This window comes from Toxorhynchites rutilus, chromosome 2 (genome assembly GCF_029784135.1).
Source record: "Toxorhynchites rutilus septentrionalis strain SRP chromosome 2, ASM2978413v1, whole genome shotgun sequence".
In the NCBI taxonomy this organism is placed as follows: Eukaryota; Metazoa; Arthropoda; class Insecta; order Diptera; family Culicidae; genus Toxorhynchites; species Toxorhynchites rutilus.
The window spans coordinates 198,313,699-198,457,877 of NC_073745.1; the positions used below are offsets into that span (position 1 = coordinate 198,313,699).

General features: G+C 39.4%; 4 protein-coding genes and 1 long non-coding RNA gene across 10 annotated transcripts; 3 read left to right on the forward strand and 2 right to left on the reverse strand.

Moving 5' to 3' along the window:
- The first annotated feature begins 1,769 nt into the window (after nt 1-1,769).
- Nucleotides 1,770-3,548, forward strand: LOC129770260 (uncharacterized). Its single transcript, XR_008742080.1, has 4 exons — nt 1,770-2,761; nt 2,812-2,942; nt 3,002-3,171; nt 3,232-3,548. It is a non-coding gene; the product is annotated as an uncharacterized LOC129770260 (long non-coding RNA).
- A 5,060-nt stretch (nt 3,549-8,608) lies between these two features.
- LOC129769133 (armadillo repeat-containing protein 8-like) lies at nt 8,609-28,000 on the forward strand. 4 transcript variants are annotated; one of them, XM_055771208.1, is made up of 10 exons: nt 8,609-8,773; nt 9,340-9,760; nt 9,815-10,284; nt 10,345-10,560; nt 10,627-10,698; nt 10,759-10,986; nt 18,047-18,229; nt 18,292-18,435; nt 18,496-18,653; nt 26,816-28,000. In XM_055771208.1, exons 1-10 carry the CDS (start codon nt 8,750-8,752, stop codon nt 26,844-26,846), a joined length of 1,947 nt encoding a protein of 648 aa, XP_055627183.1. In that variant the 5' UTR covers nt 8,609-8,749; the 3' UTR covers nt 26,847-28,000. The 4 variants fall into 4 exon arrangements, with proteins under 4 accessions (XP_055627183.1, XP_055627184.1, XP_055627185.1 ...); XM_055771209.1 differs by lacking the exon at nt 26,816-28,000 and adding an exon at nt 18,907-21,068; XM_055771206.1 differs by having other exon boundaries at nt 8,610-8,773; nt 26,833-28,000.
- A 12,829-nt stretch (nt 28,001-40,829) lies between these two features.
- On the reverse strand, nt 40,830-42,747 carry LOC129768337 (islet cell autoantigen 1). The gene is made up of 4 exons (XM_055769915.1): nt 42,541-42,747; nt 41,966-42,483; nt 41,662-41,916; nt 40,830-41,598 (listed from the first exon to the last, which is right to left on the reverse strand). Exons 1-4 carry the CDS (start codon nt 42,602-42,604, stop codon nt 41,023-41,025), a joined length of 1,413 nt encoding a protein of 470 aa, XP_055625890.1. The 5' UTR covers nt 42,605-42,747; the 3' UTR covers nt 40,830-41,022.
- Nucleotides 42,748-53,965: 11,218 nt separating this feature from the next.
- LOC129771610 (nucleosome-remodeling factor subunit NURF301) lies at nt 53,966-110,611 on the forward strand. Of its 3 annotated transcripts, XM_055775419.1 has the most exons (18): nt 53,966-54,247; nt 54,503-54,838; nt 59,168-59,630; nt 63,603-67,516; nt 67,579-67,708; nt 67,774-68,193; nt 68,261-68,557; nt 68,616-68,920; nt 79,630-80,845; nt 80,907-81,070; nt 103,137-103,542; nt 103,603-104,156; nt 104,214-104,434; nt 104,500-104,658; nt 104,723-104,890; nt 109,041-109,236; nt 109,296-109,380; nt 109,442-110,611. In XM_055775419.1, the coding sequence occupies exons 3-18, from the start codon at nt 59,285-59,287 to the stop codon at nt 109,657-109,659; spliced, it is 8,799 nt and encodes a 2,932-aa protein (XP_055631394.1). In that variant the 5' UTR covers nt 53,966-54,247; nt 54,503-54,838; nt 59,168-59,284; the 3' UTR covers nt 109,660-110,611. The 3 variants fall into 3 exon arrangements, with proteins under 3 accessions (XP_055631394.1, XP_055631397.1, XP_055631396.1); XM_055775422.1 differs by having other exon boundaries at nt 53,966-54,838; nt 104,292-104,434; XM_055775421.1 differs by lacking the exon at nt 54,503-54,838.
- Nucleotides 110,612-115,659: 5,048 nt separating this feature from the next.
- LOC129769871 (uncharacterized) lies at nt 115,660-123,041 on the reverse strand. The gene is made up of 2 exons (XM_055772375.1): nt 122,562-123,041; nt 115,660-117,802 (listed from the first exon to the last, which is right to left on the reverse strand). The coding sequence occupies exon 2, from the start codon at nt 117,458-117,460 to the stop codon at nt 115,877-115,879; it is 1,584 nt and encodes a 527-aa protein (XP_055628350.1). The 5' UTR covers nt 117,461-117,802; nt 122,562-123,041; the 3' UTR covers nt 115,660-115,876.
- Nucleotides 123,042-144,179: the final 21,138 nt, after the last annotated feature.

The following is a 144,179-nucleotide window of genomic DNA, read 5'->3' on the forward strand; positions in this document are numbered from 1 at the left end:
GGCTCAGGAAGGAGTGAGCACATGTCAACAAGTTGCTTGCGGCTAACCGCAGCTCTCGGAGGCCAATACAAGCTGACAATACAGAGGTCTTTTCCTCTGATGTTTGCATGACAAGCAACAGCTTCAATCCCTCCAATAGGTGGAAGGTCAATTCGAAAAAATGAGTGGCACTTATTGATCCCCAATAGCACCCCTCCGTATCTGTCATCACGGTCCAAGCGTATAATATTAAAATCGTGGAAAGAGAGATCATCTCGCGAAGAAAGCCAAGTTTCGGACAGAGCAAAAACATCACAATTGAAGTTATGAATTAAAAATTTGAATGTATCCAATTTAGGGATAAGACTACGACAATTCCACTGTAAAACAGTGATATCTCCGACCTCTCTATTTGAATTAGACATCAAGAGAGATAATCATTGCAAGGAGGGGCCATGTTTGCATCAATTGTTGCAAAATTGTCTTTAATACTGGAAGCATTGATATGACAATGGTTCTGATGGAGTCGGAAACATTAAAGCATGTGAAGATTTGAGCCACAAGGTCAGTCAACTTTATAAATCCCGATTGGGAAGTTGAACTGGACGGTAAAATAGGGACAGTTGGGGTTTTTGATGTCCCTTCGAGTGCTGGGTCGTTCGAAGGTGAATTATTCCCACGGAAGCCAGGAGGAACCTGATTTTGCTTGTCCGCTGCACTCGATTTTTTAGGCATGCTAACAGAGGGTATAACCGGAGGGGCTTGTCCTTGAACTTTGGGAGTGGTCACATTTTTGCGCCGGGGATTCCCTTGGAAGATGTACGGTGTGCCCTCGTTAGCTGTATCCGCTTCCATTTCGTCAACTGGCAGCGAAGCGAAGACATTGTTTGCGGTTAAAGGTTGTTGCTGTTGGGCCAATGGAGAAGCGCCCTTCAAAATTTCCGCAAAAGTGCGCTTCGAGCGTTCCTTTAAAGAGCGCTTCTGCTTCTCCCAGCGACTCTTGTAAGTTTCACAAGCCGAGAGCACGTGCGGATTTCCTCCGCAATATGGACACTTTTGCTCAATCGCACTGCAGGATTTGTCCACATGTTGCTCTCCGCAAGTGGCACAGCGCTCCTTGTTGGCGCAGTAAGCTGCTGTGTGACCAACTGACTTGCATTTCAGGCAAGTCATGGGCTTTGGCACGAAGAGTCGCAGCGGTAGCCTCAATTTGTCCACCATAACGTAGTCAGGGAGGGCGGAGCCAGCAAAAGTGACTCTAAACGAGTCGGACGGCGTAAATTTCGATTCTTTCCCTTCCTGGGAGACTTTGCCGAGTTGTCGGCATTCTAAGATTTTAACCTTAATCAAAGGCAGCTTTTTAAATCTGCCATCTCCTTCCATAATTGATTTGCACGTCAGACCCGTTTCGGTTATCACCCCCGAGATTTCTACGTCATGGGAAGGCACGTAGACACGATATTCCAGGGTAAACCTCTGGTCGACGACAATACCGTTTGCGTCTTTCCGATCAGCCACGACAACACGCAGTTTGGTCGGTCTAACCTTCGTAATTTCTGTCACGGAGGAGTATCTTGCCAGATCTTTCATGATCTGAATAACATTAAGTGCTTTTCCGTTTGGCTTAGGCCTGAAGAAAACAACCCACGGACCAGTTCCAGGTGCATCTTCAGGATAGACCTTGACACGTGGAGAGAAGACAACAGGAGGAGAAGGAGATGACGAGGATTGAAGGGGATCGGGGACAACAGGATGGGGAGGCGAAATCTGAGCTGGGGTAGGAGCGAGGGGGGTTGGAGAGGAGATATTTGCAGGTTTTTTAGAGGGGGGCTTGCTAGAGTTAGCAGACTCGTCCCCGGACGAAACATCCTCTGATGTAGGAACGCGTTTAAGTGTCTTCGCTGTTCCTTTATTTGTTTTTTCAACCAGAGGGGAGTCATCATCAGAGATCTCCATATCTGGAGATCCTCCCCCTCCTTCTGCCATTCTGTAATTGGTACTTATAATCACAATGCACCCAGTGCTGATGAACTGGCAACCGCTGCTTGCTTCTCAATCGGAGCGCTTGAGCGCTCGGCACTATCACACACCACTAAGAAGTGATGCTCTCCTTCACACTGCTGTAAGTGAACAGCGAATCGCGCTGGTATTGTGTGCGTGCAACTGAGCACCGATGTCCGACTTCGATTGCGATGGCGACAAATCGGCGAAAACTGAAAGCCGGCTGGCCTTGCCAGGCTTTGATGATTCTGCTTTTCTCACTAATTCCGAGTTCACACTGCGTTTTACGATATCTCGAACAGTTCTAAAACGCGCGAAAAAAGCACACCCGGGCGATAAAAAAAAATAACAGCCAACGGTAACCGAAAACAATGCTTTAACGGAGACGCTCACAGCACATGACCGGTTACTCGAAGCTTATGCCGAAGAATGACAATCTACTTATCATCGATCAGAATACGTTCGAGTTGCTACATGCACATCAATTCATGCAAACGGAGTATACTATGTCACTGATTTCGGCGAAGTTGGGTAACGACTCGAATACTTATTGCATCGTCGGCACAGCACTGGTACATCAAGTGGAACCGGAACCCAAAGTAGGAAGGATTATCATCTATCACTACGCGGATGGAGCCCTCACTCAAGTTAGCGAGAAGGGAATCAAGGGCGCGTGCTATTCTCTCATTGAGTTTAACCGTCGTGTATTAGCTAGCATCAATTCAACTGTACGATCGTAACCATTTCATTAACGTGTTGGCATTATATTGTAAAACCAAGGGTAAACAAGATTAATAACTTGGATTCCTCAGAGTAATGGTTTTTTTACAGGCGATTGATTTGATGCGATCTGTCACGCTGGAGGTAATTTTGAGGAGATCGCTCGCGACTATTAACCAAATTGGATGACAGTGATTTCCTCGAGCGGATAACAGAACAATCTATTTGTTTGCCTAAAAGATGTAAGTAAGATTTCCGTAGCTCTGTTTATAATACGAATAATTTTTGTTTTTATTTGAAGGGCCGCAGCAACGGACGACGAACGATAGCAAGTACCAAAGGTTGCTCAATGCGATCTCGGTGATGTGGTCAATGTATTCCACCACGGTTCGCTCGTGATGCAAAACTTTGGTGAGCGAACGACGGCGACAACGAGTTGTGTGCTATTTGGCATAGTCAGCGATGCAATTGGTCTGGTCACACAAATACCACCCAATTATTATGAATTATGAATTTCTTCGAATATTACAGGGAAATTTGACTGACACAATCAAATCTGTTGAAAATTGCAGATCGACGTGGATGGAACTAAGAAGGAAGCGGCCGTACATGATATAATCAAGATTATAGAAGACCTAGCATGGATACATCAGGATGTCCAGTGTTGATCATTAATATTGAATGGATGCTATCAGTTGTTTTCTGGTTGACAAAACGAGAAGTTACAAATTTTTCTAAAAAAGTTGATTAATAAATCAACTCATTCAAAGAGATGTTCGAACTGGCTGCTGGACGAAGATCGAGCAAGCTCATGAATTTCAGCAATGGTCGCGAAAAATAATTTCATGTTTGTAGGGTAATAAAGAAATTTCAGTGAACGTATTGTTTACTACACATTATTTTAATTCGAATAGTCATGAATATTTTTTTTTTTTTTTTTTATCTTCGCTTATTTTTCGTCGGCCTATTTCCGCCACTTTAGTGCCAATCACCGACATCAGGGAGGCGACTCCACCTGTTCCTACCTATCAGACTCAACAACTCATGAGCCGGGCCAACTTCTTTTACTTCCGCTCCGAAGGAAGACGTAACCAGAGATTTTTCGCCTCAGAAAATCCCAACGACGCCAGCTGGGATTGAACCCAGGCCGAACGGATTGTGAGGCTGTTACGCTAACCATACAACCACTGGCGCCGTTTGTCATGAATATTGTATTGGAGGAATATTAAAATATGTTATGGGATACAATTTATATTTCATTCAAAGTGATCAGGTATACCTATAAGGTTGGATATTTCCTAGCGTTCGTATTTTCTCATCGGACTTGACACTTTTAAGTGTCAAATCATATTCTGAAGAAATATCGACCCTACGAATTAATAAATAGGTTAGTTGATCTTGGAATGCGATCAATAACGTTACTTATTCTTATTCGACAGCTTCTTTCGCTCAAGCTGATCCTGCAGCGCGATGCCTTTCTTGAACTCTTCCTCAAGCGAACGTATTATGCCACCACCACCGTGGCTTTCATCACTGAGCAGAACTGAAAGACCTGGGTCCGCAGATGACAACAGGAAAATGTTGCTGCTGTTGGTGCAACTGAAGCTGGTGGTGGTTTCCCACTAAAGCATATGTGGATTGGAATGGGCGACCATTTGGGCGAATAGGTGCCACCACTATCGTCCGGACCCTCCTGAGACTAACGCTTACTATCGAAACCTCCATCACTTGTGTTGTATCCAGAATCGAAGTGAGCACGTCTGTTCCGGGTACCGTCCAACAGGCTTCCGGAGGAATTTTTCGACGAGCGCCGACCTCCGTAAGGCTGTTTTTAGGCAATATACAAGATGCTAACGCTTGGTTTTGCAGAAAATATTTAGCGATTGTAGTGTCAAAAAATAACAAAGCGAAAAAAAATTAACATTCGTTTCTATAATTTACAATCGTCTTATAATAATAAACTTGATGGGAAAACCTAACGACAAATCAATCGGTGCAATTTTGCAGAATATAAATTAGATAGTGAGAATTTGTATTGAAATTCCGCTTGCATAAAAAATATAACAATGATGGAACGAAGCACGTTATTAAGAAAAACCACAAACATATAAAAATACAATCATAAGGAACGGTAATATATAGTACAAAACATCATTAAATTTGAATGTTGCAAATATAACAATTTCGGCACTGGTAAATGCATTGTAAGAATCCAGTTCTTTCGTAACATGTAAGAATTGATCTGTAGAATTCGATGTTTCCTAAGAAGTTCTAGCGCTCATGGGACCACGTTTCTGTTGACACAATTTTTGCGTGACGGAGAGTAGTTGCTCCTGCAGTCGGCTTTGCAGAGAAATATGTACCATTAGGATATTTGTCACCGGCCGGTTAGCAGTTTGACTAAGAACCAAAAAACTTCGTTGCATGTTTAGACGAATCGATTGTACGAATTGCTGCACAACTGTATTTGGTTCACCGTTGTTAATCACAGCGGTAGCGGCAGCAATTCGACTGTTCTGATCACAAAGCGCCTTGCGTTGATTCTGCAGTTTTTTACGGAGTAAAGTGTTCTGCATTATGGATTGGGTATGGAACTGAAGCTCACGTTGGGATGGATAACGCGGCTGTTGGGTTGGTTTGTGCTGTTGTTGCATTTGTGGTGGATCAGTTGCATTCTCAACGTTGTTTTTTTATGAGCATTCGGCGACTAATCGATTGGCGAGGCCTTGATTGAAGTATCTTCATCGAATCCACAAAGTTCGATTGTGCCCAGGCGAGAGGTATGTCCTGCCGACACCCATTATGGCTCTTTCTCGTTTGCTGTATCTTGGTGTCGTTGTTCATCTGCACTTATGAAGTTTTTCACAGTAACATGTTGGTTCCGGTTGCTGAACTCGTAATTGCGACGGAACCTTGCTGCAAATTTTTACACATAGAGTCATCTACTGCTACCGGACGGCGGTTGCATAGCAGGGATTTTTTCAATGCCAATAGCTTACTAGTCGTCGAATGGGGCGGATACACACGTGTTGCATGTCCGATAGTATGATAGCCGGATATCCGCAATTTGGAATAGCCGGATCTTATTCCTCTAGCGTAAGATTATCTGCGTTCAACAATTTCGAACAATCATATTATTCAGAGTACAAATCGTCCGGACATGTTTTAAGAAATCTTACCAGTTTTATATCTCGTTTTTATTAAGCTGCACAAATCAAAACCACACAAATAAACTCAAACGTTCAGATAACTCTGTATCATAAATTAAACACGTTCGATACGTAAACACCTCCTGACTGTCAACGATGTCGATAATGTAGTACACCAATAACTTGATCTAGTACGACTGTAAATTGAAAATACGACGAATGGCTCGTACGAAAACAAGGATGGGATTTGCGTACGTATCCCGTTCGTTCGAAAACTATGATAAGGGTGTATAACTCACGAACGACCTAACCAAACAAAACACTGTCAAGGACTATATTATAGCGCGCAACCATTCCAACAAGCTATAGTATGACTCGATACAATGAATACAACTAGAACTACGCGCTTACAACGGCACCTCGCGGAAATACCGCAGGACTTTTTTGACAGCCTAATATATAGCGACCAGGGAACAAATTTTCGTGGGTCAAACAACGAATTGGTTAAAGAAATACATGGAATCAACAAGCAACAAGCTGAGGTTGAGTTAATGGTGAACTTGAGGCCGCTGACATATATTCCTTTTGATTCGGACAACGAGGAATCCATGGGGGTCTTCGTAGCCTAATTGGTTGCGTGTCCGCTACTAAGCGAACGATCATGAGCTCATAACTCAGGGCCTCTCAACTGACCATCTTCGTGTGTTATTCTAGCTACTATGTCCACGCAACAATCATCATGTGAGGGTAATCCCAGTCCCTTACCGCTCACATTTTCGGTCTGCTGCATCGGTAATTGGCACTATTAATAACGCAACAAAGGAAGCCTCATATCAACAGTCCCGCTGTGAACAGCCCATCTGTGAACATTCGAACAATAGCAATATTCTTACGCCGAAAAAGACGACATGTGTTGTGCATCGATAGAATTAGGAATTCTTTTACGCCTAAACGCCTACTGTGTTATAGATAAAACAAATGTTTATCGATAGATAGCGATACTCTTACGCCTCAAAGTGGTAACAGTGTAATATACAACAAAAGTTATCTTAAGATAAAAAAAATGTACACGAATGAATTCTGGTCTGTTACGGCTGAATTGCTAAATGAGCCTAATAAAATAAACTGTTGGGATAAAAAAAAATGAGGAATCCATAACAGCGAACCATTTTCTCCTGCTCAGTTCATCAGGCATCGTACAACCTACGATGTCTCCTATAGATGAGCCTCTGGCTAGGAGGAGTAAAGGACGTGGCGGTGGGGAACTTAGTTCTGATAATGGATGAAGCAACGAGGAACAGCTGGATGCGAGGGCGGGTGATTAGGGTGTATCCTGGAGAGGATGAACGCATTCGCAGAACAGATGTGCAAACTAGTAGCGGTATTTTTCAAAGACCAGTCTCCAAGCTGGCGGTTTTTGAGATTGAAGATAGTTGTATGGCTGGGTCAAATCACCAGCAATACGGGGCAAAAGATGTTTCTAGTGAAAACTGTAGGGCAGATCATACAACCATATCAACAGCCGGCTTTTCAACAGACAAACCAAATGTCATAAGCAAACAAGATAGTCGAGTGAGCAGCATTTGTTTCCAAATTGAATTGTACTTTATTTACGGAGAAATTTATGAAATTTATTAGAAAAGGAACGAAAAAATGTAAATATTATTATATTATATAATGAATTAAATAATAAATGATATCGCATTTTAGTTTAAAGCGATACAAACGTGAAGCAACGCGTGTTGCTTTTAAGGTTTTTCGAAAGATTCGTAAACACTCCGTGTTTCCAACAGCTAACAAAAAGCATTTTATGAATGAACAGAACAGTCCTACATAACATCCCACACTTTTTTATACTTGCTTTGGCATATTCCTCTAATGTACGAGAGAGTGAGTGAGCTGCTCAAAAGAACTCACTTAAGTGAACGGTTGGTCACTGAACGGTTCATTAAAGTGAACCATTTTGCCCATTCCTACCCAGCAAACATTAAATCGTATAACTTTGCACATGATAAGTCACATATAATTTTGTATCAAATCACAATCGCATAAAATATCAATCAAAATATCGATCATTTGTATCTAAAATCGCATAAAATGCAAAAACACGAGTTTCCATGTCATCGATGGATTGAGTGGTAACGTTGTCGTATCAAATCGCATATCAGTCCAAAAAGCATCGCATATCGTTATATACGGCTTTATATGCGTACAAAATATGGCATATATGTATATCGCCTCCACTTTTGTGTGTATATGCTAGTTATCTGCATCATATATCATACAAATGTGTCTTGGTTGTATGTACATCGCCTACAATTATAGCTATTCATACGACTTAATGTTTGCTGGGTAGTTCACTCTGGCTTCACCCTAAATGTAAATTATTGTACTTAAATCGAAATTTTTTTGCCAAATAATACGCGTTGGATATATACTAGAATACATTCCCGTGATATAGCGAATACAGTGCAAGTCGAAAAAAAATCTTCGACGAAAAATCCTCCGTTCTGCGTATCCTACATTAATATATATACGGAGATTCTTAGGCTTTGTAGTATGTGTGTCGTTTTTTAATTTAAGTATTTAAAAGATTAGTTGTGGAAACAAACCCGAAACTAACAACTCGACCATCCCCAATATTCCATAAAAGAGGAATGATGTGAAACGGAATGATTAACATCCTCCACTGTAAAATCTATTACTTTGTTCTCATACGTCGGTCCATTCTAGTATTGCAGGCCGAAACTGTCACAATGCCGTCTGCCAAGTTCAAGAAATGTGAAAAAAATAAATTGCGTGTGTTTTGGATTCCTGCAATCGGTCAGATTTCTTCATTTTTACTTTGACAAAGTGCACAAAATCCAGTTGAAAACGTGTTAAAACGTTCCCCAGCAACCATGGAACCCTTTGCATGCTTTATGGTAAGCAGCCGATAAATGCTTCGCGCGGGAACTCGGCTTTTCCCTCAACTGAGCTGGCGCGGCCTCCCTATCGTGATATGAGGGTAGAAAAATCGCAAATCTCATCCGCGCACACCACTTTCTCGCACGGAAACATACCAACAAACACCGTGCCGTGCGCTCAGTGGAATCGTATGCGGCTTTTTAAATACTTGGCGATGCTTCCATGTGTCAAACGTAAACATGTATGCATGGGTGAAATGCCGCCACATAAAAAATACCGCTGTTTTGTGCGCGATAGTTATGCTTAGACAGCCGGTTTCGCCGAGACCGGCTGTTTTGGTTTGATCAACGAAGGTCAATTGTCTAGTTTTGTGATAGTAGCAATATTGTTTGCTGTCATGTCGTTGGAGAACCGGTTCTTATCAATTAGATTCTATGTGTTCGATTGTTCTGTTAAACTGAAGATACTGGGTTACAAACGTTGCCCCAGAGAGCGGAATTTTCGCTCACTTATGCATATTTTAATCCTGAGAACATAATTTTTTTTTACAAATTGTTGCTCATTTTTACTCATTGTTTTTCAGGACGTTGAAAACTCACGGTCCTACATCGACGAACTGTACTCAGAGGACACATATAAATGTCAGGAAGCGATCGTTTGTCTGAAGAACGCCGTTATTGGCTCAAACAAAAAGAAGGGTTCGGTCATTTCACAGGGAATTGTACCTCGACTAATAACATTGCTGCGGGACGAAGCGAAGGACCCTAACTTGAGGCTAGATGCGGCAATCGTTATCGGGTCACTGGCTAAGGGGACAGAATCGCAGGTACATTCGCTGATTTACTATGAAACAGTCCAAGTGCTGCTTGCGATAGTGATGAATCATGCCACTGAACGACGTTTGATGGAGACCTGTTTGGGAGCACTGAAAAGCATTCTACAGTATCCGATAGCCCCGATTGATCTTCTTCATGCTAATCTGGGGAATTTTCATCGGCTAATGCGTAAGAAATAATTTGCATTACCTCAGGGTGAATTGAAAATTAATCTTCTTCCAGAGCTTGCCTCGCCTGACAGTTCAATCCAGTGCCAGGCGTATGTGGCTAACATATTTGTCCCTCTGTGTCACACATCCCAGCAACAGAAGAATCTTTGTCAGGCTAATGTGATTCCGTTCATCACAAGGTTGATGACCAGCCAGATTACCGTCCTACAAGTACCTGCCCTGAAGTGTCTCGCTGCGATGTGTTTCACCAACAAATACGTTTCAGACGTCGTGTGCATGGCTTCCTACGAGGAGCGCTTCATACTGGACATTTTGACGGCATTGCTGTCCCGAACGAATGATGTTCAAATACAACTATCCGCCAGTCGATGTCTGACCTACCTTCATCGATCCGGATCGATACGAGCTGACGACTATAAGATTGTATATAAAACGCTCCCGAGTCTGGCGCGTCTTTGCTCGGAAAACTTCGACGAAGAGACACGCGCAACAGCGGCTGAGACGCTAGCTTATTTAGCGGAGGTGCTTCAATGTTAACAATCGCTCGGGCTTCAAATTTTAATTCTCCAATTCAAATTTCAGATCGATTCCGAATTACAACGGCTGGCGGCTATCAGCAATCACCTAGTCTGTTCGCTGGCAAGCTTGATCCGATGTCAGTCACCACTCTCCCGACAGGGGGCGTTTCGTTGCTTCGCTTCTCTTGCAGCTAACGACGAGGATATCCGAAAGCGAATAATCGAAATGGATGGATTGATGGAAGGCGTACTGAATGGTCTGAAAGATACGTGTCCTGAGGTAAGTTACGTTCAATGTGGAAAAATGTAGCATTAAACCAATTGATAAATATTCCGAATTCCGCAGGTTCGTCTTAGTGCGGTTCGATGTCTCCATTCGCTGTCCAGGTCAGTGCAACTTCTGCGAACAACTTTTCAGGTAAATCTTGCAAGGCTTATCATTGTATAGACTAAACTAACCCAATGAAGTACACATTAGGATCATTCTGTGTGGCGTCCATTGATGGACCTTCTAGTTGGTGAACCCTCGCTAGAGTTACTAACCGTTGTAACATCAACAATTTGCAACCTGCTGCTGGAATTCTCCCCCGCGAAGGAACCTATGCTGGAATCCGGTGCCGTGGAAATGCTGAGTGAACTAACGAAACACGGCGATGCCGCACTTCGGTTGAATGGCAGTTGGGCGTTGATGAATATGGCATTTCAGGTGAGTATTTCGTTCAAGTGAAACCCGCACACTGCTCATCGCGCGGATGTCATCTATAGACGACGCTCGTAGCGAAAGGATTAACTCTAGAAATACAAAGAAAAGTGGAGTGGATAATTCTTCTTTTTGATTCAACCAATCAGATCAACCAATGTCTAGCAAGCATTATTCCAAGGAGATCATCAGTACTAGAGGTGTGCAAATCAGCTCATCATGATGAACAGCTCTGATCATATCAGCTCATCTAAATGAGCTGTTCTTTATGAACAGCTCTTCAGCTCAGTTGTCAGTGCCGACTTTCAATTTGGGTCCCAAACTCGATAGCCACGAAGCCAGTTTGAAAATGTTAAAATTCAAATAAAATTTTTCACACCATATTATTAATTACTTGAAACACGTATTCCAGACTATTATTTACAACAGACTCGGCGAGTACAACATTTCCGACATTTTTACTGAGGCTTTACATTACAATAGAAAGTTTTCTTCAAAAAAAAAATCTTATGAGATTTTTGCACCGCCTGCAAACAAAGTGTTTTTCATTGAAATAGAATACTCATTTGAACACAGAAGTTAATTTTCATTAATAATTTGAATTTTAAAAACGTGTTCATTCTGCCTGAGAGCCAATTATTATTTTTGGCGCCCCCTAAACTGGTAAACAAAGCTCAATGCCGTCAACGCGAATATAACAGTTGAAAAGACGAGGGACAAATGAAACTAAACTGATGTCTTAACACGAAGAGCGAGAGACGGTCAGTTCATTTGAATCTTACAGCTCACACACTCTCTTCAATTCTACAGCTCACACACTCTCTTCAATTCTACAGCTCTTTTCTCTCCTTCATCATCATCAAAGTGAGCTGAAGAGCTGTTTGATTTTTTTTGCGAGCTGTTCCGCGTCAACTCACTTCAAAGAGTCGATTCTTCGGAACAGCTCATGAGCGGATGGCACATCTCTAATCAGTACACATGACATGCCCTTATTGAAAATGCTATGCTATGCATGCAATCGAATACGGATAATGAGCTTGATTGTTTATTCACTGAGATTGGATATGCGTCAAGTCTGGCAACGAAAACGGGTGATAAAAACGTTGACAAAATAAACATAAAATAGTTGAAGTGGCTGCACTTACGTGGCTTGTAAATCAAACAAGTCAGGCAAGTCCACTTGTGAGTCGTGTTATGCTCTTTTGGTATAAACGCATTTGAATCAACTAAAGCATAATATCTCCAAATGTGTTAACTGATTTATGATCAAAGAAAAAGGTTTAGAATAGTTTTAATTTTAATTTATTAAAGACACTTTACCACTAACTATGGCATTCGTGTCGCTTTGAAAGATAATTACATAACGTGGCTTAACATTGTTTTCGGTCATATTTCGTTATACAAGTTGCTGTCTTTGAGGAATTCAATAACTAATTCTTCTTTCTGTGGATTGTACGCTAGGATATCAGCTAATGTTCCTTTGATCCCGCAAACACTGCGTGTTTGGGCGAATACTCTGCAGTCGATTAGAATGTGTTGCACTGATAGTCGTACTCCATAACATGTACAAATGGGTGGAGAGTTGTGGTTTAGCAGAAGCTTGGATTGCCATACAAATGAAACACAAATTTCTGCATAAGTCGAGAATTAATCAAGCAAATGAATCCAAATTCGGCAAGTGGAGGTTTTATGGTACAATAAATGTTTTTACGGTGGTTAGATACTCCTCCCCCTCTCTTAGGGCTGCCAAATGAAACACAAAGTTTCTACGATGGTATGACACCCCTATCTCTTCTGAAATGGAGAGACGGCCCCATAAAAAAATAGACGTATTTCAACCAAAAATAATCCAACCAAACATGACAATTGAAAATTTTCGGAAAACTCTGAAGGAAAAAGGGAAAATTCCGAAAATTAAATTCCCATATGTTCTACAATTACATAGTAACAAGTGCTGTTAGTCCATTTGATGTTTGCGCTAGCGAAATTGATCTTTGTTCGTAACTGGAAATGGATTTTAATGTGATGAAACGCACTCCCATACCTTCTTCTATCTATACCAATAAAAAAGTATCGCCGAATGTGTTGATAAGAGCAGGACTCAAGGAAGGAATTGTCCGATCTAGGGCTGTCTATATCCTATCATATTTTCTGTATAAAACATTTATTCCATGTAACGAAGAAACATGTTACTTGCAAGAAATACTAGGAATTTTATAGTAAAAGGTAAATTCAACGGGGTCGATTAGAAGAGGGGAGGTCTGGTTGCACTGCTTGATGGAAGGGTGCAAATTTCATCGCTCCTGAATATGTTACTTTTTTATGTGTTTCGGTGAGTTTATATTTCGAAGTGACAAAAAACTGTGAAAAAGTACTTTTTTTCGAAATGGAAAGTGAAAGAAAATGGATTGGTGCCAATTACGGAGGATTTCATCGTGTAAACTTCAATCGTCATGAGGATAAGTATAGGGACGGTTTGGACTGGTTTTTTCATGAATTGCATGCAAGTGGTATATATGTATGTGTGTGTGGGTTCGGGGACGTGGTGAATAATTTATGGTTTTCTGGGTAAAGACTTTTACATGTTATACGTACTTATGTTATTATTTTCAAATAACTTGAAAAATCTCGGCCTTGTTATACAGACCGAATACATGCTCCGAAGCAAATACTGTTTGAAAAAGGTTAACTTTTGAGCTATAAAATTTCTACTACAATTATTTCATCACCATAAAATATAGCGAATGCTAGAACCGATTAAAGAGAATGCAAGCAGGAATTCTAGAATAATTTATATTTTTGAAATTTGGGAAAATAAATTGTGTCGATAATTGCACTGTATTTGTAATTTCTTAGTTTATGTACCTTAAAGGTGTATCGTAAACCATTAATGATTGTATCATTTTAGGTCGCGTAGCATCGAAACTAGTAAAAGTAGTTTATAGTTCGCCTTGCGTGTTTGTTCCAGACTACAGATTCTTAAGGTTCAGGTGCTTGTAAACTGTTTTGTTCATGTGTATTAATCGTACTAATTAAAAGTAGATGTGTATATGGTCGGTTTTAAGTCATGGCGAACCAAGTCGCAAAATTGAAAATTTCGAGTTATTGATTGCATTAGGTTAAACATTTTGTAAGCTACTTGGATTTCGGTAAACAGTGTGCATGGTTAATAACTTTTGGTTACCCTCCCAAAAATACCTCTTCCCCGTCGTGATTGCAGCTCGATACAAAGTAAGTGCGACCAATAACGGAATAACGGAATATATCACCAGTCCCATCTGTTTTAAAGATGTTCTCTCGGTTACCTTATCAGGTTTCACGCAATTAGTTCATTGATTTTACAAGTCTCCCTTCTCAGAACCTAAACATAATCTTTGCCGCGTATTGTGACACATGATATTTCGGGAATTTCCTTGAGTGGTCGATAGTTCGCGTTTACATAAACACATCACTTTCCTCAGTGAATCCTAATTCTTACATCTTCCCACTAACAACTATCCCTCCCATGATAGTCGCAAGGAATCCATAGAGGGGACCCTTCGATCCGGGTTCCTCATTTGTGATTTAGTTTTGTTGCTACTTATCATGTATGGGAAAATACATTGATTACATATTCAAATTCATCTTTTTTTGTATTCCAGTTTACTGATTTCGAAACTCCGGTATTTGATTTTCGAGTTTTTGTTTCGTCGAACAGAAGAGACTTTTTCAGGTCGCCCGTTGATATCTTCTGCCGATTCGCACTGTATTTGATTTTCGAGTTTCGAGCGGCCGTGAGTTCGCTTTTACATAATCACATCACTTACCACAGTGAATCCTGATTCTTACCTTTCCCCACTAACAACTATCCCCCTCCCACGATAAACGCTAGGGAACCACGCTATAGAGGCGACCCTTCTGGCCTTCGGGCTGCGAATGTCATATTAACATTTCTTCCCTTCCCCTGGTGACTGTAAGGACGTGGCCGGCGTCGTTATTGACCATTTAAAGCTTGAATCACCGAAAATTTCACAACGAGAATGATTTGCTAGTCCCAAGCGTTATTCTGTGTGTTCTTTGTGCAATTTGGTAGGTTTGGCAGGTCAATCACGGAGAGCAACTACGAATTGTACAGTCTACCCAAGCTCAAGCTCAATTCAACGGGGTCGATTAGAAGATCAATCAATGAACGGTACTGCGATTGGACCCATGAACTTGCTCATAGTAAGAAAACATGAATGTTTGAAGGTATTGATAACAAAAAACAAATGTTGGGCGGGACGAAGTTTGCCGGGTCAGCTAGTATTTTATACTTATTGTCTAAGAGCGGTATTAAAAGACTTCTTTAAATTATAACGAGTTAGGTTGAAATCGAAGGTGGTGAAGCAACGGTTGAAGACGCGACACATACTTGATACGGGCTCATTATACCCGTAATGGGTCGTGAGGAGGGTAGACAAAGAAATGTGCGAGTGCGCAAATTTCGTGATGTTATATTGAAATTAATGGATTCGAGATGATCTGCACAGTCTATATTAGAGAGAATTAGGTCAGATATGAAGGTCGCCTTAGCGACGTCTCTTCGTAAACTCAGTAATTCGAACCCAATCAACCTACAACGTCGGATCTTCATCGTCAAAAAACGGATCTTCATAGCTAGGAAGATTTGGAAGATCGTTCCTGGGTAAATTACGTAGAGCGAAACGAACAAATTTATGCTGAATTGCCTCGATGCACTGGATACCATTCTGGTAGTAAGGCGACCATACAACATAAGCATACTCAATGATTGAGCGAACCAGTGCACAGTAGAGAGCCTTGATACAGTGTATGTCCTTGAAGTGTCTTGTGATGCGGAATATGCAACTCAGGAGTCTGGATGCTTTAGTGGTGATATACGAGATGTGCTCTCTGAATGTTAGTTTTGAATCAAGGATGATGCCAAGATCCTTGATGATCTCAACGCGATTTAAATGCTCATTGCGTAGTTTATACGAAAAGACAACAGGTGAACGCTTCCGCGAGAATTATATGACTGAGCATTTCGATGGATTCAAAACCATTATGTTGATATTGCACCATTCAGAGAAAAGATCGAGTTGATTTTATAAGTATACTGCGTCGTTAGTGCAATTTACGGATGTAAAAAGCTTAAAATCCTCAGCATATGCGATTTTCTGACAATTCACGCAAGACTTAACATCGTTGAGAAAAAGTATGAAAATGTAAGGACTAAGGCGATTGACTACCTTGAGGAACGCCAGATGTCACTTCGAAAGGAGATGATATAGTGTCACCGATTTTTACTGCCATCGTGCGATCTGTCAAGTACGAATGTAACCAGCTCAAAAAAGAGCCTTGAAATCCAAGTCATTGAAGTTTGGCCACTGCGATAGCATGATTGATTTTGTCGAACGCGTCGAGAAATCCATATACACAGCGTCAATTTGCAAACGTGATTGTAGAGAGCGGGTAACCAACCCCGGTGGGATCTTGGTCGTATGCTGACAGGAAAGGGGGCCTATCCGAGCGTCTGTTCACCATGGAGGTGCGGCTCAAAACAGCGTCTGATCCCCATGTCAGGGGCGGCTGATCACTGTCTTCGTGCCAGAGGGGACTCTGAAAAGAGATGTGCACGACGATCCTCCGGCGAGACATTGAGTTGGTGCAGGACCTGCAAGCCATCCGTAAAAATGAAGCGCACAGAAAAATTCACAAAGAAATTCGAGACAGGACAATCGGACTAGACCCATGCAAATAACACGGACTAAAGATTGGAAACTCGGAACATGGAACTGCAAGTCCCTCAATTTCCTTGCGAGTACCCGATTTTTTCGGAAATATTGAGAGCCCGCAATTTCAACATCGTAGTGCTGCAGGAGGTGTGCTGGAAAGGTTCGATGGTGCGATCGTTCCAAGGTGGGTATACCATCTACCAGAGCTGCGGCAGCATACACGAGCTGGGTACAAATGCGATGCGATGGACTCTCCTGTCTGCTCTTCAACCTGGCGCTGGAAGGTATTATGCGGAGGGTGGACTTCAACATACGGGGCACGATTTTAAACAAGTTTAGTCAGTTTATCTGCTCTGCCGACGACGTGGACATAATCGGAAGAACACGTGCGACGGTAGCCGGCTTGTATACCCGACTGAAATACGAAGCAGGGCTGATTGGGCTTGGGATCAATACGTCTAAGACTAAATACATGCTAGCAGGAGGGACTGATCGCAACAGAGTTCTTCTTGGCAATAGTGTTGTGATCGTCGGCGACGAGCTCGAGGTGGTAGAGGAATTTGTTAACCTCGGCTCGTTGATAACAACTGACAACAACAGCCGTGAAATTCGAAGTCAATGGAAGTCGTGCCTACTATGGGCTCCGCAAATCCTTGAGGTCCAACAAACTTCGACCCCGTACGAAGTGTACCATGTAAAAATCCCTAATTCGACCGGTTGTTCTCTATTGGCACGAAGCATGGACGATGCTTAAAGAGGACTCACAAGCGCTTGGTGCTTTCGAACGCAAATAAGAGTATTTTGTATGCAATGGAAAATGGCAAACGCTGTCTTATCTAACAAATCGTGAACAAATTGATTTTGGAGTCTGTGTTGGGGAAACCGTAAATCGGGCCAATCAAAATGTGGCAGTTAGGAAGTTTAGATAGCGCTTGAGATTTTACTGTTATTCAATTGCTTATCTCAGAAAAAATAACATTTTGTTAATTGTGAAATATGTGCAGATATATTTCCATGGAGGCGAATGAACTGCAAAGTTTAAAGCCTCTTAAAAACAAAGAAACAAACGTGATATATTTCCTATGAATTGATGCCAACAATCTTCCGACATATTATGAAATGTTCGAGATATAAGCATACGAAATCTCTCTTTTTTCCTGCATGTTCTTTTCGTTTTAGAGCCCCCGCACACTGCAGACTTTTTTTCGGCCGATAGTTTGGTCGGGTTGGATTGCTAGTGCGCAATTGTTAGAACTTACAAAATGTATACAATTATGACAGACAAATAAAACTACTTTTCAAAAAAAAAGTAATTGAAAATAATAGTTTTGAGTAAACTTTTCAATCCATAGGCCGAACAACACGTGAAATCTAAAATTATCAACACGCTTGGCACGGATCGAATATTCCAGCTGCTAGGCGATTCGGATGAGCGAGTCATTATGAAAACATTAGGACTATTGAGAAACCTATTGAGCAATACTCTCCACATCGAGATCATCATGTCGGAACATTCTTCGGAAGTGCTGAGAGCGGTAAGTCACCACATTAACTCCTAAAACGCAACATATTCTTATCAAACATCATTTTTGCACAGGTAAACCTAGTGCTGGATGGTCCTCATCCGCCCGAAGTTAAGGAGCAAGCTTTAATAATTATAAGTAACATTACGGCTGGAGCACGAGACAAGGACTACGTTCTGGAGAACGAAAATATCATAAGGAAAATAAGAGAATTTTTGGTGAGTTCCTTGATTGAAAAGATGACTAAGATCGCTCTCATTATTTAAGGTTTTTCGTAGATCGCGTCCGACCAGAAGCTTCAGATGGGCGCACTGTTTGTAGTTCGAAACCTAATGGAAAAAAGTGGACGACAGAAAATGCTCAGAGAATCGGGAATCCTAGCACATCTAGAACAACTATTGCACATGACACCCCGGGATTCACAGTTTTATGAAGAGTAAGTATAATGCCCAATGTTTAGGATGATTGCTCTATGGTGCCGCAAATTTTCCGCTGCGTAGCAATTGTAAAGGAATTTCGACGTATGTACAAAGATTAGGCTGCTCTTCGCGCAAATAGTATTACCGTAATGCATTAAGTCAAGTGACAGTGTAATAATTAATCCAAAACAAATAGACATTGAATCAAACCTTAAATTCTATTTCTACAAGCAAGTAATTGCTAATGCATCATCATTTATCAATACCCAGCAAATAGAGACATTGCTCTCCAATGTGATAATCTTGAGAGGAAGAGTCCAAGAGCGTTTGGTGTAAGCGGATTCCAGCTCTTGAAGACACCTTGCTGAATCGCAGAAAATGTTTTGTAGGGTGGGAGAAAGTAAAGAATGTAATGAAGGTAAGAATATGCAGTCATTTGTACATTCGATGATAATTCCGTAGCCTTTTTTTCCTGTTGGGTACATTTTCCACTACGACCAGTTTTTTGATCTATTGTGGCGGTGTATTGTGTATCGATTCCGTAGCCTATCTGAGCGTAAACAAACGATTGTGTCACATTTACCTGAATGACAGTTACCAGAACGACAACTACCCGAATGACATTCACCCGAATGGAACATCTACCCGAATGAACATTTACCTGAATGCAGCATTTGCCCGGATGCAGCATTTACACGAATGCAACATATACCCGAAAATAACATTTAGCCAAATGTTCTATTGACTGCTTTATTTAATTAGAAGGTACCGTGAAGCTCCCTTATACCAGCCAGTGCATAATTCCGCTCACTTGACATGAAATACTGTATTTCACATTAGCTACATTATTTCTTCTGATAAGATATTGTTGTATATACTTGCAAAACTATAGCTATTGGAAAAATTGGCAACCAAATAACGGGTGTTCAATAAATAATGAGAATTTTTTCAGTGATATAGTGCAATTCCAAATGAACTAAAAATGCAGATTTTAAAAACTTGTATTTTTGATTCGAATGAAAGTTTGTATTCCGTTTGGGTCGGAGGAAATATGAGTTTTCCACAGCATTTGGGAATTTTTTGACTCCAGTGTAACTTTTGAAAAGGGCGTATCGATTTTCGTAAGAGAAATCTTTGATAATTTATATCTCAAAAACTATGAGTCCTACCGAAATAGTGTCTTAGAAAGAGTTATAGAGTATTGATTTCCAAACGTGAAAAAATATACACTGAGAAAAAATGAGTACTTTTTTAATTTACAAATAAAACTTTAATTTGCAATATCTAAAATACATTTTTTTTAATTTTTCACATAAAATAGAAGTCATGCAGAAAATTTAAAAAATGGGTACAAGATGGTAGAACTATTTTTGACGAACTTTGTGGAACATCGAATTTTTAAGAATTTTCGAAACTTCGAATTTTTGTATGTTAACAATCATTTCTAGCCACAAATTATCCTGATGTGATTTAAAATAAAAAAGCTCTTTATCCATCTCCTTCTAAATGTAGCTATTCTCGAGATATTTGAAAAAACTTTTCTAATTTATTGTCTTTTCAATTTTTTTTTCAAATTTCTACATGTATTTTTCTAGTATGCTCCTAGTACTTCTACCAAATCTCGTCATTATAATATCAGATTGTTTTCAGACACAACTCTCGTTCAAGATTTTTCAGCCACTTGCAAATAACATGTTTCTCCGTTACATGGAATAAATGTTTGATACAGAAAATAGAATAGAATAAAGACAACCCTAAATCGAACAATTCCTTCCTGGAGTTTTGCTCTTATCAACACATTCGGCGATCCGGTTTTATTTAAAAAGATAGAAGAAGAAATGGGAGTGCGTTTTATCACATTAAAATCCATTTCCACTTTCGAACAAAGATCAATTTCGTTAGCGCAAACATCAAATGGACTAACAACGCTTGTCACTATGTAATTGTAAAACATATGAGAATTGAATTTCCCGAATTTTCCCATTTTCCTTCAGAGTTTTCTGTAAGTTTTTAGTTGCCTTGTTTGCTTGTAATATGTTTGGTTGAAATATGTGTAATATTTTTATGGAACCCCGCTCTATTCCAGAGGAGGGAGGGGTGTCATACCACCATAGAAACATTTCTCGCACCCAGGTAGGTGTATTGAAATACCATAGAAACATTTAACGCTCCCTAAAACCTCCACATGTCAAATTTGGTTTCGTTTGCTCGTGATGTTTGCGAGAATCACGAGTAAGGCAGAAATTTGTGTTTTTATGATAGCCATCCCTCCCTAGAGAGGGGGAGTAGTGTCTATTCACCATAGAAACGTTTCTTGCCTGCTAAAACCTTCACATGCCAAATTTGGTTCCATTTGCTTGATTTGTTTTCGAGTAATGCAGATATTTGTGTTTCAATTGTTGAAAATTTAAAAAAAATAAATGAAAAATATGTATTTTTGATATTGCAAATCAAAGTTTTTTTTTTGTAAATTAAGAAAGTACTATTTTTTTCTCAGTGTATAGTTTTTTCACCGTTTGGACATCAATACTCTATAACTCTTTCTTAAACACTGTTTTGGTAGGACTCATAGTTTTTGAGATATAAATTATCAAAGATTTCTCTTACTAAAATCGATACGCCCTTTCAAAAGTTACACTTGAGTCAAAAAATTCCAAAATGCTGTGGAAAACTAATATTTCCTCCAACCCAAACGGGATACAAACTTTCATTCGAATAAAAATACTCATATTTCGTCATTTGTCGATTTCATTTGGAATTGCTCTATATTGAAAAAAGAACAATTATTTCAAGCAATCCAGTATTTTTTACTAAAAACACAACGGTAGTTCTTGAAAAAAATACAGCCAAAAATACGTCCACGCAAAGGTAGGTAACTCCGATCGAGAATCTTACACTCCGTTGTTTTGTGGAAACCCAGTCGGGCAGTTAGCGCCAACGATGATGCTATCCTTGACTTGCCCAGAAAATACCGTTTCCTATTATACTCTTTCTACACCCAAAATTGATTTTTAGCTCATGTTTTGTCATCCCGATTTTTGACATTGAATGAGACATAAAATAATAGAAAATGTCTTGACTCACAAATACTGGTAAGCATTTGTATAATATACATGGTGTAGAAATATAAGATTAATACGAGCGAGCGAAACAAAAGACAAATAAGCTTTCCGCATATTTTGCCACATACACGGCCCAGACCGAGATAGATATTGTTCTCCTTTATGCGCTCCTTTTTTACTCTTAGAAAACACTTCCCAACTTCATTTTATAATCAGGTGCAATATTATCACGTATTTGCTGAACAACTGCTGGAGCATCATTAGCCATGTGGATAGCGTGGTTGTGTAAAATATCTTTGCATATCAGCCGTCCTTGGTTCGATCCCCATTGACGTCGTATGGATTTTTTTTGGCACAATTTCAAATGAAACGAGAAAAGAAAACAGAAAGAGATGTCCGTACGCATACATACAAACCATTTTTAAGCTTTTAAAACAGCTCATTATTTGCGCATTTGACTCTCCAGCACACTAAATGGCATCATTTCTGCCAAAGATGAAATGTTTTCTGCCAATGCTAGTTTGGGTGTAGATGAACATAAGTCACATGTCTCATATAAAACTATGCAGCTATGCAGGGAAAAAACATAATCCTGGTTTGTCTTCCACTAAATTCTACTCAAATCACTCTGCCGCTGGACTGCACCTTTTTCCGACCACTCAAAAACCTTTGGGAATCAAGTTTTGGTAGAATGGAGGAGTGACAATAACGGTGAATTAACTCCGAGGAAAGAAATTGCACTTCTTTCAAAACAAGCTGTGGATAGAATGGCGAATCTACAATCGACATTGATCAACGGTTTCCGGCGATGTGGATTATATCCGTTAGATCCTGATGCTGTTAATTACTCAGGTCTTATTGCGAAATCCAGTGAAGCATCTTCATCACAAGCTGTGTTGCCAGCAATGGAAATGAATGAAACAGCGGATGTTAATGATGAGTGCAACAACGAATCGTTTGTGAAGCGCATCGAATCGTTCTTACCATCGGTTCAGTTGAGCATTTCCGAAAGTCGTCGGAGTGGAGAATGGCGAGGGGCTGTAGTAGATACTAATCTTTATCATGTGTGGGCAAAAGCTTAAGGAATCACAGCAGTTTAGTTGAATCACTAGTTTATGGATTCGATGACATATTTTCAGAAGGTGATTATAAAATTTCTGAAAGTTTGTTTTGTATTCTAAAATTTGAACATTTTAAGAAATTGAAAATGAAACATCCATCAAGATGGAATCATCGATAGTGAGTGAAGAAGATTTTTATATTTAATCCTGATAAGCGTTATTAAAATGATCATACATTAACTTGTATCTCGTATATTAACAAAAACTCGTATATTGCGTGGGTAGAGCAAAGACGAGAGAGAGTTCTTTATTTTTTTTTCAAAGTTATGGGAAAGATATATAGTTTCGCTTTTGTATTAATTACATGATTAATTTTTTTTGAATTCGATTATAAACATTATACAGTTATTTGGATCTCGTAGCTAATACGCATAGAAGAAAGTTGTCAATTTCAAGCAATCACAATGAATTTTATATTCATAGAATAAGATATTGAAATATGTTAAGAAAGAAAAAAAATGAAAAAAATTGTAATTGGTTGTATCTAGGGCACGACTGCAGTTTCGACGTAGAACTACGGAATTATATTATTCGATCCATTTGTTTATCACTTCGAATATTATTTTAGAATGCATCGAAATTTTTGTAATATTATTTTAGCTATTTAGTTTTTCATCACTTCAGTAGACTCTGAAGAGTCGAGTAGAGTCGAAAGCTATCAGCATTTCTCGTTTATTTGGTTCAACTCACATCAGACTTTCTCCTTCCCACTCAGATATCGATCACAAACTATGAACCCTTTTGCTCATATATTCCGCTTGAGATGTGATCGAAACCCATAACATGCAACAGTAAGGTTACCCTGCTGGAATTTGCAAGCATACTTTCATGAAATATACCTTCATCTAAATAAATGCAGTGTATATCTATATTCCAAATCCGCACTAGCACAAAATATTCTCGTATGCTGCTCTTCTTTGTCGTAGCACACCTCAATACGAAGGGCTTCCTCTCCTTGTATCGAGCTGTGTGTATGTGTGTGAAATCAGCATTAGGCATGAATGATATCCGCTCGTTGTGTTATGCTAGCTCACTCGCATCTGTGTTTTCATTCTATTCTATTTTTGGTTTCCGCCTTGAGTTCTAGCCTTGGGAAAGGCCTTTGTGGAAAGAAACTTTATTCCATATTACTCATTCACCCGACAAGAAAACAATCCTCTCCCACTCGCCGCTCTGCGACAGCCATGTTGCTTCGATGACCACCAAACGAGAAGTGGTGTGGCTTCAAATCGCGGATGATTCACGAATGTATCAGTTGCTCGTTATTGACAGCTCTGTTCGGGAATGCACACAAATCGGCAGAACAAATGTACGGCAAAATGAGAATGCTTCCAGTTTACATTAATTTAAACTGTTTAGGAATTTATGGATTGTACTGTATAGTATATTAAACGAATCTTAGAGAATTTCCGATTCCATTGGTGTGCAAAGTATCAGAATTTGTTCGCTGTGAAAATAGTTATTAACGTTAACTTTATTTCACAAAAACGTGACCTGTTTTCTGATTTGGTACCCTTCCTGAAAGACGTAGTTCTACGTCAAAAGACAGATAATGCGTTGGAAGGAGATAAAAGAACAGTATCGTCAGGTTGTTTCAGTTTTTACTTTCAAAGGCCAATCGCTTCCTAAGTGTTTCATGCTGAATACATATTCATCACTACCCTAAAGCATTTCATACAGAAGCCATGCCTCATCATGCGCTATCGGTATTGCTATCATACGCAGGCCACTCGGTGACCAATCGATGCACGAGACCATCATGCAGGCTTACGAGAATGTGCTCCGCCTTGCGTTCCACCATTCGATGAGCCTTTATTTATGCCTTTATGCGTGCATTCGTATCTCTCTTACGCAAGCCACTCGGTAACCGTATCATGTACGTTAAAGTATGCTCCTCTTACGCAGGCTGCAAGTCTGTGCTCCACCTTGCTTCCAACGTGACCATATTGGATGCACCCATCATGCTCTCGTTCGTACGGAACCGCCAACGCACAGATGGGTAAAAACTTTTGCAACTCCCTGATAGTTTTTCGTACAGTTCGCGAAGGGTTTGCCCATCTCTACCATGAAGACTAATGCACGAATTGTATGCAAACATGTTACTCGAGCAGCCAGCTTCGATTCTGGGATCGAATTAGGTGTGTTTCCTGAGCCAAGACGATAAAGCACGTAACGGGCTTAACAGCCAGTAAGCAGACACCGATTAATGCATCTCGAACATCGCGTTAATCTACCGGATTATGATTTTTTTTTTCCCAAAATATATATTTTTATCAAGGCTCATATGGCGTTAGCCTCACGGGGCCGGGAGTTCAATACTTTGACAATTTTTCTTATTATCTATGTTAGTAATATGTAACCGATTACTCGCGGTTGGCTCGAGGTTAGTATTACAAGTGTTTTCGTAATTCGGATGTTGCTGTCTCCAATGCTCTGTACGTGTGCCCGACACGGGATACTTCCTATTGGGATGCAGCTGACCCTTAATCAGCAACGCCCCCCTAGTCTGTACCTCATATCTAGCGTGGTGCGTCTTTCTCGACTCGAGGAATCCAGGATAGAATGGTCACTAACCGGCGCAATCAGCAGTTCATGTAGAGTTGTCATGAGCGGTACAACCTTTGGCTCTTGTTGAATGATCAGTGGACTGCACAACCTTTGGCCCGTGTATCTGTAAAGAGTGTGTGTATGTATTGCCGCGACTAAGTAAAAGTTTATCGATCGGATAGGAGGGATATAAAACGGGGACACAACGAAGGAAACATCATTAAACGTTGACATCGGCGTTCCTGAGGAACAGGTATAGATGAAGCAGAAGATCAGGATCACGGATTATGATTTTGTCATGGCAGCTAAGAATAAGCTTATTCCGTTCCGATGAAAAATAAAGCTAGGGTACCTTGGCAGTTAAATAAAGAGTTCCAATGTACAATGAACAAGAATTTTTTTTTAGATGTTCATCTGTCACTATCTAATGTGTTAAGTTTCATGACATTTCGTTTATTTGTTCCCAAACTACAGTTGTTAAAGTGTCATTACCTGAGCATTTGTATATGGAATGTTATACAAATTAATATGGGCAATGGAAAAAGGGAAGTATCGTATTTTGATCAAATATTGGTTTCTGATGGAAAAACTCCTGAACAATCAATGCAATGGTTGACGAAAAGTTCCACTTCTGCTCCTTCGAGAACAACAGTTTATCGGTGGTTTAGTGAATTTAAAATGGGCCGTACAAGCACCGCATATGCACCTCGCTCTGGAAGGCCAAACGAAGCTCCAGAAATCCAGAAATCGTAAAACAAGTGCATCGACTCGTTTTGGAGGATCGTAAAGTAAAGTTAGCTGAGGCCGTAGGCATTTCAAAAGAACGAGTGGGATACATTTTGCACGACATTTTGGACATGAAAAGGCTATCCGCGCGATGAGTGCCGCGTTTGTTGATCGTCGACCAAAAACAGCGGCGCGTTGATGGTTCAACAGCCGGTTTGACGTAGTCGAAACTCGCTTAAACCAAGTGTATTGCTCTCGAAGGATACTATGTTGAGGAATAAATACAGCTTTGCCCAAAATACGATTGATTTCATTGAAAATCCCGGGACTTTTCAGCCCATGTGGTTTCGAGATACATAACTTGGTAAGATTACCGATAACAATTCCATGAATCGTATTCTCTACAGTGTAATCTTTAATCGATGAAGCATCTACGGGTTGTAAAGTTGACACAAACTTCCATTCAATCGTTGAAATGGTTTATTCAAAAGAGATAGATAACCATCACAATTGTTGAATTTGAAAAGAATCATCGTCCAGGGAAGATATCCTATATTACTGCTAAGCGTGATAATTTACTGCAGCTAGTTGTGGCCATCGAAGATTCCAATCGAGATCACCAGAGCAATTATCATGATATGGAATTTCAACAGATCATATAATGCAGCAAAGTTTGAAAGAAATAAATTATTTTAACATGTTTCTTTCTTTTCTTTTCAATGGATTGCTACACTACACAGCATACGGCAGGTAATTTTAAGGTTCGACTTTTCGGAGGACCATTGAGCCTCTCCAAGCGTGACACTACTATCATCTGTATCATGGATCAACTGTTGACGTTTTGTTGCGACTACTGTGTGTATGTGAATGGTTAAAGTATTCTCTTCTGCAAAACACTCTTATCTGCTGGATTCGCTCAGTATAACAACCATTACTAACTATCCGGAATAGCTAAAAGTATTTCATTGTTCGAAGGCAGGAAACTTTTTTCATTTGATCAGCTATAGGGACAAGAATGTCGGTACGAGACAAGTCTTCGGATTGAGCGAGATCTATATGTGATTTGTTAGAAAAGTAGAAGCAAAAAAGTTTGTGTATTTTTGCAAGACCAATGATGACTGGATAAAAAATTTGTTAAGTTTATTCTAATTTTATTAATTTATTTAGAGTTATCGGAAAATGTAAGCGACTAGACTGATCCGTAAAACGTTGTATGAGATCATAAATATATGTTTAACAAAATTGTTTTCGAATCTTCCAAAATTTCCACCGCAAACAACTTTATATTTGAGTTCCAACACCATGTGATCGTATCATCGATATGAGTCGGAAAGATGATATGAATATGGACGTTTATGCGTAAGCAAAGATCGTAATTGTATATAGTTTACAACAATAAAGCTGTCAGAATTTGAAGAGAATGCAAATAGAGATGCGTATGCGTATTAGGAACAAAAAAACGTCTCAATCAGGCTCTTCCAGCGTACTGGAAATAAAATACCGGAGACATGGCGTCAGGACGCATTTATTAGGAACAAAAACGGGATTGTTGTTTTCAGCAACACATGATGCCAAAAAAAAAGAAATGTTTGAAACAACTTAAACAACTGTCCTATGTGGAGGAGAAATGCGCTACTTTGTAACTTTAGGCGAAGTTACGTACTGAAAGTGTTTATGAAACACGTGGAAACGTTACTGTGAATAATGGGTACATCTTACTGCAATCTATATATGCACCGAATAAGTTTTTTTTGTTAGGCTGAAATACATTAATATTCCTTCAATCAATTGCTTTGGAAGCAGTAAATGAAGTTGTTTAAGAATTTGTTACATCCATTTCACAAGGATCTGAAATGAAAAATGAACGGACGATCAAAACAACTCTAAAATATGAAATATATAGAACCAGTGAACAAATTATTCTAACAGAAGTTGCATCTTTTCCGATGACATACAATAACATTCAACAAGCATATCCCACAGTCCTTTACTAACAGGGTCCAACATTTTTGAAGACGCAACATGAAAAACGACTCTCCTCTCGGTCACTTCGCTTCGAGTAGGACTACTTCGGCATTCGCCGTCAACATGACTAGTTCATCGGTCATCCTCGCTCTTAACGCTTAGCGTGTAATATAAATATTTGAATAGAAATCTGCCTCTTCATTCAACCTGACTTCAATCCACCACTACTACTCCACCCTCACATGTACCTCGTTGCCTGCGTACACAATCTTATTTTACCGTCCATATAAAGAAAAACGAAAACTTGATTTCTGATGCAAAAAAGTAGTTACACCATCAATGGAAGGCTCCATTGTTTACCCACCGTGAACTCAAACATTGATACATGCATACATGACACATGAGAGAGAAACGAATTCACTCCAATATACCGCGAAGTCGATTTGACGATGAAGAATGAAATGAGCGCGGAGCGTCGTAGAGGAGAGAGCAACGAAAACGCCCGAATGACTGTTGATTCATGTTGACAGAGAAACTGCTGGAAGAAGCAAAAAGTCACAGAAGGTTGTGTCCGAGACACGACCGCATAGTTGACGTAGGATTACGTTAGGCTATCTGTCGCGTGCTGATTTTGGATGTTTGAAAAAATATATTGTTAAACTCTTTGATAATGATCTGATGGCCCTGAAAAGGGCCGTTTGGTTTGGTTGTTGGGTATTTTTTGTTCATTTCACCAGTGTTACAATCGAGCTTTCGGTATCAGTGATAGAAAGTTGTTTCAGCTCCGAGGCACGTTTACGAGATTGGCGCTCATATTGCGTGAACATATATTCCGACATATTTACTCGCGTAAAACTTTATGGAGCAACAAAAACAACAATTCACTTCTGTTGTTTTTTTTGGCAGCGGTAGCTTTTTCGGAGCCGCTGCTGCTTATTTCTGTTTTTATTTTGGTGGTTTTCGTTGACACCATCACGTCGAGCTAAACGGCGAATAGCGAGTTTGATACACTGGATATTGTCATGTAGAACCTTGCGATACGCTTCGATCCTCCTTTGCCTTCCTTGCCGCATGAAGTCATGTTGGTTGATGTTGATCTGATGTGACCACACTTAAAACACTAAAAACATATATGTTTACCGATCTGAGCGTCGAACAAAATGAGAAATCTGACTGAGCAGCAGCATCAGCAGAAAGAGAGAACATGCCTGAAACTTTCTGCTCATGATGTTTGCTGTTGCCATCAGTACTGGACCGATGCGGGACACAGCTCGATTGTTGATGTTAGGCCCCTATGTTTACCGCCGCTGCTGCTGCTACTGCCACTTAAGTTCGATATGAGACACAGCTCAATTGTTGGCCGCTCAGATTCGATGCTCGTCTTGAAGTGCACTGCTGCACTTTCACGATTCCAAGAAGCATGTGCTCGCACTTCTGATGGAGAGAGCGTGCCCGAAATGCTCCGCTCGCGATGCTTGCTGCTGCCACTAGTAGAATAGTAGTAGTTTGCCGCTGCTTATACTGCCATAGAAGCTTGATGTGAGGCACAGCTAGCCTATTGACCACACAGCTTCGATGCTCGTCTATATATTAGCCGCGTCCACTGCTGCTGCTCTGCACTGTTGTCCGTTCCACGTCCGTTGTAAAAATGAATAAAATCCACGAACGCTCCATCCTTTTATATCATTTGGTATGTGTGAAGTAGGCGCCTCCTACTCGATTGTCATGCAGCTTGCCGGTGAACGAACGAATCGGGCGCGAAAAAGAAATGACGTCAATTTCGATCAATCAGGCCTAGGTATCTTCTGTTTGGATAGTGGTTGAGATTTTTTCATTGTTCGATTGTTAGTTACATGATATATATTATTTTATTCAATGTGAAAAATTATTATGGAGTGCCGACAACGTATGATGCAAACATCTCATCAATCCATCATGAAATGAATGAGCAATAAGCGTTTGAAATTGGACGGGTCGTTCATTTATTTTCTAACGATCATTTATTTTCTAACCGGGAAGCAGTTGACATACTACGCTCTGCTTTTATGTACATGAAAAACCACTTTTAACATGCGGGGGAAAACACTTATATGAATATTGCCAGATGTCAATGTTGCCAAGCGTAGTTATTGATGGTTAACCCTTCCGTTACGAGCGTCGTCTATAGACGACATCCGCGCGACGAGCTGTGTGTACGAGCGTCGTCTTTAGACGACATGAAATTCATACTGCTCTTCGATCACACCAGCGCGATGTGCATATTTTTCGGCGCAGTGCTCCGTACAGGGGTAGCACTTCGGTGGAGCACACTGCCGTAATGAAAGGGTTAAACCGACGCCGAACCGAATAGCGATGAACGCACCCATATCACGAACTTCGACATTTGATTTGCTATTATGGTGCTACTCGCCCGTGTAGTTCGCGCAAAGGCATCGGCAAAATATTATTTTAGAAAATTCCTTGAGGCATGACCGGAGCCGTTTCGCTATATATATATATATGCATACATATGTCATTCGCCTCCCTTACCGCATCCAGTCAGGTTGGTTGATGGAAAGTATGTTTCTGACGTGATAAGTTTCCTGTTAGTTGCACATGATCAAAGAAAATGTAAAAGTAAACAGTATTTTTGATCGTAGTTTTGTATCATTTTTATGATAAGTGGAAAACAATAAATTAAACTCTTTCGTTTCAAAGCAATATCGAAAGTCCTGAAAAGGACTGGAATGGTTAAATGGGTTGTACGGAATCTGCTGCGTGCTAATGTGAGGTTTCAGTCGGATGTAGCAGTTAACTTTTTGGCAGAGGCAGCTTTTCGGAGTCGCTGCTGCTTTCCTTGGCTTTGGCATCTTCGGCTTCTGTGCGTCGGTTTGCAAGGGTTTCGTTGACACCATCACGGTGACCTAAACAACGGATAGCGGGTTTGATACACTGGATGTTGTCATGTGGAACCTTGCGATACACTCTTCCTAACCGGATCCTTTGTCTTCTTTACCTCCATAACCGCATCCAATTGTATTGGTTGATGTAAACAGGAGTACCAGCAATGCACACTAGAAACACATATGTTTATCGATCTGAGCGTCCAACAAGAATGAGAAATCTGACTGAGTAGCAGCAGCAGCAGCAGCAGTAGAGAAACAGAGCATGCCTGAAACTCTCTACTCATGATGTTTGTTGTTGCCAACAGTAGTGGACCGATGCGAGACACAGCTCGATTGTTGAGGTTCAGCCTCGATGTTTACCGCCGCTGCTGCTGCTACTGCCACTTATGTGAGACACAGCTCAATTGTTGGCCGCTCAGATTCGATACTGCACTTTCACGATGCCAAGAAACGTTCTCGCACTTCTGACGGAGAGAGCGTGCCTGAAACAATCCGCTCGTGATGCTTGCTGCTGCCACTAGTAGTAGACCGGTTTCAACAACCGTTGCTACTGTTTGCCGCTGCTTATACTGCCATAGAAGCTTGATGTGAGGCACAGCTAGCCTATTGACCACACAGCTTCGATGCTCGTCTATATATTAGCCGCGTCCACTGCTGCTGCTCTGCACTGTTGTCCATTCCACGTCCGTTGTAAGAATGAATGAGATCCACGAATGCTCCTTCCTTTAATATCATTTGGTATGTGTGAAGTATGCGCCTCCTACTCGATTACCATGCAGCTTGCCGGTGAGAGAACGAATCGGGCGCGAAAAAGAAATGACGTCAATTTCGATCAATCAAGACTGGGTATCTCTGTTTGGATAGGGGTTGAATTTTTTCAATTGTTCGATAGTTAGTTATATGATATATACTATTTTATTCAATGTGAAAAATTGTTATGGAGTGCCGTAATCGTTTGATGCAAAAATCTCATCAATCTATCATGAAATGAATGAGTAACAAGCGTTTGAAATTGGACATTTTTCACGATGCGATCGATTTTCATTTTTCAATTTGTACCCCAATATGTTCCCGAAAGACGTAATCCTACGTCAAAAACACACTTCCAATTGAATGCGAAGGCCGATGGTTCCATAGTCCCATAGTTCCATAGTTCAGTTGAATATAACTTTGCCGAATCCTGTTTACTGTTGCACTGGTCGCGATTTATTCACTGGAAATAGACGAGCAGTCAATTCATGTTATTTTTAACTTGGCCAAAGAAAAACTCACAGAAAAAATAATTTATAAATATTTTCATATCAAGAATAATTCGTCATAAATTGACTTCAAATTAAAATCAAACAACTTTTAGTTATTCGTTTTAATTTGGATATTCGAGTTCTACGTTTGATTCCATTCATGAGGCTTTGCACAGTTCTGTTTCGAAGCTTTTTCCACTTCTTGGCGAAATCTTTCTCATTCTTTGTTTTTCCTTTCGATTTTATCAGGTTCAGCTTCACGATTGCCGAGTATCTCTCGATCGGATAAATTTCTTGGGTGCAGTTCTGCAATCTTTCGGTCAATTTTGGTATTATTTCCCGCACATCACTACATCCTTTCCGTGATGACAAGACGTCAAATTATGATGATGATGATGGCTCCACTTCATACCCCTACAAATGTTTGAAATGGACGATTTATCTTGTAGATAATATTGAGGGAGTATTTGAGATAATTTGATCTTAAGGGAACTCTACCATAGCTATCAATAAAAAACGGTGGTTTGTCTCTCTTTGGTAAGTGGCGCGAAAGTTACCTGGTTAAGTTATCACAAGAAAAATCATCGCCGGATACAACGGAACGTAAAAAGTCGGAGGATTATGCCCGAGACACGACCGCATAGTTACCATAGGATTATGTTAGGCTATTTGTAGCATGTCATTTTTGAAAATATTCAAATAAAAATACACCACTGTAGCAGTCAACCATTCGCGCCAACGGCCGTGTCGCTACTAACTTCATCCTGGCCGGGGCGAGCTCTTTAGTCTCGGAAGTGCCCAAGTCGATTGGCACAAAAACTCCAAAGCACTCCAAATTGGACAAATTTTTCGTGACGCTACCGATTTTTAGTCTTTCACTAGTCTCACAGACCGAGAAATCAATAATTCGTTGATTTCTCAGAAAACATCAACACTACGACTTTGCGATTCTCTGTAGCTTCCTCATTCGTTGTTCGTCATTGTTTAGCGTATCGCAAGTTTTGGTACTCTGTGACTCTTTTCCTATTTTAGAATATTGTTCAATGTATGTATAAATTAATGTTAGTGGTGTACAATACAGGGCGGCACATAAGTCACGCAACGCTCTCCGGAGGAAAAAAAAATAACAATCGCGCTGCAACTATCGAGCGTGTTGGTTCCTAAGCGTTTCTGTTGTCGACTTTGTATCGTTTTTTATTTGAGAATAAAGATTTTGTATCGTGAGACAATTTTTTATACGGTTTTTTTGTGCAAATCGGTTGCGTGACTTATCCGCCACCCTGTATAATGCATTAGATTATTGCGCGACTATTTTCATTTGATTTTAGTCCTTTTTGTCGATGGATTGAACGTAAAATCAAAAATTACGTCGTTAGATTAATACGTGCCAAAGCAAAATACAAATGTTTGGCTTTCGTATACTCGCTAAACACAATGATCACACATATACAAACTTGTGAAAGAATTGCACTTCTGGAAGAATTGTAAACTATAACTGCGCTGGAGAAATTAATCGATGACACATGGCTACAGCCTTATGAACGTTTCGGGGATGAATTCTCTTATAATATATAATATACTGAACTACAATAAATCGACAAAAAAAGTCAGCGGAAGTTTCTAAAAATGCCTTTATATCATCTTATAATGCCCCATCAAAAAATAGGCATTGATTCTAAGTTTACCAAGAACACAGAAACAAACAATATTAGAAACATGCAAACTTCATATTCCAGAACCATTATCATCTGGTTACTACCTAGAAGGTCGTTATACAGTCTTCTCTTCAAAAAAAAACACGAAAAACACGTTACAATTCAGTAAAATGTAAAAAAAAGTTTGTCTCGAACATGCAGTTATGGTATGTTCTGATTCTTACGCCAATAAAGCCTGAATCGATTGATACGTTTTCATGTTATTTCATAGCCCTTTATACTATCATGAATTATATTCAGTTTCTTACTTTTAGTTAACAACAGGAAAAAGTCGAATTTCGTTATTTGTGTTGGAGGATAAAAAATTACTCTGTTTTGACGTGGCTGAATTAGATGACTATTGAAACTGAAAGAAGTTGAATAAAACATATTTTCTGGCGTTTTATCATTATTAATTATCCTCTTCTTTAAATAAATACTGGTAACGACTAAAAAGTACACAATAGCAAGTACGCAAGTACGCGCGAGTACAGGAGGGGTAATTTTATACTACTTCGAACTATGGCGTAGCTACGACGTACCCAAAACAATAACATTGATTCCTGGTCGTTTGGCTTAGAATTTGATTTGTACACGGACGAGCAGATAGCGACCGTGAAATCTCAGTGCCAGTGGATGACGAATTATCGCGAGACGTCGTTGGTGCTGGACGACGAGAGTTATTTTCCGCTGTCAAAGTCCCACATTCAGCGACAAGGCTTTCACACCCCCGGGTGAAGTACAAATACAAGCATAAGTTTGAGAAGAAAGTTATGATGTATAACGTTTGCATCAATGGGCAAAAATTGCCGATTTTTCATGGGTTTACCTTCAAACGCACTGACGAAACTACCAATGCAGCATCAATCATAGTAACCCATGAGTCAGCAGAAAAAAATTTACAGTCAAATCAGTCAAACTCCAACCGTGATGGCGAAAACAGTGAAACTACTCCGTTCAGAAGTATGTGCGTTCAAAAAACTGTACCATGCCGCGTCGAAAACGGACATCGTGCGGCACATTGTGGACGCCGGCTACGCCCGTTCCGACATCTACAACATCTTGGCACTATTGGAAAACAATCAGAACATCGAAAGAAAGTCCGGTTCCGGACGGCCGACGACCCTGAGCGACAAGAAGCTCCAAAGGATGTTGAAGAGGAAGATCGAGGGAAAAGTGGCTACATCGCTTGGTCAAGAGGTCGGTAGAGCCGGCCAAACAGTGAAAAAGTATCTGGCGAACATGGACATACATGTTAGGAAGTGGAAGTCCCGTCCACTAGTCTCGGAGCTGCAGGGAATGACGCAGCGGCAGCGGCTGAATATGATGATCAAGTCGATTTTCCGGCGAATCGCGACGTGGCGGTAGTGATGGACGACGAGACCTATCTCACGCTGGATGGCATCGACTGGCAGAGTACTTCGTATTTTACTTCCCCCACGAAGGAAGTGAGCTCCGAAGTGAAGTTTATTTCACACACCAAGTTCCCCAAGCAGGTGCTGCTGTGGCGGATAATCAGCGAGAAGCGGATGTCAAAGCCGCTCTTCTTTAGCTCCGGACTGGCCGTGAACGGGGAAATTTATGATACGAAGTGCCTGCCGGAAGTTGCGTCGTTCATCAAGAAATACCATAAGGGCATAAGCGTTCTGGTTCTGGACTTGGCGTCGGCCCACTACTCGAAGCGATCGTTAGAGGTAATGGAGCGAATGAATATTGATGTGGTACTGAAGTTGGCGAAACCCTCCCAACGTCCCCCAGCTGCGTCTCATCGAGAATTTCTGGGTAAACCTGAAGCGTAAGATCTACTCCAACAATTTTGTCGCGAAAATTGAGAAGGAATTGATTGATCGGTCGAAGATTTTTTCGGTTCCCTTAGTGTCCTGGCGTACAAGAATAATCGGCGGGCTGCGGACACCAAGCAGCTGATTACGAGGATCCGGAATTGCATCCGGAAGATGGATGTCAGTGCCGTCCAGCGCTCTTGTGAGAGCATCTCCACCAAGTTGTGCCGTACGACTGAGCACGGCCCCTTTGCCAGCATTCATTGCCTTTTTTTCAAGAACAACCGTTATGATTTTAATAAAAAATACTGAATTGCCTGAAATATATTTTTTTATTATTATATCACTGAAGAAATTATAATTTTATATTGAACACCCGTTACTCACCGGACTCGATGCGAACACCAGAGAATGTTGTCTGGCATTCTAAAAATATGTCTCGCTCATCGCACTCGTTCAGTCTTGATGACTTTCTGGATGCTTGGTTGCTACACCAGGTTGTGGTATATCCTTCCTTCATTGTTCGTACTGTATTTTCCTGTATTCCGTCGCTTATTGTTGACATTACCATAATTCAAATGCTATAGTCAGTGCATTCACTAAACGTATACCCTTTTGATTACCACTTGTTCAGAAAGATGCAAAACGACTGGAGTGGTACCCTGTGGTATCCTGAAATGCTGAAGTGGTACCCTGTGTACGACTGGAGTGGTACCCTGTGGTATCCTGAAATGCTGAAGTAGTAGAAGCTTAGGTGGAAATCAGTCAATTGCACGGCGTTCTCATGAATTGAGCATCTCCCAAACCGCGTTGTGGCGTATTTCGCAAAAAGATCATGGACTACATCCTTACAAAATCAAATTGACTTCAGAAATAAAGCCACTCGATCATATGAAGCGCCGAGACTTCTTCGATTGTGCTCTGACGAATCTTGAAGAACATGATGATTCTCATCACAAAATCATCTTCAGCGATGAGGCTGATTCAACAATGAATTATCACTTTTAACATTATGTGGTAACTTGTTCTGATGGCTAGCAACATTCCTGATTTTTTTGAGCGAAAAAAAATAAAAGCTATTCATTTTGGAGACGTTTCCGTGTTAACAACTCCCAGTTTAGAGCAGAAAGAGCAAATTTCCCGTAAAGTCATTGAAACACAGTCATTTTGTTGAAGTTTACAATACATATGAACTGTTTAGCACCTGCTGAGTCTGATAATGAGTTTTATTAGTTGTTTTTGTTGAAGCTAACATCAAAAATTCAAATACAAAAGAATCATTTTTACCATCAAGAGTTTGCCGCTAGACGGGCAGGTGGCAACTATATTGTCACCAACATTTTACGCTAGCCGGGCAGGTAGCAGCTATATTGCCACCAACATCTAACACTAGCCCTTTTACGGGCAGGTGGCAGTTATATTGCCACCAACATTCTACGTTATGGTGGGTTTACATTAGGGAGATCTATAGCTATAGATGGATTTATTCACGTGAAAATAGGTGTAAACGGGTGAGAATAAATATGATACACTTATTCGAGGTATATATAACTTGAATAAATTCAGCATATGTAAACGCTTGTGAATTTCTCACTGGTGAGAAATCACTAAAGTTGGATGCAGTATTACTTCAGGTGAATAAATTCACCGAAAATATGAATATATTCATTATAGAAGTTCACGCTAGTGTAAACGGTTGATGCGATTTCTATAAATCTCATCATATTTCTTCACATGAATATATCACTGGTCTAAACCCACCCTTAGCCGGGCAGGTGGTAACTATATTGCCACCAACATTTTACGCTAACCGGGCAGTGGCAACTCTATTGCCACTAATTTTTTCAATGTTTTTGATTGTTTTGCGTATTGAAAAAAAATCGAGGGGTTGTATCCAAAACACGACCGCTTAGGACGTAGGACTACGCAATTTTTTTTGAAATTTGTTGGTTGATGATTTCGGATATTATTTGCGAATACGTCGAAAGCTCATAAATAACTCTTTAGTAAAACGTTCCGGGACCCTGGAAAGGTTTAATGGCTTGTGTGGTTTTGTAGAATCATTTCGAGAAGTAATGATTCTTTCTTGCCTTTGCGAGAACAATACACTAATTGGTCATATGTCGCAATTTGTTTCTTTATATCAATGCACGCATTGCACTGAGTATTTAACGAGAGGCATCTTTCATGCATCACCATTCAACAAGCATCAAACACGCGTCTAACAGATGCACACAGTTGCAGCGATAAACTTCGAGTGAAATATTCGCTAGCGTTCACAGCTCGAGGGGAAACATAAAACACAAAACGAACCTTTGTTGTTTCGAGCACAGAGAGATTCTAAGAATTTTCCTCAGAAGAGATGCAATACTTATACACTAGCGACAGCTTTCATACTGCGCAAATATTCTCTTTTTTTTTGTTCCTATTCTCCTTCTTTTCCTTTATTTACGGAGACTTTAAATCCAACGATTCATTCGTCTCTAACTGTTTCTATTCTTCTATCGGATTCATAAGTTGCTCGTTATTGACAGCTCTGTTCGGGAAAGCACACAAATGGACAGAACAAATGTATAGGGATATGGGAATGCTTCCAATTTTCATCAATTTAAACCATATTCAGACTATGGGATTGTAATGTATAGCATATCAAACAAATCTTAGAAGGTTTCTGATTCGATTGGTATGCAAATCATTAAAATCCCCCAACAAAAATAGTTATTAACGTTAACTTTATTTCATGAAAACGTGACCTGTTTTCTGATTTGGCACCCTCAATGTAAGACGTAGTCCTACGTCAAAAACATGTTTTGTGTAGTTGACATGTAAACATATCGTTGTATTGGAGTTTACGTTGATTACATGTCTAGTTCTCACGGCCCGTCAAAGGGTTAAAAAATCAGAATATGCATTGTAACATCATCCTACCGACCACAAATCACGAACACAGTACTCGATATGCGCACAATTTAATGCGTTCGAGAACCTTAACAAAACTTGGTCAAATGCGGATCTCTTTTTACGGTCCATCTGTGTATAATGTCCTTCCGGATCGTTTGAAAGGACTGAATAATCGTCTACTATTTAAAACCAGTTTGAAAAGGCATTATAAACTAGAAGTCGGCGACCTTATCACAAATAGATCGAACGGTATATGCTAGTTTGTTGTTTTTTGTTTTTTTTTTAATTTATGGGATCCTTTCAAAGGAACATAGCATCCCAACTTTATCGGAATATTATTAGATGCTTGTCACACACCTTTACATAAACTGAAATAAAATGTTTTATTTGTTTGTTGTCTGTTGTCTCCTTTTCTGTTTGTTTGTGTTTTTATTGTTAAAAATAAAAAAGGAGTCCATTACCAGTGGGCTCCATGCGAGCTCTCTGGTGTGGGGGTGTGTTGGTAAGCCTTTTAAAAAAACAAAAACAAAAAAAAAAAGGTGAACGTGTTATTTCGAGAAGTGGACCTGTCGATTGGTCTTGTTCATGCGATTTGACGTCATTGGATTTCGTTTTATGGGGCTATGTCAAGTCACTGGTCTATGCCAACAAGCCAGCAACTTTAGAAGAGCTCAGAGACGAGCAGGAGTTAAATTGAAGAAGAGTTGTACTACAACCAGGATAAATTTGAACTCAATATGTCAAAAAACCTGTGTTGTTTTTTTAAATTGAAAAGTTCTTGATGAAAGACCCGATACATTAAATTTTTAAACATAATTCAAGTCACGATTCCGTTTTGATGTGGGACTACGTCTAACCTGATTATATGGGGGTGAAATGAAAACCTGAACACAGAACATGCATGAAAAAATGAAAGATTTCGAATGCTTGTAACTCGAACACTTCGGAAAGATGATTGCATCAATTGATAAGAAATATTTCTATCATCATGAAAAAAATGTTATTCTTGATGAGATCAACAATTGAATAACTGTGAAATGCCAAGCGTTATCTAAACGTCCTAACCTTTCGATTGATTTGACACAGATTTCAAAATCAAGATTCCTGAGGGAATCCGCTTTGCAAATACATGCGAGTTCTGGGTATTTTTGTTCACACCGAAATGTGTTTGCCTAATACGAACTTCGAAACCAAGGTGTCTGAGGGTATCCACTTTGCAAATATACGAAAGCTGCGAGCTCTTTTGTACTCGCTTGTCTGTGTAGACCGGAATATGTTTCCCTAACACGTACTTGCAAAGTCTCTTTAAAAATAAAAAAATAAAAAAAACACGTACTTCTAAAATGAGGGGGCTGGGAGAATCGTCATTTCACATACTAGAGGTGAATGAATTTTCAAGTTTAAAGTCTCTATAGTATAAAAAGTAGAAATTGAAGTTGTTGATGCATGCAAACCGAGGATACTTCTCTACCCGCGTATTTTTTGTGCACTCCGAAATGTGTTGTCCTAACACGGACTACAAAAGCGGGTACGAATAGAGACGTCGGTTAATCGTTCGATTAATTCAAATAATCGAATATCTGAAATTATAATCGAGTAATTTTGTATCGAATAATTTAAAATCAAAATATGAATACATCGAATAATTGTCACTGTAATCGCGATTAATGTAAGAAGGAATCTTTCTCAATGTTAATGCATTTTTAGGTTAAGAATTAGGCTATATTCTTATATTCTCTCCAACATTTTTATATCCAACCATCTAACATCGACAACTCGATAGTCCACGCGACCAGAATGACAACGTGATACGTGATTATTACAATAAATAAATATTCGCTCGATTAATCGAATATTGAAAGACAATTATTCGAATGAATCGAATATTGAAAAATTCCCCAACGATTAATCGATAATCGAATAAATGAAGAATTTAGACATCACTGGGTACGAACACGACGCTTTGGCCCGGTTATTCAAGACTGCATTGGAAGATATGTCCTGATATCTTCTGCGTAAAAGAACAGCGAAGAACATAATTTATTACAAAGCATGAATTGATCTTACATGGTAATTGTTCAACTTACATTCGAAAATCGTTTCATTCAAATAATAATCTAATCAATACTAACAAATGTTTACTAAAGCAGCCCGTAGACGTTCAATATTATTGATCAATAATAGTCGATGGTGTTGAATAAAGCTGGACTTACTTTTTGCTTCCAAGGTTATTCTGATGGTCAGAACAAATACAGTAATAGTACCAGCATTCTATATTCATTTGTCTTTATTTACGTTTCAGCACATTACATATATGATTACAGTAGCGTATAAAGAGTGTCTGCATCGATAATTTTGCGTTGCGATGATTATAATGACGGTAGTAAAACTCTCTTCCTAAAGCTTGTTTTATTAGGAAGTCTATCAAATCGCCTTTTTTCGAACCGAACAAAGCATCGTGATTCAAGCGGCCAAGCTATTACTCAGTGCATCGGTTTTGGACGGAATCGCATCCGGATTGGAGAGAGGATCCAGCTCTGCGAATAGCTGATACCAACCCGACAAATCCTTGGTGGATTTACCATCTTTTGGTGTCTTCCGGTCGCTCGTTTCCACTTGACCCGCCGAGACGTTGTTGTTTTTCGAAAGACTGTGCAAAAAGCTGCCAATAATGTCATTTGAAGACTTTTCGTCCGGTTTATCGCTACTATGTGGGGACCTCTCTGGGTCTGTCAAGCTATCATGAGCATTTTGTATTGATTCTGGATTGTTGAGCAATGTGGATGGCATGAAAGACGAAGATGAGGAAATGAAATCGGAAAATTCATCATCCGCGGTTAGGTCCAATAAATATGCAAAATTTGATGTATCTTCTCTTGGAACATCAGCTTTTGGATCCAACTTCAATTCAGGCACATCTGCCAATAAGTCTTGGAGGCAAGTTGGGGCATCGGAAAGAATTTGGTCATCGTCGTCGGTATTGGAAAGCATTTTGTCCTTAGACTCTTTTTTCTCAGAGGTGTCATCCTGATAATCATCCTGTCGAAGCGAAATAAGGTGGATTAGTATTTTCAATAATTGTTACTGTTTGATTATTATAACCTGGAAGAACAGCATTTGATCATCATCGGCTGGTTTACTTTCTTGATCTTGTTCCTCTTTCTCGTCATTGGCATTCGGACTTGTCTGTGTTAATTCTTTCAAAACTGAAAAATTGTACTGCGGCTCTTTAGAGAGACTTTTCAACGCCGCGTTGTATGTGTCGTTGCTTTTTCTTGCAAACTGTAGCATTGCGTTTTGATAACCAACAAGTGCGTGTGAAAACATATTACATCTGGCTGCTGCTAACAAATCGATCTGGAAAGGAATAATGGTTGACGCTGAGCGACTCGAAATCTAATTTTACCTTTTCCAAGCAGTCCAGTGTGTATTTGTCGAACTTTGTTTTAGCGGCTTTTACATGTCTCTGAGCTTTTCTGAATTTTTCCAAGCCCCTGCCGGTATCGGGATCTAACTGAATACTAACAGATTTCATCCAGCTAAGCGCTGCTCTGTATTCAGTTCGCTCTTTCTCCATGGATTGTATGGTGTTCTGGGTATCTGAAATCGCTCGTCCTTTGAACGTTTGAACATCGTGATGAAGTCTCAGTAAAGGCACCCGAATGGTTATGCGCTGCTGGCCGCAGTACGAAATCGCCTTTCCTGTGTTGGACATGAGCTTTCCAGTAGTAGGGCTCTCTTTGCCAACTTCACGCAAAAATTTTCCCAGTGAATTTTCTTCTTGTGCCAGAATGCATACGCGTTCTTGGTACTGGTCAATTATTCTATACAGCTGTCGGCAACTGTCCGCCACCGATTGGAAAAGCTCTATTTTAGCATCCAGTTCACCGTCGGATGCAACAACATTTTCGTCCTCTTTTGTTCCTGCCAAAATAGAAGCATAATTGAGGGCCACTCTTGTTTTCTTTTCTGCGATCTTACCCAGCTTCCTTTGGACCACCTTTTTGGTGATCCAATACTGATGTTGAAACTCTGATTTCAACATCCCGTCCAACACAAGAAAGAAAACACACTTTTCAACAAAAATAGTAGAATAATCAAAATCTGTTCTACAGCTAGTTTTGACAAGCGCATTCACATAGAAAAATCACACGCGTCACCGAGGAAAATCGATTTTTCTCCCCCGTTTGACGGATAAAGGGCTGGTAAGTTTTTCCTGTGCTGTAACCGCCACGCTTTACACGTATAAGCCACGCACACTGTGTTGAACACGTGTTAACGTGATTAAGCAGCTGATTCTTGAGCGTATCTTATATTTAAAACCATTGTTCATAAATGTTTCCATTTGTTGGAATGTTATTTGAGGTTTGTTAAGGGGATAGTACACTATGAACATCATAAAAAGTATGTGATTTCAGCGATTTTTTTCAAAGATAAAATAAAGTACTATGATTAATTTGATATCACAGTTTTATTAGGTACTAGTTGACCCTGCAAACTTCGTCTCGCCCAAAATGGTGTTTTGTTATAAATACTTTCAAACGTTCACGTTTTCTCAATAAGCGAACGTCCATAAGTTCAATCGCAGAACTGTGCATTGATTAATGTTGACCCTTTACAAATTAATTTTACTATGAATTTCCCAGTATTTCTACCAGAACTCGTGATTATAATATCAAATTATTTTCAGACCAAATTCCCGTTCAAGATTCTTCAATCTCTTGCAAATAACATGTTTCTCTCTTAAATGGAATATATATTTGACACAGAAAATATAATAAAATGATGACAACTGGAATCGGACGATTCCTTTCTCAAGTTTTACCCTTATCCCTTTGCGTGATTAGCTCTCGAGAGGGAGGGGGGTCTCAAACTATCATGAAAACTTTCCCCGGTTCCAAAAACCCCTTCACACAAATTTTCACGCTGATCGGTTCAGCAGTTTCCAAGTACTAATTGGCCAAATATTTTACAAAAAATATCGCGAGAGGAATATTTTTACTCAACCAAGGTCTGAACTCAACACGAATGTCCGTTAAATGATGGGAAAATCGAATTAATACACCCATAAGTGATATCGTGCTTTTCAGCAGTATAAACGGACAGACCCTCAACACAGACTTCCATTCATAGACGCAGGGCATTCCTTAGGAATAGATTAAACAGACTTTTCACAGTCCATCTCACTCCCGCTGGCAACTGTCCGTTTTACCCCACCAGTACAATTATTTCAATAATTTAAATTTTACACTCAAAAATGAATTTACTTTTCCGTACATACCTAATATCGCTTCTCTGCTAACTCACAATCCGAAATATAACCATCAGCGAATTGAATTTTGATAGTAAACCACTCAAAATGCTTAATATAGAAGCAGCTAAAGTTCACACACGCGGAATCATGTATTATTTTCGCTTTTCCACTTTTGATCAGTATTGATTGTCATAGGGTGGCTTAAATATCCTTCTGAGAACTGAGAATGAGAACACCTTCTACATCAATACCATGTAGAAGGTGTTCTCATTAACAGAAATCTGAAATTCAAAATGTAACTATACAAATCAATCACCTATCCATATTATCCCCACTGTCCGTATTACCCGCGGTTCCCCTACGTATATATTACTTAACAAACAAAAAATAAATTGGTGTCAATTAGACTGTCCCCTGAATAGCTATGTGCCTTTGATTGTGTGGTGGATTGACTTGTTTCATATATTCGGTCGAAAAGTTTCAGATTAAAATATCGTTTGCAACTATTCATTTTCGTTCGATAGGCTTTCTATACTCAGATTCCTTTTTCTGATGCTCTGTTGTAATCAGTCATTTTTTTCTGAAATAATAGAAAGACTGGCATGGGATCTTATTACTTTTAGCGGCCTGGGTTTCAGAAGATAACACTTTATAATTAGCTTTCCTACCCGTTCCTCTCTTAGACGACTGGCTCTAGCGCCACCCCATTCGAGCATCACGATCAGGGCCCGAAATCTTCGAAGGTGAAAAATGAAGACCGACTCTACTCTCCGTAGCTTCTCTTCGACTAGAGCTGCTTCGGCAGGCACCCACAACAAAAAGTGACTTGACTAGAAAATGAATTGACTAGCGTAGACTAGCGAGAATGAGTGAACTAGTCCAGAACTTACCCCATCAATGGACGGTTTATTGTCTACTCATCGTGAATTCAAACCAACGAACTTAGACATTTATCAAGTATGCTATAAAGGTCCTCGCGTTAGTTTAGTTAGTATTAGGCGTGCAAAATAGCGCACACACACTGCACGCTATTTTATACGTGTGAGTAATTTCGAATTTGTTTTGGGGGAAGTCACAATTGGAAGGACAATTGGCGATCTAACGTACAAATCTACAACTAGGCGGCGCTGCGGTGAAAGTGATGATGGTTTTAAATTTTGCAATGTGAGTTTATGGGAGGTTTGTAGTTCTTTCCATAAATTACAATGTTATAATCATAAAAGATTATTTGATTGCGATGAGTTTTGAAGAAATTTAATTCTGCGCAGTTTCATATATAACATGTTATTTTATTATCTCTTTCAGTAGTGAAAATTGTATAAATATTGACAATGGTTGAATAAAAGAAAAAATTCGAGAGCACCATCAAAAACAAGTAGAAAAATGCATGGTTCTTGCATGTGAGAACTACCTTGGAAAGTTCGGAATTAAAATATACGTGATTTGTTTTTGAGTTTTAGGTTACCTTAGCATCATTTTCTTAGTTCAAAAACAAAATCCAGATGTCTCACCGATCATTTACGTTTTGCGTTAGATCGCCAATTGGACTGGGAAGAATGAAATGATATAGTCGAGTCGGAAGAGGGAGATAGCGACTAAACACCCGACTGACTGTTCAGTCGTTTTGGCGGAGAAACTGCGTGAAGAAGCCAAAAGTCATTACTAACTGACTACGGATATAGTCAGTTTGATAGTCAGCTGACTATCCACAGTTGACTATGACTATGCAGTGGCCTGATCACAATGCCCAGCTAGAGACCTGACACACAGGCCTAAAGGGTCATTTTCAAATGATCGAAGAATGGTTTATAATGTTTATCTACACAAAACTCTAAGCCTCATCCGAAGACAATTTTCCCAAAGTATCCCCTTGTGGGCATCTTGCGTCAACCAACCATCCTTAAATACTACCTTCTCATTCCCCTCCCCAAACTCAAGGCCATAAAAGTAAGCGCTGCGCGAACAGACACTCAGTGCTAAACCAAGGCGCCTAGAAGTATATCCTAAGGTGGGCCAACTTGCTAGAAACACTTTTCAGCAATCATGGAAGTCTACTGTGTTTTGTTTGTAAACAAAACACAATACGCTTGTGCCCAAGCTCGCTCGTGATCAGTTTGTCTCTTTCATGCTTCAAGCAAATAATTCCCCTTCTGTTTTCTTCCGTACTGTTTTCATGTTTTTTTTCGCTGTTTTTCGCTGTTTTCATGTTTTTTTTCTGTTTTTTCGCTCCCCTAACCAACTTAGTGACTAAACGGCCTCACTTTAGGATATACTTCTAGGCACCTTGTGCCAAACAACCTTAACGGGTGAGTCATAAGTATAGTTTCGCTACTTATGACTCACCCGTTGAAACGTTTGGCAAAAAAAATTTCAAAGGGCCATATAGTTCATCTCCAATCTTTCTCATGTTTTCTGGAACCCTCGCCATCATGGTTTGGACCACCTTGAGATCCACTTTTTGGCACATCTGATGATACGGGATTTGAGTTGCTTCGCTATGGTGTTATTCCAACCGTTCTCGTACACCGACTGGGACAGTATGGCAAAATACGACTCAATTGGCCGGGCCTGGGGTACGTTTGGGTGATTGTGTTATGGCAAGTTGTCGACTCAAAATCCGAAAGAAAAGTCCCTTACTTTCCAGTAATTTTTCAGAAAAAAATCCAATTGTATACTAATAATTAAACTACTAGTACTTTAGCTGTAGTTCCTAAAACATTTAGTTACCTCAAACAATGAAATTTAAGAACGTTTGTCGATATCTGTCAATAAATGAATTATTTGTGATTTTTAATTTTAAGTCAATTGACTGAGACTAAGAAGTGTCGTAATAGATTTAAAAACATGGATTTACAAATTGACGAATTTACGCAAAGCTGAATCAGCTCATGCGACACCTACATTAGAGCTCAGAACTACAAAAGTGATGATGTTTGTTTTTTCTACGCACTTAAAACTAAGATTCTGTCGTGATAATTTTCATTAATTTATATTTAAAATCATTTTAGCCATTGAATGTTATCAGTAAATGGTAAGAAAATTATATTTTTGTCTATTCACAATGGTCTCAACACGCGATTGGACCAAAGTCATAGATAATATTCGAAATCTTTATGATTGATAGTGAATATAGGTTATGAGTACTAACTTCCAGACATTTTTCAAGAGCTCAAACTGTGAATAATGACGATGCAATCGATATCATATCAAGTTGGTTGATATAATTGACGAATTTACGTTGGATTTACAACCAGATGGCGCAGCGAGTAAAATGACGATGTTTTGTTTTTTTGGTATGAAATTCGTTCAAATTTTCTAGACAAATCAGAATTTATCTTCAAATTTCCCGGTTTCATGTATTCTTTCCACGCTGAAAAGGTTAGAAAATCATCATTTTACAATGTGCTATGTATATTACGAGGAATGGCTTGTTATAAGTATTGTAACTTTAATTTTTTTCAACTAAGTAAACGATGAATAGGGTGTTTTGCGCTAAAAATACTGCAAATCCTTTCCGTATCGACCCCTACATAATCAATGATATCAGCCCATTTTAAATGACATCGATTTCATTTCGAACTTAAAATTTTCGAAGATTATTTATGACTTTGGTCAAATCGCGTGTTGAAACCATCGTAAATATACAAAACTCCAACTTTCTTACCATATACTGACAACATTCAATGGCTGAAATGAATCTAAATTGAAATAAAATGAATAATCACCACCGAATCTTGCTTTTCAGTGCGTAAAATAAACAAACATCCTCACTTTTGTGGTTCTGAGTTCTAATGTAGATGTCGCATGAGCTGATTCAGCTTTGCGTAAATTCGTCAATTGATTATGAAGATTATTTGAAGCGCAAGAAATGCTACCCATCATTTGCCTAATGAAAAAATCTAAATTATAACACTTGTATCGAATCATTCGTCTTATGTTATGAATGAAACAATGTAAAATGATGATTTTCTTACCTTATCAGCGTAGAAATAATACTTAAATCCAGGAAATTTGCCGAAAATTTCTGATTTTTCAAAGCAAATCAAACTAACTCCATACAAAAAAAACCAAACATTTCTTTTTTATTATCTGTATTATAGTGACTTTCAACTCATTTGGCTGGTTCGTCACTTTTTACTTCCATTTTTGGAAGAATGTTGGGAGTGAGAATTGAACTCGTGACCTTTAGCGTGAGAGGCATGGATGTTACCACTACGCCAGATCGCCTCCAAAAACCAAACATCATTTTACTCACTGCGCCATCTGGTTGCAAATCTAACGTAAATTCGGCAATACAGCTCAAAATTATCATGAAGAAGTCTTGAACACTAGTAAAGAATGAGTCATTTTCATTTTGAATCAGATCAATTTCATGAAACTGTTACAATTTTGACGAGATGCTTTATCTTGCAATCGGCTCCCGGTGCGCTTTCCAAAATTTTGTTCGTTTCCTTCCAAAGTGAAGTATAGCATCATAAATTTGTCGCATAGCACAACCGTTTTCTCCCACATGTTTTCATAAAAACATTCGCTATTAATGGAAAAGCCCTCTCAACATTGGGGGTTTCACCCGAGAAACAGAAGACCATTTTTGGTAAAAAGTTCCGTGAACCTATCCTTTCCAAAAATGCTCCAGTTGTTCTTTTTGCGTTTCATGCGTTTTTTCATAGAGAGAAAACTTGTTTTCGTTGCTAGCATTTTTGTTTCAGTGATAAAGGTGCTCATGCACTGTTTGACCGAAGCCAAATGTCTTTTTGACGGATAAAATTTGATAATCGTGTACTGATCATTTGAATCGGTCTAGTAGTTCAAAATTTTGAGAAAAATTTCAGAATTTTTGATAATAGGAAAAAGAGAAAAAATAATGATATTCCGAACTATCCGGCGAAATTGCACAAAGCACACACCGAATGACGCTTGGGAGTAGTAAATCATTCTCATTGTGCAAGTTACGGTGAATCGAGCTTTAGTTAGGCAATAACGACGCCGGTCACGTCCTTACAGTCACCAGGGGAAGGGAAGGAATGTTAGCATGATATTCGCCGAAGGGTCGCCTCTATAGCGTGGTACTCAGCGTTTATCAAACAAGGGATGGTTGTTAGTGGGGGAGCTAAGAATCAGGATTCACTGTGGTGAGTAATGTGATTAAGAGTTTATCCATTTCTTTCTTTCCATAATAACCATGGATAGCAACCATCCTCCTTAGGTGCTTTGGACCCTCTGCTCAGGGTTCTCAATAGTTTCAGGTTCTTTTCCGGACATGCTACTAAAGAGATCCGCCATTCGCAGGCGGAGTTCACATCTTTGATTGAGATATTTTATGTAAAAAAATCCTAAGCTTTCAAGAAAAATTATAAAATAAATATAGCTTGGTTGCGAAACCATATAAACTATTTGTTCGTGCCAATACGAAGGAGCCAACTGTCTGTGGAATGAGGAACTACAAAAGAGAAAAACCCGATTATGCGTTTGTCTCGCGTTTGTCTGACGCTTCATCGTTTCCGCATACCAAACGAATGACGTCACGACGGGTATAAAAGAAGGACATCTTGTTTGCCTCGCTCTCTTTCCTGTTCAACGACGCCTACCGTCAACTCTTTTTTACTCAACGACGCCTGCTGTCAACCTCTTTCCGGCCGAAGACACCTGCTGTCAACACCTCGTGAACAAGTTAACCTCAGTGGGAAAAAAAATTGGGCTGATATCGAAGTTATATTAAATTGTTAAGTGTTAAGTTAGACTAAATAAAGCGAAGTTAAATTAGTGCGAATACTTACCTGAAATAATTAGAATATTGGACCTGAAAGAAAAGTGAAAAATAGTGGGAAGACTTACCTGCTATAATCTGCTACCGTCTGCAAGTGATTTTTCGAAAACGTATATATATATATATATATATATATATATATATATATTATATATATATTTTTTTTGTTTTTCATATTTGTCACATCTAGTGTATAGGGTATAAGGATATAGGGACAATCACACATGAAGAACGATAGCTTTAAGGAAAACATATATATGGGACATATAATCAAGGTCTAACCGAGCCAATACATCTCTCACTGGCACATTGGGCTGTCTTCCTCGGGCCCGAAGGGAGTTTTCTAAATTCGATCTGGCGACCAGATACACTTCGCATGACCAAACAACGTGCTCGATGTCGTGATAACCTTGGCCGCAAACGCAGAGATTGCTGTTCGCAAGATTGAAACGGAACAATAGTGCATCTAACGAACAGTGATTGGACATGAGTCGGGAGAAGGTGCGAATAAAGTCCCGTCTCAAATCCAGACTTTTGAACCATGGTTTGTGGCCAACCTTAGGGATAATCGAGTGAAGCCACCGTCCCAATTCATCTTCGTTTCAATTACGTTGCCAGTTAGCGATGGTATTTTTACGGACTAAAGAATAAAATTCATTCAAGGCGATTTGATGCTGATAAATATCGCCTTCAATTGCACCTACCTTTGCCAATGAGTCAGCCCTCTCATTACCCGGAATTGAGCAATGTGAAGGGACCCAGACAACGGTAATGACATAACAGCGTCTGGTTAAAGCACTTAAAATTTCTCGTGTTCTCTCAAGGAAGTACGGCGAGTGCTTTTCCGGCCTTACTGAACGGATAGCTTCGACAGAGCTAGGACTATCCGTTACAATGTAATAGTGTTCAACAGGTCGTGAGGCGACGCTGTCCAGCGCCCAGTTTATCGCTGCCAATTCAGCAATATACACTGAGCAAGGAAACTGAAGAATGTGGGAGGTGCTGAAAATTTCGTTGAACATTCCAAATCCTGTGGACTCATTCATAGCGGACCCATCAGTAAAGTACATATTATCACAATTGATACGCCCATACTTCGCATTGAAGATCGAAGGAACGATCCCCGATCGATGATAATCTGGAATTCCATGAACAGATCAAAATGTACAGAAGAATTGATGTAGTCAGGAAAACAAACACGGTTGGGAATATACGAAGAAGGATCAACCTGCATGGAGATGAATCCATGATATGAACTCGTGAATCCGGAGCGGAAATTTAGCTCAATTAGCTGCTCAAAATTTCCGATCACTAATGGGTTCATGATCTTACACCGGATGAAGAACCGAAGAGATAATAAATTGAAGCGATCTTTTAGTGGGAGTACGCCTGCCAAAACCTCGAGACTCATGGTATGCGTTGAGCGCATACTACCCAACGCAATACGGAGACAAAGACACTGAATTCGCTCGAGTTCAATGAGGTGTGTTTTGGCAGCTGATTGAAAACAGAAACTACCATATTCCACCACTGAGAAAATAGTTGTTCGATACAACATTATAAGAAACCAGAAACCTAATATGGGCCCCCAAGTACATTTGGAGTCGAACCATACCCCAAGATACTTGAATGACATAGCATGAATGATCGGTTTACCCAAAAGTTGAAGCTTTGGTTTTGATGGTCTATGCTTCCTAGAAAAAACCATCATCTCTGTTTTCTCCGTGGAGAATTCGATCCCTAGCCCAATGGCCCAGGTTGAAAAATTGTTCAAAGTATCTTGTAAGGGTTCTTGCAGGTCGGATTCTTTTGATCCTACGACAGACACCACTCCATCATATGCATCATATGCACTCCATCATATGAGAGTTGTCTTGAGCTACAATTTTGTGTAAGCAATTGTCAATGACGCTGTTAGTTACGCCACGTCGAAAGGTAGGTTGGCGGGTATCCAAATAATCCTACATTATCGGCAGCCCTACGACAGCTGTAAAGGATGATAGGAAAATAGGAAGGTTGAACAATAGACAAAGAAAAACAAAGTAACATTGAAGGTGAATTGAAATCTATCCTAAACAATACTTAATCTATTCTAAAACTTCCCGTGGCGTCTTGGCTGCCATCAGTGAAGAAACCACACCAGAGAAAAACCTCGACATCGGTAAGGAAAGTACAACTGAGAAAGTGCTTGGCATGTGGTGGGACACCTCAAAGGACTGCTTTACCTACAAGGTCTCTTCACGATACGAACAGGACCTCTTGAATTTAAGAAGGTGCCTAATCCCTGTTTATTTGTATTTTAGAAATTTTATCAACTCCAATCAGGTTACAATTTATTTGATACGAAGTTATAAAATTCCTAAAATACAAATAAACAGGGATTAGGCACCTTCTTAAATTTAAGTATGAGTTTTTTTTTACATTTAGTAATTCTGGCTGAAATTTTCATTTAAACTGACGAGAGCGACACAACCGAATCTGTTCGTTCACTTATTTTCAAGTCGCAGGAATATTGCAGTAGATTGATTTTAATTTAATTCAATTCATCAGCTATATCTATAAATTTACACAAAAGTTTCATATTTTATATTTTAAATTTCATTTTATGTTCTCACCAGTAGTAATTAAGATCATGAACTGGAGAATTTTTTAGCATACGTTCACTAGTTTTAGAATAGATTAAGTATTGTTTAGGATAGATTTCAATTCACCTTCAATGTTACTTTGTTTTTCTTTGTCTATTGTTCAACCTTCCTATTTTTCTATCATCCTTTACAGCTGTCGTAGGGCTGTCGATAATGTAGGATTATTTGGATACCCGCCAACCTACCTTTCGACGTGGCGTAACTAACACTCCCCCCGCAATGCGCGAAGGCTACTCCTGAAGCGCGTTTGTCTTAACGCCTACCTCGAGTACAGCTAAGGACACCGCTGGTCGCTCAAAAATGCCTCCAGAAGTCTGTACAGTAACCCGCCTTACCTGACCATCGGCCGATGGAATGCGTCTACACTAGAATACCCCCTTAAATGAAAAACAATTTTTTGGCAGTTGGTGCAAAAATATCATGCGAAAGTTGCTTTTGAAGATAGATTTATATTTTATATTATTATGGAAAGTTTCGCTAGAAATGTCGGAAATGGTTTCATTCAAATTTCAACATTTTGAAACTGGCTTCGTACCTTCCAATTTAATAGAGATCACACTATCGAGTTAGGAACCCAAATTATGGCCCTAAATTTAAAGTCACCACCAGACTTCGACTCTACCACTGTTATCGCGAATTTATCACGATTTTACAGCTTTTCAAAAATCACTACAAAATCATAATGTTGCATCTTGCTCCTCTAATAACCCTAAAATGGAAATGGTCACCCTAACAAAAAAAAATTAAAAAATACGGGTCTAATAAATAGTAAACAGTTGACACTGTAATGAAATAACCAAACAATCCAAAAATTAGATATCTTCCCAATGTCACCACATCTGGCATCCTTGCGCTGACATTGGTTGAATCCAAGACGGGTCTATGGGACTAGGTGAGGCCGTTTCGTCACTAAGTTGGTTAGGGGAGCGGTATATGAAAACAGTACGGAAGAAAGCAGAAGGGGAATTATTTCCTTGAAGCGTGAAAGAGACAAACTGATCAGGAGCGAGCTTTGGCACTAGCGCATTGTGTTTTGTTTACAAACAAAACACAGTAAACTTCCAAGATGGCTGAAGAGTGGTTTTAGCAAGTTGGCCCACCTTAGGATATACTTCTAGGTGCCTTGGGTTGAATTTTGATGAGCCTACCTGCGGGAAAATTGCTTCCTGTGTTTGTTACGTTTATGACGTTTTCATTCACAACAAGTATCATCCATTCAGAATAGATTATGGAAACAAAACAAAATATACAGAAATATTTGGAGCTAATTAAATATCAGAATGGATGATTAGAATTTTTTTCAGCATTTATTGTTGAATAAGGTATTGTGCTAGTGTTAAAGTTAATCGAGCTTTTTCACAATCATTCATAAATTGTACAACGTATTCTCCACTGGCACCAGGTGATAACAATTTAAAAAAACATCTTTCTGTTGTGTTTCACACAATGATTACAGTGCTGGTAGACCCTTTGTAATGCCTCTAATTTTAATGTAGCGATTTTTCGAAACTGGTTGCAAATACGAAGGCAAAACTGGGATTTGTGGTTTAATACTAAAGGGGATTAATGGACTCTGATTAAGGGTTTCGATGTACAATGACTAAATATCTCGATTTTTCTATCATTTTTTCCTCGGTATGAATAAAAAAAACTTGGGTAGAAAATTCAATGCGATATATTTTACTACCCGTCTGCACAGGTAAGATGGCAGCACTGTGTTGATCAACAGCAGCAGTAGCGTTTTTTTTATGAATCGAAGCACAAAACGACACTGAACTCTGGCAGTGGTGGACGCGTCCATAAAAAATTGGTGAAAATTTATCGCAGGCTCGCCACTTTTGAAAATTATAGTGTGATAACATATCGGGGAAAACTAAGTAAAAACTGTTGTGCGGAAGTTATTTCGATGTGAAAAAGACTCGGATTGAACCGCAATTTCAATGGAAGAAAACATACGCATACTATTTCAGCGCAGCAGAAGAAGGAAAAGTTTTGATCGAATCTAGTGCGAATGTTGGATGGGTGAGTTTGGCAGTGTATTTTCCTCTGTGTCGGTGTGCGTGAAATCATCGCAGAAACAGAACAGTGCCTCTGATTGGTCGAATTTTTGACAGGCGCTAAGAGCAGAATTTGATATATTTCGATAAGGTTTAATAATTTTTCTGATAAGGACTCTTACTTCCTAGAATGAGTTTTCACGGCGTGAAAAGTGTTAAAATTTGAAACGAAACATGTCTTTTTGTGTAAATAATAATAAATAATCATTGGTGTGCAAAGGTGATCGAAGGTAGCGTACCAGCACAAGATGGCGTCTGCCTCAACAGCCAATCAGCATCGAGCTTCTATGCCCTGCGTACAGGATGATGATTTTTCATACGTTTTCGCGTCATCGTGCACCACAGTGGTCAAAATTTAGTGCGTCCTCTTCGTAGAAGGTACGGAATAAAACTCAAGCCACTAAGTAAGAACGAGAGTGCACAATTTTTGGCTCGCGCTGAGGAAAATCTATCAAATTCAAGCTCGCGAACAACATTCTGACATGTTTCGGATGGAATATAGTGGAGGAAGCAATAAAGTAGTGGAATTGTCCGGAAGTGATTCTGAAAATATCTGGTAAGTGATAAACTGGATGTGAGCTTGGGAAGTCAAAATGGTTGCCAGCAGGCGAATTTTCTCGCATGCTGAGATTTTTTTCCTCTGTTATCCCACGACTCTAATGATAAGGTCGAAGGAAAACTCTAAAGTAGTTTGAGGTGGTGATCATGGTCAAAAGTACAGCATATGATAGCATGAAAACAAAAACAAGCCATTTTTCTTCGGGTGGTAAGAACGAAACATAACCTTTTGTCTGTCGTTTCAATTTTCCTCAGTCGTAGGAGTAGCAGCAGCAGCCATCACCTGTTTAGGTTGTGGTGGAAAAGCTGCGGGAGGAAATGCAATTTTCCGAATTAAGTTTATTATGACTTTGATACTGGCAGAATTGATTTCATCAAACAAATGGGAAATCATTATTTAACACTTACTTCGATGTTAGGTATTCAAAATAAACACTTTCAATATATCAAAATGTTCATTATTTTTTTTTCATAATAAGAACTCTTAAATTTAGTTTTGATTTATTGAAGGGACACAAAGTTAGGGCACGTACTATACTTACATTACAGTTCATGTCTTGCAATTGTGATGAATATTCGGGAGGTATCAGAATTTGTTAAAGTTCTGCATTTTGTGAGGCCCTTATCAGTATATAAACGAAGCGAGAGATAGATACACTGATTATTGAACCCCCGAGGCTCCTTCCATTAGCATCTGCATTCGATATTCATTGATCATAAACCCAACTCAAGTCTGCTACTTCACTCAGTCACAAAATTTCGTAGCAGCGAAGCAAATCAATGACATTTTGGAATTTCGAAAATTTAATGTCTATTCCGAAAAAGGTAAAACTGATTAATTCTTATTTTGAATTTTAAGTTAGAAGATTTGTCTTACACAGAAAAAAATTCAATGATTATTAGTTCTTGATCTCTGTATGAAATGAATACTTTAGCCCAGGGATGTTCAAACTATTCTGGGCAAGAGACCTCTTTTCCAGGATGAGGTGATACCATTAGTCTTCAGAATGCAACCCGGTGCTGATGTGTAACAAATAAGAACTTTTGTTAATTGATAGGGTTCAATTTCTAGACCTGGTCGACCACCAAAATAAGTTGTGTTTAAACTTTTACAGTTGGTTCTTGTTTATCCAAGAAATGTTCGTCATCTCTTTCTTCCTCTATGCCGTCGCAGCCTTTGTCATACTTATTCAGTACCAGAGTGATAATTTTCGCGTCTGAGTATTCATCAACGCAAAATTCTTCCTCGGGGTATTCCGTTTCGGTATTTTGTTTTGGTAATTTGAATGACCTGTTGGTCCATGGACCAACGTCACGTTTGGCGGTAGAAACTGTACCTCTATGAAGCCGTCATCCGAAGTTAGTTCAATTGTCAAAAAGGAGAACGGCCTTTGGTTCGATTCCCACTATATTGGAAATTTTTCGAATATTTAGTACGAAAGACCCGTGAAACCAGTTCTGAAATATGTCGCGAGTTGTCCATTTCGAAGGGGCATATTCAACAGAAATTTGAACGTTTTTGAAGGCCTTGTTGGTTCTTAGTTTTTTTTTCCAATTATAAACAACGGCAATTTGTGAGTACCCATTGCATTTGCGCATGGCATAAAGGTTATACTATATTTTTTTTACCTTTAACCCCGCAGTAGACTTTCCAGTGTATGCCATAGTGTACCTGAGGAGAGCAAAAGCTAAAATATTCGCGTCATGTAATTTTTTATTGGTTCTTTGACATCCAACTTCTATTTTTCTTAATTTGGCTGCAATATCGATATAAACAATTCCTGGTGAAAATTCAAGCAAAATTTCAAAAATCACGATGTTTACCCCACTGTACATGTAATAGCCACTTAAATTATACCTCAACGTTGAAAGATTACATTTCTTCTCGAAATAAGTCATATTTGAAATATTAAAAAAATCCAAACTGTATATAATCGAGTCAAAAATTGTATATAATAGAATCACATATAATCGAGGCTTTATATAATCGAGTCCAACTTGTAAAATTCATGATCGGACTCAGCAGGTCCCAAACAGTTCATGTCGATTGTATACATCAACAAATTGACTGTTTTTAATGACTTCAGGAAATTTGCTCTTGCTGCTCTAAATTGGTAGTTGTTAACACGTAAATGGCTCCAGAATAAACAATTTTTGATTTTTTTCGCGCTCAATAAAATCAAGCTTGTTGCTAGATATCAAAACTGGTTACCACATAATACTTGGAGTGATAATTCATTGTCGCCGCCACGGAGGTCTACTTTGCAGACCTCGAGAAAACGTATTTTTCAGATGGATTAAAGAAGTTGGAGCATCGCTGGGTCCAGTGTATCGAGCTAAAAGGAGACTATGTTGAGAAATAAATCGCCACTTTTCCAAAAAAATTTGTTTTTTGTAGGCTAAGAAATACGTGTTTCATACGTGGCAAATCGGACTGCCCTCGTATAATTGAATGAAATTGAAAGTAAGTGGAAGCCAATACACTAAGGCTGATGTCACATTAGGCGGATTCACCACCGCGGTTATCGCGACGGTTTTTTTTCGATTTGAGATCCCTTCCAAACCCGCCCCGCTCTGTGTGACATGTCTCATTCACAATACACTGTAGATCCTCCGCTGCGGTTTTACTCGCGGAATCCGAGGCGGCGAATCCGCCTAAGCTATCATTTGGTGCCAAAACCCCACCATATGGTTGATTTCGAAAGCCATGAAAAATAATCATATTTACTGTTCGATTTTTTGAACGCTTGGCCTAAAATGGGTGAAACCCATCCAGATGACCAACGTTGTATTTTTTGGGTTTTGTTGTGATTATTGAGAGCCACTGTGCGTTGTATTCTTAACCGCTACTTCATATTGGTATTTCGGTACAGTTTTTATACTTTCGTGGGGCATTGTAAATCATCCATAAAGTACAGTAAATTCACCTAAATTTTGGGAAGGCCTTTAGACTTGCCATGGAACTTGCATTCGCGAATAATCCGTACCGTGGATAATCGAGCTACTGGGATATTACTAATAATCTTTTGTGCAGTACCTTTTCAGTTCAAATTGAACGAAAGAAAGAAGAAACATTAATTGATAGATTAATTACTTTTTTTATCCCTTTTTGTTTTATTTTAGGCTCATTAGCATTTTAGCTGTAACAGAGCCGAATTTTAATCGTGTACATGTCACATGTTTATCATATCTGAAATTAACACATTACACAGTTGCCATTTTTCGACGTTAGAGTATTCCCTTCTATACCATTGCATATGGTACACATCTACACAGTAGACATTTAGGCGTAATAGTTTTCCTTCTGTTCTTCCCAGGTGTATGACACGATTATCGCTATCTCACTCTACCTACCGTCATCGCATATCTCACTATCCCTCTGATGTAAAAGTTCATCATAGACATCACGATATGTCACAGATGGTGGTAAATTGGTAATTCGCGATGGTGTCGACTTCAAATAAGGGCCATAATTTGTGTCCCAAACTCGTAGGTGTAATCTCTATCAGATTAGAAGACACGAAGCCAGTTTTTAAATTTTTAAATTTGAATGAAAATTTTCACATCATGTTATTTAATTACTTGAAACACGTATTTCTGACTTTCATTAAACCATATGGCTATACAATTCCAAAAGTGTTGCTGATTGTTTTTTATTATAATATAAAATTGTCTTCATAAACAATTTTCGTATGAGCCTTTTTCACCACCTGCAAACAAAAATGTTTTTAATTCAAATAGAATGCTAATTTGATATAGAAAAGCTAATTTTCATTCATAATTTTAATTTTGAAAACGTTCATTCCGACTGAAAATCAGCTATTCGTTGACGCTCCCCTAAACTAGTAAACGAAGCACAATGCCGCCAACGCGGATCGCTGTTTTGAAGAAAACAAATATTTTTGATGTTTGAGATGTTGGCACCAAAAACATGGCGGGTGTCATACAGCTGGTTCTTCCATTATCCAAGTTAAACCGGACAGCGGAGACAGTTGATTGATCATTGTTGAGTTAATTATAGAACAGCAGCCCGATGTTTCTTGCAGAGCAGAGCAGTTGTATGGATGAATCGATCCTTATTTCGACCGTGGATATCTCCATCGCTGATGATTGTTGCGTGAACGTGGTTATTATGTAACAACATAAAGATGGTCAATGAGGGCCCTGAGCTTTGAACTCACGATCGATCGCTTACTAAGCGAACGCGCAACCAATGTGGCTACGAAACCCCCTAGATTAATTACTTTACTTGTTCAAAGTTTCTTAAGATGTACTATTGATAATTTGAATCGCATTAAAAAAAAATTCAAAATCTTTTTTATTCTAGATTTACACTGATTGTATAGCATTCATCATCAGCTCACATTGCTGTGCACACCCAACATATCGCTGCGCATCCACAATTAACTGCACTCGAACGGACAAAGCAATAAAATTATAACCAATGAGTAGCCGCAAATCAGCGGCAGCAGCTGCTGCCGCTGCCGGCGAGGGGCCATCCACCGGCAAAAGGCGTGGTCGACCACCGAAATCGCAATCGACCACGATGGAGCGACCTAAGAGTAAATTTCAATATCATTTGTTGAAAAAACCCAAATATCTCTGCAAGGATGGAGCGGATTCCCGCTTCAGTACACCCTCCGCTTCGAGGGCTTCCTCGCCACAAGGCAGCGAAGAGAGTAGACCATCCTCGTCGCGCCGAAGGCCCGCAAAGACGCCCAGATCGGCAAAATCGGCTTCGAGAGGAAGAGCCTCGACCAGTCGCGGGAGGGCCGTGAGTGGACGCAAAAGTAAGTAACTATTAAATAGGTTTTCATTGTGCGGATAGAAGATATTAGATACATAATTTTGAATTCGCAATGGGTTTCATGATTGTCTCGTACTCGTTTTTTATATATTCAGATGGCTTACATTCGAACAGAGGCGACGCGTGACTAACTGAGCCACCTGTTCAGTCATTGTCATTTTTACGTAAGACAGCGCATTAGTAGTAGTGATCGCTTCATACATAGCTGACTGTGTTTGTCCTGTCACGCTTGAAGATGCAGAAAAGTGTTAGAATGGGGATTATGGCGGGTTGTGTAATGTAGTCAAATGTAGCCATCAGACTATATAATTCACGGTGGAGAATTTTACTCAAACTGAAGAGAAAATAACGATATTCGGGATAACATGAGAATTACAATAAAATTCACCGGGCTACAAAAGTGAAATTAATTGTAATTGAGGGGCTCAGAATGCAAGGTGTGTAAGTGACTTGATCGATTTCTCTTCATTAACATTTTATTTAGTTAATAACTCAACTGCAAAAACGTTCCAATTTGAGTTTGTTATAGAATCCGATAGATGAGGTTCTGACCTATCTTCCACATTGTCAAATACAGCTGGGAATGTATTTGCAGCTAAGGTATGACCAAAAGAGAGAGTCGATGTAGAGAAATCGATCAAATCACTTACACCCTTTTCATTCTAAGCCCCTCAATTCAAATATTATCCCGAATATCGATTTTTCACCAAATTTCAGATACAGAATCTGTATTTACAGAATTACAGATCATAAGCTACAGAATATACATATCTTTTTTAAATTCAAATTCAAATATTGAAATTATTAGAGTACATACATAGACACGTTGATTTATAAAAATGTTGAACACAACGCAACGAGATGGCTTTCGTTGGAGGCGGTTGTTAAGCAAAATCTTGAGCAATTTGAAAGGCTTAAATTATTTTTTTCGTTCCAAGTTAAGCATGACCATAATCAATCTGCCAATCGTATAACTCAATTAAACGATTCTATGACTAAACCGAGAAAAAGTCGTGATGAGCCTTTTTTGTATCCATTGCTAAGGTCGTCGTTTGTAAGACACTTTTTGATGTCAGCGTGTGTTGAGCGAATATTTTTGCTTTACAATGCCAACAAAACAAAATCCGGAAATCGGTTGGCACCCACAATTTAGACTATTTTGAAAGCGAAGAACTATGTATCGGTTCAATGAGGAGCTTCAAGGATGAAATAGATAAATTTTTGAAGGCAAAGTTAAGTAAAACCATGTATAAACATCATACAATTCAGAGGATTATGAGAAAATCTTTTTATTATTTTGTTGTTGTTGTATTGATACGATCGTATTCGCAGAACTGTTCAATGATTGATCTCCTTATCTACCCTTTAGAATTACCTTCTACCTAGTACTTCTACCAAAACTCGTCATTATAATATAAGATTATTTTCAGACACAGTTCTTGTTCATGATAACATGTTTTTCCGTTACATGGAATAAATGTTTGATACAGAAAATATGACAGAATTAAGACAGCCCTAAATCGGACAACCCATTCCTCGAGATTTGCTCCTAATAACACATTCGGCTATCCATTTTTATTTATATAGATAGAAGAATATATAGGAGTGTGTTTTATCACAATAAAATCAATTTCCACTTTCGAACAAAGACCATTTTCGTTGGCGTAAACATCAAATGGACTAACAACGCTAGTCACTATTTAATTGTAGAACATATGCGGATTAAATTTTTCATATTTTCTCATTTTCTTCCAGAGTTTTCCGAAATTTTTCAATTGTCATGTTTCGTTGGAATATGCTCTGTTGAAATAAGGGTATTAATTTAAGGGACCCCCTCTCCTTTTTTACGAGACCCCCTCTCCATTACAGAGGAGGGAGGAGAGTCATATTATCATATTATCAAAAACATTTCTCGTAATCCTCACATCCCAAATTTGGCTCCATTTGCTTGATTAGTTCTCGACTTATGCAGATGTTTGTGTTTCATTTGTATGGCAGCCCACTTGCCCTTCGAGAGGGGGTGGTGTGTCGAACCACAATAGAAACATTTATTGCTCCCTAAAATCTCCATACACAAATTTTGGTTCAATTTGCTTGATTAGTTCATGAGTTATGCAGATTTTTTTTTTCATTTGTATGGCAGCCCCCCTGTTCGGGCGCAGGGGCAACCCGTCAGAATTAATCGGCAATTATCACTCGCTGGAAAACAATCTCTTAACAAGTAATTCTGAAAAGAACTGCTTGTGATAATTGCGCAAAACTCAGGATGTTGATTCCTGATACCTCTGGTTTCCCGCCGTTTGTAGCACTCGTTGTCCTTCTCCAGAGTGATGCAGATGGGAATCATCCTGACGGTTACACACACAGCTTCTGACGAAATGGTCCTGTACGTGCTTACGACTCGCATGGCCATGAGTCGGAATGCGCTGTTCAGCTTCCTCCGATTTCGGTGGGTATCCAGAGCCGCCAACCAGGCAGGGCCACCGTACCTCAGAATCGACGAAGATACACTTGCCAAGAGGCGCCTCTTGCTGTTGCTTGGACCACAGCTATTTGGCATGGGATACCTCTGCCTGCAGCATTGCCTTACGATTGCTCACTAACAACATCTCGGTTTTGTGATGTGATTGTTATGCTGTCCATCCAACTACCGATCATGTCTACTGCCTCAGTCGCCAACATTTCCACCTCATGGAGCGTCTCGCCGATTACCGTTATTACTATGTCGTCCGCGAATTCCACTATCTCCACACCTCGGGGTAGTTTCAGCGTTAGTACACCGTCGTACATCGCGTTCCAAAGCGTAAGACCTAGGATGGAACCTTGTGGAACTCCCGCCGAGATGTTCTGCTCTGTCTGTGTTGTATACCAGGATCCGATTCTGGAAATAACTCCTCAGTATCCTGTACAGGTAGCCAGGGGTCTTCAATCTGTGTAGAGCCTCAGCGATGACCTCACAGCTGGCATTATTGGAGGCGTTCTTCACGTCAATCAAAATCATCGCGCAGTAACGATCACCTCTTCGTTTTTGTTTAACACGTTGAGTGTCACGGTTTTATAGCGACTTTATGGGCATTTTAAAACGAATTAGGGTCAACGTTTCTTGTCGTAATGGGAGGTATTTTTTCGAAAGGGAATGCTTATGAGCTTATAGGCTTATATTAGTTACCTTTATTATCATATGTTATACTGTCAGAGACCGGTGACTGACGCAGCCTAAGTGAAAACTCGGTGTCAGTTACCGGTGACTGACGTGGCAGTCAACGTATTAAGCGAGACCTGAGCTTTCTCGATAATTGTCCGAACAGCGTCCACTGTCGACCTTCCTTTCCGGAACGCAAACTGCATTTTCGACAATCCGTGATCTCCCTCCGTGCATTTCACCAGTCTGTTGAGAATAACCCTCTTCAAGAGCTGTCCTAAAGTATCCAGCAAACAAATAGGCCTATACGATGCTGGATCTCCAGGTGGCTTTCCTGTTTTCGGAAGCAGCACCAGCTTTTGGATCTTCCATTTTGCCAGGGAAGTGACCGTCATCTAGGCATTTCTGCAGCACCATCCTGAAAATGCCGGGGAAAACAAGGATCGCCGATTTCAATACCACGTTGGGAATTCCATCGGGGCCGGGTTCTTTTTTCACTTTTAAACCTTTTTCACATTTAGGGCAATGAGAGAGTAAACATGAAAAAATAAAAATGCACAGGGGGGAGCTACTCGTTTCAGTTATGTGCGTATAATTTGTAGATTGCTTCCGTTAACAATTGTTTCGATACTGTTGATGGTGTATTGGTGTAAGGATGATGCCGATGAACGGACAAAAGATTGCAGCTTCCGTTTGTGGTTGACTTGCGCAAAACTTTGACTAAATCCCAATATTTAAGTTGTTTACACTAACAAAATGATATTAAATGCAAAACGAATAATGCAAAACAATCATTCCACTTAATTTTTGCAGGCTACACTTACCACGAATCAGAATACCACTACGGATCGGATTTTGGCGACGACAGTGACAAGAGTGACGCGTACGATGATTCGCTACGGTCGGCTAGCGAATCGGAGGACAGTTTAGCTAACGAGTCGGATTCAGACTTCTCGATTCACAGCTTTGGCGTCGGGGGTAGTGTTTGTCAGAAGGAGCCCTCACCGGATCCGATATGGCTGCAGGAGCGAGAGTATCCCCCTCTGGAGTTACCGGGCTCGTCGGATGATTTGTTAGTGTCGAACAGTATAGTTCTGAAAGCAACGGCAATTTATGAAATTATCAGGCGGTTCAGGCATTTGGTGCGGTTATCCCCGTTTCGGTTAGAGGATTTTTGTGCGGCAATAACGTGTGACGACGAAAGTCCACTGCTGATGGAAATACATATAATGTTACTGAAGGCAGTCCTGAGGGAAGAGGACTCTCAGCAGACGCACTTTGCGCCGTTGGATCAGAAAGATAGTGTGAACATAGCGCTCTATCTGATAGACTGTGTCACGTGGCCGGAAGTGCTCCGTAGCTATATAGAAAGTGATTCAAGTTTAGATCAAAATGTATTGAACGTACTCAATCAGAATGAGTATCCGTTTGTTGCACCAGAGAAGAGGCTACAAGTGCTCCAGTTTTTAACAGACCAATTTTTAATAACAACAACCGTACGTGACGATATGCTCCAGGAGGGTCCAATTCATTATGACGATCATTGCCGTATTTGTCATAGATTGGGGGATTTGCTATGCTGCGAAACCTGTCCAGCCGTGTTCCATTTGGAGTGCGTTGATCCACCTCTGGAGGATGTTCCCAGCGAAGATTGGCAGTGTAATTTATGCAAGCTCCACAAGGTATCAGGGGTGATGGATTGTATATCGAATCAAGAGAAGCAGGGAATGCTTTGCAGACAGGAATTGTTAGGATACGACAGACATGGTCGTAAATATTGGTTCATCGCGCGAAGGGTCTTCATTGAGACAGCCGATTCAGAGGAGGTGTGGTATTTCAGTACCGTTAAGCAGTTTGAACATTTGCTTTCTAAATTGGATCCCCACGAATACGAAACGAATTTGTATAAGGAGCTGGATGATAAAAGAGATGAAATTATCAGGCAGATGACAATAACGGAAAATATTACCAATCAGCACAAGGGCAACAAAAAATCCTATATTGAGGTGGACAATCAAAGATTGGCGAAATTGTTGGCTAATCCGGGTATTGAGCAAGACGAGAGCATGGATGTTGACGATGCGAACAGTGAAAGTCGCGAGGCTAGTGAAAAATCCCAAAGTGATGCTAACGGGGGTGATTCTTCCGGCAGAGAAGAGGATGATTCCCAATCTGGGAATGACAAACACATCACCCGGTTAAAAACTGGCTCAATAACTCCTCGCACACTCAGTGCCGGAGATGTGAGAAGAAATAACTCCATAACCAAAGAGGACGACAGTACGCGTGTGACGCGACACAAACTTAGCCAGCTGTCGAACGGAACGTTGTACTTCAAACTTGGTATGGACAACGGGTTCAAAACATACGTCAATCAGTACAGCAGCAATCCAATCGCGTTGAACAAACCACAGAGAAATGAGGAACGCGACAAGAAGCGTCATTTGTCGCACAAATTTTCCCTTACTCAAGCATCTGAGTTTAAATGGTTGGGCGGTGGAATGTACTGCAGCCAGGCGCAAATCGTTTCCACGATTAAGCAGACAATTATTGCCTTGGAGCAATCGATCGCGTCGCCCTTCCTGCACCAAAATTGGGCAAAGCTGAGGAAAACTTGGATCAATGCAATAAGTACCTGTACCAGGGCCAGTGATTTTGCACGAATCATTTGTATTCTGCAAGCTTGCATGAGGGGGGTAGTTTTTGCGAGCGTGTGGCACGAACAGTTAGGCCATAGCAAAATGTGCAGGATCACTTCGGCGGAGAGGGAGGAAAAGAAAAAGCTGGAAAAACGGGAAAAGCGCGAACGAGACGACGAGGAGGAGCGAAATAGAATGACATTCAATTTTGTCAAGTACTCACTTGGACTGAAACATCAGGTGTGGAAACAGAAGGGTGAAGAATATCGCATACATGGTCAGTGGGACTGGGTTTGGTTGTCGTATGGTCGCAGAAAGATAAAGACCGAATGTGGTCGACAAACGAATGAAGTTGGCCACGTGCTGGTACCGATTGTGGCAGAAGTGCATAAGCAATTGCTCAAGCTAGACGTGCGGACATTTGAGGCGTATCGTGCATATCTGAATGGCAGCAAGGAGCTGGACTTTATGACCGACAACGAAGCAGTCAACAGTCAGTTGTTGGAAAAGTTCAATCAAATTGAATCATTCCACGTGCCCGATTCATTTGGAACGATTGATGTTTCGAAGGCACTTTCCACACCGGGCGGTAGAGTTCTTTATCCAAAAATTGCTCGAAAAGCTTCCGTTTTGGATGGTTTGCTGCAGAGGCGAATGGATTTGAAGGAAGCAGAGGAACGCAAGTTCTCCAATGTAAAGGAAGAAGAGGATGACATTGAAGTGAATGTTATTCAAAAGCCAGAGACTCGCCTTCCTAAATGGGGAACATGCGCCGAGAAGCAGCTCCAAGCGATAATAAATTATCGGAGTAATGCGAAAAATTTGAATCAAGATGCGAATGGGTCCCATAGTGGGTCCAATACGGATCAGTTGAACTCTGTAGTCCAGAGAATACTACCCCTTCGAGACAGATACAAACAGATGGAGCAAATGCTGAATTTCTACAGGTGTTATTCCTTGGACTGTGTAAGAGATGATGGGTGCTTTTCCCCTATGTGTGTTCAGAGACGACTTCTAAAAGAAGAGCTACTTCCGTTGTTGAAAACAGTTCAGACTTTGGAGAACACACCAGCATCAAATACCGCTTCTGGGGGAGCAAAATCTATCCTGGAACAGAAACTCACCGAAAATAAGTCAGAAGATTTCGACGATATGCTCGCTAGTTTCACGATGAACCGATATCGGGCCATTCTGGATGATTGGGAAAGTGCTCATCGGAACCTCATCCAATATGATGAACAGTTCGTAGAGTCAATGGCAGCTCCAAGAATGGAAGATGAGCATAATAATAATATTAGCAATGAGGTGGAAATCAAAGCAGAAGAAGCTCCAGATTTGGTGGTTAAGGAGGAAATTGTGAGCACTGATAACGATGTCCACCTTAATGGCTCTGGTCATCGTGTCGACAGTTTGAAGATGAATGAAGAGAGTTCCAATTCCATCTCGGAAAACTCCTGTGATGAACCGAAATTAACAAGACGTGGTCGCCCAAGAAGTAACAAGCATAGTTTGGTGACGGTTGATGAGCCGGTGGTTAAGGTCAAAGAGGAACTAATAATACCTCCAAAAAGGGAGCATAAGCCCAATAGGCGATTCGCTCTCCCTTCGCGCAGCATCAAAAAAGAAGAACCCGAAGAAAAAGAAATGGCTTCAAACGGGAGTGTTCGAGTGTTTTCGGTAAGCTCAACCAAGGGTAAAATTTATCTCAGCAAAAATCTCGCACCTGAAACAAAGATAAAAAGTGAAAGTAAGGCGTCAGCGCCGGTGAAACCAAAGTATCCAGCTGTGAATTATTTCCGGACTCGAAAGCAAACTACCTCTATGATTGTTCTGCCTAGGAATGAATTGATGAAACTAGGTCGTATCGGAGGTCGCCTTCCCGTGGCCGGGTTTCATCATATGGCCAAAAATAACAATACAGTGTGGCCTTACCCTTGCGCAAGACCACTGTTCAAAACCTGTTGGCTTTATCGCACTTTGAATGCAAACACACTGTCAGCCATCGGACTGCAGCTGAGAATAATTTGGACTTGTTTGCGATGGGATGATATGGCCATGAAACCAGTGACCACTGACGGAAAACATCAGGTACGAGAAGGGAATATTTTCTCCCGCCGGATTTTTTTTTATAGTTTGCATTTGCTTCCCAGGTTACAACCGAATCCGAGATAATGTCATTGGAGATCCTCAAACATCGGTATGTTGGTGTTTTCAATGAAAGAATGCAGTACCTGAGAAGAAAGGTGGTTATTCCGCTAGAGCTACCAAAAACGGTCAGAGGTATGTTGTGTTTCTTAATACGTTACAACGCTATACGCTACAGTTTTTATTTTTGTCTCCCCCAGAGGTGCAATCGATCCGTTCTGGTCTTCGAAAAAGGAAGCGCGCTGAATCTCCCCAGCAAACCGAGCCCCAAGTCTCCGAGGAATGGATTGACGAGGACAAGTTGGAGCTATGGGAGATCAAACTTTATGGTGAAAAACAGGAGAAATTAGCTGCAGCCCAGGTTCTACCAATAACTCGAACGAGCACAGGAAAGCTTCCACCAACCCGTCACATCACATCGTCATCTGGCGATTCGTCGAACTCATCAACACCGACCAGCAATGGTAATAGTGCCTCAGGTTCCAGTTTGGCGAACAAATCGGCCATCATCTCTAGTAAGGCCTCGAGGGAGGAAATAACCGAAAAAATGGAACAACAACTCCGGTTACAGCGGGCAGCACATAATCAAAAGCGTGCGATGGAACTCAAACAGCAACAAGGTAATTGGAACCGGAAAAAATAGCTTTTGAGTCGACTGGTTAATCGTTATAATTTCTCTCCGAATAGATGGTGCAACCCCACCGAAACAGTCCATTGTTCAGCGCCGTATTATTGTGAAAAATCCGGACGGTACAACGAAGATTATTCAACAGAACATAACTCAATCTTCACGGTCTGCTTCTGCATCAACTTCCCAGCCGAACCAAAGGCAGCAGTCTCCCGCGCCCGCTAAACCAGATGGTCCGCAAAAAGTGCAAATCATTCGTGGCCCAGATGGGAAGGTTAGCGTTCGTGGTCTGAACCCTGGGCAACAACTGATTCAAACGCCTGACGGAAAGCTACATGTTCTAAGCGCAGCCTCTGGTATGTTTGATAGTGGTGCGCTATGATTCCTAGATCTACGTTATCTTTTAATTTACAGGATCAAACTCAACAGCGGGCAAGCAAGCAATTGCCACTAAAGTGGGACAAAAGATCATCACGAAAGTGGCCACCGGTGGTGGTAGTACAAGTGGTGCAACGACTGTTGCGTCGGCTTCCCCAGTGACTACTACATCTACGGTTCAGTCACCGCCGCCACAAGCGTCGGTACAACAGACAGTTGCATCAACGGCGACAGCGACGGCTACCACCCAGCAGATTGTGAACAAACCATCCAATATCGTCGTCAGGAACCAAGCTGGACAGCCGATTAAACAGATCATCCAGAAACAGGTCGTACAAAAGGTGAGTAATTGCTTGGTTGACAATTGTAGGTTCGTTGTGGTTATATTGTTATGGAGTAATGCTCATTGTTCGTAGGAATATATTTTTTCTGTATATCGAGCTTCTTTTCGCATCCAGTTTTTTATTCCAACTATTGGGGATCAATAAGCGCCATTCGTTTTTAGAACTACTCTTCCATGAAACGTAACACCAACACTTGTCCCTAAACTGTCTAAAAGATGTGCTCTTGGCCACTCCCTCTGTTTGAATTTAGTATCATTAGATAGCAAGTGGAATGTGTTTTGAGATCCCAAAGGTAGTGATCACTTACACATCAAGATTTGTATCCCCAATGCACAATGGTCCAGGAGATGTAATTAAGTGGAAAGTGGAGCTCGACAGTTATTCTCTAGACAAAAACTGTCTTCGACAAAGTTGTTACATACGATAGAGCGCTCATTCTTATGTTATCAAAAAAAGGGTGATCAAAATTTTCGAGGAAATAAAAAATATAACTTTCTTGTCTTTATAGATAGAGGTAAACATAGTTCGACAATGTTGTAGTCCGAGTTATTCGAGACATTTTTGTAGAACAAAACTTTTTTTCTATCTCTTGAAATAACCGATATATCACCTTTTTCTAAGGGTGGGTTAGACTAGTGATATATTCATGTGAAGAAATATGATGAGATTTATAGAAATCGCATCAACCGTTTACACTAGCGTGAACTTCTATAATGAATATATTCATATTTTCGGTGAATTTATTCACCTAAAGTAGAACTGCATCCAACTTTAGTGATTTCTCACCAGTGAGAAATTCACAAGCGTTTACATATGCTGAATTTATTCAAGTTATATATACCTCGAATAAGTGTATCATATTTATTCTCACCCGTTTACACCTATTTTCACGTGAATAAATCCATCTATAGCTATAGATCTCCCTAATGTAAACCCGCCATAAGTTACGTTAGGGCGCTACCATGAACAAACTGTTTTTTGCTCTAACTTTTATATTTCAAATTCTTCATACAAACTGTCTTCTGAAGACTTTTAGAGCTTACTAATACAAATATTTTGCGATGCAGAACTTGTCAATAACTCAACTATACTCAAAGTTATGGGGCAAACCTAAACAAAGTTTATTGACGGCATTTGAAAGAGCATATTTCAATCTACATGATGTGTGATTTTCAACACTGTGTTATTTTTTGTGTTTGAGTAAATTAAAATTGAAATCATGAGTTTTTGGGTAAAAAAACATCAATAACTTTAAGTAGGGTTGAGATATTGACAAGTTCTGCATCTCAAAATGTTGGAATTGATAGGCTCTAGAAGTCGTACGAAGACAGTTTTGATGTAAAATATGAAATATAAAAGTTAAAGAAAAAAAAAACGGTTTTTTCATGGTCACCTCAATGCAACTTAGAAATTCAAATTCCGTCAACAAACATTTTTTATGTTCGCCCCAGAAAGAATGGCAAACAAATGAAAAGAGCGTGTTTTTTGTGAAAAAATATCAATAACTTTGAGTGAAGTTGAGGTAATGATAAGTTCTGCATCTCAAAATGTTTGTATTAGTAAGTTCTAAAAGTGTTCCGAAGACAGTTTGTATGTAGAATTTGACATATAAAAGTTAGAGCAAAAAAAACATTTTTTCCATGGTTCTCACAATTGACATTTAAACATTGTGTTGCAACAGCAATATAAAACAGTTTCCGCTTTTCTAAGTTCTTTATTGATGAATGAGAGTGAGAAATTTCAGTAATGTAATTACCATGACAATTTTGTTTTTTCTCTGAAAAAAATTTTCTAAACAATTCCTCACATTTAGTATTTTTTATCGCTGGCTAATGTATGGCTGCAATTATCTGAAATCTATATTTCATTTTGGTTACCATGCAAGATATTTTCATGATTTTGCGTTACCTCCTTAAAATATTTAATTTAATCCTCTTAAACAATGATGGAAAAAAATCGCCTCGAGCGATCAATGAATAGGTATATACCACTAGTCAGATGTATTGACGTCACCAGCAACGAGCAATGCTTTCGTTTTCTTCATGCTTACACGTAGAGAACACCATAAGCGGAGAGCTGCCAAAATCTCACAAAAGAAATATGGCAGTGGAACAATTACTGTCTGCACTCCAAAACCTATGCTCATACGATTGAAGGTTTATCGTGAGTGCACGCTACAAACGATTGATCTCAGCTGGGGATCAGATATTGTTCGGACTGTTTACTATTGACGAACATTTATGATCTGAGCATCACATCGCTCTGATTTTCAGTTGCCGAAACGAGTGACTGATTGCTTCACACCCGTCTCCCGTCTCGTCTGCAAAGACGCACTCGGAGAGTTAATTTTACATTCGGTAACATTCGGGTTGTGGCAAGCTAAACTGAGCGAAGAGGCGTGATACTGAGAATCGTATACTGAGAATCGTATACTGTAGAAACACTTGCTTCCATAGAAATTAGAAATAAAATCAACAATATATTTATGTGGACATCACTGATCTAGCCATCACTTCTGGAGATGGTTAATCAATTCTTCTATGGAGGAACCTAACCTATTTTCTCGTTTGGTCCATGACTGCGCAGTTCGCGCTCAAACGAAACCCATCCCAGAATCCATTATTCGTCGAAGGTCTCCTAAACCTAAACCATTGTGGAATGAGGAATGAAAAATCGTATGCACTTAAAGCTTTTCGGAAACATGGAGTCATCGTCAATTTGCAAATTTTCTTAGCACTTGAGTCTAAGTTTGAAAACTTGTTAAAGGGTGTTCTATTGCATCAGTGCAAAAATGGCAACAACTCGGTTTTAGAATATACATTAATTTAGTTTATTCAAATTTACTAAATTTATTTCATTCTACAACAAAAATTGTAAAAAAAAAATTAAAGCTAAATCGTGACTTGGTCCATCTCTAAGAATTTCCTAGGTTTGATCCATCACCTATGGGAAATGAAACATATTAACACAAATTTGTAATTTTTCAATCTGGAAAATGAACTGCTTGTGTCACCTACTCATAGCTAGCCCATTTCTCAGTGTTGTAGGCTAGCAAGTCAGGTCAAGGCCAGAGAATTCCCCTCGACAGCTCTCATGTATTTGATGCAATGTAAGAAAGAAAAATATTAATAATATCGTTAGCGGAAAATAATAAAAGAACCCAATAATAAAAAAATCAGTAGTGTATTGATAAAAGAAGCTGAAATAAAAAATAACAACTCTAAAACTCAGCAATACAAAGTTACATAAGAAAATCTAACAGAATGCGGAAAACAATAACGGTATAAATAAAATAAATCTAAATACTACTGAGAAACATCCAAATATTACAGAAACAATAAAACATCAAAATATATCAAACAAAACTCACAGCACAACAATAAATTCTACAACACGGAATAGTAACAAAAACGCAACTAAACACAACTAAACAAATGAAGACAACAACAGAACAAATGCAATAAATACAACGGAACAACTTGAAATAACAAAAATTGAAGATAGCACACAAAAACACTGAACGCTTCCTAATTATGTGTACAGTAAAAGATTTAAATAAAGAGCGACTGCGCCACTTCTCCTGCAACAACTAGCAGCATTTTAAAACAACAATGCTTAAACAGTCTTACCCTTTTCGCTGCTGTTTTAAGCCGTTGATTCTCCCGCCGCAATCTGGTGTTTTCCGTCATAATTTTTTGAAGCTCCCATTCAGCCTTGATCTTCCGAAAATATATCTCGTCGGAAATGTCTATCGGCTCCCAGTCGTACACGTCATCTCCAGTATCCTCGATGTCATCATGGAACAGCGGCGGAAAATCTTCGTCTTCGATCATGCTCTCTTCAGGATATATCTCGTTCGCGGTTGGAATTGTCTGTAAGAAAATAAGATTTCATTAGCGCTGCTACGCACTCTAACACGATTTTACTCACCTTGCTTGGAAAACAAACTTTCCCTCCCGATTCCGCTCTACCTCCATTTGCTTGGGTGGCCCGATAGCCTCTCGGAACCATCAAGCCAGTCGGAATCCGGGATGTAACGTTCGTTCGGTTCATCTTGGTGCTGAGTGAAATTTCTTCTTGCTTCTCTATTGCAATTTCAAACAGCAGTGACGAGTAATGTTGTGTGCACCTACCAAGTAGACTACTTGGATCGAAATCAGAGTGGAAAAATAGGAGCCGGCCTACTTTTGTACCATTTTTATTTTGATATACAGTGCATGTATTGCGTTACATGATTTGTTGTGATTTCGATGAAAAGTGAGAACCAGCTGAATGACACCCGCCATGTTTTTGGTGTCAACATCTCAAACATCAAAAGTATTTATTTTCTTCAAAACAGCGATCCGCGTTGGCGGCATTGTGCTTCGTTTACTAGTTTAGGGGAGCGTTAACGAATAGTTGATTTTCAGTCGGAATGAACGTTTTCAAAATTAAAATTATGAATGAAAATTAGCTTTTCCATATCAAATTAATATTCTATTGAAACTATAAACATCATTGTTTGCAGGTGGGGAAAAAGTCTCATACGAAAATTGTTTATGAAGACAACTTTACATTATAATGAAAAAATTCAGTAACAATGTTGGAATTGTATAGCCATATACATGAAATGGTTGAATGAAAGTCAGAAATACGTGTTTCATGTAATTAAATAACATGATGTGAAAATTTCCATTCAAATTTTAAAATTTAAAAGCCGGCTTCGTGTCTTCTAATCTGATAGAGATTACACTAACGAGTTTGGGACACAAATTATGGCCCTAATTTGAAGTCGCCACCAGACGTCGACACCATCGCGAATTACCAATTTACCACCATCTGACATATCGTGATGTCGATGATGAACTTTTACAGCAGAGAGATAGTGAGATATGCGATGACGGTAGGTAGAGTGAGATAGTGATAATCGTGCCATACACCTGGTGAGAACTAGTGATGTGTTTCTGTTTTCGAAATATAAAATTGAACTTGGACAAATATTCGATGTTATGTTGGAAATTAACTGCCAAAATGCTGACATATCGGAAAATTTAAGGCTCGATCAATCATCGTTGCGGTTAGACTTGTATTATTGTGTGTGATGTGTTGATTTTTGATCGGCGGCGAGCTAAGCAATAAAATTCACGGAACGCGGTTGGAAACTAGGAACATGGAACTGTAGATCGATTGTTCCACTACCCACGATATCGTGGTGTCGACTACCTGAAAAAAACATGGAAAATCAGGGAATATCAGGGATAGTGAAAATAGCGAAGCTTTTCGACTACTATAATGACGGATTGGAATTTTATTATTGCAGCAATTGGAAAGTTATTGATCCAAAAACTTTGTATTTGACTAGTAGGGTTCGTAGTAGGGTTGGGTTTTCAGTACATGTTCGCTTTTTCCTGTGAATCGCAGAAACCAAGCATAACAGAATAATGAATGAAATGGCAGGCAAAACCACACTCCGAAGCATTCAGCTGTAATATTTGCTATATGGTTAAAACAAATCGACATCTAGCCTAGATGTGCGTACTGTTCCGTATGTGCCTGGGAGATCGTTTTCATCTGTAGACTCAAACAGGCTCACAATGGTTATGAAATCTTAGAAGCGTAGCCAACGGACAGAAGCCGGCAATGATTTCAAATATCTAACAAGTCATCCATACGAGGGTCACTATTTATATTTCGGGAATAGGAACAAAAACAAATAGTTAAGCTGCGAATATATTTTTATTGTTTTTCAAATTATGTGGGATCCAACGTGAACATAATTTTCGCACAACTAAGTGTTCATGTAAAATCGCGTATATGCTGGTGGAACTAATGCTTAGGTATGCCTCAATCTCACAATAGGTTACATGACGATCTTGCCTAATCATTTCGTGCACAGCATCGATGTTTTCTGGCACTACAGTCGATTTTGGACGACCTTCACGAAACTCGTCGGACAGCGAACTACGACCACGATTGAATTCACTATACCAGCGATACACAAAGGTTTTTGATGGAGCTTCATCGCCAAAAGTCAAATTAAGTTGATTGACGCACTCTTGTTGTGATAATCCACGTCGAAAGTCGTAAAAAATCATCGCACGAAAATGTTCACGATTCAGTTCCATTTTTTTGCCGAGACCAAACTTTCAACTGAATATAAAATAAACAAATAGCGTCCGTATGACAAAATGTTCTGAGTACGTATATCGTCAAAAATGTCAAACTTTACGATGGAACCGTCAGATGGACTCACATGACATCAGTGTTGCCAATTCCCGAAATATAAATAGTGACCCTCGTACTAAGAGCTCGAACTGCGCACCAATAGGGATGTTGGATCCGGCGTTGTGGTAACTGATCACATACTTGTGCAATCAGCAACATGCAACCGCAGTTTTTCTTCGAAAACGATACTGTCAAAAATGAAATCCTGTGGTATCTGGAAATAATTATGTGTCAACTAGCCAGATCGCTGAGAAGGTTTAACCTGGTTTAACTAGGCCGTGGTAAATGAACTTTATGGTGATGTTTTGCGTTGTCCCGTATTTTCAAATTGTGGGATAAAGAAGAGAAGGTGGTGTTAACTCCTTACATGACGTTAATGTTCTTGAGATGATCTCGAGCGTCACATCTTTTAAGAAAGGGCTGAGAAATGCCTTTTGGACAATGGGCTTCTTCAGATCTCGATAGACGACACCAACGTGAATTGGTCATCTTTATGAAAATATGTGTGAGGAATCGGTTGCACTATACAACGAATTTATGATGCTGCTTCACTGTCGAAATTAACGAGGAGTTACTAACGGAGAAGTGGATGAAAGTTATTGTGTGTCCAATGTACAAAAAGGTCGACAAGTAAGATTGTGGCAATTACCGCGTGATCACACTGTTGATTGTCGCCTGCTTGAAACTCAAATTCTGTGCTGCCGGCTATTAGTCCTCTATTTCCACAAACTGCATCAACTGCTGGGAGAATCACCGATTATCCACATGGCGAAAATCGAGCGTTTACAACGGTCTGGGTATGTCGTAAAAATGTCGGACGACAAACCTATGGAAAAATTTTCAACAACGAGCCGAGACGGGGAGGCGCGCAGCGTGTAAGACCTATTGATTAGATGGAAGCCATCTTCTGGACTCTTTGCTTTTTGTATTTATTTTATTTCTTCCTTATTATTATTGTTCAGGATGGATGAAGACAAATGGGTTTAAACGATGTCTTCGGGTAATTCGAGTCATAATGGCTCTACTGCTCAATCTAGTATAGCAGGAATTGAGTCATTGAGATTTTTTTATTCTTTATTTGAGAGGTTTTCAGTCTTCTGTGCTGGTTCGCCTCTTTATCGACGGCATTGCCGCAAGTTTTGAGATCAAATTATTGCACGTCAAATTATTACATAAAAGTTGAACTTCAAATGACACAAAAAAATTTAACATAAAAAACCATTTTCAAAACATAATTTGACAAAAAAAGCTTGCTGTTTGCTTGCTGGACCAGGTGGCAAGGGTGTCTTCGGACCCTGTCTCCAGTCCAGTGGAGAGGAAGCCGTGCCGTTGACGATGCCGAAGTGTTCTTATTCCCCTTCATCGTGTAGGAGAAGGAACAAGGATCTTTTGACTGGTCCATTGTTCAGACACTAAATCTTGAAAAATAGTTCGGCATCTTTTAAGTAGCAGAAAAGCACTGCTACTTTCGCTGAGTCTTGAGCAGCGACCTACTCACTTCTCGTATACTGCCATTAATTCCATGGAGATTTCACAGATCATCATATTTGGGGCAACCACACAGGAAGTATTCGACGGTGTTGTGAATTTGGCAGTGTTTGCAGAGTAGATGGAAAGGTCCTCTTTTGAATCCATGCGAAACCGAGCAGTGACCGGTCCTCAGTCTGTACAAGATTCGTTGTTCTCTCATTCTTTTGTCGTCGATGAACCTGACAGTCGAGCCCTTGATTTTTCTGAGAAACTGTCCTATCTCTGCTAACCACCTTTCGGTCCAAAAGGTGCGAAAAGAGTTGGTGATCCAAAACTTCACGTCGTCCAGCGGCACATCCCGAGTGAAAAACGGTCCAGTGTGACCGATTTCGGCAAATCGGCCGGTCGCTTCATTCCCTGCGATGCCGTTGTGTCCGGGGACCCACATGACCACAGTGTCGGGCAATAGGTACTTCCTGATGGCCGGTATCCATGGATGTTTGGATCTGGTCGCACCGATGGCATCAATGGCGCTCGCCGAATCGGAGACGAACAACAACGGCTTGGAAGATGACATTGTGGTTGCCTCGAAGATGCCGGCCACCTCGGCCGAGAAGACCTGGGAGATGTCGGCGAGTTTCTTGCTGGAAATTAGACTATCATTACTATCGCTTACCCCAAATCCAACCCCTGATGATTCTTCTGAGCCATCCGAGTATCTGATCTCGTGGAGACGGTATTTTTCTGCTATGATGGCCTTGAAATATTCTAGCAGACCGGTCGAGCTCGCTCCGGCTCGGGAGTTGTTCCTGATACCGTTCTCGACCTCCAGTCGTTCGCACCAAACCAGGATTGTTTTGCCACCGGGGGGAGATTGGAATTCGCCACCCGCTGCAGGATCGTGTTGCTAAGGGCGGTCAGGTGGGTCTCCCCCCTACCGCTGGTTTTCGACGAAAAACTGGCACTCCTGGCTACGATCGTCGAGTCTACGATTAGATCGAAAGGAGGTTCTCCAATTTCAGCGCATACAGAGGCAGCTGGTGTTGATGGCAGGAGGCCGGAGACAGTCCGTAGTGCCTTATTATAGATGGGTGCCAGAGTTTTTGGGAGTTTGTCTCCAGCCAAACACGTCAGTTCGAGGCCATGAGTCATTTAGAATTGGGTATATGAGTCTTGAAAATTATTAATATTTCATTTCGTTTCATTTTTGTGATGTGATGTAATGCCGGTCTTAGTAGATTTTCGACTATTGGTCTATCGACTTCGACACTCGCTTAAATGGGTGACACTTTTTTCATTGCTTTAATGGATTCTTGCATGAAATTTTGCATCGACATTTTACGTACGAAAAAGGTTTCGTTCGAACGGAAGTCAGATACGGCCGTAAACAAGAATAAGAGATCACTCTTATACCGACCTTATCTGTCAGACAGATTACAATCGAATTCTGCCACCCCTTTTGAATGATATGTTATATGAGTTGCTGTGAGAAAAACATCTTAATGTTTCCCACGAACATTCGGCTGTATGTCGAATCTCATGGATCTTCCCCAGGGCTCGGATACAAGTTCCCTTTGTACAACCAATTCACGTACATGAAAGACATCGACAATTGTATTACTGTAAACTGCTGTTCAAGACACCTTGCAGATAATAGACTTGCGTGTATCGTTAAACCTAAAGATTTAGACCAGCAAGGACCATTAAAATTAATCTCTACTGGTCACTCTTTCCATATACTTGGGAAACCCATATAAGGTATCTGAAAAAAGTCAATTTTCTCTGTACAAATATCAGCACCCATCCAGAAGATTTCAGAAAATTGTGTCAAACAATCTTTCTCTCAATGATGGAGTAGCAGGAAATCCATGGAATTCCAGATTGATCGGAGAGTATTCTAACGATCTTCGTTGTAGAGTACGGTCGTATTGTGATAATATGTTTTTTACCTTCCCTATATCCTTGAGAAGATATGGGAAATATTGAGTGCTTGATGCAGATGCTGTTATGTCAATACTTTCATTACATTGTTCTATTTCGGGTAAAAAGAGGGCTGAATCACTTGATGCAGATGCTGTTATATCAATACTTTCATTACATTGTTCTATTTCGGGTAAAAAGAGGGCTGAATCACTAGCAAAGGCAGATGGGGTTGAATTTGGACATTTTCGTGAATTTTATTGTTTATTCTGCCAGAGTGCCATCGTTAACTGGAAGCGCAAATGAAACGAAGATTTTTTTTTGTTGATGACAACACCCAATTATCCCCAAGATTAGTTTCAAACCGTTGTTTAATACTCCTATACTCGCGCGAAAATCATAACTCGTGTACTCACTCGTGTACTGCTATTGTGTATTTTCAGGCGTTATTGGTATTTATTCAGAGAATATATTTTCTTTGAATGAAAAAACTACAGAACATATTTTTTCTTCAACTTTATTCAGTTTTAATAGTCATTTAATTCAGCCACCTCGTTCATTCTCGGTCTGCCAGACCTATGCGCGAGTATAGGAAGGTTAAAAGCCTGAGCTTAAGTTGATATTTTATTCGCACCTACCCCAAATCATGTCCTATGTAACTTGAGATCAAAACTACCAGAACGACAAAACAAAACTTGTGCGAGATTGGATATCACAGGACCAGAAACATAAACACTATTCTAATTTTAGCCACCTGGCTTGTGATTTTGCTGTTATCAAAGTGAAAATGTGAAGAAGAGCGTATGTCCTTTTTTCCACTTTGCTACTATCTATCTTTGACTCTCGCTTAAGCAATTAAGACTAAGTCGAGCAATGACAATACTGAACACTGTTGATAGTTTAGTGCGGAATCTTATCTTTACAACGTCATCTCTAGGATTCGATTGTATTTGTACAACACGAGATACAGAATACTAACGCCATTTTTTGAGAAATAATTATTTTTAATTATATATACCATTTACGTCATTACGTATCTGTTCCACGATTAAGCATGTGACTATAGCTAAGAATGAATCAACATAGTCTTATTGAATTTAAATCTTTTTTAGGTGCAAGCCACGAGTACAACCACCCAGCAGCAGTCTCCTCCACCACAGAAGATCATCATTAACAATTCTCAGGGAACGGTACAGAAAATAATTTCAACCGGTGGCCAGCTCCTCGCAACGGCTGGAAGCCCTGTGCAGAAAGTCGTATCCCAATCCAATTTGCAACAACTATTACAAGGGACCGGACAGAAAGTAATTGTTGAGCAAAATCCCAGCCACAGTCCTGTTCAGACGCAAAAAGTTCTACTGGCCACTACAGCTGCCGGACAAACGGTTCAAAAGCAAATTCTAATTCAGAACGCCAACACCGGGACACCCCAGCAAATTATCATCAATCAAGCAGGCGGACAAAAGGTAGTGCAGCAGATTGTAGCAACTCCAGGTCAGCAGATAATGATCGGCGGACAGCGAATAATACTTAACCCTGGGGGTCAGAAGATTATCAGCAATCAACCAATTCAAATTCAGCAGACTCAACAGGTTCAGCAAGCTCAGCAACCTCAGAAGGTACAGCAAGTGCATCAGCTGGTTACAACACAACAGGCAACCCAACAACCACAGCAAATTCAGATTCAAATTCAACAACCAGTGGCTCAGCAGCAGCTACAGTCTCAAGTGCAAACTATCCAAACTCAACCTGCGACGCCGCTCAGCCAGGGACAGAGCCTAGCACAGCAATTATCTAGTGGTAAACTTCAGCTTGCCAACCTTAATGGCCAGCAAGTGCTGATACGACCTTTGGGCAATAATCAGGCACAAGTTGTAGCTCATATCAAGACCCAACCAAACGGTACGGCACAAATCATTCCTCTAGCAAACGCTGTTGATCCACCGACGTCGACCCAACCACAATCCCAACAGCAAGTGCAGCAAGTAGTACAATCAGCGCCCGTTCAGCAAACCACGGCCATCCAGCAAGTTGTCCAGCAACCATTGGCGCACACCACGGTCGTTCAGCAGACACTGAATACGTCCGGTGGGTCACAAACAACTTTCCAGCAAATTGCAGCTTCTCCCCAGCAACATCAGCCCGATCCTGTGGAGCAGACTCTGCTACAGGGTCAGCCACCGGGAACGGTAATAAAATGTGTCACAGCACAAGTTATCCAAACTCAGCAGGGGCCGAGGATTGTGCTTCAGGGACTGCAAGGGTCCGAATTTACTCCCCAGCAGTCGGCACTTGTTCAACAACAGGTCAAACAGCAATTGCTGAAAGGTTAGTTTCGATTATCACTACATTAGGCGTGATTTAGCTTTAACTTGAATTTCTTTCGTAGCACAAGAATCCAACGGTAAACAGGGTGTCCTCGGACCCACCAAGATATACCTTGCAATACAACCATCCCAGCAGCAGCAGGCAGTAAACGCTCAGCCACCTCCGTTGGCACCAGTTCAGATCAAACATGACGGTGGCACCACTCAGATCCAACTGCACCAGCAAGTAAGTCGTTTTTAGAATGTAATGAGGTCTTCTGTCTAACGTGCGTGATTTCGTATGCAACTGTTTTCCAACCATCCTCCCTCCCGTTCTCTGACATGCGGAATGAACGCTGAAATATTTGTAAATATAGTGTCCTTATCAGTATTGTAAATAGACATAGAATAGCCTTTCCGAGTAACAAATTCTAAACTATTGTTGGATTAATAGTGGAAGTGGTGGAAAACAATTGTTCAAATCTGTTTTATGTTCGTTTTCCGAATCTATTTATGGTTTTATACAAATGAGAAGAGGCAGTTTCGCAGGGATTTTAGACCAGATGTTTTAGTGAATGTTTACAGTACCTTGGTTTTCATAGATGCTTAACACGTTTGAGCGATCAAATGAGTACATTAAATCTAGATTAATTAACGTCGGAAAATGCGAAGACATTGAATAGCAAGCAGTTGAAGGATGAGGCCCATTTGACGAAATCTTCATTCCATACGGACTGAAGATGGTCCCGGTTGATTTTCTGTTGGTTTGTTTAGTTGTATCGTTTACTTTGCGTTTTAGTTGTTGCCAAATTTTGGCTGTTTTTCTGTGGTCGAACATTTGGAATGGAATGTAAGCCATAGAAAATGAGGTACCAATTTAATGACCAATGAAATTTTCAAACATCACCAACTTCATACACATAGTTCCTATCAATGGACTGTTTGTCACCCAGACGGAAGGCAAGAACCCCGGATTTTTTTCCCCTCTTGTCAGTTAGAACATTCTGCATTCCACTCCATATAGCTGCTGCCTTTTCACTGTGCACGCAGTGCTCTGCTATTTTACAAAAAAAGAGCTGTTTCCTATTCAAACAGGCTGAGTGATATTCTTCCAAAGCGAATGTACCCTGAACACAAATATATTAACAAAGAAGATGATTGCATGACGTTTATGTGTCTGAGTTTTGAGAAGACTGAAAATAGGACAGCATTTGTAATTTGTATGCTCTGATCAAAAAGTATTCTGTTGTCACAAACTATCATTCCTTCACTACATAATATAGGGTAACCTCGTTTAATTTCTTCCTTACTTTCCTTCCCCCGAAAATATGCACATTTGCAGTTTGTATAAGACTCGAGAGTATAATTGGATAAGCCACACGTCTACTAAATTACTTTACCTGCAGAGGCATTACAATCAAACTGAAAGTAATTTAGGAAAGTAGCAGTCAAAGTCAATATATATTATACATATATTTCCTACTAACTAGACATAGAGACATCTAGGCATCAGACTACTTTAACAATTGATTAGTGTTAGATTAACAGATATTAGATATTAGCCAAACCAACCAGATGAAGCTTAACACAAGCGGATAACCTTAATCGAACGCAAACATTTCTTTGAATAAGAAACCATAGAATCAACGCAATGTTTTGAAAGAAAGAGGAAAAATAAATTAAATTATCAGCGGCGTGCAAAAGAGTTGCGCATTGGCGCAAAAGTTTGCTAAATATTAAAAATATACCTATTCATTGTGCATTTGAAAGAACGGAATATTGAGATTCGGGAAAAGAAAGTTAACGTACATTCTGTGCTTGGAAACAGCTGCCCTAGAGCAGAGCAACATTTTGAAATGCCTTTCGTTTTTATCGAACGTTATCACGAATTTTTCGTAACTTTTTTGTTAGTGTGTTACTATTTATTATTTCATGACTCATCGCCTAGTTCTTATCAGAGTAGATTTAAACGAACAAGCATTAAAATAATAAGCATTCGGATTAGAATAAATCACTTTTTTAGTTTTTGACCACTGAAAATCAGTTAAAAAATAAAAGGAGCGATTGTAATTTCGACTAAAAAATTACACAATGTATTACATTGTAGAAAAAAAAACGGAAGAAAGGTAAAAATAAAATTCCACGCTTTTCATATAAAAAGAAAAAAATCGCTTTCACTACTCTTTATTATTCTACGATTGCCCTTCAATAATCCAACCAAAACATCCAAGCAAATGAAAAGAGCCACAACGCTGAAGCCCAACTGTAGTAGGAACCCGATAAAAAGCTAGAGATGATGATTACGGTTGGAACACATCGGCAAACATCACTCCGTCAAAAAGAGCAAAAGAAGAATTTCCATAGTTCAAAAGATACCAGTATCAAAAGTTAATCAATTTATACTAATGCACAATTACCTGTCGATGGATCTGTGCAATGATAATGCCTTTGGTTTAATCAATTTTCATTATTCATTACACTTGAGTGGAGAACAGTCGGAAAAAATGTAAATAGTAATAACTGACAATACGAAAAAAAGTTACACGAAATGTAAACTGTTGAAACACAAAAGTATTCACGCAAAAGCACGATGAAATGGTGTATTTTTGATTATTCAGACATAATTTAATTTATTTTGCCCCTTTCTTCATCACGACAATAGCGCAATATATTTAAGTTTCCATGAGATTATTTTCCTAAAGCGGTCTACCGTGAGCAATTTCATCGGTCCATTGCGATACAACGAAGTTTGTTCTTTTGTTTTTCGTGTCATTGTTGTTAGTCGCATAGGTTTTGTAGCTTTGATGATGAAGGTTGTTACCAAAAATTGAGCTTAAGCTAAAGGCAGAATTATGCACAACACCCGTGTGAACACCCCATTGCAAATGAAAACTGTTTAGATGAAGAGTGTTGTTGTTTGTTGACGCGATTCAAAACTGGGAAATCTGGAGTTTCTTTTGTTCTAACCGATAGGCTTGTGTGCTACAGAATGCAATTTTGTTTTGGACAAGCGATGTGGCTGTTTTACTTCTGCTTGTGCTGCGCAGACTATTTGTGAGTTTGTACCGGATTAATGCCTGTTGTGTTCACCTTGTCGGATGGAATGTTTATGTTGTGATTACTGATAATTGGTAAGTATGAAGTTGTGGTGGATAACCCAAACATCGTCATCTCTCAACACCATGGTACTACCAATGGTACTATAAGAGGTAGGAAACATCAGGTATAATAAAGGGTGTGTCACATCAAATTGCATCACGGAAAAAACGCTGTAGAAATTCGCCCAGTGGACCGATCCTTTTGAAAATTTTAGACAGTAAAATAAAAACTATTAAACAACTTTTGGCATTTTCTTTTTATTCATACTTCGTGCCCAAGCCCGTATGCTCGCACCTTCCTCTTCACCCATAAAGTTCTGTACAACGTCAGGTTGTAGTTTTTTTGAACAGAAATCCATTTTCTCTTGAAGTCCGCCTCCGATTTGACAACTTTTGGGTTCTTCCGGAGGGCCTGCTTCATAATCGCCCAATATTTCTCTATTGGGCGAAGCTCCGACGCGTTGGGCGGGTTCATTTCCTTTGGCACGAAGGTGACCCCGTTGGCTTCGTACCACTCCAACACGTCCTTTGAATAGTGGCACGAAGCGAGATTCGGCCAGAAAATGGTCGGGCCCTCGTGCTGCTTCAATAGTGGTAGTAAGCGCTTCTGTAGGCACTCCTTAAGGTAAACCTGCCCGTTTACCGTGCCGGTCATCACGAAGGGTGCGCTCCGCTTTCCGCAAGAGCAGATCGTTTGCCACACCATGTACTTTTTGGCAAACTTGGATAGTTTATGCTTGCGAATCTCCTCCGGAACGCTGAATTTGTCCTCTGCGGAGAAGAACAACAGGCCCGGCAGCTGACGAAAGTCCGCTTTGACGTAGGTTTCGTCTGCCATTACCAGGCAATGCGGCTTCGTCTGCCATTACCAGGCAATGCGGCTTCGTCAGCATTTCGGTGTACAGCTTCCGGGCTCGCGTCTTCCCCACCATGTTTTGCCTTTCGTCGCGGTTAGAAGCCTTCTGAACCTTGTATGTACGCAGGCCCTCCCGCTGCTTGGTCCGCTGGACGAATGAACTTGACAAATTCAGCTTATTGGCGACATCCCGGACCGAACTTCTCGGATCACGTCTAAACTGCTTAACTACGCGCTTGTGATCTTTTTCACTGACGGAGCATCCATTTTTGCCGTTCTTCACCTTCCGGTCGATGGTTAGGTTCTCGAAGTTTCGTTTTAGTACTCTGCTGACCGTGGATTGGACGATTCCCAGCATCTTACCGATGTCCCGATGTGACAACTCCGGATTCTCGAAATGAGTGCACAGGATTAATTCACGACGCTCTTTTTCGTTCGACGACATTTTTCCAAATTTACGAAAAATTGACAGTGAAGCATGGCCAACGTGATCTATACACTCTTATCTGATTATAAGCGAAAGCTGAAGATATAATTCCTAAAAATTAAATTTATACAGCGTTTTTTCCGTGATGCAATTTGATGTGACACACCCTTTAGAAGCATTTGGTCGATTACAGGGTAACAAATTATTTGTTTTCAGATATCTCTATCAGTAGTTCCTCGAATATGAGAAGTCGTCATGATATTACAATCTCTAGGGAATCTTTTTCGTATCTCATATTCTCCGAAAAGCAACATTTGGTTGATTGATCGATCACTTTTTCCATCATATAGGCTCTTAATTACAAAGTTCGTTCGCCTCTAGCCTTTAAAAAGAACTATTAGATCCGGGGTTTAAAAAAATGATACCAATTTTTTTTAAATTGCATGAAACGTCGAGTTCTACTGTCATCTCCAAAAAAAAGTTCTTAGAGTCCCCGCACAATCCAGACTTTTTTTCAGCCGATAGTTTGGTCAGGTTGGGTTGCTATCGCGCACACTATCCACGTGTCGGTCGAATATTCTCGAAAGACTGTATGTAATTTGTGTTTGACAACGGAGAAGAGAACGATGAAGGAAAACCAAAAAGAGATTCCCACGGCACGTATGTCGGATGCCAAAATTGAAAGCGAATTGAGAGTAGGAATTGCATTACCGTGCCAAAATTTCAATAACCGGTTATACGGTAATGAAAATTTCTTTACCGGTAAAACCGGTAAATTACCGGTGAAAAATACTTTGAAATAAACCATTTTCTTGAAGAAACGACTTTTTAATTATTTTACAAGAAAACATGCAATACTTTGCTACTACTTGGGGACACAAACAATGTTAATTTTGTCGTTTTCTGATCTTAATCGGATCTCATGAACGGAATTTCAAGGAGAGAAAAACGCATTTTCATAGCTCAATGATGTTGGGCGTACATTACGAAAATCATCGAATACCATTGTCATGTATTTGCCTCTGATGGCTTCTGTTAATACAGTTAATAATTGATTGCTGCAATCGTCGTTCAAGTTTTCTCTTGATGCTCAACTATTCTGCAGGTTCTGCATCGTCCAATGGATTTTTTCCCTCTTGTCCAGCTACTGAAGTCTTAAGTCACGAACGATTTCTAATGCCTGCTTGATCAATGCATTCCGTGACATTTGATAGAAGATGCCGAAGTCATCATTTATTATGTCATGATTAGGAATGGGCGCTCTTTAGAAAAAGATCGATCTTGACGAATTTATTTTCTAAACGGCGTGAGGATCGATCCACTGATAAAATCTGTACCAAAGAATCGATCTTTGAAAAACCAAATGTCTATTTCACAATTTCTTTATTCTATATGAGAACCGTCTTTTTTTAAACAGAGAATACAAATTTAATATTTCTTTTTAAACATCAAAGACATTTAATTTTGTTACTCATGAAGGCCACAAAAAATTTAAAGCTCAGAAAAATTGCATTTCCCAGAGCATTCATCTTGAAACGTCATGGAATTAATTAAATAAATTAATTGAAAATTATTACTAGATATTCAACAACTGGTATTTGTTTAGAACTCCGCTAGCAAACATCCCATAGAATTCGTCCGTGCTACACTGAAAAACAGATCCATAAAAAGTTTTTCTAAGATCGGAAAAATCGGAAGAAAAAGACCGATTTTCGTGATTTTTTCGAGTACAAAAAATCGATCCAAAAAATCGAAATGGAAAAGATCGATCTTCTATAAATCGATCCAAGATCGCCCAATCCTGGTCACGACCATGAGCAGAATGATTATTCATATAGGTGAACTAATCTGCCTATACAAAACGTTTATCCTTTCCTTCGGGGCTCCGAGCAGCTGCTTCGAAATTTCTGATGGTTGCTCCGATAGCTGTTCTAAGATAAATTTCAATCCGACGTTAGGTTCATGAAGGGTGCAGTTTTTCCGCCATAGCATTTCAACAGCGATGAGAACCGGTTCGAGGGCATCAACCAATTCCTTTATCGCTGTCTGTTCTCCATCGCTGAAGTTTTTCCTGTGTCTCGTCTTCAGATCGAGCAGCTCTGAAGCTGAAGCTCGGAGGTCCTAGAATAGGCACAACACTACCAGTTGTGTTTTTTCGATCATATTTTGATTCTCGAGTAATATTTCGAAGCGGATAAAGGCAAATATTATTTTAAAAATTAAATTACCGAAATTACCGGTTATTGACTGTAAAATTAACGGTAATTCGGTAATGAAAAATGACCCGGTATTACCGGTAAAACCGGTTAACAATCCCTAATTGAGAGCGAATGAATTGAACTATTGGCCGATAAACAGTCGTCATGTGTGCGTAGATCGATGCTAGCCAGTACTGATTAAACGGACGGGCGATAGTTGACCGACCGAATAGTTTGAATGTAAACGGGAAACTTTTTAATCGGCCGGTACTGAATCGGTGTAGTGTGCGCATATGCATATCGCATCATACAGATTAAGTCGTCCGACCAATCTATCGGCCGACAAAAGTCTGTAGTTTGCTTATACATGAAATCGGGGTTTTCATGAAAAAAATTGATGCCAAATGTCTTAAAATTGCATGAAACGTCAAGATTTACTCGCCTTGTATTCCGAAAAACGACGAATGAAAGGAACGAGAATTAATTCTCAAAGAATCGATTTTTGTCACGAAAAAAGTTTTGAGATAACAGTAGATCACGACGTTTCATGCCATTTTTTTTTTAAATCCCGATTTTATGGAGATTTTCGAGGGTCGTCAAATAAAAAAACCATGAGCGCTCTGAGGCCCCTAATTCATGTCCGATATCTGCTGCCTGATATCTTGCATCTTGCACAGATCATTTTTTTGGCCAATAAAGAAAATATAGGGTAGATATGGGCAATATGGTGCCCCTAAGAACGAAACGTCCTAAATCATGTAGGAACATTTGCAAGTTATGCTACATGTTAAGACCTCACGATTTGAAACCTTATTGATCGATGTACATTGTGTGCAATCTAATATGAGTAGGCCTTGATATGTATAATAATAAAGAATCAGAATATGCTGTACTACCGAGCGAACAACAAGTACTCAATTGATACTCAGCAAATAGAAACCGAATATATCGAGGTACCACATCTGGCGACGAGGATTAATCGGATTTGATTTGCAAGTTGGTAAGTCATAAGGAATCGAAAAGATTATCTGATACGATCAGGATCCACTGCGTTATGCAGGACACTCCGCTGCTAAAAGCAGGAAAAGGCGTAGAAGCCTGAGTTAAAAAAAAAGATCCACTGCATCATGCAGGACACTCCGTTGCATGAAAAGCATGAAAAACCAATGAGTGAAAAAAAGGCTTGCTTAGATCGAAAATAAATGTTTAAAATTTATCAGCTTTCATTAGTTACCTTGACAACCATCATTGTTGTGCATTTTTTTTCAGAGCGGAAATTATCGGAAAAGGAAAGTTGGAATATAATTCCTTTCAAATTCAATCATCTCCCCGAAACATTAACCCAGAAAGAATGCATGAGGTGGAAAAGGAATTTTGAAGTTATTATAGCTGCAAGTGAAGTGAAAAACGCATCCAGGCTGAAGAGAATATTGCTAGCAAAGGGAGGCTTAAAATTGCAGGATCTATTTTATTCTATTGATGGAGCGGATGTCGAAGAAGACAAGGAACGAGGAGTCGAACCTTATAAAACAGCAATTGAAAAACTCGATCAACACTTTTTGCCGAAGCAACACGATTCGGTTGAACGGAATGAATTCTGTAAATTAATACCCGCAACTACTCAGGATGAATCTTGCCAAACGTTGTTAAAATTCTTGATGTGATGTTCGGAACAGGCGAAAATATGGGCCTGATCACGAACGTCACTTCACGGTGAAAACGAAATGATTTGTATGCAATATACACTTCATCTGATTCTCGAATACAGTTCACGGTAGAAACGAAATAAACGGTACGTCATTGAACTACGTCTTACGAGTTAGTAAAGTGTCGAAGATAATAAGTTTTCAGGCAGAATTAGCACTTTTCAAATAACAAATCATTAATGAAAATTGACTTCTTCGTATCAAACTGGTATTTTATGTGAGTGGAAAACTTTGTTTTCTTCATGTGATATAATAATATCATACAAAAATTTCATCTGAAGATAATTTGATATTATAATAATAAGTTTAGTGTGAAACTAATCTCGTATCCAGATGTCGACACCGTACCGTTGTCATCGCGGATACGTTTCATTCCGTTTCCACCGTGAAGTGTATTCGAAGTGTATTCGAGAATCAGGCCCAAAGTGTTCGTGTCATCAAGGATTTTTTTTCAAGTATGGAAAACCACGAAAAACGAAAAATTTTCCGAAGAAAATGTTTTATGAAGACATTGATTCGGGAATTATGTGTAATGGTAATGTACATATTGTACCGCGCACCCAAAATCTCTCCAACCAAAGCTCAAATCGATAAGTTTACAATTGTTTCCACCGAACTCTACTTCCAATGTTCAGCTACTGGACTTGGGCATACTCAAGAACCTGAAACAGTACTATCGCCATGAATTAGTAAAACAAAGACTGCAAGAAATGGATTATACGACGATATTATTCCGCTTGTTTAAGCTTAAGCTGTTTTAATGCACTCTATATACCAGATATATCTCTCTTGGATCAATAAGGTTAGATCTGAGACTGTTCGAAATTGCCGGATTTTCCGTTAATGATAATGATGATATTCCGCTGGCAAAATAAATACGTTGATAGCTTGCTGCTGTCGACAGCACAGTACCGTTCGATTGCTCAACGTCCTTTAATGAACATGGCGAAATGGACCAAAACCTGATTTACTGTGATCTGATACTGAGACACTGTTGAAAAAGCTGAGGAAAACGTTGAAAATGGTAGTCCTATCGAGTTGGGGGAGACAATAAGCACAATAAAATTTTGAAAGAAAAATGTTCTGTATCTCGATACCTCCCTAACGCGATGTTCCCGAGTTAGAGAGAGTTAGGGAGAGTTGAGTGTAGTATTGAATGACAAAAAAATATGGAAAACCCATACGATTTGGGTAATGGTTGCAGGTGTCATACCAGCGGAAGTCGAATATCGCATTTCGATCTCATTTTCGTTCAAACCGGATCTGAAAGACCGGAAATGACATGAAATCCCCCAATACCATCGTTACTGGTAGCGTTAGAATATATGCATGGGTACGCGAAGAAGAATGAAAAAAGAGAATAAAGTTCGATATTGAGCAGATACCTCGTTATCTCTATTTTACTATTATAGATACCGAGCAAGTCGATAGCATCGACCGAGTGATAGCTATCGGTACAACTGTCAGAATTTTTCGAGTTGTTTGATTTGATTGTCGTTCAGAAAATTATTGTTTTGGTTTACACCCCTGATATTTTCCTTTGGGAATTATTCCAGAAACGTCTAAATATATACAATTGCAACACATGAAATTCGAGCTCGAAAAGGGATTATTTCGATTCACAAAATACTAAATTTTGCTCGATGTAATAGGGATAGTGATTGTATCGACTTCTCGATTCGATTTATATAATGATGCCCAATACTTGAGTGGTAAAAAGAGCGACGCGCGTGGAGTTAGACAGAGAAAGTGCACATAAAAATGCACACGCAAACGTCAACGGTCAACGATCGAAGTCAACGTCAAAGCCAAAGTCAAAGTCATCTTCAACACGCAAACATAAACACCTTTACACAGGTACGCGCACATGTACACACTGATGCATACATATAAGTAACCCCTTCCCGTATTATTTAATACGTAACACATCAAGTGATTTTACTACCCTACTGAGCTTTCTAGCGCCCTATGTTGTGCAAGCACACCATGAGTGTGACTCGATGTTGTACAGGAAAGGGTTAATCAAAGGTTTCTGTTTAGTGATCCCCGATTTTTGAAATTAATCGTTCATCCACTAATCGAATACTTTTCAGCCGTTTGTTATTCGATACGATTAATCGCCCCAAATAATCGATTAATCGTAACACTAAGAGCAATAATTAGTTACTATTCTATTTTTTATTTGCCAGAAATTGTTTGCCGTTTTGAATGCTTGTAATTGTAATTTCGAACCGTTATAATTACTTGTATTTGTCGTTTAAGCTGCTAGGGTGCTGCGGTAAATGGTAATGGGGCGTATGAAATATAAGCTAAGCATTGTGCATCAATCAAATTTATCCGAATTCCTATTGAAACATATGAATTAAAGTTTACCTTTCCACCAAAATGCTTTTTATATAATACGATAACACGATCTTTTAAAGTTGATGAAAAATTATTCAATTTTACATTTATTTACATTCTCGTATATACATTCCTAACTAAATTCTAAATTTCTTATTACATATTTAACATGTTTTAATACATACGTATTATATACATTTTCTTATACAAATTATATACATTTTCTTATACATATTATATACATTTTCTTATACATATTATATACATTTCTTAATACTTACTATACAGGTAAACCTGTTTTTGTGCGGTACTTTTTTGTTCGATTTCTCGTTTGTGCGACCCTTTCTGTGCCATTTTATTATCAATTCAGAACTTCACACAATCTAATCGCTCAGATAATAAAATCGCGCAAAAAGGGTCGTACAAACGAGAAATCGTACAAAAAGTGTCTTTCTCTGTGCAGTAGACACTAAAACGATGCAACGTAATATCGCAATTTTTCAGCTATCTCGCACCTTTACGAAAACCAAACATTTTCATCGATCGATTGTAGGAATAATATCATGTCTAAGTTAGAACCGGACAAGCGAATTCTTTGCTTAGTCAAAGAACAAACGTTCCGAAGGAACAGACGTCGCTGAATTACATAAAAATTGCATATCAATTTTATGCACGTTTGGATACTGTGCTCGTATTTCATTCCACACTATAAGTGGGTCACAGGTCCTCGGAGCGAGTGTAGTATTTAAATACTGCCTCAGTTCAATGGGAATTCCTCCGGCGCTGTCATTTCCATGCACACGATTGCTTTCAGCTACCATGGAATCATGAATCGCCCACAAGTGGTGTTTGTTTCTGGCTCTCCTGATATCCGAAGATCGTTTTCGAATTCAGGTGACTCTTCCGCAGCTGTTCTGACAAATTCCCCTGTGAAGCAACATAAATATTGCCGATAAAATATTTTGTTTCTGTCCTGTTGTGTATTTTTTCTCAATAGGACAAGCAAGAAAAGACTAACTCACCAATCCATGAAATAGCGGGGGCCGCCGTGAGAGGACTTTCAAAATATATTTTCTTGAATCGGGGATCAAGAAGCGTTGCGACCGCGAAGAGTTTTCTTTTTCCTACATCATTGAAATATTTCATGATGTGCAGCATAATGCTGTTTTTTACAGACATAGCTTCAGCAGAATCAAACTGCATACTTGTATAGCTCTGAAATTGATGAAAAATATTGTTATTACTCGAAAAGAACCGTTGAACCAGTCAGGCAGAGTTATTATTTAAAAAAAATGTGAAAAATTATCGAAGAACTAAAAAGTTGTTCAATAGGCTATGTCGTTCGATAAGATTAGGTTCAACGGTATGTTCTTCTTGAACAAATTTGAGTAACGAAGTGAGTGATTGTTCAGAAATACACCAAAAATCGTGAGAATCAGTAAAACTTATATTAAAAACCTCCGACTTCTGGCAGTTCTCAAATCTCACTTCAGGCATGGAGTCCATAAACTAGAAGATTGTTTGGGCAAGTGTATTGAAGTTCAGAGAAATAACCATAAATTGAATTAATTAGGTTTCTTACTATATATTCGTTAAATTCCCGTTGGCAGTTAAATAGAAAAACATAATAGAGTAGAACCCCGATTGTCCGCGGAATAGTCTGGCAACGTAACCTCGGATAACAAAAATCGCGGATAACGTAATAGAGGGACAAAAATGGAATACTAACGCGAAAAAAAGATATTATGAAACGACAAAACATATTAAATACTCTGATGCTTATTATACAAAAAACACTTACGATTTTTAGCAACCGAACCAACGGGATAATTTTACTGATCGTCACGTACTTTTCAGCTGACATTTCGGTAGTTACTGTTTCCAATGGGTGGAGAACTTTGCAGATTTCCTTCAAAATTGACAACTCATCTGCTGTTAACATAGTTGGTTTTTTAGGAACAACGAGCAGTACCGTTGAAATATAGTGTGCCATTACAAGGAATCTTTCTATCATTGCCATAATCGAATTCCATCGTGTTCGGACATCCAACACTAGTCCTAGACATTGTCCTTCCTTTTTATTATCGGCCAACTGCAGTTTTCTCAGTTCTCTGGTGGCTGTTTCACTTGCTTTGAAGAACTTGATTATTGTTTTCATCTTCTTGATTATATATATATCCTATTTTTCTCTGGTGTAATGGAAACCTCTATCGTACAATGATCCTCAACACCATCCAGTTCATCGTCGCTATCCTCTTCTATGACCGGCTCCATCCGAGCTGCGTATGCTTCTTTGTACAAGGGGACTGCTTTGCTTGTATGTTTGCACCGAGTTCGGTCGTTACACAAGAAATTGTTTCGTTTTTAATACCCCAATCGTCGCAGCAAACCCGCAACAGATTCGCAATGTATTCTTATGTTTTCGATTGTTTGCATTCAACAACTCCTAGCAAAACGGAGTGTAGTTGAGAATCTAAACGAAAAATGGTTCATCAAAAAGTTTGAAGGAAGCCATGCTTGTAAAAAATACTCTGAAAATAATAAAATATTTTACGACCGTAAAGGGATTTTCAGTTTAATTCTCAATCGGAATTAATCCTAACCGAAAAAAGCAATCTTACGCAACCTTTTTTTATATAAGCAAGCATAGCTGAAATTCGAAATCATTTTTTTTTGTTTTCTTCTCAATCTCTCTGTATGATTTGGTGGTACACCTTTAATTTTTTCTTAAACAACCGTAATCGAACGCGGTGTCGGTGAGCAGATTCGCAACTCACAGACAAATTGACTCAAATGTTCATAACATGATAGCGATATGTTCAGTATTTGGGTTTCTGTTTGCATTTTACCCTAACCAATCAAGGGTATAAATGTATGTAACTTAAAAAAAATAGAGATAAGTATTATTCAAAATGAACCGCCCTTTGCATCTCAGGTAACAGTAAAATTTTATTGTTTCTGAGCATCGAGAGGTGAAGGTTTTCAAAACAGCTAGATAATCAATTAATTAGTCTTAATATTTGAAATATTTTAAACATATTTAGCAGTGGAAGAGTTTTCCTCAGGTATGAACAAGATTTATCGTGGTACAACTTCTTTGCATTTATACAGTAAGTTACAGCTAATTCGACATTTAGAGGCACCACTCAGCGTCATACTGGAAGCGGTTCTGATCTTAGACAAGACGTGACAACTGGCTTTTTACTTTTCTTTCTGCATTTCGTCGACCAAGTTCTAGATAATAGGGAAGTGAGATTTGAAAGTTGCCAAATTTCATAAAATTTCGGAAGATTATTTTCCCATGAAAAACATGAGTTCTTCGTATCATGTATTTTCTGAGCTGCACCATTTTTTTGTATAAATTTTTCAACCGAATGTCACATATTTCAAACAATAAGTATTTCTCGTTATTTTGGTATGCAAAAAAAAATGTGAAGAGATAAAGAAATCTAGAAAACGTAGATTTGATAGTCGGAGTATGATATGTTGAAATACATTAATTAAATTCATAGTTCGTTTTACCGTTTATTCTTCACGATGAAAATGAAAAGAACGGCACGCCATTAAATTTCGTTTTGCGAGTTAAAGAAAATTATGGGTTTTCGTGTAGAATTAATATTTTTCAAATAGAAATTATGAATGAAAATGAATTCTCCGCATCAAATTAGTGTTCAGTGTGAATGGAAAACTTTGCTTTCTTCATATGGTAAAAAAATCTCGTACAAAAATTGTATCCGAAGATAATTTTATATTATAATGAGAATATCGGAAAGTGTATAGAAAATAGGTTAAGTTAGAGTAAAAAAGGGGTGCTTCGAGTAAATAAATAACGCCAAGTAAATATTTTCGTTCAGGAACTGAACAGCTGACGTAATAGAAACGAAAATATACAAAGAATCCATAATAGATATTATCGCTAAAGTGATATGTGAATGCAACTATTATTCAATTTTGAATATATTTGGCAATACTGTGAAAATGTTGGAAATCCCATGTTTGTGTATTTATCTTTGTCAATTATTTTCCTCATCAACCAATTAGAAGCCGAGTTGCAAGTTGTCCGAGTTTGACAGAAAAAGTGGTCCGGAATCGGCCCCCTATTATCATGTCTCGTCTCAGGTTCTGACCTGTAATTCACATTCGTGATGACAGTGGTACAGTGTCGACTTTCAATGTGGGGCCATAATTTGGGCCCCGAACTCGGGGTTTACAAAAATGTCCAATTGAACGTATCGCGTTACAAATCTGTCCAATTAGATGTAACTTACTGTAGAACAAAGTTATTCAGTTTCACTTGTAACAAATTTAGACAATTCTAAGATGTAACAAAGATAAGTTATCCCTTGGAATTAGAATTAGCCTGTACTAGAAGATGGTTCTAGCCAGAGACGCTATACTATATAATATTTATATAATATTTGATACTTTTTTTTGAGTTTGGTTTGAGATTTGGACAAACATACGAACACTATTTTATGTTTATGTTTTTTTAATTTTATGTTTTATATCAATTATCAACAAATAACTGAATATTTGCTTGTCGTGTTTCGAATATATTTGATCAGTACAAGTTGATCAAATTTTATCTGTCAAAAAGAATTAAATATTTGGCTTCGGCCAAACAGTGTATGAGTACCCTAAGTAATGAGCGAAATTAAAAATCTCATTGCACTCGCTCCATCCTAGTCCTAAATCCTAATATTGTCCAATTAATCTAATGTTAGATTTAGTGATATTGTCGAATTTTGATCTTGGATAGTTAAATTTTATTTACTGAGCTAATACTTTAATAAAAAATGATCAAGCTTACCATGAATAAAATGCCCAGTGATCCCCAAGTAGCTTCTGACGTTTAACATTTCGGTCCAAACATCTGTCGTTAGACAGATGCTTGTGATCGATCGGAGGCGGTTTCTGACAATTTCTTTGCTTTTTATAAATTTATTTTTCAGGATCTCGCGAAACTGTGTCTCGTGCGGCACATTATATAGTGGGCATACAGTTTTCATTAGTTGACGAAATCCTTTCTTGTCTACTGTACAAAGAGGCATGTTATCCGTACACACCATGTACATGACACAAGTTGTTATTTTTTTTCCTTTGGTACCGCCAGCTAAAATGAAAACAAAACGAAAATAAAAAGAATACTCGAATATCATTTGACATCATGTCTTTTTATGATGGCGGCAGTCGAAAAATTTTAGTTTTCATTACCAAGTGACCAATTTGAACTATGATTATTTTTAGATAACTTTAAATTCTCTCTCATTCAACATTTTAAATCTCAAATTGAAAACCGCTTGTCCATATTTTTACAAAAAAAATCAAAACATGCTATTGGAAGAACGAAAATTAATATTATTTTAATATAAGGAACAACTCTAAATGCTATACAAAAATTAATTCTAGGCACGATGAATTTCATCATTTGCTAACCCTTCTCTGCATGATTTTGCTTATTGGTGAAATAAATCAGGGTGGTATAGTTCAACTTGAAGTGAACTTGTTCTTTTATATAATTCTTGGGCATTCAATGTTATGATGAAAATTTCCACCATTATGCAAGGAAGAGTTAACAAAAATTTATTTTCGTGGCCGCCATCATGTATATAAAATTGAATCAGGTGGGATTACCTCCGTATGAAAAAGGACGATCGAAAGCCGATGTAATAGTTTGTTGCCGTGGACCCATTTTGGGAGTAGTATCAATTCAAGATTCTTGTGATGCTGTTCTTTTTCGTCCTTGATTTAGAACTAGGGCCGGTCTTTCATTAACAGTGGAGATGGCCAAATTTTTATGCTTGAATGTCAAATGATTGAGCATGTTGCTCGTGTTGCGGCAAAAACTTAGAATATGCAAACATAATTTACATTGTACATTGTTCCCGTCAATTTTTTTAAAGAACTCCCAAGCCGGACTGATTTTGGATTTTTCTTGATTTTTTGCCGAAGGTGTTTCTGACATCGCGAATTTTTCCCAATTAGGCTTCTTCGGTTCCAATCGATATTCAATCTGAAAAGAATAAACCAATTTTAATCACAGAGTGTCGGCTATCTAGAATAATCTTGAAAATCAGGGAATATAAATGAATTTAAGCTCTGTCAAAAAAAATCGCGGAGTTTCGTCACCAATCAGAATTACTATACAAGCCTATTGAATTTTAAATAATGGCAGTAATTGGAAAGTTTGTTATACAAAAATGTTTATTTATCTTGGAATATTATATATATTTTTTATTTTTTATATTTTTTCTGTGTACATTTACTTTGGTGCATGTTGCCTGCCTTTGTCTGTGCGCGAAGGTAAAGGACAAACAACGCGAAAGCAAAGCATACTGTTTGGTATGTGCATATGAATTTTTTCCTACAACATATGCAAACAGGTTCATATGAATCATATGAAATCAAAAAAGCATACACAATAAATCAAGCCAGTTTCTTTCAAACATCTAACATGTCATTTACCCAAAAGCTCATACCAGCCATCTCCTGGGATGTTGCAATCAGCGGTGCCTGGAAACAGTCGTGTGTCACAAATCATTTCGAACTGTTCAGAAGGACATGATCGTATTGGAAAGATTCACGAGGATCGTTGAGAAGGTTCAACTCGGCCGTGTTGGAATAAGCTACATGATGACGTTGGGCACTGTCCCGTATTATAAATCTGCTCAAAGAACTGTTGAGATTCTTTGCAAGTTTGCTGGTAATAATCAGAAAAAAAATTTAACCAACATCAGATTCCTTCGTCGACGTAGTTCAATGCTTGGCGTTTCATTTTATCAAATGATTAATCCATTAGCAACTTCTAGTTATTTCTATTAAATTTTCTGTTTTTATCCATGAATGATGGTAATGGAACAAAGAACCATTTATCAGAGAATGACATTTGACAATGAAAAAAACTTCGAAAAACTCGCTAATATTTGATGACAAATAAATTGTGATTTCGTTTGGAATGAAAAGGAATGTTGAATACATTAGCTTTAACCTTCCTATACTCGCGCATAGGTTTGACAGGCTGAATTAAATAATTATTAAAACTGAATGAAATTAAAGAAAAAAAATCTGGAGTTTTGGAGTGAGTATACCAGTTACGATTTTGCGCGGGAATATAGGAGAGTTAAAAATTATGAAATTATCGCCGTTAACATATCATTTGACGAAGTTCGCATTCTCCCTTAGGTATTCCGTCGTTGATTTCTGTTGAAAAGCAGGATTCGAAAAGGTTTCGACTATATTAAGCTCCAGCAGAATACTCATGTTTCGAATTAGTTTCGTTGTGTTGAAATATTGAATCACAATGAACAGGTAATGATAAAATTGAATATAAATCGATTTAGATCGGTAAACATAAATGATTCAATCAACTCTAACGTGCTTATTCTTAATATGTTCAGTGCTTATTACTGGAGATGAAACGGATATTCAAAACTATCCGGCCGGATACCGGATATTAGGAAAAAAAATCATAAAAATAAGATAAATTATAACACAATTAGCTTATAAACATCATTCATACATAATTAAAAATAAGATTTGATTACTTATTTATTAGAAATGTTATTAAAATTAAATTATTATCAACTCATAACAGTATTAATTTATAAACAATACTCAAAATTAACCACTGGATAATTATGATGCATGAATAACAAATTTTCAGCAATTGCTAACAACCATTTACGCTTTGCTTTGCACACCAGAGTAGCTACAGAGAATAATCAGTTTTTTCCTAAATCCCGGTTAAAAAGAAAAATATAATGCAGTAGAAACCCGATTATCCGCGGAATAGGCTCTATAGAATTACGGGCTCACTTCAACGGATAATCGGGGTTCTATTGTACTACTAACCAGCGACTAACGGTACTTCCCCGGGAAGGCATTGATGCTTCAACTCCATCGCCTTTGTCGAAGTGACCTTAGACCGTGGTTCCGAATGGTCGAAACACTTTTACCAGCAAAATTATCGTCAGAGAACCTTTTTATAACCTATTCTAAATTACCTGTAAAAACGCGCTCAAAATGGCCGTGAAGAAAAGGCAACGCTGCCTTTTTTTCTCTGGAACAGGATTTCAATCTCCCTGGATATCTGAACCTGCGAATAAAATAAAATTCAACACTTTTTCAAATAAAATATAAGATATTTACAATACCTGCAGTATTTGTTAAATTTTCTCCGCAAAAATATTTCTTTCACTTTCGCTTCCAATTCACTTTTTGCGCCATAAGTCGCGATTACAGACTGTTGAAACAAAATGACTAATGACAAAGCCCACTGACAGGGGGGGGGGTCTCCGTAGCCACATTGGTTGCGCGTTCGCTTAGTAAGCGATCGATCGTGAGTTCAAAACTCAGGGCCCTCATTGACCATCTTTGTGTTGTTACAGAATAACTACGTCCACGCAACAATCATCAGCGATGGAGATCGATCCACGGTCGAAATAAGATCGATTCATCCATACAACTGCTCTGCTCTGCAAGAAACATCGGGCTGCTATTCTATTAATAACTCAACAATGATCATATCAACTGTCTTCGCTGTCCGGTATAACTGGACAATGGAAGAACAGAACGAATACTCTTACGCCTAAATGGCTACTGTGAAATGTAATGTACCATGTGCAATGGTATAGAAGGAATACTATAACGCCAAAAAAATGGCAACTGTGCACTATTAAAATTCGGCTCTGTTACAGCTGAAATGCTAATGAGCCTGAAATAAACGAATGGGATAAAAAAAAGCCCACTGACAAGACATGCAGATCAAGGTGTTTACGAAGTGGGGTGAGGCACTACATGGTAAATCCAATATAATCAAAATAAGTTATAAAAAAAATAAAACAGCTGCGGTCGTATTTTTTTTTCTTCTGGGTTTGGATCGATTAATCGACGCAAATTATTCGTTCGCTTCGATTATTGGTTGCGCAGTATTCGTTCGATTAATAATCGATTTCTGTAGGAAGTATTCGATTAATCGATTAATCGAACGATTATCGGGGATCACTATTTCTGTTAGTAAAATCAAATGCGTTTCACCGGCAGTGAGCGCCGGTTTATGAGGCTTGTGCGAGTCATTGATGGCAAACACCAGAGTGAAGTGTTAAATAATCATGATGTAAAAACTGGGGGTCGGTTTAGGATCACCCCGACTTTTCCCAAATAACGGCATACCGTGTACTGCAATTCATATAGCTTATTTTGATGAACATACCATAAAAAATTGAAATTGCCTTGTTCCGCAATGTTTCATTTTACATTGAACTCATTTTACCTACAAGTCAAAAATTTTTCTTCTCTGTTTTTGAAGCAATGAAAACGTAAAATGGCGCTCAAACGCTAGAATGAAGAGAACCAGAAAAAGTCACCATATTATCAAATTGTCAGCATTATGACACCTTTCATTTGACACTATTGAAAATTCAGTAGGAAGCACCGTTCCTGTGATACAAAGGGTGGGTAGGTTCAGGACCATCGGTTGCGTTAGGACCACCTTCCCCTATAGGATGGACTTTTGGAAGGGGAAGGCGAGAACTCTGAGGAAAATGAGAAGTATTCAGAGCAGTGTTGGAAAAAATCATCTTCGCTAAGATCAAATGCATTGATTTTCGGGCTATGTTGCATCGAAAACCTATGTATTCCAAACTAAAATTAAAATGACAGATCCAGGCAACCATTGAATATGAGCAAATGAACTTTTGTCCTTCTATATGTTTTGATGTTTATTTTTTCCACCCAGTGTCATTTTCATCTTGATTATCGGAAACGTCAGAACTGAATTTCATTTCAGCCAAATGAATATCAGCTGTTGTTAACTTCTAACCTGAGGCTGCTGTGTGCGGTTGGGTTTTGCAGTTGCCGGATGCCGTAATCGGAAATACCTTATGAAATTCCCGATGTCGCAAATGACTTGACGGTAGCTAAAACCACTCGTTGTATCCATTCTGCATATGCCGTTGCTACCGTCTCGCCAAATAAAATTTATTTTGAACTTAAATTGACTGCCAGAACGAATATCATTTCGGATGTGATGAATATCAATTTGTTGCTTTTGATATCCAAAGTATAAATAACAGCGAAGTTATGAACCCCACTCAATGTCGCACTCATTGATTATAGCAAATTTGCTCATGCAACAGCGATATGAACAAAATGAACTCGTTTGTTATTGTCATCAATATAATGAGGGCAGTGTGTTTCAAGCTGAAAAAAAGTCATTTACACTGGAACGAAATCATATTCGTTTCTCGTGAATATTTGTTGATATTCTAAGACACTGATTCAGAGTAATAAAAAAACATAAAAAGTATTATAAAGCTTGCTACAATACGGTGGAATTCTTATTTAATACAAATTATTGATTGTGTGGCATGACAATGCTTCGTGGAGACTGTGTATTCGCATAGAGCGCGTTGTCACGTCACAAAATGCAAGCCGATTTTTGCAAAGTTCTTGCGAGTTTTTTTAAAATCTGAGTACAGGCAAACCTTTTTTTTTTGTGCGGGGGATAGTGACCGCACAAAAAAGTCGCATAAAAAAAATCGTGCAAAACTTCACCAGTAGCTTTAAAAAATCGTGTTCGGTACACATTTTGAAAAAAAACTTTTTTTGTGTGGTAGATAGGGACCGCATAAAAAAAGTTTCCCTCAAGGAAATAACTCAAATCCACGCCATTCATCTTTCAATTTCCTTTTGTTTCCCTGCTTTGCGATGGGACACTTAGCATTTTCGGTTGCGCGTGGCTGTTTTGTGCTTTTAGTTACATGTCGAAACGTGTTGCTGTTAGAAATCATGTCATGCTAAAACTTAGACAAAATTAGAGCATTTGATGAGATGAGGAGAATGATTTCAGAAGTGGATGATTGGGACGCAAATATGCTTTTTTCGCACTGAAATGCATATAAACCATCGAAAAAAACTAAATGGACGATAACTTCGTCAAATATGCTTCTTTTCATAAACCGCACAAAAAAAAAATCGCACAAAAAAAAACCGTACAAGAACAGAAAATCGCACAAAAAAAAAATAAGCACAAAAAAAACCGCACAAAAACAGGTTTTACTGTATAAAGGAATTCATCTCTTATTGATAAATCATAGAAAAAAGTTTATTTGTATGTTTTGAAACGAAACTGAAAATACAACATTAATGTTCAAAAGTCGGAAGCCGCAAAAAGACAGGCCTTGTCACGTCACAGAAGTATAGGGCTGGCAACAAACGAATTCAACTGTAAAATATTCTCCAACTGAAGATTCTTGTAGGAAAATTTTTCAATTTCCCTTTTAACATCGTTTACCATTTGGCAATCGTGTGACTTATACATGAAAACGAAAAAAAGTTTTAGTTTTAGTTAGTCAAAACGTTGTCATGTCACGCTGGAATGGATCATTGGCTTTCACTTTTATTTTCCGAAAGAAACCCCAAGTACATATTTGGGTTAAAACTCTGAATTTATGAATGGCACGAATCAGTTCCCTGAATTTGCCAAATGTGAAGAAACTAACGTGTATTGTATGGTGACATTGGTGTCATTATTAAGCCATTTGGAGTGAAGTCGAAGTTGTACTACCAAATTACAATCTGATTGACAAGCATTTGTGTACTAAAAGATACAAGTGTCTATCACAATCCTTGTGAAATAATATTAAGCAACTATATTTGTTGGTTCGTTTTGTTTTTTGAAATCAGGCCGACTCCACCGTAACGACTACGACTCCAACGATGGATGATCCTGAACTGCCGGCACCCGGTTCCCTGATAACCACAACGACCACCATCAAAACAGCTGCCAGTACTAGCAGTAACGACAACAAGCCTCAAATTCTGTCCAATATTGTGATTAATGGAGGTAACACGGCAGTCATCAATCCGATGGTTAAAAAAGAGCTACAAAAGGTCCTCGCCACTAACTTCAATCGACAAAACTTGCTAACCATACAGGGTCAGCTACATTCTGGCGATCAATTGGATCCGACGGGTGAGGGGCCTACTTCTCCATCCACGAAGGTGGACAGCATATCAGAGAGGGACGCTAACAAAGGATCGGTGGAACAAAACGACTCGTTTGTGGTTACCCCAGATTACATTCAGCAAAGTAATTATTGTTCTCTTTCGAACTAATGAATTATAGTTGATACCAATTTGTTAATTTTAGCCATCAAAAATGCGTTGAAGCAAGAAAATCTGAACCCAGAAATAGAGGAAAAACTATTGAATCTGCAACGATACCAGGAAAAACAAATGAAAACGGACGATCGCACATCCGCCATTGCTCTACAACACAACTACAGCAGTTTGAGCTCTTCGCGAGAACACGTGACTCCGGTGAAGGCAAAAAAGCGACCCTGTCGTGGTGAAGATGACGATGATGAATGGATGCTGGATACGCCGAAACGTCGACCTACCAAATCCAGTGGGAGCTTGTTGGGTTCCATTGAGCGGAAGCCACCAGTCCTTGACATCGTTCCCAGCAGCAGTCGAATGCGAACCGTCTCGCAGAGCGAATCAGTTTCTCCCACGGCGGCAACAGTCACTACCACAGCTGCGGCGGTATCACCTGTTTGTACTGCAAAGGATATCGGGGTGGGGTCGTTCGAAGAGTCTACACCTGGGGCCCACGTACGGTCTGATGTGGGTCGTAGAAATATTGAAAAGAAGAAGCAACAGCAATCGATTCTGCAGCAACAGCAGCGACAGAACAAATTGCAGGTACGTACTAGGTCAATTATATGTCTGTTAAGGTTGTCCTATGATATGTTTCTGTAGGCTCAACTTAACCGCCACAAAGAGCAACTGAAGAAAGACATTCTCAAGAAGCGATCTCACCTTGAACGGGAATTACAGGTACAAATCCAGAAGGAGCTTTCCGTGGAGTTGGCAGCCCGATGCAAGCAGGAACAGCAGATCAAGCAGGAGAACAGTGCGAAGCATACTGTCCCGGTGGTTCCAGCGACATCGACGGAGAAATGTGGTTCCCTTAAGAGAAAGTAAGCACACAAGATTTATGCGATGTCTTGAACTCATGGATTACAATCAATCTTTCTTTCTGTAGAACCGCTATGGTAGCATCCAAGGAGAATAATCAAAAGACACAAAAGCATACAATCAACACCAGCAAGTCCGACCGGGCGTCTAAAACGAACAATAAGCGGATGTCGAAGAAAAAGGAGAAGATTTATTGTCTCTGTCGGAAGCCTTATGACGAAACGAAGTATGTTTTGAATCAAATCAACTGTCGTTCAGTTTTCCGTATCATGTTGTTTTCATTCGTTCAGGTTTTATGTTGGTTGCGACCTCTGCAACAATTGGTTCCACGGGGATTGTGTTGGTATCTCGGAGGAACAGTCGAAAGAAATCAATGAATTCATCTGTAGCGAGTGTAAACATGCCCGGGAAACGCAAGAGCTCTACTGCTTATGCAAGCAGCCATATGATGAGTCCCAGTAAGTACTTGCTATGGTTTTAGATCAGGGGTTCTCAAACTATTTTGGGCAATAGATCCCTTTTCCAGAATTAAGTGATACCCCAGACCTCTATAACCAATTTTTTTGAACAAAAGTCTATTTCTTACTCTAGAAAATTCTAGAGATATAAAATGAGCAAGCAGTGTTTTTGGGGTTAGCGGACAGTGGCTACTATATTACCATCAATTGTTTCAACTGTTTCAATAGTTTATATTTTATCAAAGATAATGTGTTCTTCCTCATGTAAGGATTATGTGCTCCGAAGTTTGAGTCGATTCCTTGCCTAGTTTCCACGGTCTTATAAAGGGTGAGTCAAGGCTGCTGGGTGTATTGGACAGAAATCTAGATGTTGGAAAATTAAAAGTCTGGATTTGTCTGGGTTTTTGTCGATTTATATTTAATTGCGAATTTAATTGAACATGTTCACGAAAACGTCGTTTAATGTTTGTGGAAGCGGACACGGTTTGCTGACGCGCAATGATAATGAAATGTCTTTCTCAAGAAAGGTGAAGAAGGAGTTTGGATTGAGTTTGTCCACAAGGGCCCTTCTCGTGACTAGAACAGCAAAAGTTTAGAGTCTCTTACGTCTGATAAGTAAAATATGATTTAACAGTTTTTTCTTCTCATCATATATCGATGCATTAGACCTAAACTTGATGGTTTGTGCACCAAAACACTTTCTTCGGTGTTCAGTATTTTTTGAGATAAATTTTCTCAATTGCGGGAATGCTATTTTACCACCACGGGTATTTGTGGTTACAACTTTTCCCCAAAACATGACTATATTGTTTCGTTCATCCGGAAAATAGTCTGAAAAATCAAGTAGTTCAGCCGTTGACCCAACCTACACATTTTCCAAGCTCTGGTAATGTTGTTAATCAAACGCAACTTTATTCGGGTCTTTTAGCGTTTGCATGAACTCTTTTGTGAAAAATATATCCAATACCGTGCGGAAAAGTCGTGAAATGCTCGAATGAAGAATCGGTAGGACTCTCACTTTGAAATAGCTAGTCACTTCGAGTATGTATGACAAAAATGTCGAATAAATATCAGTCTGCCACTTTGGCGTTCCCATATGTTTCACAAATCCAAAGTAGATACGGAGTGGTTCATATCTGTCAAGCACTCTTTGCACCACTGCTTCCAGTGAATGCCATCTAGTCGCGCATGGATGCAGCGATTCCAAGGGTTTAATTTCAAGAATTTTCTGTATCTCCTCACACTTACTAGGGACTGCAGCTAATTGGTTTGCTTAATTTCACCCATACGAAGAGCATAAGGCAGGATTATAGCAAATACATTTCATAATGAAAAGCGATGGACAATCTCTTTCAAGCAAAGTGTCAAGTGAGTTGCCTGGTTGACTTCACCATCAACCCCAGAACCAATCACATAAATTTGGTATGCAATTTTGTCTCTCTTGAACAACGAAACCATTTCGTCATACAACGTTCTAGAATCCGTTTCGGTAACCTGTATAAGGTCATAAAAATAATCATTCACGAATAGAAAACCATCCTTCCAACTGCTAGTTCTGACTACTACGGGTGCTCATTAGGGTGCCAATGAATGTATGGAAAAAAATCGACCCTAAAAATTCAAAAAGATACCCTATACAAAATGTTCACCACCCCGAAAAAACACCCTATGCCAAATATCAGTTCAATCGGACTCAAGGGAAAGTGGAGCAAAGCGGTCAATGTTTGAGTTTTTTGAAAATCGAAAAATCACCCAAGGAAATCGGAGTTTCCGAATTTTTTTTTTCTAATGTCTCACCTCGACATTTTTTTTCTGTCAAAAATCGACACTTTGGGACTTCGTTTTTTTCGGGATACAAGACGAAACGTATTGGTTTTGAGTGCCAATAAAAATAGTTGTCTCGATTTTTCATTCGGAACTTATTTCGAAATGTTGATTTGATGTTGAATGTTGATTTGCGTTAATATACGCAATGCAAAATATTAGCTCATTCGAACTTCATTTATTAGTGTTGCAGACGTTAAAATTCGAAGGTTTTTGAAAACCGAAAAATCACCGGAAATCGGAGTTTTCAAAAAAAAAATTATGCCCAATGTAATGGGGTAACTTTTTAAAATTAGAGATGACCATTTTTCGTTGGCACCCTAGTGCTCATACACTGTTTGACCGAAGCCAACTATTTGACTCTTCAATCCTCCAAGACACTTTATGTCTTTACTACATACTTTGTAGAAACCAGCATGCTTATCGGTGTTCTGAGAAAGCCAGCTCAGTCTGGCCTCCCAATACCTTCGGTGAAATCACTCATGCCATTTTGAATAAGTGTTTCAATAGAACTAGCTCAAACTAGCTTTCCAAACCAACTCAATAAAATCAAAAGTGATTAAATGTAAACTCATTTTCTCACTAGAATTCAACAAAATAAATAAATGTTAAATTATATAAATATTAATTGAATTGTAAATATGTTAATACAAATTACTTCCAAATACTGGAGTAGGCAATTAATTTTTGAAAAATTATATAAAAATTGCAAGTTGATGATAAAAAAATATAAAAAAACGAGGGTTGTATCCGAGACACCACCGCTTAGGACGTAGGACTACGCAATCTTTTTTTTAAATTTGTTGGTTTATCATTTCGGATATTATTTGCGAAGAGGTTTAATGGCTTACGTGGTTTTGTAGAATTCGAGAAGCAACGATTTTTTCTTGCCTTTGCGAGAATAATACACTAATGAGTCATATGTCGTAATTTGTTTCTTTATATCAATGCACACATTGCATTGAGTTGAGTAACGAGAAGCATCTTCCGTGCATCGCCATTCAAAAAGCATTAAACACGTGTCTAACAGATGCACACAGTTGCAGTGATAAAAATGAAACATCGCGAGAATAACCGTTTATGAAAAATCGTTTCTCGACTCTCCGTCAAAACCGTCAACAAAGGTAGGAGCTTGTTGCATCAGAACAGAGCCGATGCGCACGAGAGCAAATACGAATGGCAATTAAAAGTATCGAAGGTATGCTATTCACACGTACAGGAGATGAACAAGTTTCAAGTTTCGCGCAACGAAAACAAGCAACACACACAAAGCCAAACACTGATGGCTAGAAGCGACCTATAATTTTTTCTCTTTTTTCGCCTGCTTTGCCATGGCTTAGATGGTTGTGTGAAATATTCGCCAGTGTTCACAGCTCGAGGGGAAGCAGAATAAGCGACCTTTGTGGTTTCGGGCACGAAAAGATTCTGAGAATTTTCCTTTCATTACATTCTTTGTTTTTGAGAGGCTTCAAACTTTGCAGTTCATTCACCTCTAACCGGAATTATCCTCAGAGGAGATGCAATACTTTACGCTAGCGACAGCTTACTTACTGTGCAAGGGTGGAGTTTACGTCGCAAATATTTTCTTTTCGCTATCCCCTTTGTTGTTTTTATTCTAGCGGCTGCATAAGTTGCCCGTTATTGACTGCTCTGTTCGGGAAAGCACACAAATGGACAGAACAAATGTATGAGGTGAGAGAATACTTCCAATTTTCATCAATTTAAACCATATACAGACTATGGGATTGTAATGTGCATACATTACAATCCCATAGTCCCATAGTCTGTAATGTATAGCAAATCAAACAAATCTTAGAAAATTTTCGATTCGATTCGTTAAAATTCGTTCGCAGCGAAAATAGCTATTAACGTTAACTTTATTTCATCTGGCATCCTCAATGTAAGACGTAGTCCTACGTCAAAATCAGTGTCATGAAATGAACCTAATGACTTTATTTCTATTTGTACTAATGTAATCTCTTGAATTAAATTAGTAAACGAGTGTGTTCAAGTTCCAACAAATTTCAGAATGCAAATGCCAAATTTTTCATCTCATACAAACTTATACGCGCTAATCTATTTGTTAACTTTTTGAAAAGTACAACAATAATAATTTCTACTAAAAATCATGTTGGATCACGTGACACAACTTGTAGTGTATCTTGAAAGATTCAAACAAGAACTTGTCGACCCCCAAAATTAATTTTCGTTTATGTCGACCCCTGAGAAACCAATATCGACCCCAAGGGGTCGATATCGTTTACTTTGAGAACCCTTGTTTTAGATTATTTAACACGTTGATGAACGGTGCCAATTTTTTTTCTAGATTCTATATTTGCTGTGATAAATGCCAAGATTGGTTCCATGGTCGATGCGTGGGAATACTGCAAAGCGAGGCGGAATACATCGACGAGTATATCTGTCCAAATTGTCAGATAAATAACTCGGTAAATTTTGCCAATATGAAAACACTGAGTATAAAAGAATTTGAAAACCTCAAAAAATTAATTAAGCAAATACAGGTAAAGCTGCTGTCTCGAAGTGTTCGATGGGAGACTACTATAATTTGATTCCATTGCAGCAACACAAAAGTGCATGGCCTTTCATGGAACCTGTTGATCCGGATGAAGCACCGGATTATTACCGTGTTATCAAGGAACCGATGGGTAAATACAAACAGAACCAACGACAACAGTTAAAGTATCATCAATGAGTTTTTATTTACAGATCTACAAAAAGTGGAAAGCAAGGTGAACAGCCAGACGTACAACACCCTGTCGGAGTTCATTGGCGATATGACAAAAATTTTCGACAACTGTCGCTATTACAACCCAAAAGAGTCCCAGTTCTACCGGTGTGCCGAAAGTTTGGAGTCGTTTTTTGTACAAAAAATCAAATTTTTCCGTGAAAACTTAGTTGATAAGAAGGCCGGCTCCTCTTCGTGAATGCAATTGTTCTGAATTTCATCTATATGCCCTTTTTGAAAAGTATCGTTTAGGCACAATAGAAGGAATTTTCATTCTGAATTACACAAAACTATAGTTGCTGTAGAATTGAATTCACTTTTAAACACACACACATGTTCTTTATTCAGTCTAGCGTGGACCGTTCTATTCCACACCCATTTGCTAAGTTGTTTTCACAGCTGAACTTGTTCGGCTGTGTTTCGTACATACCTTGAACTATAAGTCTAGGGATTAATTTATTGAAAGAAACAATAGGTTTAAGACAAACTGAATGATGCTGATAATAGATTTCAGTTGTGGACAAACTGTAAATTAGTTACGTGTAAGTAGAGTACCGCAACATATAGGAAAGTATGAATGAAATTCGGCGGAAAATATCAAGGAAATGCGCTTGGATTTATTCGTCGTTAATAAGAGATGCGAATGAGAATATTAGCCTTATGGTTTTTCAATAGCATTGTTTTTTTTTTAAATCCAACAGAGAGATAATCCGTTTTGTTGTAACAATAAATTAATGTGTCATTTTGCTCTTGTCATGCCAATACTATTGTTAAAAGCTTTTTAATTGGCTAATACTTTGTTTATATTAGATTACGCATGGTTATATACATTTTGCACATATTGAATACACACATATATATTTTTTTATTTTACTTCTCCAAATGCTACAAATACCACCACCAAATACCAACATTTTACTTTTAAAAAAGTTTCAAATTAATACAACACAGTGAGGACAGTTTCTTTTAAAGTGGTTTTCTATTTTTCGTGCATACTTCTACTATTGTATCATACCATACAATTATTATTTTAGGTTACCCTAAGTTTAGGAGGAGCTTTTGTTCGCAATTATAATCAGATCTAGTTGGGCTAAGATTTAGTGTAAAAACACATTTATTTTATACATATGAAAAAAGCTTTATTTTTGGAATTACCTATAGAATCTCTTGATTTTTTCCGAAAGCCTGTATTGTATTAATTACGGAATCTTGTCGAAGATTTCCTAGTTCCGTGTAAAATTGCGAAAATTTTTGGACCTTTATGCCTGATCACGAACATCACTTCCTCGTGAAAACGGAATGAAATGCATACAAATCGCATACAATTCTTTTCGTTTTCACCGTGAAGTGACGTTCGTGATCAGGCCCTTTATCTTCATCTGTGTCTGTGCCTGTGGAGAAGCTCACACTGTAGATCTCGTTTAGCCCTGATGGTGGAAATATTTGACTGGACGTGGGTATTTTCTTACCCCTTCTTAACACTAAACCTACCAGAGCGGTTAAAAGACCGCTTTTGATGTTTCAATCAAAGTTGTTAAATTCCAGGTTTTCTTTTTTTGTGAAGTTACCGCACGATTTTTTCTATATTAGCTACTTTATTTCTTTATCTCTATTTTTCTTTTTTGGTTTTCCCTTATAGTTATATGTATGATACCTTTACCTACCATGAGCGGTCATTTGACCTCCGGAGAATATATGAATTTTCATAAATTTTGCATTGAAACTCAAACTTCCTACTCAATTTAAGTTTTTTCAAGTCATACTTGAGCAACAAATAAATAAAAATAGTAAGTAATAATTTTTGTAATTTATTATTGATGGGTTGTCAAAATTCTAATTCAGAAATTTATTCCTAACATGTCAAAAAAAGAACGTTGTTGGAAGAAATAAACGATATCAACGAACTATGGTCTGAAATATACAAAAAAGAAAAGTCTGAGAGTAAGAAAAGTATATATGATCTATTGGACACATACAATCACTATCACTAGGCCTGATTTTACGCGGCGTGTGAGGTGAGATGACAATTGTCACGTATGTCACGCGATTCCACCAGGCGTATGCCGTGAGAAATCTCACCGTATTCCCGCTCTCAAATATACGTGACGATTGTCACATGAACTGGGATTTCTAGCGGCCTAATTCTACGCGGCGTGTGAGGTGAGATGACAATTGTCACGTATGTCACACGATTCCACTAAGCGTATGCAATGAGAAAACTCACTTTAATGAACTCTCACCGTATTCCTGCTCTCAAATCTACGTGACAATTGTCACATGAACTGAGATTTCTATGTGACAATCGTCGATATATCTTGAGGTGTCGACTGCGCATAAAACAAATGAAAAATGGAAGAGAATTAATAAGTGTCGTTTTGGGTCATATAGAATCGATAGTTATGATATTGGGCCCTATTCCAGAAAACGAGTTGAGGAGACGAGCGCTCGTCTCGTTTGTTCTAGTATTCCAGATGACGAGCTCGACAAAAAACAGACAAGTAAAGTGCGATTCACATACAACATCCACGTCACGTTACGTCAATTATTCGACCATGCAATTCTTATGAAAACATGCAACGTAACGACCCGTCAGCTTACTAGAGATGGGCAAACCGTTCACGAACGGTACGAACGAACTAGTTCGCCGAAAAGAGTGAACGAACGGTCGTTCTTTTTCAAAGAACGGTAGTTCTCCCCACGAACTGATTGCGAGCGAACGGTTTGTGAACGAACTGATTCCGAAAGAACGGTTTGCGAGTGAACTGCTTGTGAACGAACTGGATCAGAACAAACTGTTTGCGAGTGAACTGTATGGGAAAGAACTGATTGAGAGTGAACTGTTTGGGAACGAACTGTTTGAGAACGAAGTGTTTACGGGCGAACTGTTTGCGAACGAACTAGTGCAGCTGAACTGATTTGCGCTGGACGGAATGGATAAATATAACGAGAACGCTTGTAAGAAAAATAAAACGATATTGTCATGATGAGCAAAATGCATTTAACGCAGGGTTTATTTTGTTAATGTATACTCAATTTTGTGTTAAAAATTAAATTAGATTTTCGTAGTTTTAAAAGCAAAACTATATGTTTCCAATTTCTGTATTCTTTCAATTCCGCGTAACATTCATATATTTCCTGATTATCAGAAAAAAAAAATCTGGGGGAAACTGGGGCGATTAGGTAAACATAAAATCTCATAGTGAGGGCAAGGTTTTTTCGTTGCTTTGTTTGGCCTATTGCGTGTACGTGTTATCGTGATTGTTTGTATGATTGATTGTTAGTGAAAATCGCTGCTGATTTGTTCCCCTGAATAAACATTATGAAATATGATCTTACATGGAACCTGTGTGTTGTCCAAAAAGAGATTATGAAAAATTTCACATATTTTGTGCACATCAAATTATTACATAAACTTTTGTCGACCGATAAACATATTTTCATATACAGTTTGCGACTTATCTTTCCCCACTAAATATCAAAAATATAAATCCCATACGTACACTATCCAATCCAACGATATCAATTAATAGCTGTCTATTGATGTTGGGTTCCAGCTAACATTCTATGTTGTTCTTAATACCGCTGAACGAAAGAGCGAAAAACCGGTTCAAAAGAACTGATTCACTTAGATGAACGGTTAATGAGTAAACCGTTCATCAAAGTGAACTGCTTTGCTCTAAGTGGTGCGGACTCAATCCACTTCATTTTCAAACAAATTCATGCATTTTTTCAAGCTATTTCTTGCAAGAAATTCTCAGACCACCAGGGATGCCAGATTTACATATATGTTTGTAAATTTACAGACATATCTGTGAAATACTTTTGACATAGGACTATGTCTTTGATTTCTATATAGGAGGGGTCACTGTAGAGGGGTTACTTTCTTCCGATAAATTATGCACAACGCGTTTATCAATCAGTTTTAATGACTTCTTTATTTTTCACGCTTCAATAAAACACGTCCGCTTGCCTATCCGTTACCAATTGTTCTCCCCCTTCTATCTCAACGCATGTGACAGTTCGGTTCAAAGATCTTATCATCAGGTGTGCTTCACATCAGCTTGTAGATGTATGCGATGCTAGAGTGCATCCCTACATCCCCCTTAACACGTCCTGTTCTAGTACGGCACATAACCACTGAACCAAGCTGGTTCATAGCGTCGTCGTTTCCGCTCGGGCTCATTCGCACTTTGTATGTCAACAGTACTAGTCGTATTAGAAGCACTGCCTTCCTCGGTCACCTCTATAGTCGGAGCTTCATCTGATTCATCGTTGCTATTCATCCTCCGATTGTTTGCTTCGGGGATCTTCTTTAAGTGAGAAATATTTCTTCTATACTGTTTCCCGGACACCGTAGATTTTATTGTAACATCAGATCCTGTTTTTGTCAGCACAACAAATTCTTCGTTGACAAATTCGGTGCTCAACTTATTGTCCTTTTTGATTCGTTTCAACAACACTCTATCTCCAACTGATATCACGCTTTCTCTTGCTTGTCTGCGATTGTCGCTATATATCTTTCCCTTTTCTTTCGTCAATGCATCTCGATCTCTCCATTCTTCGTCGTTGCAACAAGACGTGATGCACGGAAGTTTAGTTCTAATTTTCCGTCCAAAAAGTAGTTCAGCTGGTGAACGTCCGGTTGTAGAATGAGAAGCCGCCCGATACGTCAGAAGAAAGTTTTGAAGTTCTCTACGCCAATCCTGACCCAGTTCTTGGGCGATTTGTAGACGCTTTAGTATTGTCCTGTTTTGGCGTTCAACTTCCCCGTTCATTTGTGGCCAATAGGGAACTGTATTGATTAGAAGGATACCGTAGTTTTTGCATAAATTAGAGAACATCTCACATTCTTCGCTCAGTTGTGGTGCATTGTCAGCAGTCAGTGTTACCGGTATTCCGTGACGACTGAAGATCATTGGTTATTCTGTAATAGTATTCTCCGCCGTTATTGAAGTCATTTCACACACTTCGTAGTATCTACTGTAGTAGTCTACCACAACCATTAAGTATTGTCCCTCCGGCAATGGTCCTAAAAAATCCATCGCTACGTCTTACGTCTACGTCTACGGCTAAGAGATACATTTGGAATCTTTCGACGCTCCAGACTAAAGCCAACGCCTCCTTCTCAGTCTGGCAGTATCTTCTCTCTGTCTCAGATAATGAATTGGAAGCGAAGCAGATAACCCGATTTTCACCTCGACTATTTGTCTGGATTAGAGCCGCTCCTAAAGCAGTTGGGCTTGCATCGGCAATTACAGACGTAGCGTCCTTGCAGTTGAAATATCCCAAATTACTCTCTTTAGTCATGGCTTGTTTAATAGCATTGAATGCATACTGTTGTTCCTCCGTCCAAACGAATTTTACTGTTTGATGCAAGAGTCTCCTAAGTGGTTCATCAACAGCAGCTAGATTTGGTATGAATTTGTTCATATAATTTGCCAAACCTAGGAAACTCTTGACTTCGGCCACATTTTCAGGGTGACGGAAAGACAACAGTGCTTCCACCTTGGATGGAGCTGGCCGCATACCTTCGGAACTAATAATGTGACCTAGGAACCGTAGTTCAGAAACTCCAATTATGCATTTTTGATGATTTAGAACAACTCCGCGCTTATTAAGACGATCAAATACAATCTTTAAACGAGTATCGTGTTCTTCCTTATCCTCTCCCTCTACATATATGTCATCCAGATAGCAGACCGTTCCTTCACATCCCGATAAAATCTCGTCCATAACTTTTTGAAAAATTTCTGGTGAAGATACCAGTCCGAACGGTAGTCGCTTGAATCGGAAAAGACCACGACTCGTGATAAAAGTTGTGATATCACGAGATTCAGGCGCCAGCTCCGTTTGAAGGAAAGCATCACGAATGTCTAGTTTGCTGCGAACTTTTCCTGATCCTATTCGAGCCAATAATTCGTCTACAATCGGCATCGGGAATCTCTCTCTAATCACCGCCTCATTAACCCTTCTCAGATCCAGACACACACGAGGCTCACCATTAGCTTTACCCCACTATTACCAAAGGGGACACCCACGTCGTTGGACCTGTTTTCACCTAAAAATGTTGAGAAAATATTCCTGAGCAATCGCATTAATCAAAATAACCTAATCGACATTTTCCTTTTTTTTTTTTTTTTGAATTAATTTATTTATAACGAATTTTTTCGAAATAAATCAATATATAATTACGTTTACATTCACGGTTTAATCGAAAAAAAACATTTATTTCACTCTTTATCACTACAAGGTTGTACACATAATGACCTAGCTATTCGAAGGTGAGATCTTAAATAACCTAAATCTGCTGATGAGACATTTCGGATTCGATGGTGGCGTCTATGGACTTTGATCGGGTGGCGTGGTTCAAGGTTGTTGATGATGTTGCGTTTTCCTATTGTGAGCAGAATGCTGACTTATGCGTTCTGTGCTGGTGTTGATGTCACGTGGCTTGCTCCATCACGTAATTCCTCCGGGGGGTAAGATTGGACGTCCTCGGCCAGTTGCTGAGATTTTCCTAGTTTCTTCTGTTTCGACTTTTTGTTCGAACGGGGATAACGAACTGTAAATACAACTTTTTTCCTGCGAAAACAGATAATCGCTATTGTTATAATGATGAAAGTGGTGAATGAGAAGCTTCCAAGTATTCCGTAGAACCATCTTTTATGTTCGAATTGCTGTAATACAATGTGTTCAATTCGGTGCCGATTATTCATCGTTTGCCAGGTTAAAGTTGAGAAGTTTTGTTTGTTGATTATGTACTTATTTAGTGATAGTCCTGGGAATATTCCAATTAATTGTTTTGTGTTGCTGATAATCTCCTCGGAAACGAAGGTCTCGTTTTCAATTTGGATGCTACATTTTTCGAAATTTAGGAGGAAGTTTCCTGTTAATATTCGATTATGCGGTCCGCAATTCGAACTAATGAATTGATTCTTTACGTTGACTATCAGGAGTTTGCTTCCTGGAAGGGATTGTATTGTTGTCTGGTTTGACTGGGTGACATAACAATGGCTTTCTAGTCCCATTACTATAGGAAAAACACAGTGGTCAGAAAATGGCTGTGTTTCATGTAGCTGTTGGACCGTCTTTTGAGGTTCGTTCGTTGTGAAAAGTTTTTTGTTTGATTTAATGATGTAACTTGGAGCGTCTGTAATAACAGTATCATTGACGATAAGTGGGATGACTTTGATTATTTGGCAATCCCCATGGGTTTTAGGTATTTCCAAAATGTAAAGCAGTGTGTCATTCCTACTGGCTACTTTTGGTTTCACGTAGTTCAAGGCGTCTTCTGGGAAATCAGTTGTAATACCTTGTTCGTTCAGAATTGATTCGATCAGAAAAATTTCTTTAAGTGTTAGTAACTTACTGCTTGGCAAGGATACTCGTGATCTCAGTATAGTGTCTTCGATCTCTTCGAGGATATTGTTGGTTGCATCCAGGGATAGTAATAATGTGATTGCATCCATCTCTTTCAGTAGTATGGTGTTGAGTGAAGTATGATGATCGATTAGTTGATTGATGTTGTTCGTTATTGCTGTAATTCTCTCGTTAATTACGTGGTTCACTTTGAGTTGCTCATTTGATTGGTCGATTAGGTCATTTAGGCTGCTATTGATGAGGCGCAAGTCTTCCGCGTCGGGGCTTCCTGCAATCCATTTCCAGGCTGTTCCAATGCTGTCCCATCGTTTCTGTCTTCTACTTTTAATAGGTTTCAGTTGAATTAGGCTATCTGCTATCTGTTTGCTTTTACGTATGATTAGATCTGATATGGGTGAAGTTCTATCTATTCTTCTTGAAATTTCTAAAAATGTATTAGCGTTTTCTTCGAGTATAGTTAAATTTATTGGGTGAACAATTTTTATAATGCCGGTTTGTATGTAACAGTGTTTTAGATGTAATAGTAGTATTGGATCCTGATTTAGGTTTTTGATTTCTAGATGTTGGCAATGATTCTGTAGAAACAGACAAAATAAAAATGATAGAATTAACTTATACATGGATGGTCGTTTTTGATTCTCTTTATTTTGTTCTTGTGTCGTTTGACCTTTCTACTGTTTTCGAACGTTTTTTCAGTGATTTGGTGAGCTTTGGTTTGGACTGCTCTGGGATCTAATTTTTTTCTTAGATTAGGTTTTACAAATACTTCCTGTCCTTCAATAATGTTGGGTGGGTCTTCTTTTTTGTTATTGTTTTTTGTCTGTTTGTTTCTTGATTTCTCTATGTTTATTTTTGTTTTCGTGAAAATTTCGTTAGCTGTACTAGAAATTTCCTGGGGGTTTACTACATTCCTTTGGTTGAACAAGATTTCGTTCGGTGTATATTCTGTTGCAGAATGTACGCTGGAATTATATAATGAGATAGAAAGTGCAATTAGTGTTGGTGTGTTCATGTCTCTAAATTTATGTTTATTTGTGTTGTAAATTTCTATAATGGTTGAATGTGTCTTTTCAACTTGCCCATTGCTTTCTGAGGATGAGGCGTAGGTAAGAGATGTTCCTAGGTTATTCAAAAAGTTTTTTAGTTGAATGGATCTGAAAGTTGTTTCATGATCCGTTACAATTTGTAAAGGTGTACCGAAATTACTAAAGAAATTTGAAAGTGCGTTTTTTACATCAATAAGGTTTTTGGTTTCAATTGGAATCATTTGCGCGAATTTGGAGAAAGAATCAACCATTGATAGAAAATTAAAGGAATTTATAGAAAAAATGTCCATATGAACTCTCTCCATTGGCTTTTCGGTCGATGGTCTCGGAGATAATTTGATATTATATGGCCTCCTTTCGTATTTATGGGTATTGCAGATTACACATGCGTTGATTGCTGCCTTGATCTTGTTGTGCATCTTTGGGAAGAAGTATGCTCGTTTAAGTTGATTTTCCACCTCCGTTATTCCGCGGTGTGCTCGTTCATGCTCTTTTGTGATTAGTAGATTCTGCCTTTCTTCGGTTCTGACGTCTTCGACTTGATATTGGGTTATTACGAAGTATCCTGATTTGCTAAAATGATTCTTGTAAGATAGTTGGATAAGATTAATTAGATTTTCTGGAGCTAAAATTGCGGTTTGCTTCCCGTTATGGTATTTTTTTATGAATTCTGTAATTGAGTTTTCGTCGTAGTCATTCATGCTTATTGTTATTCGTCTATAATTTGGGAATGGTGATTCTGATGCTTCTATGTCGAGTCTTGACTGTCGGAATATTAATTGGTTTCTATAGTAATTGATCGGTCTTTCAGTTGATTTAATAAAATAATCGTCCGAATCGTCAGCTGAATGTACTGTTTCCAGGTCTTCGGTGTCTGATCTTGTTGTCTCTGGGTTCTGTTGGTTCATCTGTCCTTCTGGTTCAATGGTTAGATTTTCTGTGTGAGCATTTATTTCAGCAATATCTGTTTGTTTATTTATGTGTTGAGAGCTTAAATCGTCGGTGGTATTTGTGTCCATTTCAAACGTGTTCTCAGTTTTCCTGCTTAGAGCGTCTGCAACGACGTTCGCTTTTCCTTGTTTATATTCTACTGTATATTGGTAATTTTCGAGTTCTAGTCTCCAATGTAATATTCTGTTATTCTTCAGGGATGTTTTTATGAAGGTAAGTGGCTTATGATCCGTAAATAATTTGAATTGATTACCAAATAAATAGGGTTTGTATTTGCGTATAGCCCATATTATTGCAAGAGCTTCTTTCTCTATTGTTGAATAGTTAGTTTCAGCCTTGTTGAGTGTTCTACTCGCGAATGCAATGGGTCGTTCTACTTTGTTTTGTACTTGTGATAGGACTGCACCCACAGCGTAATCACTAGCATCTGTAGTTAATATAAAGGGAAGATCAAAATCTGGATATGCCAGGATTTGATCTGAGGCTATCGTTTGTTTGAGTTTTGAGAATGCTTCAGCATAGTCAGAGTCTTTTGTATTTACGGTCTGGTCTTTCTTTAGATATTTTGTCATCGGTTTCGTGATTTTTGAGTAATCTCTAATGAAACGTCGGTAGTATCCCGATAGTCCAAGAAACTGTCTAATTTGTTTTTCGTTTTTTGGCAAAGGCCAGTCTAAAATTTGTTGAACTTTGTCTGGGTTTGGTCGTATTCCGTTTGGTGTGATTATATGTCCAAGGAAATTTGTTTCTCTACGTAGGAACTCACATTTATCGAGTTGAATTTTGAGGTTGAATTTAACGAGTCGTTGGAGTATTTTGGAAATGTTTTCTAGGTGGTTTTCTAGACTGTGTCCGATGATAATAATATCATCGAGGTAAACATAGCAAATAGAGCCAATAAAGTCGGAAAGGATGTTATTCATTGCCCGTTGAAACGTGGCAGGAGCGTTTTTTAGCCCAAATGGCATCCTCGTAAACTCGAAGTGCCCTTGGCTAGTAGAAAAAGCTGTTTTTGCCTGATGTTTAGGATCCATTTCGATCTGATGGAATCCTGATTTTAGGTCTAACGTGGTGAAATATTGGGATTTGCCTAGATTATCGAGAATATCTTCGATTTCTGGCATCGGGAATTTGTCGTTGATTGTTTTATCGTTTAATTTTCTGTAGTCAATGACTACTCTGATTTTTCGTTTGCCCGAAGCATCCATCTTCTTCGGTACGACCCAAATTGGTGAGGAATATGGGCTTGTTGAAGGTGTGATTATTCCGCTTTGTAACATTTCTCGAATTTGAGATTCGACATCTTGTTTAAAATGATGTGGGTACCGGTATGTTTTTGTATAAACTGGGTCTTCGTCTTTCGTTAGTATTTTATGCTTAATCGCAGTCGTAGAAGTAAGTTTTTCGTCGTTTTTAAGTAAGACTTGATGATTATCAATTATTGTTTCGATAAGTTTGTTTTTTTCGTAGTTTGATAAATGTTGTGTCCGTATTAATTTGTCTATAATTTCTTTATCGGGTGTATCTTTCGAAGTAGTGGGGATCGGACAAAGTGTTTCAAAGTTGTTCACTGTTAACTTCAATTTTGGTACGACAAGCGGTTCTTTGTTTTTAGAAAGTATTTTTATAGTGGTTTTATTGTTTCGAGACGAATATAATCCCGGTTGAATTAGCGTATTTTTAGAGAAATTTTGGTATCTTGGAACAAACCAATCGCCGTCTCTGTCAGTTTCGACTGTGATTGTATGATAGTAATATTTATTTGAGGGGATATATTTCTTAAAACGAGTCTTGATTCCGTTAATGCAGATTGTACCGGTTTTATAATCTATAAACGTATTCGTTTTGGACATAAATTCAGAGCCTATGATTCCATCAAAGAACTCATGGAATGTTAATATGAAGTAAGTTTGTGCTGGTATGTTTGGACCTAAGAGTTTGAGTTTACATTTTTTGTCTATAGTATGTGTTCCGAAGATGTTTTTTATTTTTGTTGTGTTGGTATTTTTTACTGTTGGTATTATTCCTTCCCTGATAATGTTTTTGTTTGCGCCTGTGTCGATAAGCAAGCGTATTTTCTTGCTGCTAGAGATATCTTCGATTAAAAGATAGGGTAGAAAATTTTGGTTTTTTTCTATGTTTCGTTTGTTTCCGAAACAGTTCCGTAAAAATTTGAATTTCCTTCATTAATATCTTCTTCGTCGGATGAATCGTTACCCTTTGATTCCATTTCCGTATTGTTGATTAATTTTTTGTTCAATGTTAATCTACTTCTCAAGGATGGGTCAACATCCATTGGTGTGCCGTAGTTTTGTTTGGTCTGAAATTGTTTTGAATTTTCACCTTCGTTTTTCGGTGAAAATGTGGGTTTTTGAATGTTTGGTGGTCCTCCTTTGAAGGGACCTTCAAATTTGTGTGGTGTTTTTGTTGGTTTTTGGTGTTTTTCACCAAGGCTGTTTGCCACTATCTCTTGGGATTTAAATTTGCATAGGAATGCATACGCATCCTCTATGTCTTTGGGTCGAGCTGCTTGAGCGTGACCGAAGTATGGACCTTTTAGCCCAGATATGAAAGCGGCGAGGCCGTCCTCGTCAATAAAAATGTTGATAGCGTTCCAATTATTTTTGTAAACTTCTTTCTGCTTGGCGAGAGTTTTTATATTTTGTATTAACTCTTTACTCCTTTGATAATATTTGTGGATGCTCATGCCATCCGTCATTTTATGTTGCCACAATTGGCACTTATATGTCGACAACTCCTGACGATCGCCTAAAGCATTTGTCAAGATGTCTTTAATCGCATCGAACTCCTTAGGATTCCCTGCTAAACAGAGAATATCCTTAGCCCTTCCTTCGATTTTATTTGTTATGGCTGTTACGTACATTTTAAAGAGTTGATCGTTCACTCTTCCTTTGAATATTTCTAACGTTTCTTCAGCAGTGGTTAACCATGCCGTCAATTGCTTTCTGTTCCCATCAAATGTAGGGAGGGATTTTATCGGATCTGGTATACGGAAAAAATCTTCCACTCTGTATTGGATTTGATTTTGAATTTCATGTTGAATTTGCACATTTGGTGCTTGTTCGTGTGTTACGACTTGTTCAGTTTGTTGGTTTAGTAGCTGTAAAGTATTTTCCTGTTGTTGCTGTCGCTCGCTAATGAGTGCCATCTGTTGATTAATAGCACGAAGTTGTGCGGCAATTTCCTCCATTTCTTTAGTTTCAGTTATTATTAAGCCTGATAGGTCAGGTATTTGTGTATTGTCCCTTAAGGGCACGTGGGAAAAATCACCTGAAGTATCCGAATCGACACTTTCTTCTGTCTCGGATAGATCAGTATTTTGGATAGCAAATTTCAATTGCTTCCGTGCCTTTTTAAGTGCTGTACTATTAGTCACTTTAGGCATAAAGACGATTGTTCAGCGGTACTTGGCTGTCGTCGCGGCGTTTAGCTTTGTGCGAACGAAACCTGATGCGCACCTGTTGTTCGAATCGTTTTGTTTGTGGGGAGGTGAGAATTGACGTCTACTTGGAGCGCGTCGTTCTCAAGAGGGGGGAATGTGCAAAAAATTTACTTATTCGCTTCTGCTTCTGGCTCGTTGAGCGGGAGGCAAAAGTGATTAAAAAAATTTGCACTCTGATCGGTCTATCTGGTAGTGCCGAATCAGTATTTTTGTAAATTATCACTTTTAACTAAGGATAGTATAAGCGGATAATTCACTTACGTGGGTCCTGGGTTCCAGTCTGGTAAGTTGATGTGCCGGGGGGTCCTCGAATCTAGCAACGGATCTAATCCTTTAGCTGCTGACGCTTCCTGCGGGTACCACTTTAGTGAGGTTTTTTATTTCCTCACTGTTCCACTGTTTTTACACTATCACTTCCTAACTGTCACCGACTGCTACAGCGCCAATTACGTTTACATTCACGGTTTAATCGAAAAAAAACATTTATTTCACTCTTTATCACTACAAGGTTGTACACATAATGACCTAGCTATTCGAAGGTGAGATCTTAAATAACCTAAATCTGCTGATGAGACATTTCGGATTCGATGGTGGCGTCTATGGACTTTGATCGGGTGGCGTGGTTCAAGGTTGTTGATGATGTTGCGTTTTCCTATTGTGAGCAGAATGCTGACTTATGCGTTCTGTGCTGGTGTTGATGTCACGTGGCTTGCTCCATCACGTAATTATATATATATATATATTTAAAAAAAAAAAGAAATAAATAATCCATTTATTTGTTTTTGGTCTTTACCTCAATAATGTCTTTTGCAAGAAGGTCATCCAACTTCTTATTGACAGCAGCCTCATATGGAATGGGAACGCGTCGTACCGGCTGAAATACTGGCTTGAAAGAGGAATCCATATGTATTTGTACTTGTACATCTTTGATTCTCCCAAAAGGAACGTCACGTTTTTCTAACTGATTCAAACCAACACCAACTTTTAAAATTCCCAGCTCTTTTGCCGTGGCATCGCCTAGGATACAGCGTTGACCTTCCTCTACGACGAAAAATTTCGCCAGTATTGTCCGTGATGCTATTGATATTTCAGCCTCAAATGTTCCCAAAATCCGCAGTGGTATGTCACATCCATACCCTTTAATGATTTGTGAAGAACCCTTCTGTGAGTTGATAACCTTGATACATCGTTGTTTGAGAAGCGTCCAAGCTTCCTTGTGTATCACATTGATATCGGAGCCCGAATCCACCAATAGTTTGAGAGGAATACCACCTACATTGCAGTCCACGACATTCGATTCATTCCCTCCGTAGAAACAGTAGTACATCTTCGAATCACGTGATTCGTCCGGAGATTTGTCATCTGATTTTTCCAACTTTTGCGGTTGTTGAATGTCGTTACTTCCAATTAGACGAATTCTCTTGGGTTTTATTATCTTCGATGCACCGATTGATCCAAAAGTACTCTTCCGACATACTGCTTCAAAATGTCCAACTTTCTTACACCGTCTGCAAACCTGGTTACGTGCTTTGCAAATTTCTGACGTTCCGATATGACCGTTCGTTCCACAGCGCTAACATATGACGGACCTTTCGCTTGGCTTAGAATTCTTGATATCGTACATTGAGCTTCTATCCGTGAACGATCTCCGATTTTTCATGATTGGTTCCGACTTAACTTGGAAGATCTTCTCTGTTTCTGATGTATGGTTCTGTGTTTTCAATTTATCGATGTCTTTAATCTGCTGCTCGATTCCTTCCATCATCGCGCCCATTTCTATTATTTCCGATAAAGATCTATCCTTCTGTAGAATTCTACGCCGCAGTTCATCAGAAACACAACCTTCAATAATAGTATCTATAATGAAAATCTCTGCTAAAACTTCTTTTATTTCAGCGCTGTATTTCTCGAATCCACAATCCGATAGTTGCTGTCTAATTCGCATCACGAAGTGTGAAAATCGCTCATTTCGTTCCTGTTTAATACTCCTCAATCGACAGCGCTCTAGTATATATTGACGACCTGGCTCAAAATATGCGTCCAGTTTTTCTACAGCTACGTCATACCAGTTTGCCTTCGTTGCCACTATTGGAAGCTTGTCGTTATCCGGTAGGCTCTCATACACACGCTGCAGCTGCTGTCCGCCCAAATGCAACAATGTCGCTCTCATTTTTCGTTGATCCGTAATATCGTACGCGTCGAAGTATATTTCCAGTGCCGTTTTCCAAGCCTTCCATTCCTTCGCCAAATGATTTTTCTCTATCTCTTCGCATCGGAATGCCGGAAGCGCTCGCGCACCATCAATCTAAAGAGAATGAAATTGCACTAAAATTATGTGTATACGTTCAACCGTAAGAAAACATCCGACACATTTAATTTCAAATTGTACATGTAATCGTTTATGTTCCCATATTTGTTTTTAACAATGTAACCTCTCAAACACTTTTTTTTTAGGAAAAAAAATCGATTTGCATCTACCTCCTCAGAGGTGTCATCTTTTTTACAGTATTTCCTCCTCAGAGGCGCCATTTTGTATTTCTTCCCTCCTCAGAGGAGTCATTTTCTGCCGTCTTCCTCCTCGGAGAAATCGCTTTTATATTACCTCCTCAGAGGTTTTTTCTTCTTTTTTTTTATTTTTTATTTTTTTTTATTTACCTCCTCGGAGGATAGATTATTTCACATTTCCGCATCTTCAATTCCTCAGAATTGGTGCGCAAAAGTTTCATTTCTTGGAATGAAACCTTTCACTCGTTTCTTACCATTGGCTTGATACACATAACCTGTTCTTTTCGAGTCATAATCCTACACATTTTTTTTATCGAACACTCATCGTGTCCTTTTCGCTACTTACAATTTTCGCCATCCTCGTCGCCAGATGTAGAGGGGTTACTTTCTTCCGATAAATTATACACAACGCGTTTATCAATCAGTTTTAATGACTTCTTTATTTTTCACGCTTCAATAAAACACGTCCGCTTGCCTATCCGTTACTAATTGTTCTCCCCCTTCTATCTCAACGCATGTGACAGTTCGGTTCAAAGATCTTATCATCAGGTGTGCTTCACATCAGCTTGTAGATGTATGCGATGCTAGAGTGCATCCCTACAGTCACTCTACGAAAAATATAACGATTCATTAAGAGTTTTCAAACGTCTTCTTCTTCTTCTTCTTCAATGGCACTAACGGTCCTAGAGGAGCTTCGCCGTCTCAACGTAGTAATACTTGCGTCATTTTTATTAGTACTTAGTTGAGATTTCTATGCCAAATAACACGCCTTAAATGCATTCTGAGTGGCAAGCTCTAGAATACGCGTGATCACAGTGCAAGTCGGAGGAAATTTCTTTGACGAAAAATTCCCCTAACCAGAACGGGAATCGAACCCGAACACCCGGCATGTTAGTTATGACGCTAACCACTCGGCCAAGGGAGCACCCCAAACGTATATTTCAAACGTATATTACTCAAAAATCGTTATTGTGACATATGTTGTGTTATATACTGTTAGACTGGAAATTTTTTTTTCAGCATTTTTTTTGCTTGAAAAACGAACAAAAAATATAGTAAAAAATATAGTAGGTTGTGTTTAAGACACGACCGCATTGTCGACGTACAACTACGCTGTAGTTTAATTCAAGTCGCTCGTTAATAACTGCGGATATTATTTTATAATGCGAGAAAATTTTGAAATAACCATTGTACCAGTTTGGTCGCCCTGAAATGTTTTTTTTATTGTAGAATCATTTGACGATAATTAGAGGAGAAAGTTTTACGACTGTCATGCGAAACCAAATTCCAGAACATTTATTTTCTTGGTGAGCTGGCGATAGTCTAGCTTGATGATTCCCCACACAATTCTGTAGCTCAGAACCTTAATGCAATGGCGTAAATTTGATGCAATGATTGCAATGCCAGAGACATCAGCGAATGAGTAATTTGTAATTAAAATAACAGCTCAATCCGAAACGAAGACATGTGATGACGCAAAACAAGGAAAAACAAGCGATATACATTGTTTTGAATACAGAACGAAACTGAAAGTTTGCCTTCCTTCCTTGTTTGTTGAATTAAAGAGACTTTAAACTTCTTCAGTTCATTCGTCTCTAACCTTCAAACAGGCCCTTGGAAAACTTTACTTTATCCACCATATTACTCCTTCTCCCCATTGCCTTTGATCCCTCGCCGTCCAGCTCGTCCAGCAACGATGTTGTTCAGTCGATTTCCTCACGAAGAATGAAAGTTTGCCTCAGCGAGATCCACTGTTTATACTCTAGGCAAATATTCACCTTCGATCTTCTTCTTTTCCTTTGTTCACGGAGACTCTACATCTTACGATTTCCCTTCGTTGCTCGTCGGTAAGATGCTCGTTATTGACAGCTCTGTTCGGGAAAGCACACAAATGGACAGAACAAATGTATGAGGAAATGGGAATGCTTTCAATTTTCATCAATTTAAACCGTATACAGACTATGGGATTGTAATGTGTAGCATATCAAACAAATCTTGGGGTATCTCCGATTCGTTTTGGTATGTAAATCGCCGAAATCCGTTCGCGGCAAAAATAGTTATTAACGTTTACTTTATTTCATATAAACGTGACCTGTTTTTTGATTTGGCACCCTTAATGAAATACGAAGTTCTATGTCAAAAATAAACAATTAGTAGTCGCGATCTTAATATTATGCTCTGTATATATTTCTTCCTTAGAAACTCAAATGCACTTGCCCGTTCTCCTTTCCCTTTTCTATACTTAAGCAGAACTCAGCATCCAATGAGATCAGTTCACTATAACAGCTACACGAACTTCCCAAGAAAGCACTCATGACCATAGGATACTCAATATACATCACCTAGCCATAAAGTTATTACAACCCCCTACAAATAATGGTAACGTGACAACGAAGGAGAAAATACTATTTTTACCCTTAACACATTTTTGTAGTCATAGATTTACTTGGCTTAAGCTTATGTTTATGAAGATCTCAACTATTATTTAGACTTGTGTTTAAAAATGATAAATGATGATGTTCACATTTTTGAAACAGAATGTGGTTTCGGATTTCGTACCACGTTATCTTATCTAATCCATAAGGGATACAAGTTCATTTTTAGGGCTTCCATTTGATATATCCAAAGAGAAAAAATTACAAATTTTGAACAATAAAAAATTCAATTCTCTTGAGTGGTAACGATTTGGAAGATTTCAGGAAGCTTGAAATAAAGACGACTAGTCTTGAGGAGTGAAACTAGTGAAGTGAACATTTAAACAAAATAACAAACTAGGTTGCTAGGGGTCTCAGGTTGGTGTCGGTACAAATAAACATAGGTTTGCTTAGACTGGATGACTACACTTCAACACCCCCTCTCAAACAGTTAATCCTAGGTTTGACGGTAGAGCCTTGAAACGGGTAGACTCCAACGGCTTGGTAAATATATCCGCTATCTGATCTTCGGTCTTGATAGGTTCGATTTTTAGGGATCCAGACGCCACGTGATCACGGAGGAAGTGATGCTTGACGTCGATATGCTTGGTGCGCTTCATCTCCAAATTCTTCGCCATGCAGATGCAGCCCCTGTTATCTTCGTAGATGGTAACCGGTGCGCTAGCTTCTTGCAGATCCTTCAGAACTCCGTTCAGTCAAATCGCTTCAGTCGCCGCCAGACTCAGAGCTACATATTCTGCCTCGCTGGATGATGTTGCTACTGTCTGCTGCTTCTTGCTACACCAGGAGACGGGACATCCGAACACCTTGAACAGGTAACCGCTGACAGATTTCCTATCGGTGACATCGGAAGCCCAATCCGACCAATGGTACGCTCGATTCCTCTCGCCGGAATAGTAGCGTCATACCTCTGGTTCCTTGAATGTACCGGACCACGTGCTTCAGTGCTTGCCAGTGTTGAGTCGTAGGGTTTTGCTGGAAACGACCCAGATATCCAACCGGAAAACATACGTCAGGTCGAACACACAGCATGAGATACATCAGGGATCCCAATAGCTCGCGATATGGTTCGTCAGTGCGTTGGCCTGTCGGTTCCAGTGAGAGGCCTTTCTCCATCGGAACTCTGACCGGATTGCAGTCATCCATCCCGAAGCGTTTCATCAGCCGATTGATGCCTGCGTTCTGCGACAGCTTCATTACACCAGCCTCATTGTTGTAGTCGATTTTTATGCCTAAGAAATGGCGCAGGTCACCACAATCGGACAGCTCGAACAGCTTGGCCAGATCACGCTTCAATTACGCAATCGTTGATAGATTCCGGCCCACCACCAGAAGGTCATCCACGTATAGAATCACGATCAGCTCATCATTGGGAACCAGCTTCGTGTAGAGGCAATAGTCGTGCTTGGACCGAATGAAGCCCATCTTCAGCAGCTCTTCGTTGAAACGCTCGTTCCAACATCTCGGGGATTGCTTTAGGCCATACAACGACTTAACCAATCGACAAACTTGACCAGGCTTCGCTTGAACTCCATCCGGAACGGCCATGTAGATGGTTTCCATCAAACTTCCATGCAGGAAAGCAGTCCGTACACCCATTTGATGAAAATGATACTTATGATGAACTCCGACGGCCAGCACAGCTCGGATTGTGGCCAGCCTTGCCACCGGTGCGTAGGTTTCCTCGAAATCTTGTCCCGGCTTTTGGAGATAGCCCTTCGCCACTAAACGTGCTTTGTAGCGAACGGGCCTACCATTGTCGTCCTCCTTCAGTCTGAAGACCCATTTCGATTTGAGGGGTTTCACGTCAGCCGGGCACGTCGTTAACTGCCACACGTTGTTCCTCTTCAGAGAGCCTAGTTCGCTTTTGACCGCACGTAACCAATCCTTGCTGTCATCTCGTCCAGCTATCTCATCATTGCTTTGTGGAGTATCTATGAAAAGTAGACCGCCAGAAGTTGCTCCGTAACCGGTAAAGTAATCAAATAACTTACCAGGGAGCGTGCGCTCCCGTTCGCTGCGCCTCACTTGCGTTTGTCCGTCGGACTCGCAGTGTTCTGGTTGCGAAGGGAGCGCTGGTGGTGTCGGATCGTCAGGCTCGTCTGGTTGAGTTTCGACGTCGGACTGCGGATCTTCTTCTTCTTGGGAATCGTCACCTGGTTCTGCCACGTCAGCTTGTACATCTTCAGCTTCCCCCTATTGTTCAAGCGGGAATACGACGACCAGGGGAGCTTTTGATGATTCATCTGGTTCTGCACCATAAGGAAAACGTGTTTCGTCAAACTTGACATCTCGGGCTACGATGATCTTCCGTTGCTTTCTGTCCCAGAGCCTGTAGCCATTAGGGGCATACCCCATCAAGACTACCTCCACGCTTTTCGGATCGAGCTTCTTCCTTGTCTGGCTTGGAATCCACGCAAATGCCTTGCATCCGAATATGCGAACCTTCTCTACACTTGGCTTCGTACCGAACCACAGTTCAGCTGGCGTCTTTTCACACTGGAGGCTTGCCGTAGGACTTCGGTTCAGCAGGTACACTCCGGTGTTGGCGGCTTCAGACCACAAATTCTTTGGGACCTGTGAATCGAAGAGCATAGCACGTATCTTCTCGATGAGCGTCCTGTTGAAACGTTCTGCTACACCGTTCTGCTACACCGTTCTGCTGGGGAGTATAAGCGACCGTTGGCTCCACTTGAATGCCTTTGGATCTGTACCACGACTTCTGTTCGTTGGAGCAGTACTCCCTTCCTTGATCTACGGTCAGTCTGGAAATCGCCTTGCCTGTCGCCACTGTAGCCATTGCTTCGAACTCACGGAATTTCTCAAAAACTTGGGACTTCTTCTTCATCAGGTAGATAACCACGAAGTGCGTGTGGTCGTCGATAAAGGAAACAAAATATCGTGACCCGTCCCACGCCGGTGGATCAATAGGACCACAGACGTCCGAGTGGATTCGTTCCAACACCCGGGTTGCTCGCTGTCTAGTTCCGCTGAAAGGTTCGCGGCACTGCTTACCTTGTACACAGGGATCACAGAACTCAATGGCCTTTGGTTTCACGTTGATGCCATTCACCATGTTGTGCTGCACCAGTTTTGCCATCGCCTTTTCATTGAGATGGCCAAGTCGACGATGCCACAATCCGCTCGCCTCTGCATCGCACATGTTTGCTGCCGGTGGATCCACGTTGATTTCCAGCTCGTACAGACTGCCCTTCAAATGGGCCGTGGCAATCACTTGGTTCTCCTTCCGTAACACTGCTTGACGACCAACAAACAGCACCGAAATTCCAGCAATTGCCAGTCGTTTAACGGACATCAGGTTATCCCGTAGGTCGGGGATATACAGCACTTCGTTGATATTTACTCGAACACCTTTGTTGCTGCAGCCATCGATCATGCCCTTCGTTCTCGCCACGAGTGTTTCACCGTCCTTGGCAACTTGAATAACGATCGGCTCAGCCAGTCTTGAAGACGACGAAAATACCCTGGCATCATTAATCAAATGGTCACTTGATCCAGAATCCAACTTGAAGGTGACCTTTTCGCTCTGCCGCCGGCCAGATTTTTCACGGTTGACTATAAAGCTCACAGAACCGCTTCCTGAAGCTACGTTGGCCTCACCGTTGTTCCTCTGGCGGCAATCTTTCTGCATGTGTCCCTTCCGGCCGCATTTGTGGCACTTGCCTTTGAACGTTTTCGGTTTAACTTTACCTTTTTCGCCGATGAACGCCGTTGACTTCTCCACCACATCATTGTGCCGGTCACGCTGCTTCACCTCCTCTGCCAGGAGCCGCTGCTTGACGGTATCGAATTTCAAATCTTCGTCGCCTAGGTTTTCGAGCGCCGTGATTAACGGATCAAAAACTTCCGGAAGAGTCCCAAACAGCGTCACGATCAAATCCGCTTCAGCTAACTCTCCGCCTGCCTGTTTGAGCTGCCGAATCAGGTCTTCGAAAACCACCAGATGACCACGCATGGAATCGCCTTCCTTCATCCTCAACCGTCCAATCTGCTTCCGAACCAGGTTCTGCGTCACCAGAGACTTCTTAGCAAAGGAATTTTCGAGAGCTTGCCACATTTTTTTCGCAGAAGTTTTATCTCGAACGATTTCCAGGCAGTCATCGCCAAGGAAACCGATCAACAGTGACTTCGCTTTTCTGTCCGTCTCGTCAAATTTCGTCTTCACCGCGGCCTCCGCAGTGTCCGCTGGGGGATCATCTGTCAACGTCTTGACCACTCCTTGCGCGTCCAGGAACATCCGTACCCGGAAACTCCAGTTGTGAAATCCAGGACCTCCGCTGAACTGGGGTATTCCGTGCACCGAATCCTTGCTTGAAGTACCCATAACCTCTTGAGTGGTAACGATTTGGAAGATTTCAGGAAGCTTGAAATAAAGACGACTAGTCTTGAGGAGTGAAACTAGTGAAGTGAACATTTAAACAAAATAACAAACTAGGTTGCTAGGGGTCTCAGGTTGGTAGTCGGTACAAATAAACATAGGTTTGCTTAGACTGGATGACTACACTTCAACAAATTCAAATGCAATTATTACACACAATCACAGTCCTATGTCTTCATTATGCTATGCTTCATTAACATTTTGCCGTCCGGCGTAACCACAGTGGTTACGTGTGCAAAATAGGTCGCACCACAGTGATATCATGAGTATAGCATCGCTCAGTGGCCGACGACAGTACTCCAGTATCTTTCACATTTTGTTGGTGTTTTGTTCGGTAACAAAAACTTGCGAACGTCAACGTTTTTTCATGATTCATAAGTACTTTTGTCCTGACATCATTGCACACAAGAGACGATACGATTCTCCATGATAAATGAAAAATGGCATTCATTTACTACAATCCTTTACATTGATTATATATCGAAATTTCATAACAGTGAGGGAACAGAGTCAAGAGCCTATGAGAATTATCGATGAGATTGTAATTTCCCGATAATGTCAAGAACGGCCGGCGACAAACCAAGTATTCGGTTCGCTGCCGGCGCCAAGCGAATAATTTTTTAGCAATCGTGCGGATGGCAACGTCGCTAATTTCCATAAAAATGACTCCTAGAGGGGTATTATTTAAGCAAACGACATTGAGTTGATTCTCAAAGCGCTAACTGAACATCTTTGAGTAATATTAAGATTGACTACATCCAAGCGATAACATAGGCAGTTCAATCCCAGTCCTTAAGCATGCCTTCAACCTCACACTGTTAGCCTATATCTATCTGTATAAATGAAAATGGAGGCCAAATCTGTTCGTAAGCGGAAAATCCGAAGAAGGGATGGTCCGATTTTAGCCTTCTTTATTTTTGTTGTATTCATCTCATCCCGTAGATCAATATAGTGGAATGCAAAATCGGAAAATTTCCGGAAAACTCTGAAGGAATGTCGGAAAATTGAATTCCCATATGACCGAAGATTACATCGTGATAAGCGTTGTTAGTCCATTCGATATTTGCGCTAGCGAAGTTGATCTTTGTTCGAAAGTGGAAATGGTTTTTCAAGCAAAACAACGCATTCCTATATCTTCTATCTATCTATCTATATAAATAAAAATGGAAGGCCAAATGTGTTGCTAATCGCAAAATCCGATTAAGGAATGGTCCCTTTTTTGATTTTGTTGTATTTGTTGTATTCCGCTCATGGTACAATGTTATGATTAGAAAAAGTTTAGGAATTCGTTCTAAAGAATTCATAACAAAACAAAAATTTTGGGCGGGACGAAGTTCGCCGGGTCAGCTAGTATATATACATCCATTCCATGCCAAACCGATAAAGTGGTTCCCAATTAGAAAAAATAATTTTTCGGACCACCGATAAACTTTGAAAAATCATATCTCAAAAATGAAAAAATAGTATCTCTGAAATCGAGATATGTCATGTAAAAAATCCTCAGCTTTCTAGAAAAATATAAAAAATATAGCACCCTCTAGTCCAAAGCCATGAAAAAGATAAAAACCAAAAACAATCGACAATTACGAAAATAATTTTTTTTTGCAAGTTCAATGTTTTTTAATAAAGAGCTAGGTAATTGGCTTCAATTAGATATGTCGATAATCTAACTCGGTTCAGTGGTTTTAATGTTATGAATTTTTGAAAAAAGTTGGTTTTGAGAAAAAGTGGGAAAATTGATTTTTCGGACCACCCTAAAATGGAAATGGTCACCCTAACGAATAAATAAAAAAAATACTGGTGTAACGTTCTGCGATAAAGAACAAAAGTACCACTTTTCATCGAAATCTGAGAACCACTATATCGGTTTGGCATGGAATGGCTGTATATATGCAAAATACACATATACAAAATATACAATGATATACAAAAAACAATCTTACGTGCATCGCGATGTACAAAGTATTAATGAATCTGTGAAAATCAACGTTAAAACACATTTCTACAGATCCGTAACATTTACAGACATTTCCACATTTTTAATAGACTTTCACATAATTTTACAGATATTTTTTTAAAAATCATCTGGCAACTCTTCGTTCCACTTTTCATCGAATGTTTTCAAATCGCAGGAGTAAATATTTACGTGACTGTGACTTCGTTTGTTTTTATTTCGTTCGGAAAAATATTATATCAGGGAAAGTGGACATTAAAAATGCGTGAAAGGCTGCCAGAATACTAGTGAAAATGTTATCGTAAGCTTTTATCGTATACCCTCAGAAACGTTTTTACAGATTCACTGGGTCGATTTTTGCGGAGCCGACAAACTAGTTCCGAATAAGGGTTCCCGTATCTGTGTTGTAAGTGCGATGTTTGAATTATTGAAAACCAATAGTGTAGCAAACATTTCATACACATTTTCAGGATTATTTTCAACCGGAAACGAAACCTCGTGAGAAACCGTAATGCCTTCTCCACAATTTGGCCGGTAGTTGACTCAGAAGATTACGTCCATCATCAACACGAAGCGCAGATTGCTTTACCGTTACATTTTTTGCCCCTGTTGGATGTGAACCACTGCGTCCATTATTCTGAACTATTGTGGTATATCCCATTTTTTTTTGTACTCCGCTTCAAGCTTACCTACTGCTTATTGATGAAGAAGTAGACTGAAAGCTATAGCGAGATAGGTGCCAATCAGGAATACTCTGTTTGATAAATTTTATAATCCTGATTGGCGACGCAGACCAAATTTCCTTGGGCTCCAGAATAGCCTTATCAAGGTATTTAAGTCTGCGTCTAGTTAGAGCTCCACAATTACAGAGCAAATGTTCCGAGGTTTCGCTTTCGGTATTACAAAAACGACAAATATCATCTTGCACTAAACCTATGTTTTTGAGATGGTATTTGCTCGGACAGTGTCCTGTTATAAGGCCTGTGATTGTGCCTAAGTCTTTCTTATTAAGACTCAGCAATTGTTGAGTAATTTTAATACTCGGCTTGATAAATTTTTTTGACTGGTTAAGTTGTACCGCCAACCAGTTGGCTAACACTTCCCGGTCTTCCCAGTTCTTCAGCTCACCTTTCAACACACAGTCAGATATTCCACAGAATGGTTCTGGACCAGTGAAAGGTGAGCTTGAGCCGTTCCTGGCAAGTTCATCTGCTCGCTCGTTTCCCTCTATTCCACAATGGCCAGGAATCCAGTACAGTTGTACCGAACTTATCCGACTTAGTTGCCGTAAGAGGAGAATGCATTCCCAGACAATTTTTGAGGAGCATTTAAAAGCATTTAGAGCTTTAAGTGCCGCTTGACTGTCTGAGAATATGCAGATGTTAGCATGTCTATATTTTCTTTTAAGGCAGACATTTGATCATTCTATTATCGCAGCTATTTCTGCTTGAAAAACTGTTGGCCAGTTTCCCATAGCTACAGAGATTTTTGTTCTGGGACCATACACTCCAGCACCTGTTCTGATTCCCATTTTTGGCCCATCAGTGTAGAACATGATTGAACCATTACGAACACTGGGACCGCCTTCATCCCATATTGAACGAGAAGGTTCGATTACACTGTATGGAATGTCGTAGTTAGTCCTAGGTTCCATCCAATCACTGTTCATCTCTGAGGATGGTCCTACGGGTAAGAGATTCAGGATGCTCAAGTGACCAATTTTGTCTCCGTCTAGTATTTTGACGTAGGACTACGTCTTTCATTTCTATACCGGGGTGTAAAATCAAAGTTTCGAAAACGAAAGCGTTACGCCGGAGACCGAGATTTTGAGCGTTAATAGCTCCTGAACAACTGAACGAAATGGTATGATAAACACTTCATTCGAAAGATAAAATGTCTACGCGTTATATACTTGATACTTTTTGATCCAAAAACTTGTTTCAATAGTCTTAAAATTGCTTTCAAAACAGGCTATTGAAATCACCAATCGGTATATAAGCGAGCGGCGCTCGGAAATCCACTCAGTTCTAATTGAACAGCGATTGGAGCATGTTGTCGCTGTTGCGGTGAAGCTCTTTATTTATCATGAAAGCGCGGATGAACGGTGTCACCAAGAGCCTGTTTGTGCACCCTAGGCCAGAAGGGAATCTATCAGGAGGAGAGTTGTGGCATAAACGGTTCCCTGGGAAGACATTGCTACACACACATACACGCGCGGCTATTAACAGGTGGTTATCGAGTTGGCATTAACCACTGGTGGGCTTCCAGTATCGAGGAAAATGTGGAAATATCTAATCGTTACTGAAAATAATCTGCCAGTTCCTTTGGGAATTTTCAAAATATATTCATGTGAAAGAGTTTAATTGAATGTTTTCTATCCATGTAACACTGTGACCAAATACATTTGGTTTTGTGGTTTTTCAATCAATCGCAATTAACAGGATAGCTTCAGAAGATTATTCTTCCCCATCAGTAGGATATTTCCGTATCCAATATTGTATGCGCCCGCAATCGATTATTGCTCAGTCGCCGAAAGTTCCGAGCTCAGAGAGTTCATTCCCCTCCAGTTTGCCTTCCAAATTGCCATCGTAAACCACACCTTCTCTCGATTCAATCACACACAAAAAGCATACTTAAGCGATATTCTGGTGGTGAGACACATTCATTTTTCGTGAGGACATCGACAAGACAACATCGTTGCCTAACGTGCTGGAGGAGGTGGACGGCGAAGGATCGACACATACACGCGCAGAACTCTTTCCGTTAGGATGCCATTCAGCATCGAGAAAGTTCCGGAAAGATCTAATCATTGCTGGAAAATAATCTGCCAGTTCCTTTGGGAATTTTCAAAATATATTCATGTGAAAGAGTTTAATTGAATGTTTTCTATCCATGTAACACTGTGACCAAATATGTTTCAATCAAGTGCTATTAACAGGTGGTTATCGAGTTGGCATTAACCACTGGTGGGCTTCCAGTATCGAGGAAAATGTGGAAATATCTAATCGTTACTGAAAATAATCTGCCAGTTCCTTTGGGAATTTTCAAAATATATTCATGTGAAAGAGTTTAATTGAATGTTTTCTATCCATGTAACACTGTGACCAAATACATTTGGTTTTGTTGTTTTTCAATCAATCGCAATTAACAGGATAGCTTCAGGAGATTATTCTTCCCCATCAGTAGGATATTTTCGTATCCAATATTGTATGCGCCCGCAATCGATTATTGCTCAGTCGCCGAAAGTTCCGAGCTCAGAGAGTTCATTCCCCTCTAGTTTGCCTTCCAAATTGCCATCGTAAACCACACCTTCTCTCGATTCAATCACACACAAAAAGCATACTTAAGCGATATTCTGGTGGTGAGACACATTCATTTTTCGTGAGGACATCGACAAGACAACATCGTTGCCTAACGTGCTGGAGGAGGTGGACGGCGAAGGATCGACACATACACGCGCAGAACTCTTTCCGTTAGGATGCCATTCAGCATCGAGAAAGTTCCGGAAAGATCTAATCATTGCTGAAAAATAATCTGCCAGTTCCTTTGGGAATTTTCAAAATATATTCATGTGAAAGAGTTTATTTGAATGTTTTCTATCCATGTAACACTGTGACCAAATATTTTTCAATCAAGTACTATTAAAAGGTGGTTATCGAGTTAGTATTAACCACTGGTGGGCTTCCAGTATCGAGGAAAATGTGGAAATATCTAATCGTTGCTGGAAAATAATCTGCCAGTTCCCCTTGGAATTGAAAATTACATTCAAGCGAAAGAGTTTATTTTAATGTTTTCTATCCATAAAATATCCATATATTACATTTGGGTTTGTGATTTGTCAATCAAGTACAGTTAGCAGGTTAGCTTCTGAAGATTATTCTTCAGAACAAGGTTTTACGTATCCTATATTGGATGCATAAAACCTTGTGCCTCCAACGTAACGCTCTCGTTTTCGAAGTCCCCCAAATATTCATTTATTCATTCATTCAGAATGGATTTAGATTCAACTTCGAACAAATGATCTCTAAATCAACGATAGTCCTACGTCACCCTTGCGGTTATACCATAGATATAACCCACTTCCTGTTTTTTTCCATTGTTTAAGCTTTAGAGCGCTTTTCTTAGCATGTTGGTTCAGAGGTAGTAAGTGAAGGATAGCCTCCAGTGCCTTCGAGGGTGTGCTTCGCATTGCTCCAGTAATTGCAATGCATGCTAGTCGTTGGAGTTTGTTTAGCTTTTTTGTAGCTACAGTCTCCATGGTCTTTGGCCACCAGACTAATGAGGCATAGGTTATTCTAGGCCGCACAATGGCAGTGTAGACCCAGATTACCATTTTTGGTTTAAGACCCCATGTTCTTCCTATCATTTTAGAACATGCCCATAGGGCTGTATTGGCCTTACTGATTATTGCATCTAAGTGCGCATTCCAGTTGAGTTTAGCATCTAGGATAACACCTAGATATTTCACTGAAGCGCTGCATTTTATTTCCACTCCCACAAGATATAAAGACTGCAGATGCTGTTTTTTCTTTTTGGTGAATGGAATAATTGTTGTTTTTGAGGGATTTATGCTCAGACCTTCTGTGGTACACCAAGTTTGTGTAAGGTTTAAGGCCATCTGCATTCTGCTCGATATCACGTCGTCGAACTTGCCTCGTATCATTATGACTAGATCATCGGCGAAGCCCACAATTTCAAAACCTTTTGCCTCTAAACTTGTCAGGAGGTCGTCAACTACTAGTGACCAAAGGAGAGGTGATAGAACGCCTCCTTGTGGGCAACCCTTTGTTGCAATCACATAATTAGACGACCCGCCCAGCTCCGAGGTGATTTTTCTGTGTGTGAGCATGCCATGGATCCATTCGACTATACAATTATCGAAGTGTCTTCTTCTCATTGCCTGTGCCATTGATAGATAAGAAGCATTATCAAAAGCACCTTCAAGTCCAGAAACGCACATAATGCGGTTTCTTTTGACAAGAGAGATTTTTCAATTTTTGTCACAAGCATGTGTAGTGCTGTTATTGTGGATTTGCCTGATTGGTAGGCAAACTGGTATTTGGATAGTGGGTGTTTGGACATGAATACAGACTTTATGTATTCATATAATACTTTTTCCATAGTTTTCAACAGTATTGATGATAAACTAATTGGTCTGAAAGCCTTTGGAAGTGATTTGTCGCGTTTTCCGGCTTTTGGAATGAAAACTACTTTCACAAGTCTCCATATCGAAGGAATGTGCTCTAGTATCAGACTTGCCTTAAAGATCTCGATTAGAGACGGAATTAGTTTTGATTCTCCATTTTGAATCAGGGCTGGAAAAATCCCATCTGCACCTGCAGATTTGTAAGGTAGAAAGGATCTCACCGCGTTTACTACTCTGGCCCTCGTGAAGACTAACCCAGCAACTATGTTAGCGACATCCTTTGCACTTTCAGGTCCTATGAGACGCCTTCGAGAGCATATTGTGTCGCCATTATAGCCAGGATTTGTATCCGAGTGGACAGATGTAGATCCCGGAAAGTGAGTCTTCATCAGTAAGTCTAGTACTTCTGAGGGGGTTTTTGTGAACGAACCGTCATCCTTTTTAAGCGATCCAAGCCCGTTCGAGTGTTCTTTTGCCAAAGTCTTGTTGAGTCTAGCAACGATTGGGGTATTTTCAATGCTTTCGCAGTTATATACCCAGGATTTTCGTTTAGATCGTCTCAGTTCTCTACTGTACTCAGTTAGGGCTCTCTTATATTGAGACCAGTCCGAGGTAATTTTTGCTCTGTTGAACAGTTTACGCGCCGTTTTGCGAAGCCGTTCGAGCCTTTTATTCCACCAAGGAACGTTTCTTGTCGAAGAAACTTTTCTCAGTGGGCAATTATTGTTGTAGGCAGAGACTATCGTTTCATTTAGTTCTTTTGTAGCTGATTCAAGCTGCTGAATCGACCTTATTTTCGAGTTTAGAGTTTTAGACTCGAGTTCAAGTGCATACCGATCCAAATTGGTTTTTTTGGGATCTCGGTATTCTCTATGAACTTCCATGCCACCATTCCATTCAAAAATAATGTGTCTATGATCAGACAAAGACGCCTCATCGGAAACGTGCCAGTTATGGATATTTTCTTCAATAGCCGGGCTGCACAGCGTTAGATCTAAGACTTCTTGTCTGATAGCGTTAATGAAGGTTGGTTCAATCCCTTTGTTAGCAATATCTATGTTGTTTGACGAGAGAAATTCTAAAAAACACTCACCTCGGTAGTTGATATCCGTACTTGCCCACATGGTGTGATGAGCGTTGGCATCACATCCGATAATGAAGTCCTTGTTAATTTCCCTGCAGTAGTTTACAAACGCCGCTACCTCTCGTGGAGGAACCTCAGGAACATCGCCTGGAAAGTAAGCCGACGCAATTACGATGTCGGCCCTTCCTTTGGCGGTAGGAACTTCCACTCTGATCGCGACGATGTCCCTTTGAATGAACTCTGTAATAGGAAAGCATTTAATGTTTGCATTTACTAAGACAGCAGCTCTTGGGGAGTCATGCTTGTCATCATAGAACAACTTACATGAACCTGTTTGAATACCTAGTATTCTTCCTTTGTGAACCCAAGGCTCTTGTATAATAGCTAGATCCACAGCGTTTTTTGTAAACCTCCTGGATAGCACGCTCAACGCTGCTTTGGCGTGGTGGAGGTTTATTTGCAGAACTTTAGTGTTCTGCATTAGGTTGGGTTATCCGATCTGGTGGTTCATTTGGGAGGATCGGAGTACCATCTGTTTTTTTGAAAATCAGGTCATGTTTTTTGCTTGTTACAGCTTCCGTATTCGTTTTGGACCTGGGATGGGTTTGAAGAAACTCACCTTTTTTACTTGGCACAATCGAGGTTCCTAACCTGTTTGCGATAACCGTTGAGTTTGTACCGCTTGGGCCGGGAATACTCAGGATGCCAAGCTTCTTGTTTTTCGGAGAAGCTTCACGAGGGCGCTTTTGTTTGCCAGAAACCCTTCTGACGACTTCTTGAGCATTTTGTGGTTCCACTATTTTGGAGTCACTAGTCTCTGAAGACTTCAGGTTTCCTGGGTTTTTGGAATTTTTAGGTTCCCCGTTTTTTGGCCCCAGATCTCCTTTGAATACACCGGAGCTTTTATGGATTATGACTTGGCGCTGCTTTGGATTTGTTTTCCTCAGCTTAGTTTCGCCAAATCGGAAGTTTATGTTGAAGTTAGTGCTAGTTAGTTGACGCATCGAAGCTTCGTCGACTGTTAGCGTCCAGTCCGCGTGAATTTCGTTGGGATTGGATCTCTTTAGTATTCGCCATTTATCGGTGGAGAGATTTTCATTTTGACTTTCAATGAGGCTTTTGAGTCTCTCGTTGCTGAATGTTGCGCTTTGTGGGAAAAAGGCATGGATAATTTCTGGACGCGGAATATTTTTGGCGTCTAGAGCAACCAGTTTGATGTTGTCGTCTAGGATTATCCCGGGAACCACTTTCTTCAACCATTCCGAAGTTTGATGATCTTTGCACGAAAGGATTAGATAACCTGACTTATACGAGCAATTGAAAAATTTGGGCTTAACAGGCTCGTTTCTTTGTTGCTCTATTGCAGTGAGTAGAGCATTCTGGATGGAATCTAACTGAGCCGTAGTAAGATCGGTGTTGGGATAGTCCTCCGGGAGTATTCCAACTTTGATCTGTTCCACAAATTCCTTGAAGGTGATTCCAGTTTCGACAGAAGTTATTGTGGAGTCTTTGTTATGAAAAGTGTTTTGGGCATCTTTTTTTTTTGCTCATTCAACCCCGCTCTTTTACGGGGGCAGAGATTTTGTTTAGTTTTTTTAAGAATCGGTTTTTCGTCACTACTAGGTAGTTCCGATCCTCGGGGGCGTTTTGCTGGTCCAGAGATGTGCTGACTCAGTGCTTGCTGCCGAGCTTCCTTTGCAGGGATCCCAGCTGCGACCAAGTTCTTCAGCCTCCTTCTCTGACCCTTGGTGAGGTTTTTTTTCTACGAAGAGTGGACCTCAGCTGAATCTAGCATTTTAGGTTCAGTTTTTGTAGTGACGTTACTTTCGTTACTTTCATCCTCTAGCGACTCACAACGAGTCGGGGTGTTGAGGATGGAAGAGGAGCAGGACTGAACATCCGCAGGTGCGTCGCTCAGTACTTCATCCTCTTCGACATTCATAGAGTCGACCTCTATGACGATTTTTTCCGACAGAGAGAGGCTGCCGGAACCCGGAAGATTTTTGTTATTTGTTGAATTATTCATGAAATTCCCACGAGTTGCGCGGTAAAGAAGGTCAACTGCATCAGTGACCCGCTTAATGCAGAGGGGGCAGATGATACTGTGGAGGGTGCCCTGGTACTCCACAGGCTCCGTTTGAGGCAGGGTATTTGATTGAAACCCCCCCAACCATTCATCCCTCAGCACGGGTCGCGTCACACCTTAGATTAGGGGTTTATCCATTACTTTCTTTCCATAATAACCATGGATAACAGCTATTACAACCATCCTCCTTTTAGGGGCTTTGGACCCACTGCTCTGGTTCTCAATAGTTTCAGGTTCTTATACGGACAGGCTATTATCAAGATAATTTCAGGTTCCTATAAGGACATGCCATTATCGAGATCCGTCATTCGCAGGCGGAGTTCCGTTACATTCATCACCAGCACTAGCGAATCATAATTACATGGATTTTATTTGGCCAGCTTCATTAGCAAAGCTGTTTTCATCGACGTTAGAAAAAACATCCTCAAAACATTTCACTTTTGATATGTATGTACGTATCGAAACTCGCCAATGTCGAATTTGACTCCCACATTAAAATCTTGAAGTGAAACTAATCTTGCAATATGGGATGCTCTTTCAGAAATGCGATGGTCAATTAAACAATTGACGGAAAAATGTAGTTCGCTCATCTTATAAGTTTATTTATTTTTGCCTTTCATAACAAAACCTTCCTTAGGGGCTGTCCACATACCACGTGGACAGAAAAAGCACGGTTTTAGACTCCCCCCTCCCCCTCCGTGGACAAGCGTGGACATTTTCATACCCCTACCCCCCTTTGTCCACGTGGACATTTTTCCTTTTATAATCAAAATAATTAAGGAAAGAACTGATTTGCACCTAAATTCCATTTTTTTCCTGTCTGGAAGGTCGGAAAATAATTATTTTTCTTGGATTTTTTTCGAATGTTACGAATAAAGTGAAAAGCTCGGGTATTTTAGTTATTGTTTAAGGTATATGTGTAGATGTATTTACCATTTTTTAAGTGCACGAATAATGATTATTACGCTGTTGACAGCTGGATGCGTAGATGCTGTCTAATAATTGGTACCTTGCTGGTGGTATCGGTTCCGAAGCAACGGGGTGTCGTAGAACAAATTTCAATGAATATTTTGAAACATTAGGACAATACCTAAATCGTTACATAGGGGTTTTTAAAAATTCGAAAAATTGCCGAAATGGCGGCCATTTTTGTTAAAAATGAGTTATTTTAAAAAAAAATCGCTGTTTAGAAGCACATAAAAAATCGAAAAAATGAGATCAAAAAATCAAAAAACGGCTATGTAACGCTTTATATAATCCATTTTTAAAGGCTGACAAAAAATTTCAACTAAATCGGTCGAATAGATGCTAAGATATTGATACCACCAGTTGAAAAAACACGGTATCGAGAAAAACGCGTTTCAAAATTCGTACAGGTGAGGTCATACATTTAGCTGTAACTTTCCAACGATATCAAATATCTAAAAGGGGCATAAGCTTCCCAAAAATGCAAAAACAAACAAAAATTCGATTTTTTTTATTTTCCAGACCGGGGTCCCCCCTTAGGTTGTTTTTATTTCAAATTTCACTAGTTGTACCCTGTACCAGTTGTGGCCCATTTTTTTGTATGGTAGAGAAATGGGTAGAATAACAAAGCACATGCTTCATATGAGGTTAATTTGGAAATACTTGTGATTATATGATATTTTTTGTTTTTCCATTATAAGCGAATATATGAAGGCTATCTGGTTTTTCTAACACGGAAACACGCAATTTACAGTTGACCAGATGAGGAACAATTCGCATCTGAATTGCCAATCGCCAATCGAATAAAAATAAATGGATAAATGGAAACGATTTTCTAAACACTTGCAAAAAAAATACGTTGATATCGCATAGACGCCAGTAATAATCCAATCAACTTGATTAATTTGCTTCCATTTGATTCACATGTAATTCCAGTAGAACATTTTACTACAGAGATGCATTGTTTTGCATTGTTTTATGGCAGAGTTACAGTGTTACTCAAAATTTTAGATGAAAAAAATCTTTGCCCACTCCGGAATATGATTGATCACTGCTAATCTATGGATTTCCGATTCACCTTTACTCGGTAGCGCAATTCAAAATCTTTTCCGCCATAGTTCGGAGAATTTTCAGAGGGTATTAATAGCGTATTAAGATATTTTATTATTTTTCAAATCCTTATAGACCATTCTGCATTGAGTGTCTAGATGGCTTCCAAAGTGCTCGCGTGGAAGCATTACATCAGAAAACTCACGATTCATTGATTCCCAACTATGAAATCGAGTTCAAATCTCAACTAGGAA

Coding starts and splice junctions, on each gene's coding strand:
- LOC129769133 (XM_055771206.1), top strand. CDS start 8,750: ATGGAACCCTTTGCATGCTTTATG. Junction 10,699..10,758: donor TTCTGCGAACAACTTTTCAG/GTAAATCTTGCA, acceptor AGTACACATTAG/GATCATTCTGTGTGGCGTCC. Junction 18,436..18,495: donor GGAAAATAAGAGAATTTTTG/GTGAGTTCCTTG, acceptor GGTTTTTCGTAG/ATCGCGTCCGACCAGAAGCT.
- LOC129771610 (XM_055775419.1), top strand. CDS start 59,285: ATGAGTAGCCGCAAATCAGCGGCAGCAGCTGCTGCCGCTGCCGGCGAG. Junction 80,846..80,906: donor CAAACAGCAATTGCTGAAAG/GTTAGTTTCGAT, acceptor TTTCTTTCGTAG/CACAAGAATCCAACGGTAAA. Junction 109,381..109,441: donor TGTTATCAAGGAACCGATGG/GTAAATACAAAC, acceptor TTTTATTTACAG/ATCTACAAAAAGTGGAAAGC.
- LOC129769871 (XM_055772375.1), bottom strand. CDS start 117,460: ATGTATAAGTTAATTCTATCATTTTTATTTTGTCTGTTTCTACAGAAT.
- LOC129768337 (XM_055769915.1), bottom strand. CDS start 42,604: ATGTTGAAATCAGAGTTTCAACATCAGTATTGGATCACCAAAAAGGTG. Junction 41,917..41,965: donor CACTGGACTGCTTGGAAAAG/GTAAAATTAGAT, acceptor ATTCCTTTCCAG/ATCGATTTGTTAGCAGCAGC. Junction 41,599..41,661: donor ATCAAATGCTGTTCTTCCAG/GTTATAATAATC, acceptor TCGCTTCGACAG/GATGATTATCAGGATGACAC.